Genomic DNA, 121,896 nt, shown 5'->3' with positions numbered 1-121,896 from the left:
TTGGAGAAATTTATTTTGAGATTGTCTTGAAGGCTTAAGCATATATTTAAGCTCATACATATATTGCTAGAAAACCTCATTGAATTTATTTTTATAAAGGTCAATCATTTTAAATGAAAACCCCAACTTCTCCCATTTATTTATTTGGAAATATTTTTATTGGAGAAAATCTATGTGTTAGTTCAAGAATGCTTTGAGCATATATATATTCATTGATATATATATTGTGCTTGAGAAGCTTCTTGACAATGGCTTGAGCTAATATTCACTTTCATACACTTTGCTCAGAAGCCTTATTTAAACTAAATTTTAAAAGTTCATTTTCATAAAGAAAATCATTTTCCATACTCTCATTGGTTTACTTGAAAAATATTTTAAGAGGAATACCATACTCTACTGAGCTTCATTTTAATATTATATGTGAGTGCATTTTAGTGTTTTATATTGTACATCTGCTTAGTATAGAAGCACTTTTATTGTACACAAAATTTATTTATCTATTGTATTCCCGACATGTGGTTGGAAGAGGATTGCAGTGTCCTGTAAAGTGCACCGGAATAGCTTAGGCCCGGTTAGGAGAGCTAGGAGCACTGTCTTGTAAGATGTGGTTGTAGGTTATGGTTCAACCTTGAAATTTGAGCTAGAAAGACTCCGTCCTATAAGGAGATGTGTAACCGACTTCTGCTTCGCCCGTTTAAGTGAGTAGGTTAGTGGAATCATTGGGGGTATGGCCAAGGCGTGGACGTAGGTAGGATTGGTCGTACATCGATAACAAATCTTGTGTGTGTGTGTGTGTGTGTGTGTCTCTCTCTCTCTCTCTCTCTCTCTCTCTCTCTCTCTCTCTCTCTCTTATTTAAATTTCGCACTTTAATTTCCTAATGTGTATGAATGTTTATTTATGTCATTCTAATTTTTCATACATGCATTAATTTTTATATGAGATTTAATATGGTGAATTGGTGAAGTTTAAATTAGTAAAATATTTTTTAAATCCTAATTCACCCCCCTCTTGGGATCACACCATAACTCTCAATTGGTATCAGAGTCAAGTTGCAATAAGTTTAACTTTTTTTGCATAAAGATTGTAAGGGCTCAAATGTGTGTATCCCTGTTTTGAGATGGTTAATTCTTTGCATTTCTTCCACTGTTTTAATATTATAAATTTCACCGTTTGAAATGAAAAATCATTTTTGTAAAATCGATTAAATGAAGGATTTGGAAAGTGATTGTTAAAGAAAATTTTATATCCCAAATGTTTTTAAAATTTATTGTTTCCAAACTTTAAAAATAAATTGAATGAGCATGACATGATTAATAATGCATATCATTTTATGCCATGCATATTTTTATTGTGCCTTAGTTACTAATGCATTTATAAAGTTTATATCTTGTTTTAAGTACTAAGGGAATTTTTGGGAACCATAAGAGGTATGGAAAAATTGAGAGAGAGGAGAACGCCACTCCAAGGATTTCATGCTTAAACGACTAAGGAGTAAAATCGAAATGGTAAATCTTCCTCCTTCTACTTTATTGAATCATGTATTAAATGTTGATAATGGTATACCATCTAATGAGATGCTAAATAGGATTTTTTTTTTTTTTTTACTCATGATTTTATTTAGGATGAGGTATAATGCTTAAATAATGTTTTGTGCTTAAATTCTTAAATTTTAAGTATACACTATTGTTTAACTAAAAACTGTAAGGATGCTAGCCTATATGAAAATGCTTGTGAAACATCTAATCTATTTGCTTAATGTGTATATATTATTATGATTGGTTATAATATAAATATATTAGCTATTGCATGCATGCTTGATCTTGTGAATCCCCTGCAAATGGACAAAATGTGTATTTAATTCATAATGCTATATATGCTTAGAGTTTAAATATTTTAAATACGGCATTCCTTTGTCCACCATACTGAATTGGGTTTTAGGGAATTAATCATAAATTGTATATCATATAATCCTAAACCCATCATTGGGCTTAAATGATTAATCATTTTCAAATATTAAATTAAATTTAAGGAATTCATGAGCTCACCCCCTTTGTAGAAAATATTAGCTTAAAACTAAGAATGAAATACCATTTCAAAGCCAAAGTTAATTCATTGAAAATTTAGAATGTTTGGCTAAAGAGTTGAAATATAAAAGAGGGAAACCTAATACTTAGGCTACATAATTAAGGGGAAGCAGCATAGTGTTAAATTCATCCTATAGGCGCTTAATTGCATTGTGCATGATTTAGAAATATTTTATAGCTTCATTTACATTGGATGTTTTGCAAGAACTAAATGCCACTATTCATTGCTTGGTAAATGTTATACTATTTGACGGATATTTTATATTTATTTTGAACTATACTAATTTGTATGCTTGAATTGAATGCCATCTGCATGACTAATACAGATCCTTGTGAATTGTATGCTGATAGTTAACTAGGATCTTGCATGTTGTTTTGAATGATCATATACAGACATACATGCTAGCTAGTTGACTGAAATCATGACTCCATAGGACTTATTTTTTTTTTTTTTAAATTATAAATTCTTTCACCAGTATTATGTAGTGACCATGTTCAAATTCAACATTTTATTCTTAAGTGGTCACTCAGACTATTGCATGCTGGTTGAACTTTATGAAAATATTTGTAGTGCATGCAAATATTTGAATAGGTTAGTACATGTTGAATCCTAAGTCGTATGTATTAAACTGAAAAACATGTACTTTCTTCATAATCCTTGAATTTCCCTAGTATTCTACAAACCTAGGAAAATCTAGTTCATGGACACCGTTTGGTCCAATCTTTGGATTCAGAACTTAACTCGGGAACTATATGGTAAAACATCATCCTTATAATTAAACGTCACATGCATTGGTGATGGTCCATAAACTAGGGAAATTGCATGACTTAGGGGGAGTCTTCCATTTTGCACACACTCATTGTGTATTTTGAGTTGTGTCATCTTTATATTGAACCCCTATTGCATAATTTGTGAAAATAGCCTTGATTGGCTATCAAGTGCTGAATTGAAATGCACTATGTCATGCTTATGTGTTAAATGCATATATTTGCTGCATGCTAAAATCTATTTGAAGGATGAACATTTGATGAAGGAATGAGCTTTTAAATGAACATCATCCTCGAACTAAAATGTATTCATGTGTGCATGCAAATATACAGGAGAGCTATGCCCCATCATTAAAAATAAAATAGAGCTTTATTATAGTATTCTTGTGGATTCATATGCATCATTGCTTTTGTTTTTGAGTCCCAAGTATTTATGAAATCCATGAACATCATATCATGTTTGTTGGATTTATACTTTGATATGGATTGTTCTTGGACATATGAACACCATTGTAGGACTTAATTTCAATCTTCCGATGCATGTGTATTCTATAGAATGCTTTTACTGGCTAGATAAAAATAGTCTTAATTAATATCCAATAATTTTTTTTTAAAGACTCATATTCATTACTTATACTGTGTTAACAAATTTTTCACATTTGGTATTAGTATAAGCAGTTAACTTCATCTAAGCCCACTTTTCAAATTAATAAGGGGAGCTCTTGAAATTAAATTTCCATATCTTGTTGTACTCACCCATATTTTAGCTTAGATTAGAACTTTTGTGTGGCTTGTGTGTTTAAGAATGATGATTTTCTTGAATATCATAAGTAAAATATATTGCTTAACCACAATTTTTCAAAATTTGCCATATGATCTGGTATTTAAATTGTCCTATCTTTAGGATCTATATGGTTGGTTTTTCTGGTTATTTTTCTAAATATTATGTGCTTAAGCGTTAAACCAGAAAAGTTTCTTTTTCAGCAAGCATAATTCCAAATATTTATTGATAATATTGAAAGGGGGAATTTTTTTTTAACATTTTTTTTTTTGGCAAGAACTGAACTCATATAGGATATACCTTGTTTCTTACTTGTGTGTTTAATGATACTCATGACATGCACTACATAGTTTATAAAATTCATTTGTCATGAAATTATCCTTAAAACTTAAAGGCTTTGGTTTTTAAATGATCTTCTTATTTAAGAAGTAACTTTTGACCCTTTTGCTGATGACAAAAGGGGGAGAAGGTTAATTAGCAAAATTTTATTACATTATTCTCCTACTTTTGTTTTTCAAATGGGAAATAATATATGTGATTTAATTGAAAATCCTTTTAAGTTAGCTTCAATACATATACTGCACATTGAACCTACCTGTACTTAAATGCATAACTTGGAAAATAATAAAGTCTTCATGTTTGAATTGAATTATATTAAATATTTTTTGAATTATGCATATTGTGAGGGCAAGTCTTGTTAGGCATACCTAATTTTGCTCATGTGTTTGTCATCATAAAAAAGTGAGAGATTGTTGACTTTTTGAGTTCAATCCCTATTTTGATTATGACAAACAACAATATCTCATTTGTGTGCTAAGTTTATGAAGAAGTTTATTTTTCTAAGCACAAGTTACAAATGGGAAATGGAAGCCTTGAATGCAAATCAATGATCATATTCCAAGGCGTATTCCATGGACAATCAGAGGAGCAAAAGAATTGATGACTTTATTTATTATTTTCTAAGTTGTAAAAATTATTTAGATTTAATGTGTGCATGCATATCATATGATCTAAATTTAAGCTCAACCAAGACCTTAGATTGACCTTAGGGGCCTAAACTTTTCATGAAAACATTTTTCCAAAACAAGTTTTTTTTTCAAAAAAAACCTTTCATGTTTCTTCTGTCGCATTGATGAACACTTTTCTCTATCAATAACTCCTTATCTTAAAAAGTGTTCAACATGAAAGTTGTGAGATTTTTTCTTAGCTTTATGTTAATACCAAGCACATTCAATTTGGAATTGTATAGAAAACGTTATGTTCAAAATATTCAAGGGCGTCCGCAGTAGAAAAATTTTCTTCATGTTTCTTTTGTCTCATTCATGAACAATTTTCTCTATCGAAAATTTCTTATCTTAAAAAGTGTTCAATATGAAAGTTGTGTGATTTTATCTTAGCTTTCTGTTGATATTAAGAACATCCAATTTGGAGTTGTGCGTTTGCCAGAAAGCGCCCCAACAACCGAAAAACAACTAGTTTTCAAATTAAATTATATTTTAATACTCCAACGACCATAAAACGGCTAGTAATGGGTTTTCCCTATAAATACAAGCCAAAGACACTTGAAAAATTAAGGAAAGACATCTTGAGAGCATATTTACACATTCTTTGTTTCTCCCTCATTTTTCATAGCCCTTTGTACATTAAATTTCATATTTCTCCTACTCTTTCACTTTGAAAATTCTTTTTGGGAGAAAATATTGTGGGTTATTGAAGGAAGATTGGATCATATATCCACTCGAATATTTCTACTTCAAAGGCTTCTTTTTCTTGAGATAATTTTGAAAAAGCTTGAGTATATATTCAAGTTTATATATATTGCTTGAAGGCCTTTACTTTTTATTCTTGTTGTTTTTCATAGATCAAATTTCTCCTACTCCTCTTGAAAATATTTTTGGAGAAAAATATTTTGGAGCTTTTATTTATAAAGATTTGAGCTTATATTCAAGTTTATAAATATATAGCTTGATAGCCTTTTTATTATCATGTTTTTCAAAGATCAAATTTCTCCCATACTTTTTTTTTGAAAATATTTTGGAGAAATTTATTTTCAAATTGTCTTGAAGGCTTAAGCATATATTTAAGCTCATACATATATTACCAGAAAGCCTTATTGAATTTTTTTTTTTATAAAGGTCAATCATTATAAATGAAAACCCTAACTTCTCCCATTTATTTATTTGAAAATATTTTTATTGGAGAAAATCTATGGGTTAGTTCAAGAATACTTTGAGCATATATATTCATTGATATATATATTGTGCTTGAGAAGCTTCTTGACAATGACTTGAGCTAATATTCACTTTCATATATTTTGTTCGGAAGCCTTATTTGAACTAAATTTTAAAAAGTCATTTTCATAAAAAAAAAAATCATTTTCCAAACTCTCGTTGGTTTACTTGAAAAATATTTTGAGAGGAATACCGTACTCTACTGAGTTTTAGTTTAATATTATATGAGAGTGCATTTTAGTGCTTCATATTGTACATCTTCTGCTTAGTATTGAAGCACTTTTATTGTACACAAAATTTATTTATCTATTGTATTCTCGGCGTATGGTCGGAAGAGGATTGCACTGTCTTGTAAAGTGCACCGGAGTAGCTTAGGCCCAGTTAGGAGAGTTTGGAGCACCGTCGTGTAAGGTGTGGTTGTATGTTAGGGCTCAGCCTCGAAATTTGAGCTGAGAAGACTCCGCCCCGTAAGGAGATGTGTAACCGGCTTTTGCTCCGCCCGTTTAAGTGAGCAAGTTAGTTGAATCCTTGGGGGTATGGTCAAGGCGGGGATGTAGACAGGATTTGCCGAACCTCGATAACAAATCTTCTCTCTCTATCTCTCTGATAACAAATCTTCTCTCTCTCTCTCTCTCTCTCTCTCTCTCTCTCTCTCTCTCTCTCTCACGTTTAAATTCTGCACTTTAATTTCTGCATGTGTATGAATGTTTATTTTTGTCATTCTTATTTTTTATACACGTTTTAATTTTTAAATGAGATTTAATGTGGTGAATTGGTGAAGTTTAAATTAACAAAATATTTTTTAAATCCCAATTCACCCCCTCTTGGGATCACACCATAACTTTCAACATATATATAGAGTTACAGTCAAACTAGCCATTTTCTACCCATTGGGATGTGTCAGCCAATCAATTTGACGACCGCTTTTTCTGAGCCGATTGAACTATACTAGTCATTGGACACATTTAAGCGTGGATCTAGTTGACCTATCCCAAAGGTCGATCGATTGAGAAACCATTTTGCCAAGGCTAATCAACCTATCCCTAGGGTTTGTCAACATATCACTCATCACTATACATTGGACAATTTATTCTTATCTCGTTTCAAATTACTTTTAAAGCGTGAACACTTCTCCACTAAATTTAAGGTTGGAAACAATGTTTTCTTATGGCGTAAGATGATTACAAAAATGTTGTGTTTAAGCACACAAAATTAGAATTATGAGACAAATAAATAAAGGGTCTTCAAGCTCTGTCTATTTTTTTTTTTAGCTCTAATGACTTAAAACCTATTGAATCACAACTTAAAAGTAAAATTGTTGGTTCAAAATAATTTATTATCATCAAAACCAAGTTAATGAAACCTTGAAACCAGCAATCTCCCTATTTTTTTATAATGACAAACTATTTTCAATAAAAAAAAAAAAATTTCAAATCAGAGTTTTGAAAAACTCCCTTTTGACATCATCAAAACCAAATTATGAGGGATGAAAAGTAAAGAATTTTAATGCAATTAAGTACAATCAAAACAATATATTTAAAAATATGATTTTCAATGAACAATTCAATCACAACTTATTCTCAATTTCAAAAGTTTCCAAATTTATCTCGTTTCTGTTGTTTTCAAAAGGAAAAAAAAATCGTAGTGGGTAGGTAGGGGGGGGGGGGGACACATCTCGCTTTTTTATTAAGAGAAATTATTATACTTTTATATTTTTTTTATGACAAACATGTTGTGGATAAAATCAAGACTTTGTGCTTAAATGCATAAAATCTTTAGTCTCACCCCCACCTATTTTGGTTTTGATGACATCAAAGGAAGAGATGAAAAATAAGAACTTATGTGTGAATTAAATGGTTTATACTTGTTCCTATTTTTTGCGAATAGTTTGTCATCATAAAAAAAGATAGATTGTTAGTTCCAAGGTTCCATTAACCTAATCTTGATTATAATAATTTGTTGTGTACTAATAAAATTGTGCTCAAGTTTTTTTTTTTTTAACATGATTAAGCCATTAAAGTTGAAGAATTGAGAGAAGATTGGAAGAGTTAAAATCCTAATTATTTGTATTTCTATTCTCTCAATTGTAATTTTTTTTTATCATGTAAAACTTTAAAAATATTAAAAAGATGACACTGATGGACTAAAACCATAAAAATGGCAAACAAAGAAGACCGAATCAGACTTCACAGCCTGAGGCAGTCGACTGGCCCATCGCAGGCGATAGACTGATCTAGGCAGAAGTTGGAAATGATGTACCGGCCCCTGAAGGTGGTTGACCTCAATGGTGTAATTTTTCTCTTAACACTTGGACGAACCATCAAGCTTACATGTCATTCAATAATCATCCAAAAGAAACACGAGGAAATTGTACTTTACAGATGCAATAAAACATGCAACTTCTGCTCAGCAGTCATTTTCTTCAACTCCAGCCAAAATGCCATAACCCTGCTTAGCCACACCATCAGGTTGATCGGTCATTTTTCACCAGTTCACTTAAATGGGATGGATATTATAGACCAGTTATATTTTTCTGGAGGTGCAGTCACCGAACAAGCGAGCAAGCACCACATGACATTGGATTCACTTGCAATGCAGCTCCAAAATAGTAGTCACATCAAAGCTTTCATCATCAAATGATCATTCAACCAGACTTTCATGGAAACCTGGGGAACTCTTCACACTTGTGCAGGAACATGCCAAGTGCATGAAAGCCTCATTCACTATTAGTGAAAGGTTTATCAAACCCTACTCATCAATTTGTTCTGCTGCAATATTGATTTGTTTCGTTTCACTGCATTTAGAAGAAAGACCATCCTTAGCCAAATTCCTTCCTAATGCATGGGCAAAAATCCTCTTCGCAGCACCTGAAAGCTCGTCTTTCATATTGTCCCGGTTCACACCTGACCCGCTTCTTCCATTCTGAGGCATGCAAGCCTCAATGGAATTTTCATTAGCTGGTTTTTCAGAAGCCTTCCTTTCTGTGACTGATGATGCATAGATCAATGTAGGATCAATCTTATTCTTCTCTCGACTGTCTGGTTCACCAGTTTGGCCTTTGCATTCTCTAGCATTTTTATTTGTGGACCCCTGACTGCATGAGTTGATTCTTTTGCCAAGGGCATGGGCAATCATACGCTGGGCAACCACAGGAACGCTTCTTGGTTTCTGCTGGATGGGTTCTTTCGACTCCCCTTCATCCATAGAAAAAATTCTCTCACGAGCAGCCATATAAGCTGTTTCCCGCTCCTCAAACGAATACTGAAAAGGCAGCAATTTTTTTTCCGACTCTGAAACAAAAGGTTGAGGTTTTAGCATCCCAAATATTCAAGTTGTTTGGAGTAGCAATCTAGGCACTATTTAATAAGTGGAAAATAGCAATCCAATTTCTGATAAATTCAGTAAAGCTTTATTGACTCCAGATATCTAGAAACAGATCCTGAAAATGGTTCTTTGATCTGACATATCGCAACATAAGGTGATCCAAACATTGCTGAAATCAAAGAACAGAAATGGTCCATAAAGGCATCAGGGGCATTAAAACACAAGCATAGGGGGTGTTCATACTGTGGATTTCAGAAATTCAGTACTGTCAAGTAGAAGGTGAAGTATATTTGCATTTCCAATGAGAATAAAGTCAAAAGAAAAGGAGGATTAATGTTATGTTGTGTAATTTGCACATAATGATAATTGTGATCATCTATAACTTGTGATTGATAGCACAACTGAAAGCATCACACGGTTCACTAAAATAGATAACAGTCTTCAATGTTGGAAAGTAGTACACACCAAAGCAGGCATAAGCCAATAAATAGGATCAGGTTATTTAAAACCAGTGTTGAAACAGCTAATGAATATTGTAAGGCCTTGTTTGGAAAAATGAAACAACTACCCGAATCATTGGGACATGTAGGCTGCTTTGTTCTTTTGCTGTCTACAAGGGCAACATTGCCATCTTAATTCACAGAATTTCGTTCTCCTATCCAGATTCCTGTTTCCAACTCCCATGGAATCCCACTTCTGGTGTAGCAGGATAGTACTCCAACTATAATGGTGGGTCAAATTGAATCTTCCCTATGCAACTGATTTCATTCCTATTACCCCCAATTGCCATTCTCGTGATATCATTCCTAGATCTGAAACATTAGAGATGTTTGAATGACCATAGTAAATAGCCTTATTCCAACTTTGCACCAGATTGGAAGACACAGATTGCTCTAAACAAATTCAAGCATGTTTTTTCACATGTGTGCGCACACACATACACAACAACAATAACAAAACTAGTCTTAAGTCCCACTCAATGGCTCGGCTATATGAATCGTTTTCCACTGATTTACACAATCATGGGCAATTTCCCCCAACAATTTGAGGGTTGTTAAATCCTTAGGTTAGGTTATATATGGTTCACGGGACAGCTATTCCTTGAGATATAATGCAATCAATGAAAAACTTGGGAAAGAGAGAAAGGAATAAATATTCCCAATGTATCAAAATCTGAGAATAGTTGTTCCTCATCTATTCCTTGATATGGATTCACAAAAGTTTCACTTTATTATTTGCTCTATGGTAACAACATAATTTTTATATTACTAAGTTATTTTAACTAATCCATTCCAAAGAATAAGCATTCTACAAACCTAAGCTTATTATTTTATCTATGGTACTAATATAATTTATTACATAACTAATTGTAACTAACTTATTATAACTAATAAATTCCAAATTATTTTAAGTTTATCCCCACTCCTATTGCCACCAAGGGTAACTAGCTCACTCATGGTTTTAAATCGCAATAACGGGTAGCGTAACGAACGGTAGCGGGTGTAACAAGAAGCAAGAGTAGCGGATGTTGCATAACAGGAAGCGGGCGTAATGGCTGTGAATTTTTTTCAAGCATGCACAACCTTCTGCATATTAGCATACTTGCATGTTTTAAACTTTTAACCCTTCTTAGAAGAGTTTTAGTATATTTTGGATCCTTTAGTTCGACTAACTAAGTTATTTGGTAAGGGCAACAAGTTTACATTTGTTTTAAACCACCATTGATACAAAAATTACGTGGGTGTGCGTATTTATACTTCTCATTGTTCTTATTTGTGATAAATTCTCATGTTTGCTAAATTAATTAATAAAACAAAATACATTATACACTCCATCAATCTATTAGACACATGAGCCATACGAATAATACAAATATAAAATAACTAGAAAAGAAAGGAGGTTGAAGTTGAAAAATATGGAACATAAATATCATATTACTAATATTATCAAAATAAAATATTTTCCTAACAAGTTAGAGTTTTCAAATTGTTAATTAATGCATCTCTTGTGAGTATTTAAAAAAAAAATAGTAATTTTTTTTTATAATTGTCATCCTTGTTATAATCTTTTTCCCCCTCGCCATATGGTATATTGAGAATGATTTATGAAAGAGGGGGAAAAAGTGAGAAGTAAAAAATAAAATAATTCTCGTAACAATCCTATAACGATTACGTAACGGTCGTAGCGGCCTTTATGTTACGGTTGCAATCCATAACGGCCACTACAAAAGTGATATTTCTTCCAACGGATTTCGGGGTGTGTAACGGTATCGATATCCCAAAAAAGCGTTACATAACAGTAGCAGCCATGATTTAAAACCAAGAGCTCACTCCTCACAAATGCACTATTCAACGTACGTTGCAAATGCCCAAACCAATCATCCAATTTAGCATTCTCATTTTGGAAATTTTTACCATTTGGATATCTTGTTTCTTAGTTGCCCAACATTATAATCCTATATATATCATGATTTTAAATAACGAAACATATCGTAATGGCCGTCATGTAAAGGAAAATTGGGATGCTGAAACCATTACGAACTGATACTGCCGCGCGCCGGGGGGGGGAATTCACGGCTGTAATGGCTGTTACGATCCGTTATGCACCGTTACAGTCCATTACGGACTGTTACGGCAACCGACACTTCCATTTGGCTTTTCTCCTTCAAACCCACCCAACTTTCTCACGATGCCCTGCTTTCTCCCTCTCCCAACCACTCGTCCTAGGCAGATCTACCATTCCAAAGACTGAAATAAAAAAATATTAACTTTGACTTGTTGTTTGAAGCTAAAGAATAAGAAGGACCCTTCGTTTGCAGTCGGCGAGCACTCCCCTCCTCCATTTGTCTAATTTCTTCGAGTTTGGAGGCTAAGATCTCTCTCCCCCACACCCCCTCCCCCCCCCCCCCCTCTCTGGGCCCCCTCAAGCAGTTGAGCCATTGAAGGCTTAGACTCCCCACTTCCCCTCAAGCAGTTGAAGGCTTGAAGCCAGTTCGGCAGTTGCAGACCAGCCCAGCAGCTCCGCCAGTTGCTGCGAGCCCCACCTCCCTTCTGGTCTTCCATCTTCAAGAGTTCGAGTCTTGGAGATTTGGAAATTGGAGTTCTCTTTGAGACTCCAGCGACTGCCTTTTTTTTCCATCTTTTGTTTTTTTTTTTCTCTCTTTTGTTTATTGTTTAATGTTTACTTAAAGTCTTAGACTACTATTTATTTATATGTTATATTGTTTATATATAAATATTTATTAGGTTTAGCTTTAGTTATTTTGAATAGTTATATATTATACTAAGTTTAGGGATAGGATTTGATACTTAGGAAATTTAATAATTAAACTAGGCTGAATATATACCTAAAATCCTAAATTCCTAATTTTAAAGATTCGAGAAATAAATTTAATGACATTAAAATAAATATATTGCATATAAATAATTAATATTTTTTTATAATTTTTTGACATTTTATTAGTAGATGAAATATCTAATATTTTAAATTTTTAATTATTTAAAGATTTTGAATAAGTACTACTAATTATTTTTTATAAAAGATTTTATTTTATTTTTATGTAATAAATATTTAAAATTAGAAAGACTATTTTGTACTTGCTAATTATATTATATCTTATTTTCATTTTTTTATAAGGATTGTAACTTTGTGTTTTCTGTAGAGATCATCAAATCAAGTCTATCAAGATCTCACGTGAGAAAGGAAATAAGAACTTACCTAGTGAGGACAATGGATGACATTTTAGTACTCCGGCGGACGGTAACAAACATATTATTATGCGTAAGCTGTCTGGGAATATAATTAAAGGAAGCATTACTGGCTTGAAACAACACTTAGCACATAAAAAAGGTCAAGTGGCTGGATGCTCGAAAGTAACCACACAAGTATGAGAACAAATGTTGAAACATCTACAATAATATGCTAAGAAGAAGAGATATATATATAAAGCAAAAAAAAAAATGGAAGTTCAAATTAGAGGAGATTTTAAGGATTTGAGCAATGAAGAAGACTCGGAAGAAGAAAAATTGAGATTTGCTTGATAAGAAAGCATACAGTCACAGCAATAATGGGAAGAGAAATAGAGATTCGAACAAGAACAACTAAAGGGATAATATTTATGAAGAGGGAGGTGGCTCTAGCAGTGTTGGTGTTAGTAGTGGTTTCAGTAAAGCTCGATCTTATAGCGTTCGAGAAGCTCGAGGTAGTGGACAACAATGAATCAATATCGATGCCCCTGAAGCTAGGCTATAGGCAATGGATCCTATTTTAGAAAGAAGCAAGAGTGCAAAACAACCAAAAATAAACACTAAACTACTGAAAGGTTTAAGAAGTAAATTTGAAAAAGCAATTGAAAAATTCCTAATTTATAATCGGATTCCAGCATATGTGGTGGACTCTCCATTTGTGCAACCTATGCTTGATGTTGCTACAAAGGTTGGGAAGGGGATGAAGAGTCCCATCACCCTATGAGGTATATGAAATTTATTTGGACCAAGAGTATTGAAAAATAAATTATATATCTTCTTTTGCATGCATGTTGAAGGAGAGATGTGCAACCATTATGTGTGATGGTTAGTTAGGACCAACTAGAAAACACAATAAAATTTTTAGTTTATTATAATAGAGGCACTCTATTTCATAAGTCAGTTGATGCCTCTAATGCGCCGAGCCTAACAACTGAATATTATTTCAGGTAATTTTCTAATTTTCATTGTATATGCAATAGCATTATGGACTTGTATATTTTTAATTTTGTAATAATTATTAAATCTAAAATTTCATTTCAGATTAATGGACGAGGTGGTTGAAGAAATTGGCAAGAAAAATGTTATCCAAATAGTAACTGATAATGAAGCTACAATGAAGGTAGGAATGAAATTATTAATACAAAAGAGGTCCAATCTCTACTGGACAGCATGTATAGCTCATTGCATAAACCTTGTTCTTGAAGATATCGGCTAGAAAAGTAATGTGAAGAATGTCTTAGAAGATGCAAAAATAATAACTTTTTTTATTTACAACCACACATGGACAGTGGATTTCATGAAGAAATTCACAGATAATAGAGAATTGTTTCACCCTACCATCACTCGATTTGCCACCAACTTTATTGCCTTGGAGACCATTGTTAGGCATAAACAAGCATTGAGAGAAATATTCACATCTGATGCTTGGAAAAACTCAAGGTTTGGGAAGGCAAAAGTAGATCCAGCATATGATGCGAAGAAGATTATCTTAGGGCAAGAGTTTTGGCAAAAGGCGATGACATAATTAAAGTACAAGAACCCTTAGTGAAAGTTCTTAATTGGTTGATGGTGATGAAAAACAACCATGAGTTTCATATACAAGACAATTGATAAGGCAAAGTTAGCCATTCGAAAAAATTGCTGGTTTAACAAAGATTATTAGAAAATTATTGATAATCGGTAGAGTTTTCAATTGCACCAAGACTTGATGCAGCTGGTAAGCATACATAAAATATAATTTCTTATTATTTCAACTTTTAAATTATGTATAATTGCATTAACACTATTATTGATTAATATGTTCATAAATTTAATTTTTTGATATTTTTTTATCACCCAATTTCTTTATGGTGCCCCACCCATTATTTCAACTTTTAAATTATGCATAGTTGCATTAACACTATTATTGATTAATATGTTCATAAATTAAATTTTATGATATTTTTTTAACACCCAATTTCTTTATGGTGCCCACTCTCTCCTGAAATTACTAGAGAAGTCATGGATAGGGTTAAAAAAAAAGTGATAACTAAGTTGATACCCGATATAGATACTCAAACTTAGACTATTAATCAAGTAAGTATTGGTTCTATTGAATAATAAATTATTTTAGTATTCTACAGTACTTTCTATAATATATATTAATATATCTAATTAATTAATTATATTTTACAATCATCCTTTTTTAATTGCTACTATATCAGGATCAGCAGGAGACATTTAGAACCCTGTTGGCTCAAAGGGCAACAAAACAAACAAATTTTGGTAAATATAGCTAAATAATGGATGAACGGATCTATTTTGTCATTTTTATGTTCAAATTTCACTTCTTAAAAATACACTATATTGACATATGTTTTTTTTTTTTTTTCCCCCAATTATTCATGCAATCGAATGATGGATTCATTATGGCATGTGTACTCCTAAGTTCCAAAGAATAGCAATCAGAGTTCTTAGCAAGGCCACATCAGTTTCGAACTGTGAATATAATTGGAGCACCTTTAGCCTCATCCATATGAAACCAAGAAATAGATTAAAGTATATAGACTACAAAATTTGTTTTCATGCATTACAACTTGAGGTTAAACTTTAAAGTTAAATACATACAATGAGAAGTCAACAGGAAATCGAAGATAGTTTTAACCCCATCAATTTGGACTATATTTTTTGAAGAAGATGATCCTTTTAAGTCCATGGTTAGAGAAGAGAGAGGCGCCATTACTTGACGGTCGAGACAACTCAAATTGGTTAGATGAAGAGGTTGGTGGTACTGCAAAAGGAGATGATCAACGACCAATAATTGCGCATGATTCAAGCCCAACTCCTGTACACAAAGTGATGATTATATTGGTTTGAGCCCACCAAGTCATGATGGTGGTGGTAATAGAGCTTCGGTAGGGGCTAGGGGTGATGGTGGTGGTGGTGGTGGTGGTGGTGGCGGTGGCGGTGCAGAATATTATTACGAGTATGATATAAGGGCATCATTTGTAAGGGATACATATCCTCCTAGTCATTATGGACTACATGATATACCCGAAAATTATAACTTCAGTATTCCTTCAGAGTACCAATCTTCACAACCTAGGAGAAGGAGAGCTACTAGTGGTGAACCTAGTGGGAGTTATGATGCACAAACTAGAAGAAGTCAATGACACCGAGATCGTGATTCTTATGAAGATTCATATGGTGTGGTTTGTAGTTTCGGAGATTTTAGTTTAGATGATTCATCATCACAATCATATGGATCTCATGATAGCAGTTATCATCCAGCATATCCATCACCTCAAGCTCAATACTATGATCCACATCATGCGAATCATCTTTATCCTACCGGGTCAAGGTCTAGTGACATCAGCGGGATCAACACACATGGATCCCTAATGCACAGAAAAATCAGCCACCACCCTATCACCCCATACACAAGCATGAGGTATTTACCCATAGTAATCAAAAGTGCACCTGAGGGACGCCTAGGCGCAAGGCGTAGAGAGGCAATGGGTTTTCAAGGTGACCTGCATGAAACAAAGGTGGGCACAGTGAGGCGCAGGTAGGAGCAAGACGCAATGAGTTATGTTTCAATGGTTCTGCCTTTACCCTTATTTTTTTTTCACCTTTTAAGAAAATAATCTTTCCTGGTTTTTTTTAACTTCAAGCCCTAGCGAGAGAGCCAGAGCCCTTCATCCCGGAGACAGCCCTTTTGTCTTCTCCAAAGCCTTTGAACCAGCAAGAAAGCCCTGCTGTCATTTTCGCCAGAGCCTTCGAACCTGCGAGAGCCTTCATCATCGTCTTAATGAGTCGTTCTTCTTCAAAATTTGGTCTTGAGTCTCAACCAGATTTTTTGAGGGCCCACTGCTCTCTTCTTCTTCTTCTTCTTCTTCTTCTTCTTCAGTTTTTTGAAATTTGGTTTTGAGTCTCAACCAGGTTGGGCTCACTGGCAGTAGCCTCAGGGCTCAGAGTAATTAGCTACTGCTGGTAGCTGCTGCCCTGCTTTTGGCCAGTTAATGCAGTATATAATATGTAGTTTAAATGTTTAATGCAGGTTAATATATAATATGTAATTAATTAATTCTGTAGTTCAGTGCAAGTTAATACTTTACTGAATTTAGTGCTGCTTTGTTTGGAAATACAGTGTACATTTTCCTGAATTCAATTTATTTATGTTTATTTTTGAAATATAGTATACACTTCTTTTGCATTTACGGTAATAGGGCTTAAATCTTAAATGAATCCCAAGGCTCTGCAAAGAAAGATCCTGCATGGAAGTATGCACATTTGGAAGATCAAGAAATTAGAAATAATGCGACTTGCAATTTTTTTGGTAAAGTCACAAAGGGAGGAGCATTTCAGGCAAAACAAAATATTGCTGGAGGATTTTGAAATGTAAAAGAATGCTATAAGTGCCCTGCTCATGTTTGTGAGGAGATTAGGGAGTACATGTTGAATAAAGATAAAGACGAGGAAAATGAGTTATTGCTCGATGATATAAATTGTTATGGTGAAGATAAAGAGGATGAAGTCTAGGAAATTGACCCTCGTGGCCAGAGAGTGTTTTGTAGTGGCAGTCGAATTTCCTACCAATCCACCTTGAAGAAACCAAAACAAAAGGGGTATATAGACTTGATTTTCTCCTGATCCAAAGACAGCGGTTCAAGCTAGGAAAGAAGGGTAGATGAAACAAACATCAATTAATAAGGTGTGCAGAAAGAATTGAGACAAAAGGCATTGACAGATTTTGTTAGGTAAATGTATGATGCTGGAATACCATTTAATGTTGCATGTTTGGAGAGCTTTGCAGTGGCACTTGAATTGATTGGGCAATATAGTCCTAGAATAAAGCCGCTTAGCTATCATGAAGTGAGAGTTCCTTTCTTGAAGAAGGAAGTTAGTCAAACGAAACAATTGATGAAGGTTCATAAGGAGGAATGGGCAAAATATGGATGCTCGATTATGTCCGACGGTCGGAGCGATTCAGTTGCTAATAAGGACATAATAAATTTCTTAGTGAACTCTCCAAGGGGCTTAGTGTTCATCAAGTCTATTGATGCTTCTAATATTGTAAGAATGCAGATAGAATGTATAGATTATTTGATGATATCGTGGGAGGAAATTGGAGAATCAAATGTGATTCAAGTAGTGATTGATAATGCCTTAAATTATGTCGCAGCAGATAATAACTTATTCCTAGAACAACATTTATAATTTATATATTGTTTATTTAACATTTGAATGGCTTCACTTCATGATTTTTGAATAGGAAGATTTTTGGAAGCAAAGAGGTCACATATATATTGGACACTTTTGAATGGTCATATTTATAACAATGTTGGTATGGTGAAGTTGATGAGGCAAATCACAGGAGGAAAGAAGTTACTAAGGTATGCAGTTGCAAGATTTGCAACTGCCTTCAGAAGAATAACTTGAGAAAGATGTTTACTTATGAGGATTGGAATATCAATAAATGGGCAAAGGAGGCAGCTGGCAAAAGAGCGGCTAGTATTCAACTCTATCAATCTTTGAATGCAGATGCACACTACTTGAACCTAGAGTTTTACCATTCAAACCTCACATTTTCAAGATGAAGAAATCATGTCGGGTTTGTACAAATGCATTGCAAGGTTGGTGCCATCCCCTAAATTGCAAGATAAAGTTTCAAATGTGTTGAAAAATTACACTAGCGCTAGTGGGCTCTTTGGAATTGATATGGTAGTGAGATGAAGGAAGACAAAAGCACCAGGCAAAGTGGCACTTTTACTACCTCTTTCTCTTTAAAATTATTTTTTCTAGTTAGCTAGTAGGTATTCATTTGAAATATACTTAATAACAGTGCAATGGTGGATATCATTTTGATCATCAACTCCAAACTTGCAAAAGTCTGCTATGAAAATCTTTAGGCTCATGTGTCGTGCTACTGGCTGCGAAAGAAATTGAGGCATATTCCAACATGTAAGTGACTAGGATATTGTGGATTAAAGAACATTTACTACCAGTCTACTACTTTTTAAAATCATTATTTATTATATTACTTCACACTTCTTGTAGCTTCATAGCCAAAAGAGAAATAGACTAGCCCAGCTACGCTTGAATGATTTGGTATTTGTGAAATATAATTGAACTTTGAGGTGTCGAAAGAACAAATGTGACACCATTAATACCATCCTTCTAGAGGACATTGATGATAGTAATGAGTGGTTGATTGGTTGGATAGATGGAGATTCCGATGAGGATGATGAATGCGTGTTTGAAGATGATCCTTTGACATGGGGTTTTGTTGCCAAAGCTACTAGAGTAAACGACCACTTACATCACACTAGATCAAGAATAAGTGCGAATGTGTCATCATATTCTAGGGAAGAGCTTTATCTAGCATTGGTAGGGGCCAAACTACAATGCTGGAACTTGTAGATGAGGATAAGATCCAAGTGGCTAGCACAGAGGAGACGGAAGAGGAAGATGTAGGAGAAGAAAACTTTGATGATGATGATGATATCTTAGCAAACTTAGTTGATGATGACTAAGGAGGAGGTTTAGATTTTGAACTTCGGAATATTTTATTGTACTCTTCTTTTGATAATGAACTATGTTGTTGATGCTTTTAGGCCCTTGGGCTTTGCAATTTCATTTCCTTTGTAGTTTAAACTCTCGCATGCTTATGTTTAACTAATGCTTGTTTCACTTAGAACTTGGTGCTTGGCAGTCATAATTTCTATGCATTTATGTTTTAATATTGATATTTTGGCATTTTAAATTCTAGTATTACTATTGATGTGTTCATAGATCAATCATCCATCAAATTGGGCATGTACACTAAATTTTAATAATTGTGTTAGCTTCGAGTACCCTTTGTGCCTCAGTGCACCTTGCACCTTGCACCTTTTACCCCTGTGCATTTACCCCCAAGCTTTCCAACCCAAGGATCCTAGCCAGCCTTTCTTGAGCCTATTGCAGTCCAAATTCAAATGCAACAAAAATCTTCTGCCCTCTTCATTTTCGGAAAATATGCAGACAATATTCTCCCTTGTTAGAGTTTATTTATGTCTTTAAGTATTATTATTGTGTTCGTAAATTAATGAAAGTTAGTAAGGGTGATATTAGAATGTATTTAATTTGTATTATAAACAGATGAAAAGACCTATCTTGAAGTTAGGTCATTCATTTTAATCAAAATCTTAACATGGTATCAAAGCGTGATCCAACCTAAACCCTATTCCCCACAGCCGTCGCTGAAAAAATCATTCTCGCAGCTGTCCTTCCCAAATCCACCTCCAACCTTCATTATTTCACAAAACCAACCATACACCCAACAAAAGAACCCCCTGAAGCCTAACCCCACAAAACCCCATCACCGAGGAGCCCCCACGCACCTCCATGTGCTGGCCAAATTCCAGTGGTGCCGACGCCATGCACAGGTGCATGAGTGAGTTTCCAGCCACCTTTTCTGTATTTTTTCCTATGCCATGTTCTGATTCCTTCTCTAGACAATATTCTCAAGCTGTTGGGCCTTTTTTTTGCTCAAAAATCCAGCCTCTTTCAACCGTGCACTCGCGGTATTCCGTTAATCTCTGTTCAGGGCTTGTGAAGGCTTCTTTGTGAGTTTTTTGGAGCAGTGGCAGCATTCGTATGTCCCGTTGTGAGGCTGTGGCAGTGCTATATCCGTCGGTGAGTTGTTCGCCTCATCCGTGGTTGTGTCGGTGCTTCACATAGTTTGTGATCATCCTGATTAGTTTTGATTGTTGTTCTTGTTTGGCATTGGTGTGGCTGCGGATTTGTGAGTGTTGGGATGGAATCTATGAATCCCAAAAATTTGTTTCCTACATCGCTGCCATAGATAACCACTCAAAAGTTGGGTAGAAAGTACTATGTCCAATGGTTTAAAGTTGTTTGGGTTTATCTAGTAGGATTAGGAAAATCTAACCACTTGCTCCAATTTTATCCTTCTGATGAAAAGAGAAAAGACGTGTGGGTTCAAGAAGATGCCTTGATTGTCTTCCTCTTATAGAATTTGATGGAGCCAAAAATTGCACAGACAAATATGCAACTAGATATGTGCAAGGAGATTTGGGATTATGTCAAACTTCTATACTCTAGTAACATTACAAGTATGCATGTTTTATCCCAAAAGTACTTTTAGTTACAACAAGCAGATAGAAGTATTGCAAATTATTTTGGAGAGATGAAATGTATTGATGAGGAACTTAACGTCGTGCAACCTATAACTGCCGACGTTCGTGAGATGCAGAAGCAAAGGGAGCAGATGACAATCCTTCGTGTTCTAGTAGGCTTGAGACCCAAGTTTGAGGTAGTTTAGTCCCAAATACTTAGTAGTGTTGAGCTTCCATCATTTGCCAATGTTTATTCTCGTGTCCTTTGTGCTTCCTTTAGCACGCATTCTCCTACTCTTGCATCTAGTTCTAAGAGGACAGCCTTTGCTACACAGGGTGATTCTAGCTCACTACCAAACAACAACAAAGGTTATGAGGTGGTTTGAGTGGTCATAGTGATAAAAACGGACGACGTAGAGGTACTCCTTGCAAGTACACTCATTGTGGACAGAGTAATCATACTATTGAGAAGTGCTGGGATATCCATAATAGACCCTTCAGGTGTTGCCAATGCAGCCACCACCGACTCCTCACCTTTGGAGCCAAGTGTGGGAGCAACGCACTGTATCCATATCAAAGGAAGAGTATTCCAAGTTCCATCAGTATCAAACGTCACAACAGGCTTCTTTTCCCATTGCATCTATGCCCAAACAACTAATCCCACGGTATGCTTGTCATCCAGTACTTCTTGTCCTACTTTGCTACCACTGATCCTATCACAGGTATACCTAGTTTCTTCTCCACTCTTCAATATCCTGCAAATTTAAATTGTGTTACTCTTGCTAATGGATCCACCATTGCAGTCAAGGGAATTGGGACTGCAAATCCCACTTCTTCTATTTCTCTTCCTTTAGTTTTATATATTCCCAAATTTCCTTTCAATCTTATGTCCACAGAAAAATTACTAAATCCATGAATTGTTTAGTGACATGCTTCCCTGATTCTGTGATTATTCAAGATTTGAAGATGAGGAAGACAATTGGCGGAGGGTGTGAAGCTAGTGGACTCTATCACTCTGAGTCGCTATCTCCTTCTACCGCCTGCATTGCCGCTGCCACATCTTTCCACATTCATCGTCGCCTTGGTCATCCTTTTTTGGAAAAGTTAAAAGTCTTGTTCCTAGTTTAAGTTCTTTGTCTCTATTGTGAGTCTTGTTAATTGGGAAAGCACCGTCGTGTTCCTTTTGCTTCCCGAGTCAATAAACGGGCTGCAAGCCCTTTTATGTTAGCTCATTTTGATGTTTGGAGTCCTAGTAGGGTTGTGTCCAAGTTGGGTTTCTAGTATTTTGTAACCTTTGTGGATGATTATTCAAGAATGACCTGGTTATATTTAATAAAAGATTGCTCCGAGTTATTTCATGTATTTTGCTGCCATTTGTTTTGAAATAAAGACTCAATTTGGTTTGCCAATTCGAATACTTTGAAGTGATAATGCTAATGAGTATTTCAGTGCACAATTCACTACTTATATGACTCTGTTTGGTATTGTTCATCAATCATCCTATGCCCATACTCCTAAAAAAAAATGGGGTGGCAGAGAGGAAAAATAGACATTCTTGAAATCACTCACACCTTCTTTATCAAATGCACGTACCTAAAGTGTTTTGGAGTGATATTGTACTTACTACTTGTTATCTGATCAACAGGATGTCATCCTTTATATTTAGTGGTAAAATTCCCTACTCCATTCTCTTTCTTAATTCACCTTTATTTTCTCTCCTTCTTTGTATATTTGGGTGTGTCCTTTGTCATCAACTAACTCTTGGGGTGGAAAAAATGGATCCTCATGCTATAAAATGTGTCTTCAAGGCCACTCACTTAAAAGGGATATCATTGTTATAGTCTTGTGTTGCATTGCTTCTTTGTTTCTACCGATGTTACCTTCTTTAAGTCTACACCTTACTACACCCAGTCCAACAGTCCCTAAGTGCTTCTGACCTTATGAGTTTCTTCATTTGCCTAATCTTCTAAATTCTACTTTACTGTCCTTGCCCAACCAACCATCTGAGTCTCCATGTAGTTTGAGTCCTTCTCATCGTCTTGATCATTCCAATTTGCGAATGTATTCACAATGGCAGCTCCAAGGAAGAAAGTCCCCCCTAGCTTCTAGTCTTCTACTACCACGCCTTTGATTTCCTCGTCTGATGATCATACTCCCCATGATGTTGATCCTCCTATTGTTGTTCACTCATGTACTCAACATCCCATTTCCAACTATGTTTGCTATGACTCCTTATCACCCTCCTATTATTGTTTTGTTAGCTCTATCATCTACTACCCTTCCTAAATTTGTTTCGAAAGCCTTAGCCCATTCTAGGTGGAGGGATGCTATGTTCAAAGATTTGAAAGCTTTACATCACAATGGCACTTGGGACTTTGTACCTCTTCCTCCTGACAATTCTATGGTTGGTTGTCCCTGGATTTACATTGTGAAAGTCAAACCTAATGGTTCTGTGGCTCGTCTAAAGGCTCATCTTGTTGCTAAGGGATACACTCGAGTGTATGGTCTAGATTATTCTGATACTTTTTCTCCAATTGCCAAACTTGCATCAGTACGTCTATTCATCTCCTTGGCTACTACTTGTCACTGGCCTCTGCATTGGTTACATGTGAAAAATTCCTTCTTGCATGGTAACCTTGAGAAGGAGGTTTATATGGAGCAACCACGTAGGTTTGTTGCTCAAGGGGAGTCAAGCTTAGTGCATCGGCTCAAGAAAGCTCTATATGGTTTAAAACAATCTCCTAGAGCATGGTTTGGTCATTTCAATGTTGAAGTACTTGAGTTTGGTCTTCGACGTTGTGCAATGGATCATTTCGTGTTTTATCATCATACTTCATCAGGTAGGATCCTTCTTGTTGTTTATGAGGATGATATTGTTATTACAGATGATGATGATAAAGGTATTCAGATTCTCAAATTTTTTCTACAGACTAAGTTTCAAACCAAAGATTTGAGACTATTGAAATACTTCTTGAGTATAGAACTATCTAGATCTCGTATGGGAACTGTTTTGTCACAGATGAAGTATGTTCTTGATTTGTTGGTTGAAAGTGGATTGCTGAGATCTAAACCATTTGATACACCCATGGATCCTAATAGCAAGTTATGTCAAATATGGATGATTTGCTACGTCATCCTGGACAATATTGGAAACTTGTTGGAAAATTGAATTATCTCACAGTCACTCAGCTGGATATATATTTTGCAATAAGTTTTGTGAGTCAATTTCTAGATTCTTCGAAGACAAGTCATTGGGATGCAGTAATTTGCATCTTGAGATATCTCAAAGGTGCACCCAAGAGAGGTCTTTTATATTGTGATCAGGGTCACACTTATATCCATGGATATACAAATGCAGATTGGGTTGGATCGCCTTCCAACCAGAGATTCCCAACTAGGTATTGTATCTTGGTTGGTAGTAATTTGGTTTCTTGGAAGAGTAAGAAACAAACTGTGGTGGCCAAGTCATGTGTTAAATCATAATATATAGCTATGGCTCACACTTGTGAACTTGTCTGGTTGAATAACATTTTGGAATAATTGGGTATTCCTCATTCTCAGCCTATGAAGTTGATGTGTGACAATAAGCTACTCTTCATATTGCCTCCAACCCGATCTTTCATGAGCGGACGAAGCACATTGGAAGTTGATTACCACTTTGTTTGGGAGAAACTTGAGCAAAAGCTCATTACTACCACTTATGTGAAGTCGGATATGCAGCTTGCTGATTTGTTTACCAAAGCGCTAGGGAGTTCTCGTGTTAAATTTATTTGTAACAAACTAGGAGCATATGACATCTATGCTCCATCTTTAGAGGGAGTGTTAGAGGTTATTTATGTCTCTTAGTATTATTATTATTAAGTGTGTTAGTATGTTAATTAGTGAGAGTCAGTAAGGGTATTATTGTCATTAGAATGTATTTAATTTGTATTATAAATAGAGGGAGAGATCTATCTTCAAGTTCGGTCATTCATTTTAATCAAAATCTCATCTGAATTTCGAGGAAATTTCATTGCATAGTTAATATTTCGACAAGTTTCACTAAAATTTTTAGATTTCGATAAATTTCAAATGATTCGTTGAGATTTCGATGGAAATTATGCAAGATGAGAATCGATTGCCATTTTGATTTCGAGAGTGATGGAAATCGGAAATTTTGACAAATTTGTGGAAATTTAAGACCATGACTAAAACAATACTATGTCAAAAATCCTTTTATTTTTCTAGTACCTAATGGTATATGGGTCCCTTTTGGGGCCCAGATAATCCCGAGGATTGTTTTTTGCCCACGGGGGGGGGGGGGGGAGGTTGTGAAGGGGCATCTTCCCTTATTTCTAGGCCCCTCCAGATAATTAGGCATGGTATAGAAACCCTTGACCAACAGCAGACATTGTCCAACATGGCCACCCAATCAAGTCCAGGAATCAAATCCAATTAAAATGAGATGAATAAGCCCACAAAGAAGCAAGAGAAACAATTCTTCCCCAAATCATATTAGTAAGCGTAGAATGACCTCTAAAAAGAGAAAGCATTCCTCTCCAACCACATACCCCACCACACTGCATCAACTGCATATAACCAAAATCTGCTAGCATCCTTACACCTTCTGCCAATGAGCTTGAGCACACCAAGAGCTCACTAAGGAGTCTGAATAATTTATTCCAGAGGCTTCACACCACTGAACAACACAAGAATAGCTGAGAATGTGACTCGTTAATATTAAAACACATCAAACATATACTGGGAAATAAAACACTATATGAACCAACTGATCTATAGCTTGATTGTTGGGTTAACTCTATCAAGAATAGCTGACCAAACAAAAACCTTGACCTTGCAGGGAACCTTGGTTTTCCAAACATGATTAAAAAGGAGAAAGTAAAGGAATAAATTAAATGTGAATGAAAGGATTTGCAAGAGACATCCCCAGAACCGCCCAAACTCCAAATCTTCATATAATCAAAGGTAGCTTCTCCAAATCTTCCCTGGCAATTAGAACAGGAGAAGAGAAGGGGAAAAAATGACACACAGCCAACAATACCTGCTCCCCTCTCTTTTTTTCTCCCTTCAATTCTTCAAGAAACAAAGGTGATCCCAGTGAAATTCAAGTTGGTTTTATTCTCTCAAGTTGTTTGCTTCCATTTAAAATTTCAAGAACTGTGCTCAATTTACTTGTTTTGGCTTGGTATTAAAAAAATAATTTTTGTGAAGCAATCCATGTGAACATATTGACTCGACTTCAGAAAGGGATCTGACAAAAAGGCTGACATTAGCATCCGGCAAATGATGTCAACAGATGATCAATGATTTTAAAACATGCCCCAGTTTGCTTGGTTTGTTGGTGGTAATCTGAAGTTCTTTCACCAAGTTTTTCAATTTTTCCTTGATTTTTGGAAATTTGACCTCACAATTGAGGTCTCAACTCTGAAGGTTTTTCCCTTGGTGTTCTGAGTTGACCCAACAACACACCATATAGAGATTCTTCACAATGCCCAATAGGTGTTTTATGCTTTATGCTTTTTTTTTTTTTTTTTTTTCATTTTTTGGGGCTATTATTATGATTCTACCAAAGTTATTTTATAATGGCAGCTTTAATATTGATGCTCAGGGCTTTGTTAGCATGCTGAGAGTGTTTCACTGTTAATTGCTACCAGTTTGCAGTATCCTATGGTGTTTTTTATGCTTCTACTTCCTTTGTTGTGCTTGGACATGTCAGACATTAGCGTCATTTCTACTGGCACCAAGGGTACTGGGACTAGTGTTAGGGACTTCTGGAACAACCCCCCTTTGTATGGGTCGATAAAAGTTTAATGGGAGTAATTATTAGGCTTGCTCAGGGTCTTGCTTCTTGTCCATACAGGCTACTGGCGTGTATTGTTACCTAACAGGAGCAAAAAGTCAAAGGAGTTGGATCCTACTTATGGATTTTGGAAAACTCTTTGGTAATAATTTAGTTATATGCAACCAAACAGGTAGAGATTTAATCGTTTGATAAAACTCATGAAATTTGGATTACAGTGGTTTAGATTTATTCAGCTGGTCATGGTTTTAAAGCTTATGAACTCGCCGGGGGGGGGGGGGGGGAGGGAGGAAGAAAATGCGGCACAGTTACCAGAAAGATGGGACAATTTCTGAGCAGAATGCAGAATTGTGTTCTTTATGACAAATGTTGATTTTGCAACATTCAGAAGATGATAAAGAGACGGTGCATGATTTTCTTGCAGGGCTTCATACAGAGAATTACCTGGTATGAGTTTAGCTTCACACCCATGCTCCATTTCCCTCTGTGGAAAGCATATGCCTGTCCTCAGAAAGAGGAGAGCAGGGAACAGCTATGTCGCATTCCGTATAAGACGATTATGCATTGATTGTTAATGGGATACAAAATTAGGTCAAGCCTGCGACAACTGCCTCCCTCTCTTCCCATGGCAACCCCTCTTCCTCTGTCTCTCGCCTCGCTTGACTCCTCTCTGCTGCGGTCTCTCAAATCTTTTCAAATCTCCACACTCGGCCCTGCTGTTCTCACTGCTGTCACTCTTTTTAACAAGTTGCTTATTCTATTTAGAGTATTCAAGATAAAACGACTGGTGCATGAGAAGATGGTGATTGACAGACTAATTTAGAGGTTTGAGTGGTTGCTGTAAGGATGGATATATAGAGCACTATGGTGTGAGTAGAGGTACTTGGGTTTCAGTGAGTAATAGTACATAATCCTTCTCAATCTCTCTCCTTTCTTTGATTGCTTTCTTTGAATGCTGTTGCCATTGAGTGGTGAGGTTCTGGCAATTTCATCACTGCAGGTTTTTTCTTTGACAATAAGGTCATATTTCTCATACGTTCCAATAGTCCTGCCCCCCATCAATCAACAGCAGCCCAGAGATGCATTAAATCATTATAGAGGGCTCCATCAACTTGATTAACCAGGTATTATAGCTGGAACATAGTTTTCTTCAGTGTCTGCAGCAAAATTTTCTAGTCCAAGCTTTTTCCATTGATTATTTTTGCACCTACACTAAAAACAGATCTCCCTCTCTCTCTCTCTCTCAATGAACATGGGTGGAGGCTCAACCAGGTTAGCTCAGGCTAAAAGAAAGTGCTAATAATGAACTTTCATAGATCTTTCAAGGCAGACACAGAGACATTTAACTTAAAAATTTCGCGACTATGGACCCTTTGCTGCATATAACTGAACACATGGAAAAGGTCTTCCATTGTCAAATTAGAAGAAGGAGAGTGTACAAGGCTTAAATGAGTCTCCTTGGGTGAAATCTCGATGCACTTCAAATTATTTTATCCACTTGAATTCTTGGTGAATAATAATAGCAGATTTCTCTGCCTCGAGAAAAATTAACAACAAAATACATGGAACATCCAGTTGCTGGATGGTGAATTGGCATCAGGGTGATGGCTTTCCTGTGAGACCTTGCACTATCTCATGCAAAGGACAGCCAGTAGATGGGATGATGGTAAGGCTCAAGGCGAAGAGAACATGTTGCTGGTTTTTTGTGCCTACAATGCGGGTCTTCTTCTGATGTAGAAAGGTTCAAAAAAGGTAAAGGTTGTTTCCGGGCATCAATGTTTTAAAAGGGGAAGGCGTAAGATGAGGCGTTTTAACCCTTAAGAGGTGAGGCATAAGCCTTAAGGCGTTGGGGCATAAGCCTTTTAAGAATTTTAATTTAAGATAAAAATATGTAAATAAATTTTATATATTTTAAAAGTAAGGAAAAATTAAGAAAATCACAAATATAATGTAAGAAAGAAAAATTATATATACTTCGCAAACTACTTGTTGGCTATTCAAAAATTGCTAAATTGAATATATGACATAAATCATGACAAGAGATAGCTACACTATTACAAAGTTCAAGCTATTTTCATGATCTATGATACGACTCTCAATTATTTTGGAAAAAGCTTTGAGGTCCAAGAGTTCTAGAAGTCAACTCATATCATGACATTGCTTTTATACAAACATGCTAAAAATTTTTAACCAATTCTTACTTGAGAATCACACACCCAAAATGCATAAGCCTCAACTAAAAAGGCGCAAAAGGCATGCCTTTTGTAAAAATGCGTAAGCCTCAACATGAAATGTGTTAGCCTTCTTGGAATTGAGCCTCAAGGAGTTTTAGGCATGTCGTGCCTTGAGGCGAGCCTCGATTGAGCCTTTTAAACCATTGCCGGGCATCACTGAAGTCAACGGAGGTTTTCTGATTGTCCACTGCCGCTGTGGGTTAGAGGAAAGGTGCAGCTAAGGGCAATCAACACAATCGAATATAATGACTTTTGGCCCAAATCTGAGATGGGAGAATCAATTTGGAATTTGAATTTCATGAGGCCTCAACATATGATTGGACCTAACATTACTACACCTAGACTGGGAGATGGGTGTGGGATGGATGTAAATGGTCAAGGCGTGGAATTGAACCTGAGGTTGTGAGATTAGATAACATAATCGTATTAACTTCTTCAGGGCCGAGTGGACTTAACAGTCCTGCCCATATTTTGAATGGGTAATGAAAGAGGATGGGTTCATAAAGTCACTCAGTCAGCACCTAACATGGTTTTAAATCGCGGTAGCAGGTAGCTTAACGTAACGGTAACGGGTGTAATGAGAAGCGGGAGTATCGGATGTTACATAACAGAGAACGGATGTAACGGCCATGAATGTTTTTGAAGCACGCACAACCTTCTGCATATTAGCGTACTTGCATGTTTAAAGCTTTTTAGCCCTTCTTAGAAAGAGTTTTAGTGTATTTTGGATCCTTTAGTTTGAGTAACTAAGTTATTTGGTAAGGGCAACAAGTTTACATTTTTTTTAAATCACCATTGATAGAAAAACTACATGTGGATGCATATTTATACTTCTCATTGTCCTTATCAGCGATAAATTCTTATGTGTGCTAAATTAATTATTAAAACAAAATACATTATACACTCCATCTAGTAGACACATAACACATATGAATAATACAAATATAAAATAGCTAGAAATGAAAGAATGTAGTTGGAAAATATAAAACATAAAAATCACATTACTAATATTATCAAAATAAAATATTTTCCTAACAAGTTAGTATTTTCAAATTGTTAATTAATGCATCTCTTATGAGTATTTAAAGAAATAGCAAATTTTGTATCATTGTCATCCTCATTATAATCTTTTCACCCCCTCGTCACATGGTATATATTGAGAATGATTTATGAAAGAGAGGAAAAAAGTAAGAATAAAAAGTAAAAAATAAAATAATTTTTTTGGTGTAACAGTCCTGTAGTGGTTACGTAATGGCCGTAGTGGCCTTTACGTAACGAACGTGGTCCATAAGGGCTGCTACAGCCGTGATTTTTCTTCTCACCAATTTCGCGGTTTGTAACGGTATCGGTAACCCAAAAAACTGTTACGTAATGGCGTTACGTAACGGTCGCAGCCATTATTTAAAACCATGGCACCTAGTTCCTGTTCCTGTCATGTTCCTCTTCATTTAAGGAGGTCTTCCAAGATACCAGTTGAACAAACATTAATTGACAGATGGACCGTTCCTTGCAAAGTTATGTTTTCTCTCAAGACTGTCTGGTACAACAACTATGAAAGAAGGTTAAAGGGTGTATGCATAAGCAGGAACAGTTCATGTGAGCCAAAATATGGAGCCGTGCAAGGGTAGCTGTCTGGCTAATGTGGTTTACTTGGCTAGAAGGCAGAATCATGAAGAGTCAGTGTGATCATGCTATTCGAAACAAGATGGTGAACAAGTTCTCAGACAACTGATCATAACCACTTTATATGCGACTGTGGCCGGAGGGGATGTTGATGCTACTCTGTCAAACCTGAAGTGAGATGTAGCTGAACTGAAAAAAAAAGGGGGGCCTGAAAGGGGATCTGACAGGGCATTGCGAGGGGTGGTGAAAACTATCATTGCAGGTTTGGACAAGTGTTAAGGTAACTCCAGCTTCAAAGTTCAAAGCAGAAATCAGTTTCAAGGAGTATGGTGGACTCTAATTAGGTTTTCTCCCATTCGGAATTCGGAAAATGATGAGGGGATGGGTATCAGAGTTTGACAATGATTTGGGTAAAGGAGGTAATCACCATTTGGATAGATTGGGGGATCATATTGATGTCATCATGTCACCAACTACTTCTAAGGCAAACTTAAACTCTTTGAGGAGCAAAACAACCCATCAGATTGGGTGGAGACTAAGGAATCTTGTGTTAATGAGGGAACAGTACATGTATGTGATGAGGCTTTCAAGTTAAACTGCCTGGATGATGATAAAAAGTCTGATCCCATAGTGAAGGTTGCAGAACAGATTTTGGTTCCTGCAAGAATGGAGACTATTCAAAGTACCCCTGTTACAAGGCCTGTGCCCAAGCCCTTTTTTTTTTTTTTTTATTAGTTCTCTTTTTGTTGTTAATTCTTTATGTGAAAATGAATTGGCAGGGCTGCAAAGATAGTTATTAAATCTAATGCTTGTATTCTATTTGTTCCAGAAGGAATCCGCTTGGCTGAAGGTTTATCTAATGCCTTCCGAAAAGGACAATGCTATGGCTATTGATTCCATTAACTCTTTAGGTGTTGGGAAGGACTCTAGATATCCACAGGCATCATTTGATGAGCTAGCCATTTAAATTGGTTAGTCCATCTGGTCAAGAAGTTTGGGTGGTGGTAGTGCCCCTAGAATGAGGGAAACAAAGGAAAAATGGGGGAACTGTAGAAGTTGATTAGCACTGCTGATTGTAGGGATATTAGGGGACTAGGGGGAGTATGAATAGAATTGTAAGATCTTTTGACAAAAATTATGAAATATCAGGGGTCTAGGTGATCCTAGGAAGGGAAAATTAAGATTAGGCAGGTGGTCCTTTAAGCATGCCCTGATGAGTTTATGATTAGCAAACAAAGATGGCGTGGACAGATTCCCAGTTAGGATTTTTTGGGATTCCAGATCTATGAACTGAATGGTTTTACCTGCAACTGGTTCATCAGTGTATTCTTACTGTGTGAGATTCGAGGGTTAGCCTTCTTGTTGGAAGGCTTGTTGGTCTTTTTTCACGATCAGTTCAGTTCGAGGTTATGGGTAAGGGTTCATGGTGTTGTCATGTCTATTCATGATCCTAATTGTACTAGTCTTAGGAATTTGTTGGAGGAAAGGTCCATATTCCTGGTTTTTGTGCATTGCTGGGTGATAGGGTGATTTGAATGCTACTAGATTTTCTCATGAGAAGTCAGGTCAAAGATGAGCAATCTTGATGAGTTTAAGGAGATTGTGATTAGAGAGATCTACAGTTGGCCAATGCTCAATTTTCTTGGCTTGCAAAGTGTCAGTTTCTAGTTACAAATGAATAGGAGGCTTTTACTAACTTGTCTCAAGATGAAATTGTTGTATCTGATCATTCCCCTATTGTTCTTGATTCAAGCTTGGTTAAATGGGAGACATACTCCAAATAGGTTCAGAAATATGTAGATGGGCCTTATGGATTGGTTGATTTGATTAGGGGTGGGTGGGGTGAATGTGTTGCAGAGAGTTGGAAATGTTTTTGTTTTATTAAAAAAAAAATGAAGTTTGTTAAAAAAAAAAAAAAAAATAGGTGCATAATAAAGAGAATTTTGGGGATATGAGTACAAGAAAGAATGAGGATTTCGGGGAAGTTTTCTTGCAAATCTTGTCAATCAGCCCACCTGTGACCATTAATGGTTCTCAGTTTCCTTTATACATGTTTTGGAAAGCTAAAACTCCATCAAAAAAATCAGGGCTTCTATGTGGTCAGCAATTCTTGACAGGATTAATACTAACAACTGGCTCCAGGTTAGAAAAAGTTTGAAAGCTTGTTTCCTGATGTTTTCATTCTCTGTTTCCATAGGAAACACGTGCTCATTTATTTTTACATTGTTCTTTTTCTTGAAGCATCTGGTGCATGCTTTTTGGTTCATTTGGGGAGTTCGTGCCCAGCATCATTGGCAGGGTTTACAGAACAAGGGCTTTGGTACTTGTAAGGAAGTGAAAATATTTTGGAGTTGTGCTACTTCTGCTATTGCCTGGAGCATTTGGATGGATTATAATTATAGAGTTTTTAAGGGGAGATTGATTAGAGATGAAGCAGAGTTCTTTTTTTTGCTTCTTGATGTAGGAGAGAGAGAGAGAGAGAGAGAGACAAAATTGAGAAGAGAAAGAAGAAGAGGGCAGTTGGTGGATTAGGATCACCTATCAGCTTCATGATGGGTGTGCAATTACCACAGTCTTCTCCAAAGTAGGGCTATTCATTTTCAATGCAAAAAATTGAGCAGATACCAATACTGTTTGGCGATTAAAAATTTAAAATGAACCACAAAGAAAGTTCTTTGAGTTGGGAGTGTTTTCAACTGGAAAGAGGCATTCTATCTTCATGCCATGGGATTTGGAAGGGGAGAGCGGATGAAGATCTGTTAGGGTTTTGGAGTTGGACATTGATGCAATATGATTGGGAATAAACCTTTCGGATATAATGATCAACAAAGTTAGAAGGATGTGACAGTGAGAGGTTTGTTGCCAAAGATTTAGCAGGGTGGGTGCTGCGGCACCTGTGGAGCTGTGGTGCAATCTCCGGTGGCAGTGGATGCTGATCCAGAGAACTCCAATGCAGCTAGGTTTGTGACATGGAGAGGGTAGTCGGTTTGTGACATGGAGAGGGTAGGTAATGAAAAGTCATGGAACACTACTACAGTTGGTTCACAGTCGGAAAAAGAACTACAATCTAATTAGGTTTGAAGGGCAGGAATCAGTAAAAGAGACTAGGCTCAGACAACTCAGGGATTTTGGTTGATGTTTCAGCACCTTTAGTGGGAGAATTGCAGTGATGAGGGAATCACCAGTAAGATTCCATTTGTGGCTGTTGACAGGGGGTTTTACTAAGAACCAAGGAGCTTGTGTGGATGAGATTCAGGGTAAAATTGATGGTTTTGGGAAAATTCTATTGGTAAGGGAAAACGACTCTGATAAGCTAAGGGTCAGAAGGTTATGCTTGTCAGAAAGCATTACAGATGGGTGTTGAATGAAAAAAAAAAAGTTTCTGAGCAGAAGCAAGGTTATTCTAGTGAGATAACAACAAATTTAAAGGAGAAATATGAAGGGAAGTTAATGTATTGTGGAATCTCCAAATGAGGATTAGCAAACATAAGGAGAAGAAGAAATAGGGTGATGTCTCGGATAACAGTGAAGTTGCTAGTGAGTTTGCTTGTGATTGTGGGGTGGATGGACAGTGGAGTTTGTTTTTGGATGAGGTTTGGGAACAATATGGGTATGCTTCTGACTTAGATTTCCTCAAGTGAAACTTTTGCTGGGATTTCTGTTTCTGAGGATGATGGAATGGATAAAGAGCAGCAGTGTATGGATAGGGTTCTGCCCACCTCTGCATAGGAGGTTAATAGGAAGGATTTAGAAGCGGCAATTGATGAATAAGTTGGGCTCTTGGCCATCTGATCCTGGAGGAAACAAATTTCAACTAGATGGTGGTAAAAGTAAGGTGAAGAAGGACAAAAAGGGAACAAACAAATTCAAGGTGCTCAGGGAATTATTTTTCTTGTTTAGTTCTTATTAATCATTTTTTTTCTTTTAATTATTTTATTTATTTCAGGATTTCTTGTCCTCACTTAAGCTTGATTGGGTAATGCCCAACCTAACATCACTAGAAATACATCCACACTCATTCCATACATTCCACCCCACCAAAAAAAGAAAAATAAATACACTTATTGTATCATCACCTACATATCCTCTTATCCTTCCCACTCTTCTGTCATATAGTACTATTCCCTCTCCTGCCATATAATATCTAGGCTCCTGAGGATTGCCCAAACTTCCTCTCTGCACTCTCAGCTTCTCTCAAAGCACTCATATGCAACAGTGCAACACTACCTCATGCATTCTACTAAATAGCCCTCCAGTACATGATGCATACTGAAAGTTGAAAATTTTGAACTTTGAATGTATCTTGATGAACTGGATGAGCATTATGTATATGATAAAGAGCCGGGGAAATGGGAATGCATACAGAACACTGCAAGCGTAGGCATCTAGGTATGCCCAACTTCTTGATTAGTTAGGAATGTGATAGTGCAATATAAAATTAGATTTCAGAATGAAAAAGAATGGGAGCACTTTGAAAAAGGAAAAGAAAAAAATGCGCTTATGAATGGAACAAAAACAAGACATTATAGTTACTTCTTGTTGTAATTACTAGTTAACCATCTTCAAACTTTGGCAACGTATTTCACCAAATACTTGATTAGACATTCAATCACCACTAACTTTTTCATAAAATATATGTATATATATATGTATGGAGATTCCTTACATATCACTTAGAAGAAAAAGGAAATGAAAATTTACCTGGGGAATCTTCTTTTCTCCTTAGTAGTTGGTGTGACATTGCTGGAGATGGAGATGCATCATACTGCCACAAAATATCACTAACAAGGATGGGTGGTCTGCAATTAAATAAATAGGTCAACCAACCACAAAGAGTATATGAGCAGTATCTGTATTGATCTGAAGATATATATGTTTTTCACAAACTTCCTGAATATTTTATCTTGGTAAGAATATGACTATTCTGTATGTAAAAGTTTTCATATTTCAAAAACCGTTCAATATCACACTGTCAATTTCAGAAAGACCCAGTTCAGTAGTAGGGCCAAAATTGAAGCTCTAACATTTCAAATGCATCTGGTGCCCAGCAGAAAAACCCATTTTATTCGCAACTTCACAGGATTTTATTCAACAGTTAGGAAGCCCGTCAATGGACCAATTATTCACAAAGCAGATATATTATGCAGCCCAATCAAAGGAATGCAGTCAAAGATAACACAGGATTTTTCTCATGGATTAGCCTGAAAAGTCACAAAATTAACAGTGTTACAAGGAAATTTTAAACAAAACTCTTGCAGCACAACAACACCACTATGACCAAGCACTTCACTATGCTTCTAATAATCTGGACAGACTTCTGTAACAAGAAGCACTAGTTGAAAAGTATAATTTCCTATTTCAAAATATCTGCTTCAAATGAATAATAATAAATGACTAACAATTTAAAACTATTCTAGAAAATGAACACTCGCGAACATTTATCACATTCTAGAGTGTTACTTTTTTAAGATAACCAAACAAATCTATTAATGAGAAGAATAGTCAAAATGGATGGAGGATAAGAAATCCTCCCAGAAAGAATGCAAGAAAGAGAGCAAAAAAACAACAAAATTAAAAAACAATTACACTGCCTTCCAAACCCTTTGGATATCGGACGACGGTAGACCCCCGAAGACCCCAAAAGAATGTACCCAAAAAGAAGCAAGAAAGATAATTTTCTCCCAAAGCAAATTTGTAGAAGTCTTTTTATCTTTCAAGATTATAGCATTCCTTCCGAGCCAAAGCAACCATAGCATTGGAAAAAAACAAAAAAAAAAACGCCCAATCCCAAAAGATCCTTCCTCTTTTAGTCTTCACAAAACCCCAAAACTTCACCGTCAAAAAGTAATGAATAGTTTCTAGAGCTACCTATTCCTCTCCAAAATATGGGAAAAAAATAAAAAAAAAAGTTTGTTCCACGTATCTCACAACCTTACAATGAATGAAGATATAGCTAGAAGTCTTGTTTGACCCACAGCACATCATCCAAATATCTGGACTAATGGCTTTGTTCGATGTCCTTATATATAACACATCATTCGTATTGATCCTGTTAAGAATCGAAGTCAAGATGACAAACCGGAATTTAATGGAACCTTTTCTTTCCAAACAAATTTGTTTGAAAGGAAGGGACCAAGATTTTTCGATTTTCTAAGATTAGAAAAGAAAGACTTTGAAGACAAAGACCCCGAGCAGCTTCCACTAGGGTAGTAGAGGATGGCAACACCAAGTTCTCCAATATGCCCTATATTCAATAAACATCCCCTAGATGGAAACACTTACAGGCTCCCACTCCTCAATTTTGTTTTGGATGTCTAATACATGCTCCCAAAAGTGTTCTACATAGTCTATTAGATCCTCCTTTGACTTCAGATGCTCCCTCTGAAGATCCACCAAAGTCACCTTCTCTTGAGTGGAAAACTCTTCACAATAAAGATGACACATCTAACCCCACGTTTCCACTGACCCTGGTACCACATTTATGCTTTATTTAGCTTGAGATCTTCATCCAATCCAAAGACATTGGATGTCTCCATAAACTTCATCAAATGCCCAAAATTGCCATTGAAAAGTTTAAATTTGGCAACGACTTAGTCCTTTGGGTAAAGCTTGGAGATGATCTAATCTATATAAGGAAGACTAAAATTCACCTCGGAGATAACAGACTTCACTTGATTACTCTCCAAAATCTTGTCCAAATTCTCCTTAGCGATGTATGGGTCAAAATTGTACGTGATGGGCGTTGAAGGAGTCAAGTTTGGTGGGGCATGTGAAGTGGATCCCCCATTCTTAACTTGTGAAAGAGGTTTGGTGGTTGCAGGAGGTATAAATGTAAAATAGGGACTGTTCCCTAAAAGGTGGTGTCAAAGAGATCACTGCAGAGTTTGAGGTAGAAGGATTTCTTTAGGTTGGTCACGGTCCGCCTTTTTCACACCGTTGTGAAGGGCCGTGCGGCGCTAGCTAAAGCACTCTTGCTTAACTAGCCAGCCTATTGTTTACCAACATTCATCCACGAAGCACTTTCATTAACATTCAATCAGATAGCAGCGGAAATAATAATCAATTCATGAAAGTCGTGGCAACCAAGCAGTAAATATTGAAGCAAACGTAATTCATTAACAAATCCTCCGTTGACATGTTGTACTTAGCGAGGGAGGCAAGTAGGCTAAGCACGTTGACAATTGCTAGTGAGTTTTACAATGATTGATGAACACTCACCCTCCCCTAAAGAGCTTTCTAGGCCATTCTCACTCTGGCATTAGGAAACATCAAAGTGACCGAGGAGTCATACTGTCTTATTTGGCTTACAATGAAATAAATACTAGAAAATAACCCTACACTAGTATTTACATGATGGAAACCCATCCCAAACACACGAGATAAGCGGTCATAGGCAAGCATAATGCCCTGAACAAGCTTAGCCGGTGACACTCTATCATGCTCCCAAAAATAAGAGGACCATTAGAATTCGTTGTTCCCACACAGAGGTAAATTGGCAAAGCCTAGGGATTCATCGCAATTGGATGATCATTGAAGTCTGCCCTATTCCTAGTGTCTTGAGTCGGTTGATTATTGGAAGCTTCTGGTTGACTGCCTAGTTTTCTCTTAGCCATAACCTTGCAAAATCAAACTCTCCCCAACGGAGTCACCAAAATGTGGAGGGATTCTTGAGAAGGGAGTAGAGCTTTGCTATACACCAGTAATTGGATGTTTTGAAGAGGGTCATGAGAGGAGATTAGGAAAATCCCAAGAAGCTCAAGCATGGAATGTGGCAAGTGAAGGTATTTTGATGGCGAAAGGGATTCCGCGAACTAGTAGGAATCCAAGGTGAGTGGGGTCAAAGAGAGAGAAAAAGAGAGCTAACTATTCAAGTGTCAAAAAAAAATCCCCTACAAAATGTCATCCTCCAATAATAGATTGACAATTAATGAAAAGATGGATTTTTGAGTGAAACTAGTCATGAAACATGGTTAGGATGAGAGAAAATAGAAGGAACAAGTATCACGAATTATGTGGATGCTTGAGTAGCTTAAGAAAAGGCTAAAGGGTAGAACTCCCTTTAAAGAACCCTGATTCAAGCCCACAAGCCAAAACTCTCTAGAAATTCCAAGACTAGGACTGGAGAAGACCCCGCCACATGTCTCTATATCCAACTTTGGCGCACACCGCCAATCTAGACCTCTTGCAAGAATTCAAACATAATAAATTCATAATTAATTTCAAATTGCACACATGCAAAGTTGATATTGGTTATCAATTTCATAATCTAGAGCATGCCAGTGATTTTACACATTTATAGACTCAAAAAAGGAGGCTCTTGTGGTACTTCTCGTTGTTTATGTTTATGATATCATCATTATTGGCAATGACAAGAGTGGAGTAACATGTGTCAAGCCATGGCTTCAAGAAAAAAAAAATTCAAATCAAGGACTTGGGTATAATATTAATGTGACACTTTCTAGGCATTGAGATTGTACAATGTAAAGCCCTATTTACTTTGGACATACTAAGTGCAGCGCTAGAACATTTTATACTCCTACAGATTCCAATGGGAAGTTGTGATGTTGGACCAGACTTTGAAGATAAACATTGATACAAATAATTGGTTGGCAAGTTGGTATGCTTGACTATCACTACATGTGACCTATAATTTGTTGTGAAGGCGGTCAATCAGTTTAAGAAAAATCCCAAGCAACCACACCAGGATTCTGTTTGGAAGATTCGACAGCATGTTAAGAGCTCTCCCAGGTTTGATAGATAAATGCAATAGAAATTATGAGATCATGAGATACTCTTAATGCAAATCCGGCTAGCTCCATTGAAGATCAAGATCTACTACTAGATAATGTATATTTGTGGGAGATAATCTTGTTATTTGGAGTAACAAGAAACAATCTAATCCAGTGCTAACTATAGCTCATACCCTTATGTCGGAAACAGCATTCTTGATAACAAAGCCCATAGATATATTTTATGATAATCAAGCTGCCATTTGTATTACTAGCAACCCAATGTTCCATGAGAGGAAGCACATTAAGGTTGACCGTCATTTTGTAAGGGACGCTGTGTTAAAGAAGGTTGCACAGGACACCATTTGTGAAATCTTCGAATCACTTATGAGATAATTCCACAACAGCTTTATTTAAACCCACCTTGTCTGGTTGTTGTAACAAGACAGGATTTGGTGATATCCATACACCTCTAGCCTCATGGAAAGTGTTAGAATAAAATGTTATTTTAGTAATTAGATGGTGCAAAAGGGGAGGGAGTATTTAGTCCTTCAGGTCCTATTATATAAACACATAAAGAGGGCACACTTTGAGCTGTATGTAAGCTCCAGGGCACTGCCAACTGGGTTTTCTCCCTCTGATCTCTTCTTCGTTTTTCCCTCTCTAACCATGAGGGCTGTATTATCTTCATTCAAACTTCAATTTATTTCAAATTTGCAATATGGTATCAAAGCTGTAGCTGCCACAAAGTCCCGTGTTTGTCTTGTTGCTCATGTTTATTATATGGTTGTTAAAGATTGTCTTATTCCCAATAATGAATGGTTTTTGTTGTTCATTTATATCTCCATCTACAAATGGGCTGCATGAGCAGAGGAGTCTTAAGGCATGACATACATCATTGGCCCACAACCTAACACCTTCACAAATATAATATGTTGCTTCCATTCATCATGCAACAGAAAGATACTAAAAAAATATGTCACCACATTATGATTTGTATGGATTTAAAGGACTGATAACATAAAATTCAAAAAAGATATCACCTCTTCATCGTCATGTTATGTTATGTTATGATTTGCAGGGATTAAAGAAAAAAACAAGGTTGAATGGACTTAAAATGTCTTTTAAAAGAAGAGAAAATAAAGATTGGGAGTTCGGGCATATGTATGTACATTGATGTCTCTGGGCATCGCTCCAAAATTATGTGCCGATCATCTCCTTCACCAACAGATTCATGTGCAAATCTAAAAAAATAACACAAACATGAAACTATTCAAAGACTACTACTACATGGGAAGAAAAAAAAATACTATACACCATACAATTAATTTAAATTTCCATAATAATTCTTTTTATCAGTAAAGATAGTAAATATTAATACGGCATCAACGCGATGCCAAAAAACATAGAATTTAGCAACAAACGAAAAAATAATGAAAATACCCAAATATATCTGCAAGGCGATGCAAGAGAAGGCGATTGTACGAATTCATTGGTTCAAGTTCCATGACCCCATCTGAACTGCAATACATCATTAACAACAATTATGGAAATGATGACCAAGCAAAAAGAAAAACAATTATGGAAATGGTTCCCACACAACTTCAAGGCCAGAAGTTTTCCTTGCAACACAACAAAAACAGTGCAGTCATTTGTGAAGCAACAGCAAAAGCAGCAATGACAAAAATGACACCAATAGAAGCATAAGGATGCTCAAACATTTTAAAAGGCTCAATCAGGACTTCCCTCAAGCCAAGGAAAACAAATCAAAACTAGTTTCAAAAATAGCAACATGGTCAATACATTTAAGCAACTATAGCTTCTGCATAAGGACTTGGGTGGTAAATCTTATGCTATTGTTAATGCTGATTATTTTACTAGATTCTAATTGTGCTGTAGATGATGCATTGATTGCTTTTTCAGGAGTTTTGTAAAAAGGTTCAAAATGAAAAGAGGATATCTAATAACTTATATTGTAAGTTATCATGATGGAGAATTTGATAATCTTGAATTTGAAGATTTTCAAATGATAATGGCTATCAACAGAATTTTTTGGTGTCTAGAACACCTTGAAGTTGTAGAAATGAAACAGAAAACACATTAAGAAATGCTAGAACAATGCTTAATGAATATGAAGTAGCCATGTTTTCAGACCAAAGCAAATCTTTACATCTTGTCATATATTGAATTAAGTATTAATAAGACCACTAATCAAGAAGACACTGTATGAACTTTGGCATGTTATAAAACCCACCATCAAAAAAATAAAAACTTTGGAAATTTGATGCCAAATCGGATGAGGGAATTTTTCCTGGAAGCTCATTAACTAGTAAACCATATAGAGTTTATCACATTAGAACCTCAATGGTAGAAGAGTACATACAAGTTACATTTCATGAATCAGTTCCCATAACAAACAATTAACGTTGATAATTAACTTGATGATGTTGAACAAGAATTTGAACATGTTTTTTTTGACAGAAAGAAGCTTTATTGATAAAAGAAAAGATAAGAAAATACTATTAAGGAGAACAAAAAGTCCTAAACAAAATAAGAGGAAAAAAAATAGAAAACCAGCATCAACTTAATAAAGCCACCTAATATGTGATAGCATCTTGAAGACACCAGCCCTTAAAACAACCTGCCATATAAGCCTAAAGAAAAGAGAAGCCAAATACCAAATCCTGTCCCAGAGAAGATCCCTTGACAACTTAAGAATCTAGCATTCTTTTCCGACAAAATTACCCCAGAGAACAGCACATATAGCTTCCCAGCATCCTTCCCCTCCCAAAACCAACAGAAATCCTTCCTCCTCTGATTTTAGACAAACCAACGATTCACCAAGAACTCCAAGAATGCTCCAGAGTCCCCAAGCAACTGAGCAGTGCAAAAAGACATGAGATGCATTTTCAGAGCTATTTCCACACGAGACACATAACTGGAAACAAAGCTTTAGAAGGCCTCCTATTATGCAGCAGATCTTAGAAGGAACTTTAGCATCCCATATGTCCCGAAAAAAGAGGAGAAGATACATGAGCCTTAACTAAACAAGAACCCACCCCCCAACCCCTCAATGGAAGAATCCAAATTCCAAATTCTAAAATCACTCCAAGGTTGGGTAATTCACCAAGAAAAACATGTCTGCCTCTCTCTTTCCTTGTATTTATCTAGTTCCCTCTCTTGAAACCGAACCTCTCCCCTTCTCATGAGTATGGATCCATGAAGCCTCCTGGTGTCGGCTATGCTGAACCGAACGATACAGATCAAAAGGAAATCCTTCAATTTGCATTTAGACAAGGTCAGAGGGATCTCATATTTTCCTGTGGTTGAGAGCAATTCTGTTCACAACAGGTCGGTAAGGTGTTCGGAAGAGGCTGCATCATGTTTTGCTGATGGGTTGTCGGCCTTTGGTCAGACAGAAAGGAGTAAGGGTATCATGCAATACTAGTTGTCAATCAGGTGGACAAAGGTGGGAAAGTTCTTGAAGTTGGGGATGGGTTGGAAATATAAGAGATAATTTTGTGCTCATTCCTGGTGCTGCAAAGGGCGATGGTTGGCGAAGCTTCACAAGTGATTTTAGCTCCAGAAGGATTTTGGAGGTATAGCTGCAGATGGCCTTTCATGCACCAGATCGTGGAGTCAGGTGGTGTTGGAAGGAAATAAAGGCAAAGGTGAGGGTCGCAGCTGCCAAGCTCCTTATGGAAATCAAGGTATGTTGGTTGGAAGAGAAAAGAGGTGATGTAGCTGTCGTGGTGCGATTCATACAAGTGTAGCTGGGCTTTCGAAGACAGAAATCATCGCAAACCAACTGGAATTGAATGAGAACAAAACCAGGGTTGCTTTCAGGGGGGAGACTGCAAAGAGGAGTGGGCCAGAGGAATGTTTCTCGCTCTGGACATGGCCCAATTGATTGAAAGAAAAAAGGTACCTCTTTTTTATCTAAACTGGGCAATTTATTTGAGCAGGCCCAAGGTTTAGGTAAGTCTGGCTCAGGCTCTAATGAGGAGTAGGTGAGAATCTCATTCTTTGGGCTCCATACTGAAAAAACAATGGCAAGAGTCAGGTTGTTGGTCGGAGTCTTCGAGATATGCAGACCCAGGTAATTCTTTTCCGGATCCAGATCTCTAGAATGGGAAGGCAGGATTTCAGACCCCAGAACTCATGGAATTAGTGGGAAGGAGGATGCTATACCCTCTGATAATGAAATCCATTCCAAGTTTCGAAATGAGCTGAATGAACTTTGGATCATACTGAGAATACTAGCAGTTCAGAGTCAAAAGCAGATTGGATATTAAAAACACTATTAGCATCAAAGAGGGTTTAAAAGGTTGGGTAGAAAGAAGTAAAAAAAAAACCAGGGCTGCTTTTGGTTTTTTTGGGTGGGGGGGGGGGTGTGGATGGAATTGCTGATGTCTTTTTTCCAGATTCTGTTAGAAGTTAGGTGTATGCTCGTTGAAAGGCAGCTCATATGTGTGCTGCAATGAGAAAGGTGTTTGAAGATGAGAGAATTCTGGTGTGACAGGCAAAGTTTTTAAGAAGAGATTCTAAAGGAAAACTTAGTATAGTGGAAGACTCTAACAAAGAAAGGGGTTGGAAGTAGCAACGGGACAAAAATAGAAAAGGAGGTAAAGAAATGGAGGGATTTTTCATATTCAGAGAGTGATAATTTTAGTAAGTTTGACTCTGGCTGGGGGTTGTTGTTGGATGAGATTGGAAAACCATATGAGTACGTCTCTGATTCTTGCAACAAAGTAGGGGATTTATCTTATGTTAATCCTCCCCCATTGGAAGGTTCGGAAGGAGTGTCTATCTTTGACAATGATAGCTTGGTTAACAATTTACAGCACAGGTATGGAATTTTGCCTACTCACGTGGAGGAAATTTCTAAGGACTTAGAAGCTCAAGAGCTTTTGGATAAAATGGATTTAAAATTGACTAATATTGGAGGAAATGAAGTGTGCTTGGATGGTGGCAAAAGTTTAGGATGAAAGGTCAAAGGGAATTAGCGTATTTGAAGAGCTTGGTAAATAGTGAAGGAAAGGGTTTGAAAAGGGGTTTCCTTGGTTAATTTTTCCAGTTTCATGTTGTGGTCTTGTGTTTTTTTTTTTCTTTTTTTTTCTTTTTTTCCTTTTGTTATTAGGTGGACTTGTCCCCACACATTACACCCCTTCCTTTTTCCCTATCTAATATACGGTACCATGGTCTTAAAAATTTCCATGCAACTGCCAAAATTTCCATTGAAATTTCTGCTTTCCATCACCCTCAAAATCAAAATGGCAATTGATTTCCATCTTAATAATTTCCATCGAAATTTTAACGAATCGTCCAAAATTCATCAAAATTTAGACAATTTAGGAAACTTGTTGAAATGTTAACCATATAGTGAAATTTCCTGAGTAATTCAAATGTAATATTTAGACAAGTGAAATTTCTATCTTAAGTTATCTTATTTTCTTATTGAATTAAAAGATTATTACAATGCCTTTTCAAATTATACAAAAAATTAAACTTACAACAAAATTTTATTTAAATATTCATGTCTAAATTATCTTTGTTTGTATAATAAATAATATTTAATTGATTTATGAATTTCACTTATATTAACCAAATATGTTTAATACACATTATCTTTGAATATGTTTAATACAATATTGTATTACAACTATTGCACCTCGCAACATAGATGTATTTAATTTATAAAATATTAGTCTAGAACTTACATTATTATGTCTATTAACCATTTCTAAAGTTTTATAAAAGAAACCCATCCTTTACTAATTTCCAACTTTGTTTTAAATCGCAATCAAAATTGACATCAAAAAATCAAAATTGACATCAAATTTCTATACTTTTGGGGCTTCAAAATTTTAGTTGAAATCAAAATTTAAGAATTTGAATATACCTTCTTTTATTATCAATATATATATATATATATATACCATCAATCCTATTGGAGATATAGCAACTCTCCAACACAATAAGCAAAGAACAAAGCTCCTCTAACTCTCTATCATTCAAGTTCCTTATAAAATGAAAATCCCAAGAGGAGTCCCTCTCGTGAGCAAGGAAAGAGGAAACCCCATGCTCGTGGCGAGAAGAAGACGATACAAACAAGGAAAGAACAAGACAAGTCAACTTCCCCCACCCAAACATCTTCCCAAACCAAATAAGATTTTCACAACCCAAATGAAACTTAAGAGAAAGAAAGATAGAGTAAACCTGAGATATGGACCTCCAAGGAGACTTTGAGGAACTTCTAAAGCCCATTTTCGCATCATATCCATTCTGTTGCAAACTAAATTTACTTTTTACAAATTTGTGCCAAAGGAAATTTATCTCCACAGGAAAACTCCATAGCCATTTAGCCAAAAGGGCAGTGATATTTTTTGTTTTTTCCTTGAGTAAGAAAAACAAGTATTAATAATCAAAATAATGTACAATGGAGGAGGATAAAAAGTCCTCAAGATACTGTAATCCACAACCAAATAAATACATAAGAGCTGAGCAGCCTTCCAATTCCTTTGAAGGTTGAACAGTGATAAACTCCAAAAGAAGCCAAAAGAATGGGCCCAAACAAAGCTAAGAACACCACTATATCCCATAAAAGGGCAGGATGTGTGGCCCCTAAAGATCCTCGTGTTGCTCTCCATCCAAAGGATCCATATGAAAGAAAAAATTGCTCTGCTCCATAAAACATAGCCCTTTCTACTTGAGCCAAAATCAGTAAGCTTCACAAGCAAAGAATCTCCCACAATCCGAGGTGCCACCCAAGCTTCACCTATATAAGAGATAAAATATAATGCTACCTGCAGTGCAGAAAGAGATGTGTGTTCATTTCATTGGACTCCCGGCCAGTCATCCACATACCAAGGCTGATAGACATATAAGAACGCCTAATCTGCGGCATGCCTGTGTGTTGATACTATTCAGTATCACAATCCAGATAAAGGTCCAGATTTTCCAAGGAATCTTAGCCTTCCAAATGATGTGACTACAAGGAAAAACATTGGCAGAAGAGGTTTTCCAAAGGGTCTTTTTCAGACACCAAATGACCAAGACCAAACCCTCTCTCCTTAGATCTACACACCACTCCCCATTAACCTAAATGATCTCATCTCTCCTGTACACCTCGTAATCCTTTAAAGCCTGCAGGCAACCCCTCTGCGAATCCTGAAAAGAGGAAAAAAAAAGTGCAGAGGAATAGTAGACAAGCTAGCCTATATAAGATTACTTCTACCGAGAGAATAAAACACCTTCCCACCCATCCAACTGCTGAGCTACCTTTGTAACCACCAGATCCCAAAAAACTAAAAGAATGGGACTTACCACCATAGGGACAACGAAATAATTAAAGGCCACTCTAAAAACCCAAAACCAGGGAGGTCAAATCCAAAATCTTCTCAAAATTATTATAGACACCACTTTTCCCTGAATAATCTAAAAACCAAAAACCCTCTAAAAACCTACAAAATAGCGAGAATGCTTACAAGAGCCGTTATAGCCATCTAAAAAATGATGGTGTCATCAAAAAATTGTAAATGAGAAACAACCACCTCCACCCTACCCACCTTAATACCCTTCACAACCCCTATCAGCAGCCCTTTCTAACATCCTACACAACATGTCCACCACAAGGACAAATGAAAAAAGGGCATAGACAATCCCCCTGCCTCAGCCCGAAGATCCACTCTCTAGGCTGCCCACTAATAATAACTGAAATAGGAGGACTAGACAAGCAACCCCTAATCCAATTCCTCCACCTTATGCCAAACCCTTTCCTCAAAAGCTTCCTAAGCAAGAAACCCCAACTGACCCTTTCATAAGCCTTCTCAAAATCTAATTGAACACAATCCCCTTCTTTGTTTATGACACGTACCCTCCGCCACCTCATTCACCACAAAAATAGCATCCACAATCTGCCTCCCCCCTCCTCACCCAACAACACACACACACACACACACACAACACTCTGAGCAAGAGAAATAGTCTCACTAAGGACAGCCCCAAACCTATTAGCAAGGACCTTAGCAATGATCTTATACCCACTTGAGAGTAAGCTAATAGGCCAAAAATCCAACACCTTGGTCCAATTATGTTTCTTAGGTTCTAAGGTGATAAAAGTAGAATTAATACTCATTCCCACCTTACCATTACCATGGAACACAAAGAACACCCACATTAAATTCTCCTTCATCATATCCCAATTCCCAACATAGTTGTTAGAATCATACAATTCTCTATTCAAATCATACGATTCATATCAAGCAAGGCTCAAATCAATTCAACTCATGGCTGAATCCCAGAATGCTATGAATCATAGGTGAATTATTGGATTCCCTTGGTGTATTGTAGAATCGAACCGAATTGAATCATGTGAATCGTACAATGCAATTTGTCCTCCATCTAGTTGGATCCAATTGTTTTAAAAGCCACTCAAAAGCTAGTGAGTTTTACAATGATTGATAAACACTCATCCTCCTCTAAAGAGCTTTCTACGTTGTTGCAACTTAGCACGAGGGAACATCATATGAGCGAGGAGTAATACTCCCCATTTTCAATATGGCATTATCCTACTCAAAAAAAAAAAACCCTAGACTAGTATTTGCATGATGGCTACCCATCCCATGTGCACAAGAAAAGCAGTCACAGACAAGCATAATGCCCTAAACAAGCACAAGAATCACACGTAAAAAGAGAAACAAAAGGATTATGAATCACAACCTGTTCATCCACTTCTCTCTCATTAAGATTCTATACAAAAAGGGAATCCTACGAGATAGAATTCTCCTCCAAAGAATAAAAAATAAGAAATAGGAGAACTAAGCATGGAAGAAAGTCTAACAAAACACAGAAACAAAGTTGATGCAATTACATCTGCCACTCAATGATCCTCCCAAAAATAAATAGCATTATTATTGTAAACCCTATAACATATAAGAGGAAAAAACAGCTTAGAAATCTGAGAGACAAACTTCCAAAGACACACATGAGTAGCATAAATTCTCCCATCAATATCCCTTTGTTTTGATGAAGACCATGCTTCTCCTTAATAGTCTTATGACAAAAGGATTTTGCTTCTAAAAGATAACTCCAGAACCATACCCCAGTATGAAATGTTTTTAGACACCAAAGTTTTTAAGACCTAAACTTACATGTAACTTAGGCCTCCTAACCAACCTGCAGCTAAAATGATCCTCCTTATCCTCACACACGATGAGCTGTAAGAAATCCCTCATCACCCTCTCCATTCTTATAGACAAGAATTCCAATCTCATCTCTGCATGGAATCAAGCTAAGGTGCTATTTGGTGAGTTAGTTACAACCAAATCAAGAAGAAAAAAAAAATAGTTGCAGTCTCTTCTTCGTGATCTCCTCCCTCCCACCCCCTGAGTCAACAGTATTGCTTGGTGAATGGTAATAGTAGATTGTCATATATGTGAGTGCGCTACATTGATTAGAAACAATAGACTCTAACTAAGCATTTTTAACATTTACTTTGTACTATAACTTAGCCAACCCCACCTAGTGGGACTTAAGGCTTGGTTTTGTTGTTTTTTGTTGTTTGTAGTAGTTTGTACCATAACTACTTTATTTATTATTATTTAATAATTATATTATATTATATTATATTTTAATATTTTATGACAATAGTTTACTTAATTATTACAATTATATTATTATTTAATTACTCCAATTAGGGACATATTTGAAATAACTTATTTTTCATTCCATTCCGGCCACCATTCAAGGGTTCCAAATGCTAGAAAGGAATTGGAGTAGGAAGTTTGAATCATTATGCTTGAGTAATGAAACGCAGTAATCGCATCCCAATAGTGATTCTATTCCTAGCTTGACTCCATTCCTACGTCGATTCCTTTCCTACTTCAATTCTATTTCGCGAACCAAATGGGGGGCTAATATTGGAGGGAACAATAGCCTTCCAAATATTTGTCCAAAGGAAAATAAAAATGATTTTCAAAATCATTAAATGAGCCAAAACAGATTTAAAAGATCAAAAAAATTCTCCCCATGCTAAGTAAAAGAATTGCACGTAACAAAAGGAACAAAAGAATAATGAATCACTATCAGCTTGATGTATTCATCAACTTCTCTCATTAAGATTCAATAAAAGAATGGAAATCCTACAAGAGAAAATTCCCCTCCAAAGCACAAAAAAGAGAAACAAGAGAACTAACCATGGAAGAAAGTCTAGAAAGAAATGGAAGCAAAGCTGACATAGACACATCTACCACCCAATGATCCTCCCAAAATGTATAGTATTATCATGACAACCACTACAATGTATAAGAGGGTTGCAAGTGAGAAATATGAGAGACAAAACATCTAGAGATGCATGTGAGTAGCATAAATTCTCCCCACTCCACAACCATTAACCCACTAACCAGAATGGTCTTAGACATCAAATTTTAAGGACCTAAACCTACTTGTGACTTGGGACTTCTATCCACCTAGTAGCTAAAATGATCCTTCTTATTCTCACCAACTATAAGAAATCCCTCATCATCTTCTCCAATCTCCTCGCAACACCAACAAGGATTCTAAAAAGGTACACAAATAAATTAGAATTCTTCAGATTGGGGTGCAAGACTAACAATACCCTAGGGAGATGACACCTAAAGAAAACCTAATCAAGTCGAAGGCCAAAGACAAAACCAAACAACCCGCAAAAGAATTGAACTCCACAATCTCATGCTGATCCATAACAACAACAAAAACAAATCAAGCCTCAAGCCTCAAGTCCCACAAAGTGAGGTCAGCTACATGAATCCTTTTTCCACTAATTTAAATGACCATGGGCAATTTCCTTCAATAATTTAAGGGCTATTAAATCCTTATCACTACATCATTGCCAGTTATTTTAGGTCTACTCCTAGCCCTAAACTACCGCTAACAATACATAGCTCACTCCTCATTGGTGCACTTCATGACCTAACTACACTCGTGATGCACTCAATGTCCTAAATTTCACACATAGTCGGTCCCAAACCCAGATAAAGGAGGAGGTTTGCATTAGGTAGCTGACAATTAGCGTAAAACTTGTCAGATCTCTATGATCTGAATCCTTACTTATTTAGCTGACCATGTTAATACCTATGACGATTTAATCAGCTCCATACTTAACTTCCAAGGCCTCTTTCAGTTCAATTAAGAACCCTCCCCCAATCAAAGAACCTCTCCATGAGGACTAACTAACCTAAGTCTTATCTCATCAAGAAGGGATTGGGCATGCTGGTTGTCCCTCTCATTCCCTAGTAAGTCAACCATTAAGACTCCCCTACAAACTCCCATTGGCACAAAGGTAACTTACAACTAGTATTGGGGGACATTGGAGAACTAATTCCAATTGCAGCACCTATGACAGTCATTTGAGCTCATGACTAACATCTCCATTTTACCGAATAGGTCTCGAAAGAAAATAAAATAATTAAGTACCTTAGGAAAACTAGATATTTGAGACAAACCCAATCTCGAGATGAACTTGTAAGGCTAGTTCCCTCTGCAATTTTAGCTTCACCTTCCACCTGACTGGCCTTCCAACATTAATACCAAGCTTTGCAGGATAAGACATGATCTCCTTTTGTTTATCTCCCTCAAGTCAATTATTAGAGATCTAAGCCAACACCACTATCCTTTTCTTCCCTGAAACAACAAGATTCTAATCATTTTTGCTTGGGAATCTTCTGGAGGGGCTGTTTTAACAGGGATCAACCTCACAAAGCGGCATGTGATTTTTTTGACAAATATCACTTATGCAAGAAGGAAGGAAGACCTCAAACCATCTACTTTTGCACTGATTTTGCTAAGGGAATCTAGAGTTTCTTCTGACAATGATTTATTGTGAAGTGGTTTATACTTATTACCACAAAACAACTCTTGCTTTTTACTTAGCCATAAAGTTGGATTGCGTAACAAAATGGGTCAAAACAACCAATGTCTAGGGGATGGGCCCTTTATGTGTCTTAGAGCATTTGGACAGAATGAAATAGGAGAGTGTTTCATAGGGAGGAGATAGCAACATGGATTGTTAAACACGGTTTCTTAAAACTCATGTCAGGAAGTCTAGCAATTTTATCCAGACTTCCATGATTGGCTTAGCAAAATGGTGGAACATTGGAAGTTCTTCTTAGAGTCCTTGGAGGTCTATTTCGCAGGTTGACCTTTTGTTTCTTTGTCTAACAAAGTTTCAATTGGGTAGAGGTAATCAAATTAGGTTTTGGGAAGATGTTTGGGGTGCAGGAAATTCCATTTCTGCTCCTTTACTCATTTATATCATCCTTGGTCCTTCTTTGAAGAGATTTTTCTAGTAAATCCTTCTTTTCTCACCTTTTTAAGGCTGATGTGGTTTTACCTATCGATCAAGGTATATGTGAGGCCAAAGTTACTTCTAATATAAAGTCACTTGTTTGGCTAGGGGCACTTAATAAAGTCAACATATGTGTTTTATGTGTGGGAAAAGCTCTAAATACGTGTCTCGTTTGTTTCTTCACTGTTCTTTTGCTTGAGGTTTGCGGAATTCACATTTTGGACTTCTTGGTTCTTGGTTAAGAGTGGGTTTGTCCAAAGTCGTAGAGGACAAAAGGAGTTCTTGCTTATTTCTTTTATAGGTTTTGGAGAGGGTAAGGATGTTAATAGGTTGTGGGAATGTGGGGGAATTTGGCTTGGGTAGCTTTATTATGTTGATGTAATTTTTCTTTTTTCTAGTGTTCTTTTGTGAGGACTTCTAGTTCTCTGCTATTGAATTCGCTTCTTGCCTGGTTTAATAGAGCTTCTTTTTCTATCCAAATATATATAATATACAACAACAACAACATACCTTAAGTCTCACTAGGTGGGGTCGGCTACATGAATCATTTTTTCCCAATTCACCCGATCAAAGAGCGTTTTCCTCTATTAGATTAAGGGCTGTTAAATCCTTCCTCACTACCGCTTTCCAAGTTATTTTAGGTCCACCCCTACCTCTTTTCATGCCAAAAACAATAACTAACTCACTCGTCCTCACAAGTGCTCTACTAGGCCCGTTTCAAACGACCAAACCATTTAAGTCACCCCTCCCTTACCATGTTTTCAATCGGTGCTATGCCTGAATTATTACGTATATGTTCATTTCTTACTTTATCTTTTTAATGTTAGACCACTCATCCACCTTAACTTTGACATCTAAGCAACTTTTATTTTTTGTACATGTCGTTTCTTAGTTGCCCAACATTTTGAACCATAAAGCATAGTTGGCCTTATAGCTGTATTATAAAACTTTCTTTTCAATTTTAAGGGTGTTCTATAATCACACAACACACCTGATGCACTCCTCCATTTTACCCAACCTGTTTTAATTCTATGTACTACATCTTCTTCAATTTCCCCTTCAACTTGCATAATAGATCCAAGATATCTAAATTTATTAGTGCTATTAATCTCTTGATTCTCAAGTTTAATCTTCTACATTGCTACTCCTTACATTACTAAAATTACATTTCATATATTTTGTCTTATTCCTACTTACCCTAAAGCCTTTAGACTCCAATGTGGTTCTTCAAAATTCTAGCTTAGATTCGACACCGCTCCTACTATTATCAATCAACACGATATCATCTGCAAACAACAAACACCAAGGGATCTCATTTTTTATATTCCTAGTTAGTTCATCAATTACTAAAGTAAAAAGATAAGGACTCAAATTAGAACCTTGATGTACACATATTGTGATTGGAAAATCTCTAGATTCTCCTCCTATAGTCCTAACGGTAAACACTACCCTATCACACGTATCCTTAATGACCAACGTATATCTACTGCAAACACCCTTCTTTTCTAAGACCCACAAAAGAACTTCCCTAGGTACTCTATCATAAGCTTTTTCTAGGTCAATAAAAACTATATACAAGTCCCTCTTCTTTTCCCTAAACTTTTTTATTAAATTTCTTAAAAGAAAAATAGTTTCTATTGTTGATCTCCCAGGCGTAAAACCAAATTCTCTAAGATCTTCGTTTCTAATCTTATTTTATGTTCAATTACCAATTCTCATAATTTCATTGTATGACTCAAAATCTTAATTCCACAAAGTTATTACACTTTTGAACATCGCCTTTGTTTTTGTACAAAGGTACTAACATACTTTTCCTCCATTCTTCTGACATTTTTTTGGTTTTTATAATAGTGTTGAATAGATAAGTTAACCAAATAATTCATTTATCTCCTAAACATTTCCAAACTTCAATTGATATTTTATAGATTTCCCACTTTTCATATTTTTTTAATGTCATCTTAACTTCAAGGACTCTAATTTTGCGAATAAATCTCCTAATTTTAGTGTTCTCCTCATTTGTCACTTCTAACTTCAATCTTTCATTTTGGTTTTCATTAAACAACTTATCAAAGTATCTCTGCCACCTCTCTTTTATGTCTTCTTCTCTAATTAAGACATTATCATAGTTGTCCTCTATACATTTTACATCACCTAAATCTTTGCATTTTCTTTCTCTAACTCTAGTAAGTTTAAAAATATTTTTTTTTCCTTCTTTTGTATCTAGTTTAGTATATAACGAATCATAAGCTCTATGTTTAGCTTCACTAATAGTCTTTTTTGCATTTTTCTTGCTTCTTTATATTTTTCAAGACTTTCTATATTTCTACAAATGCCATATTTGATACCAGTTTCTTTTTGTCTTAACGGCTTTTCGGAATTCTTGATCCCACCAACTTTCTTTACTACCCAAGTATCTTCCTTTGGACTCAACTAAAACCTCTTTTGCTATCTTACGATAGAATTTGCCATTTTATTCCAAACAGTATTTGCATCAACCTTATTCCTTATTGTCCAATCAAACTCTTTATTCATTTTATCTTTGAATTTTACTATATTATATCCCTTCAAGTACCACCATTTAGTTCTCGTGTTGATTTATGCTACTTCTTCTCTTCCATGTTTTAATATGCGTACCTAGTACTAAGACTCTATGTTGTGTAGTCAAACTTTCACCAGGAATAACTTTACAATCCTTACTAGATAGAGTCTAGACGATCCCCATTCTTAGTTAAGAAGAACCATTTGATTTTTTTTATACCTACTCTTGAAGGTAATTAAGTGTTCTTCTCATTTTATAAGGCAAATATTTAATACAATCAAATCGTAAGACATGGCAAAATCTAAGATTTTATCACTGGCCTCACTTTTATCTCCATATCCATTGTGTCCACATATCCTCTCATATCCTATATTATCCTTTCATATATGACCATTCAAATCAGCTTCTATATGTCTTTTCAGACAATGGTATCCCTTGTAAAATACTATCTATATCTTCCCAAAATTGTCTTTTAAGATTTCTGCTAAGCCCAATTTGGAGCACATACGCACTAATAACATTGACTATCTCCACGCCTAAAGTTATCCTGATTTTAATAATCCTATCCCCTATTCTTTTAACATCTACTACATTATCTTTTAGGTCTTTGTCTACAATAATACCCATCCCGTTTTTATCTTTCTCTTTACGAGTATACCAAAGTTTACATCTAGATTTTTCAATTTCACTAACTTTCTCTCATATCCATTTCGCCTCTTGAAGCTTGAAGGCAGATTATGTTAATATTCCTTCTAAATATTATTTCCACTACTTCCAAATATATATAATATAATGTATGCGTGTGTGTGTGTGTGTGTGTGTGTATCCACTGCTCCCATCCACATGGTCATTGTACAAAAAATATACTTGCAAAAGGGGAGGAAATCCTAAAGGAAAATGATCTAATAGAGCTGAGGCTAAGGTCACGGACCATGGATCCTTATCATGACAGAATAACTTTTGAATATATGTTGTAGACTAAGTCTCATGGGACCAAGACACAATCTTGAACTCATAGACGCAAAACTTTGGCAAGTAAAGAAAGCAAATAAATTAATTATGAAAACAATTAATTTTGTTCAATCAACTTCAAATATTGAATAAGGAAACTGTCTAGTAAAGAAAAAATCACCATGTAAACAAAACAAGGAAAGAAGACATTGTCTAGATCAGATCAACTGGCATAGCGTCCTGGGATGAAGACAAAATCTAAAAGCCATACATATTAAAGCAAATAATTAGCTACTACAAATAAATCAAAGAATTAAAGAAAGAAAATAAATTAGTTATGTTATTTAGTCAATACAAGATAATATAGAACCAAAGTACTAAATTTTGGCAAGTTAATAAACTAATTATGATAATTAATGCAAAACGAATATTGAATAAAACTTAAGGATTGAATATTGAAAAAAATCTTATAATAAGAAAAATATATAAAATTATTTGAAAAAAAAAACTTCCAAGAATGCAACACAATTGAGGAAGACGGTCTAAATCAGGTATACGGAGATGGTGTCCACTGTATTTTTTTTTCATTTACACATAGACATAATATATATTGCAGTTCTGTCACATGCATTACATGTGAGACTTTGTAAGTAAATAATATTGATTAAATATTGATACATTTAATACAATCATAGAACTAAGCACAATAAAGAAATGATAAAACTAAATTATAAGCAAACATGTAACCGGAACAATACTCCTTAAAGATCAAATTCATGGTTAGAATGAAGTAAACCTTTTGAAATTTTAAACTACCTTGTTATTTTTTTATAGAAAAGAGAGCTTCATAGAAATTAGGAAGGAGAAACAGAGGCAACAAAGGAGAAGAAGTCCTCACTCATGAAAAAAGAGAAGAAAAACATCACTTTAATAAAGAGCATCCAGTCTCAATTGACATCTTGAAAACATTAAAACTTAAATTCTGACTTCATAAAGAGCAAATGGTACTTTGCCACAGAAATTTTTTGGCATGATTGACTATTGTATTATTTGATATATGAGATTTTAATACTTACATATATACAAATTATGTAGCAAATATTATCTTTACTTTGATAGATGCAATCATGATACTATTAATATAGTACTGGAAGAATTTTTATTTTCTAAAAAATTAAAAAATAGAATAAGATCTAATATATGTACCTAATTATATAAGAAATCTTTTAAATTTCATTAGACGACTGACAATATAATTATGTAGCATGCTATATATGTTTTGTAAATAAACAATATTTGTAATGAAGTTCGTAGCATATAGAATTAGCCCATTCTATTTGTAGTTTTTACAAAATAAAATAAATCTCATTGAGAGAAGAAAAGAGAACTGAACAGGGTACAACAGATACGATTCTATTTTTAGTTTTTATTTCAAAGGAAAGTTCATCATATGACTTGTAATATTAATTGCAAAAAATGAACAGGGCACAAATTTGAGAATTCATAACAGACATAATATATATATATATATATATATATATTGTACCCTTTTCACACAACCAAGTCACCTGAGATATCCTAGCTGACATGAAAAAATTCGAAGTCATAGATTCATAGTTGATTAGTTGAATGTAATGTAACAAAAATGGATGGACATAGCAGATTATTACGTGAAAGACGTGTAGATATAGTAGCAAGAATGTGATAACCATGCATAATTACAGGCATTTCGAAAAAGGGTATTTTCCAAATACAATGCCTTGTCACAACTTGTCACAAGCCAATCTTGTTAAGGGCATTATGCTTGCCTGTGACCGCTTGTCTCGTGCGTTTGGGATGGGTTTCCATCATGTAAATACTTTTGTAGGATTATTTTTCAAATATAGTTTTTCCCTAGGCTAAAGAAGGTAGTATGACTCCTCAATCATATTGATGTTTCCTAGTGCCAAAGTGAGAATAGCATAGAAAGCTTTTTAGGGGAGTGTGAAAGTTCATCAACTTGTAAAACTCACTAGCTATTGTCAACATGTTTAGCCTACTTGCCTCCCTCGCTAGACACACATTGTTAACGAAGGTTTTGATGATGAATTACGTTGCTTCAATGTATACTGTTGAAGTGTCATTGCTTTCATAAGTTGCTTATTGCTTCCGATTATATCTAGTTGAATGACAATGAAAGTGTTTTGTTAGTGAATTGTAGTAAATGCTAGGCTGACTAGTTAAGCAAGAGGGCTTTTGCTAGCGCCACATGGTCCATTCACAAAGGTGTGAAATATTCGGCCCGTACCTGGTATCAGAGCTCGGTTAGTTGCTACGTGAATTTAGTTGCCTTCGTTGTGGGATGGGTAAAGCTTTGGTAAATGATCATGCCGACCAATGCCCAGAGAATTAATGTTCTGGAAGCACAAGCTGAGACGGCAGCCAACAATGTGGTCGTAGAGATGGCTCAACTGACCGAACGTGTTGATGAATTGGAGGGATCACAAAAGCGTCAACAGAATTCGATGGTGGAAATGTCAAAGGACTTTCACAACACTGTGGAGACCTTGCAAGCTAAGATAGCTAATTTGACTGCAAAGATAAACGTGATGGTTCTTGCTATGGGAAACTCTAACACTCCGGGGTTTAGCAAGACCAAGATACCAAAACCCAGGACGTATAGGGGTGCCCGTGATGAAAAGGAGTTGGAGAACTTCTTGTTTGATATGGAGCAATACTTTTGCAATTTGAGGATGGACTCAGAACAGGTGAAAGTGGATATTGCGACTATGGACTTGGTTGGTGACGCCAAACTATGGTGGCGTACTAAGTATAGTGAAATTGAGAATGGGCGTTGTGTAGTGGATTGTTGGGCAGACTTGAAAAGAGAGCTTAAGGCCCAATACTTTCTTGAGAATGTTGAGTACAATGCTAGGAAGAAGCTGAGAGACCTAAAGCATACTGGGTCAATCAGGGAATACGTGAAACAATATTTTGCTTTAATGTTGGATATCAGGAACATGTCGGAAAAGGACAAGTTGTTCTATTTTCTTGAGGGGTTGAAATCGTGGGCAAGAATAGAGCTTCATAGGAAAAGAGTTCAAGACTTGTATACCGCACAAGTTGCCGCGGAATGCTTGACTAACTACGCTGGTGATAATACCGCTTCGTCCAAAGAGAGTGGCATAGGTGGAAACAGCAAAAAGTCTTTCAAGAAGGGCAAACCCAAAAGTAGGGGAGCCGATTTTAAGGCATCAACTTCAAAAGAAGTTTCATTGTCTTGAGGGTTCAACACACCCAGTGAAAAGGGTAGAATTTCATGATACTTATGTCGAGGTCCTCAGAGAGTTGCTGAGTGCCCTTATAAGGCATCACTCAATGCCTTACAAGCTTCCACCACAGAGCAGACATTGGAAAGTGATGAGGAAGAGGAGGATACCTCGATGATGGGTGCAATGCGACTGGTGAACGCATTGGAAAAGTAGGCAAAAGCATCAAAAGTTACATAAGCGACAAAAGTTACATAAGCAAAAGGATTGATGTTCGTGGACTTGAGGATCAATAGGAAGAGTACCCATGCTATGGTGGATACCGAGGCCACCCATAATTTTGTTTCATAGGTAGAAGCAAGGAGACTCAAGATTCAAGATGTATGAAAGCGGTGAATTCTATAGCCCAACCTACTGTGGGAGTAGCAAAGTGAGTGAATGTGAAGCTTGAGCAAAGGGCTGCTCATGCGAATTTTACAGCGGTGTCGTTGGATGACTTCCAAGTCATTTTGGGAATGGAATTCTTGAGGGAGACTAAGGTAGTGTCGATGCCTTTTGCTGGTTCCCTATGTCTGATGGGAGATCACCCTTGCATGGTGCAAGTCGTTGCAAATAAAGAAAATGATCAGAAATTCCTTTCAGCCATGCAACTCAAAAAGGGATTGAGAAGGGGTGAGCGGACATATCTAGCCACCAAGGCGATAGAGGAAGAAGTAAGCCAAGAGCTGGTGCCTACGACCATCCAAGCTGTGTTGGATGTGTTCAAGGTGGTGATGTTGGATAAGCTGCCTCACAACTTGCCTCCACTACGAGGTGTGGAGCATGAGATCGAGTAATTGCCAAGAGTGAAGCAACCTGCTAAGAGGCTATATCGGATGACACCTCCAAAGCTAGCAGAGTTAAGAAAACAATTTGATGATTTATTGGAAGAAGGATATATTCACCTTCCAACGCACCGTTCAGAGCACTGGGGTATTTTCATAGGAAACATGATGGGAGCATGCAGATGTGTGTAGACTACCGCACGTTCAACAAGGTGACAGTGCGCAACAAGTATCCTATTCCGTTGATTGCCGATCTGTTTGATCAGCTGAGTCATGCCAAGTACTTCACTAAACTCGACTTGAGGTTGGGCTACTATCAGGTGAGAATTGCTTATAGGGAGGAGCCAAAGACAACTTGTGTGACGTAGTATGGGGCATATGAATTCTTGGTGATGCCATTCGGTTTGACAAATGCGCTTGCGACATTCTGTACCTTGATGAACTAGGTATTTTGTAAGTGCTTTGACAAGTTTGTCATGGTGTACTTGGATGATATTGTTGTCTATAGTTCCACTCTGGAGGAACATAAAGAGCATCTATGGAAGGTGTTCAACAAGCTGAAAGAGAACCATTTGTATGTGAAGAAAGGGAAGTGCTCTTTCGCTCAGCGGAGCATCAAATTCCTTGGTCATGTAATTGAGCAATGTCATACAGGATGGATATGGAGAAGATAAGAGCAATTCAAGAATGGAAGATCCCAACGACAGTGAAGGAGCTGCGTTTCTTTTTTGGTCTTGCCAACTATTACAGGAAGTTCGTAAAGGGGTATTCGAGGAAAACTGCTCCTTTGACATAACTACTGAAAAAAGGTCTGGGGAGGAACTGGACAGAGAAGTGCCAAGGAACCTTTGATAACTTGAAGGATGCCATGATAAGAGATCCGATACTTGCTCTTCTAGACATCATGAAACCCTTCGAGGTGCAAACAGATGCATTAGGCTACGCCCTTGGAGGAGTCTTGTTACAAAAGGGGCGTCCTGTTGCGTACGAGAGTCGTAAACTTAGAGAAACAAAACGAAAGTACAAAGCTTAGGAGAAGGAGATGCTAACAGTGATACATTGTCTCCACATGTGGTGACATTACTTACTTGGGTCAAGGTTTGTGGTGAAAATGGATAACTCGGGTGTTAAGAACTTCTTCACACAGGCAAAGTTGACACCCAAGCAAAGTCGGTGCCAAGAAATCTTGGCAAAATTTGAAGCACAAGCCAGGGCGCCTAAACCAAGTTGCTGGTGCACTAAGTAGGAAGGCCTAGCTGGCAACCTTGCAAATGGTAATACACTTGACTGTGAGTATTATCACAACGATGCGGAAGCGCATAAAAGAGAATTTAGCCAAAAGATCCAATTGCGCAAAACTTCATGAAGCTGGCCAAAGAGGGGAAAACACGTCAGTTATGGATGGAAGACGGACTGCTAATGACCCATGGTAGCCGGCTCTTTGTGCCACATGCTTGAGATTCGAGGAAAACACTGTTAAGAGAGTGTCATGTACCATGTGGACCGAACATCTAGGATGGCAGCACACATTGGCATTACTAAAACAGAGGTATTATTGGCTACACATGCTTGATGATGTGGTTTGTCTCACCTACCAACAAGACAAGGTGGAGCGGAAGAAGATTACAAGGCTACTGGAGCCCCAACTAGCAGCATCCAAACCATGGGAAAGTGTCTCACTGGACTTCATCACCAACCTACCCAGGGTAAGAGATGCAAGGTCTATACTTGTGGTTATAGACAAGTTTTCAAAAGTACAGTACGTTTATACCCACACCAAAGTACTGTTCGGCAGAAGAGACGGCACAACTATTCTTCGAGAATATTATGAAGTATTAGGGTGTTCCCCAAGATATTGTCAATGGCTGAGACTCAAGATTCACCAACAACTTCTAATTAGAACTTTTCAGAATCCTCGGTTCATAGCTTGACATCTCTTCAAGCTACCATCCACAGACAGACGGACAAATGGAGAGATTCAATCAGCTACTAGAAGAATACTTGCGTCATTTTGTCAATGCCAACAAGAAGAATTGGGTGCAACTACTTGATGTGGCTCAGTTCTGTTTCAACGCCCAAAAGAGTTCAACCACCAACAAGATCCCTTTTGAGCTTGTTAAAGGCCAGTAGCCAATGTTACCTCACACGGTGGACAAATCATACAAAGGAAAGAGTCTCAAGGCATACATCTTCACCAAAGAATGGAGATAGAATGCAGAGATTGCTCGAACCTACCTAGAGAAAGCTTCTAAATGGATGAAGAAGTGGGAAGATCAGAGGAGAAGACCGCAACACTTCAATGTAGGTAACTTGGTGCTTGTTAAGCTCAATCCTGAATAAATCAGGTCACTACGGGGACGAGATAGGAGACTACTTTGTAAATATAAAGGATCAATCCGCATCTTGGCCAAAGTCAAGAAGGCTTCTTACAGAATTGACCCTCTGTCTTGGATGAAAGTGCATCCTATGTTTCATGTCAACTGCCTCAAGTCGTTCAATGCCGACACCGAAGATCCACGCAGAAGTCAGTCAACCAGAACAGAATTTAAGACAGTGCAACCCGACAGATGAGAAGTTGAAGACATCCATGCAGACAAAGATATCATATCCTCAACGAAAAAGCGGTGGAGTTCTTAGTGAAGTGGAAAGTACTTGGCGACAAAGAAATCGGTTGGGTTTCTGCGGAAGATATGCAGCTGTTCATGGACAAAGTTGAAGTATACCTAGCGTCAAAGTCTACAAGGACGTCGACCGCATAAATGGGGGAGCGTCACAAGCCAAGCTTGTTCAGGGCATTATGCTTGCCTATGACCGCTTGTCTCATGCGTTTGGGATTGGTTTCCATCATGTATATACTAGTGTACGGTTATTTTTTAGAAATAGTTTTACCCTAGGCTAAAAAGGAGAGCATTGACTCCTGGGTTATATTGATGTTTCCTAGTGCCAGAGTGAGAATAGCATAGAAAGCTCCTTAGGGGAGGGTGAGCGTTCATCAACTTGTAAAACTCACTAGCTATTGTCAACGTGTTTAGCCTACTTGCCTCCCTCGCTAGACACACATTGTTAACAGAGGTGTTGATAATGAATTACATTACTTCAATGTTTACTGCTTAAGTGTCATTGCTTTCATAAGTTGTTGATTGCTTCCGCTTAAATCTGCTTGAATGACAATGAAAGTGTTTTGTTGGTTAATTGTGGTAAACGCTAGGCTAGCTAGTTAAACAAAAGGGCTTTAGTTAGCGCCGCACTATCCATTCACAAAGGTGTGAAATATTCGGCTCGTGACACCTTGCACTATTCAGGCAACCTTTTCATTTTTTCAAAATTTTTTTCAAATGTTACGAAACTAATGTTCATCTCGCTTGCTCAATGACCTAGCAATTCCATTATTTTCAACATATTAGGCACTACAGTTTCTCAACCAAAAAATATAACTTCAAAATCATCTACCAATCTTTAGTATAATGCTACCTGGTATCATCCTGAAGAAAATTAACAAAATCTTCTTCCATTGAAAGAATAAGATGCTTGCATGGTAGATTGTCTTTAACAAGAAAAGCCAACTCCTCAACCTGCATTAAACACATTAATATCAATATAAAAATAAATAGGGCAACAAACCACTCTGAGCCCCTCTTTTTTTTTTGGGTTTTTCTTGAGAGGGGGGGGGGGGGGTTGGGGATGCGGAGAAATGGATGATATTAGACATAATTTTGTGCTACTTCAGCTAAGTTGCACTAATGAGCTTGTGTACAAAAGCTAAATGGCAAAGGTTAGGTTTGAAACCAATTCATTCATTAAGTAAATAAAGAAAAATTCAAAATATTCTTGTGATGTACCTTAATACACGTGATTTTTTTTTTACAATAGAGAAAAATTCATTAAAGGTCATCAAGGGCATACCATCCAAGTACATACAACAAAAGGAAATCATCCACACTGCAGGGCGCCCAAAAAATCAAGAATTAAAATAGTGTTAAACACAACAAACAGCCCAGTGTCCCAGCTTGTTACAGGATCAATCCACTGGTCTTTACTAACGTGTAATGGCATCGCCAATCCTTCAAAAGCTCTTTTATTTCTTTTCCTCCACAAAAACTTAAAAATGGCTAGGGAAACAAGGGGAAAAGCTTTCCTCCTAGCTTTATAGAATAGGTAACTATCCAGGTCCACTGTTCTGGTGGTAAACCAGTGCGGCCCAGTCATAGAAGAGACCAAGTTCCAAAAGTTCCTGGTCCAGGAGCAGCGCAAGAGCATGTGATCAGCAGATTCAGCTCTATTCAACCACGAGAAGCACCTATTAACAAGGGACAGCCTCCTTTCTGCAGGTTGTCAAGGGTAAGAATCTCTCCCCACCCGACCAGCCCACCCGAAAGAAAAGAAAAAAGTTAGCCTAATCCACTAACTTGGTCTCAACATGAACCAAGGAAAAAAATAATGTAAGAAATATCATTGAAAATGGTATAAAAAGTAACTAGATACATAAAAAAAAAAATTAGCAGTTTAAGATGTATCATTGAAAAAGATTTTAAAAATAACAATAATGATAAAATTGGCAGTTTTCTTTTAACAAATTTCTATCTGAAAGTCATAACTTCTACAAAGGTTGCAACAATGGCCTAATTGAAAACTAGGCGCACTCCTCAAAACTATAGAAAAATTTTTAACTAAATAATTTTTCTGCTCGTGATTTGAAGGACCCCAAAGCAAAAGTATAATCTCTTACAAAAAATGAATAAATTTTCTTAGGCAGCTACAGGCATTGTAACCTGTACAGAAAATTCGCATGATACACATAGATTATGTTTTTCTAATGTAAAATAAACATGTTTTTTTTTGTGTATATGGGGGACTTTTTTTATGTTCAAGCAAAGGCAAAGATTTGAGGTATTATTTGTGTACATGGAGAATTTCTTTGACGTTCAAGCAAAGGCAAAGATTTGAGGTATTATTGCTTCTATATTAATTATTTACTCTCCAATCCCTTTGAGGACATCTCGCCTTCACTAAAACAATTTTACAACTATCCAATTCCAACTAAAACACCCTCTACACCAAATGTCATAATGTCATTGTTAGTGATCTAAGCTAATGACAAAAGTAACTTCCTACTAATAAGAACCCATCATAGGCTGTTCTTTCTTTCTTTTCCTTTCTCCATAATTCAAAAACTACAAATTACAATATTTCCATTTAGGTGGTGTTTGTTCTTGAATATAGCACATTATGATTTCTCCAATCATTTCAACTGTATCAAACGTGAGTTCTCTTACCAATGCTTCCATTATATTATATTGTTATATTGCTTAATTATCATATTCAATAGTTATTTCTATCTACTTATTAAATAGTGGCCTTTCATTTGATTTACATAGAAATAGATGAGACACAGTGACTCCTAACTTGATCAGCAAATGTGGAAGGTAATTTCCTAACCACATGCCATGCTGCATCTTCATATGGCTTGACTGACCTAAGGTCCATTTAGCCAGTGCATTACTTTTCAGCTAATTTATTTTCCCCTCAGATGGAAAATGGTTCTCCTTCTGCATGTTCCAATTTAATATATTATTTCTTGGAGTTTCAGAGTGCTAAATAAAGTCACGTGAAGTGATAAAGGCTTCAAAGATGCTACAATGACATAGCAAGAATGATCCTGCTGACAACAGATAGTAGCAGAAAAGCATTCAGAATGGTTATTATAGTGTTGTCATAAACTTCTTCATTGAAGCAGTCCATTGACCTGTTTATAGGCTTGAAATGGCTCAATTATTTTTTATTTTAGTATTCAGAGTGGTCGCTTTTCTGTAAAATAACATATGAGCTCATACCAACACACAGTGAGACCAGCTCCATCCTACAGGTCATATATCCAGAGTAGTTTTGCCGGCAGGAATTCTTTTACATATTTTGGTCAATTCAATTTTCTTCAAGCCTCAATTTGTTTTTATTTAAATAGTATTCAGAGTGGTAGCTTCTTCGGTAAAATAACATATGAGCACGCATCAACTTACAGTGAGATCAGCTCAATCTTACAGGTCTTATATCCAAACTAGTTTTGCTGGCAGGAGTTCTTTCACACATTTTGATCTATCCAATCTTCAGTGCACACATTTGTGCACCGGGCTGCCCTTTTTTTTTTTTTATTACAGTACTACTACTACTACTACTAACTTCCCATTTTAGTTCCCTGCATATTTGGGACGATTGGTGTTTACCACCAATGACCAAGCCGACTTAATCAAGTTTCTCTCATCTTCTCCACACCTTCTAACTTCTTAAGAATGAGCATTTTTCTTAAGACATGTATCATCTCTAGTTCTATTTATTCTGCCATGAATGCTGATTATCTCACAATCATCATTTTAGCTAGAATAATATAAACAATAAAGGGAAAAGCCCAGTGAGTGGAAGCACCACAAAAGAGCGGAGGAAGGAACAATGGTAGTTGGAAGAGGAAGAGAGGGAGAAATGGTAAACTCAGAGAATTAGAAAAGCAGATTTGAAATGGTAAGACGGCCACCTTAGGTATTTCCTTAAGGTATTTCCTTAAGGAAATAAAACTATCTCCAAAGCTGGCTCTATGGCCCCACAAGAAAAAAGGAAAACAATACAGAAGGAGGACAAAGAATGCTCCAAAAGACAAGAAAAACAAAGAAAGAAAACAATATTACAACTCTAATGAAGCAATGCACCCCAATCTTTCTTGCAAATCTGCTAAAAAGACATTTCTAAAAAGGTCATGAGCAGCACAGCACAGTAAGACAAGGACAAGCACTCTACTGCAAACCAATTGAGTAGAATACCCCCTAAAAATTTGTTACATTCCTCACACTAGAATTCTTAACTACTCCGCATGTCATATGTAGCATTTATAGCCTTGAATCTGCACAGAAGATTTACAAAATTGGCCTCATTTTCTATTTTATATTAACAAATATATCATGTCTCTTCATAATACTACCAGCAAGATGTTGTGTTATGCCGAGTACTAAATACAATGGATTGGAAATAGTTTTATCAGACTATCAAACAACCCTTACTCCTTAAGAACTAACAAATTGACTCTTAAAATTCTAAGTAACCGTTCATCCAAAACTTTTCACACCATGTTAGGAGAACATTGGTAAGATAGTAAGCATATCACAAGATTTTCGCACTTGACTTTCTTTCTATTTCTATAGCAGTATGGCATGGCTAAACATGCTGGGGAGGGAAAAAAGGGCAGACACCAAACCCACATGGCAGTTAAGTTTTAGCAAGAAATGAACATAGAGAAATCACCTTCATACGGTTTAATAATTAACTCTCACAGATTTCGACAACTAAAAAGTTCAAATTCGGAATTAAGGTTCAGTAAACAGCCCAGTCGGCTGTCAATATGCAGAAATCCCAATCTGGGTACTACATATTCCTTCTTGTTGTCGCCGAAATTCAGATAAAAGATACAAATTAACAGATGCATACAGATAAGGAGGATCGAACTTATGGATAAATCGGAAGACATGAAGAAGCTAAAGTCAATAGAGCAGAAAAGCCGTGGCTTTTACAGAGATAGGAAGGGGGAAGCCTTACCATGGCGAAATGGGTCATGGTAATTCTGAATTGTTCTTCGGAAACAGGTGGTTTAGGTCGGAGGAGACAGCTGGTATACTTCTTCGATGAAGATTACTTGCCTCGGCTTTCTGCTTTCCGGAGATGAACTGTGGAGGAACAAAAAGGACACCAGGTGTAAATGCTCCCGTGGCACTCACAGCTATATTAGCAATTTTTATAATTACTGAGAACGGAAAATGCCTATAATTTTTAACTTAGAAAATTTCTTGGTTTTTTTTTAAATTTTATTATATTTGATTTACTATTTGTCTTTCAGCCTTTCAAGGAATATTTTTTTTATTCATAATTAAATATTCCTAAAAGATTAAAGAAATATTTTAAAGACCATTGAGTTTTGAAAATGTTTTTAATTTTTAAATTTTTATTTTTCAAACAATTATAAAATTTTAACTTATTTTTTAATTTTTCAAGATTTGTACTAAATATATAGAAAATAAAGAGTATTCAAATGTGCAAAATAATTTTTTATTCTTATTTTAAAATTTTAAAATAATCACAAAGAAGACAATTTATTTTTCAAATTTTTAAATTTTATGTAAGGTAATATTTGGAATCTTGAATTTTTGAGTTTAAATTTAGATTTGTGAGAATTTAAAAGATATTCTATTCGTGATCCACACAAATTGAAGTTCAAGGCCAAATCTCATATTCCCATATGTAAGTAAGAGTTGGAAATATCAAAAAATAATGAAAACATGTTATCCATCTTTTTATATAAATTTGAAAAATTGAAAAATAAGGTGATATTTTTATAATTATTTAAAAATTTTGAATTGAAAAATAAATTATTTTCAAAAGCAAATAGTGTCAAAGTTGTTTATTATTATTATTCATTTACTTCATATAAATATTATAAAAATTAAAAATTAGCTAACTTTTTTTATTATTTGTTGAACAATTAAAATAAATAAATAATATTCTTTAGAACTAACTAGGCCATTAGCATTCCTCAACGTGACAATTTTATAAATATCTATATTACCTTAAAATTCATTATTCCAAATACTATGTTATATAATTTTTGAAAAATTGAAAAACAAGTTATCTTTTTTGTGATTATTTTGAAATCTAGAAATAAAAATGAAAAATTATTTGGCATGTTTAAATAAAACTCTTTATATTCTACTTTTTCAATACGAATTTTCAAAAATTTAAAAATAAGTCAAAATTTTTATAATTCTTTGAAAAAGCTAAAAAACAAAAAATAAAAATAAGAAATATTTTTTGACAACTAAATTACCCTTGGTGTTCTCAAAGTAACAACATTTTAAACACCTTATTACCCTTTGAGTGACATTAATCTAAATTTTAAGTCCAAGAACAAAGGGGGAAAACTTGATATTCCTCATAATGACAACTTTTTAAATGCCTATATACCTTTGAGTATCATTCATTTAAATTTTAAGTTTCAATTATATCTATCTGACATAACGTCCAAAATGCTCCTTTTAATTTTTGTTATTCCACATCATTCTACTTCTCGGCTCTTTGTTTCCAAAACTTTGCCTCTCCATTTTCTTCATCTTCCAACACTTCACGCCTCCCCCCCCCCCCTCCCCGGCACCCCTTTTAAAAACTCTCTTCATCTTCCCCCTATCATTGTATAAAACTCTCATTCCTTCTTGATCAACAACTCATCTTTTCACATGCTTATGTTTCTGTGTGGTAATTTGATTATAGGTTCATGTTGCGTAAAAAATATTAATGATACATGAAACAAATAAGCCTTTAGTCAACTTTTCTCTAATTCCTCCTTGCTTTTCATGTTAGATTGTTTGTTTTCATTGTGGACGCACATTCCCTTTCTTTGGGATCTTGTGGGGGGTTGAACTAAAGAGATTAAGTTAGCCATGATGCAAAAGAAAAAAATGTGTAATTCTTTTATTGCTCACATTTTCTAAGCTACCAAATGAAAACTAAGACATGGGGTTAACTTTCGGTCAATATTTTATTGCATGAAAAATTTTATGTGAGATCCTATAACTATGTTTTGTTTTGTTTTGTGGGTTATAATTTAATTTTTATTTTTGTTATTCTTTTAAAGGGAGAATAAGTAGGAAGAAATAAAGTACAAATTATAGGAAGAAAGATTGTGCAACCAATCTAAAGAGGGTACAACAACAATCGAAAATGATCCAATAGACAAAAAAGGTTTGACTAAACACAAATTACCAAACAAAAGAACTATAAAGTCATGTCATGATACTTCATGATTCACCAAGTTGTTGTTCCATTCAAAGAGCGTTTGCTTGGATGATAGTAAGATGTTAATAAGGGATTTCTTAGACAAATCTCAATAAGAATTTGTATTACATCAAATTTAAATACACACAAATCTAAATTCAAGATCTCTACCAGACATAGGATAAAAGTTGACAAAATAGGATTTAGCACAACAATTTTTTAAAATTATATTGTTCAAATTGTTCATCAAAACTAGAGAATTTTTTTTTTATTAAAATTAGGTTTCTTTTTAGTGAAGGTTGGAGTAAAATACATCCGTGTGTCATTTAACTTTAAACTAAAAATCTTGATGCACCCCCTAAGAGCAATGTTTTTAAAACCGAATCAAAGATTCTATTTGATTCCCGATTTTCTTGGTTTTTTGACCTGTTAGATTGCCGATCTGATTAGTTTTATATTGTTTTAAAAAAATTAAAATATAATGGTTATACACAGTTTTGAGTCACCTCTTCTTCAAAATAATTATGTGGGTGCCAGTTATACATTGTATATATTTTGGCCCTATTTTAACATTTCACATAATGACATTTGGTAATTCCCTCTTTCCCAATTTTAAATCCCTATGCTCTTAATGTTATCAGCTGCCCAAGAAGAAATTGATGCACAAGAATAAATTGAAAAGGTTTTGGCCTAGGTCTTTACTGTTATCCAGTATTCACCTTCCAACTCCTCCTCCGCCCCTCCATTGCACAATCACCATCCCTACCACTAAACATGATTAGAGTGTTAGAGCAATTTTTCACCATCTCCACCATGACTCTCTCTCTCTCCATATGCAACTTTTCACTTACTCGATAAATTACATTTATTTGTCTCTGGAGCAAACATTTCTCTATATAGCCAAAGAAAACATCATGGTGATCTATAGAGTAAGAAATTTGAGTTTTTATTTTCTATCTAAACACAACAAATATGGTTCATCCAAGTCGATTGATTCTTTACTTCTTCTTTTCTTGGTTTTAGCCAAGTTAATTGCTTGATGACATTTCTATTCAAATCGAATCAAGGATTGGTTCAGCTCCTAGTTCAATTGGTCGAATCAACCAATCTGATCCATTTTTCAAAACATTGCCAAGGGTGGCTCTAGTGGTAAAGTCAAGGCTGTCCTAGTTAAAATGTTAGGATTTGCGTCTTGGGGGATGACTTTCCATTTGAGATTATATTTTGGTATTTAAGTAGATAAGGGTAAAGGGGCGGACCCATTTGTCTAAGTAGATTAATTGGGTGTCCAAAGGGCCTTGGACACCATTGTTTCAAAAATAAAATTTGGGTACCACTAAACTTTAATTTTGTGTGTTATGGTAACCTAACTACAATTTTGTTGCATCATCCATCTTTTCATCCACTTTAAATGATTCTTCATTGCATATGATGATTTTGAGCTTATTTTTGGCCTTTGGGGCAGCATGCATGTGTAGTGACCCGAAGAATAATACTATTTAAATAATAAAAGGGAGAGAAATAGAAACAAAAACAGAAGGAGGCCGTAGACTTTGTCGACGACATTGCATTTTGGGGGATAATAATAATTTCAAGGAAATTGTCAGGACTCGTCAACGAATACAAGAGTTCGTCAATGAGTGCATAAGGAAATTTGTCGACGAAGGCAAGATTTCATCGACAAGAAATTACTGAGCGAGGTTTTTGGCAGCTCTGAATTTCATCGATGAATATAGGGTTTCATCGACGAATTTAATGAAGGACTCATCAACGAGGTGACGTGTCTTGTCGACGAATCTAGACCTATAAATAGCTAAAAACCGGATTTTTATTCACTTTCAACGCCTCTCTCTCTCCTCTCTCTCTCTCTCTCTCTCTCTCTCTCTCTCTCTCTCTACAACTATTTGAAGCCACCACGATGCTCTTGGTGAAGTTCTCTACAAGTCTGCCAGAGCAGATCGTTGGGGAAACGAAGTAGAATTTCATCTCAAATACAGGGTAAGGCCTTTTAACCTATTTTTGGCCTTATGGTAATCATAAGAAATGATGTAGGCGGAGAAATATTGATATTATGTTCTGACAAATATTGTTTTTAGGGTATTTTGTAGGAGGCCCTGCGGGTATTAGTCTAGTATACCATAGGGGCTTTCCAGTAGTCAGGGAAGGGAAATATACTATGCTAGGTATTTTTAAAATACTATACAAATTATTAAATGATGAAAATTATGTATTACGGTATCGTGTGGCTTGTGAATATGAATATAGTAAGAAAATATGTTTTACGATATTTCGGTAATCTGATTTTACGATATTTCAGTACCATGATTATGCGAATATCAGTATTATGATTATGCAATTTTTGTGTTATGATTATACAATTCTCAATATTATGACGTATGAATTACAGTACAGTTTATGTAGTATCGTGGTTATTTCGATTATTCCAGAATCATGGTAAATTAGATAGTTGTATATAGAAATACATTATATAGTATTAGACCTTGTTGGACTATGTAGTTACAGAGCACGGTATCGTTGCTAGAGATATTATGATACTTTATAAGTGCAACCACCTATTTAAATAATACGTGGTAGTAGGTCGATCACCTAGGCCCTTGACGAGGACAGGCTCCCCATCTAGATATGGGTTGAGGTGGGTAGATCGACCGATGGAGTATAGTGATTTATTCTTGGCTGGCCAGTTAGGGTAAATCCCGTCTACGGGCCACACAACCCTGTCATAAGGAGGTAAGTCATGACACACAGATATCCACGAAGAACATTTTCAGTTATTATTACGTATGTATAGATTTGTTGAAATAGGGAACATACTTACTTATACTAGAAGTATTTTGAATAATAATCTTCAATACTGTCATGTTAAGCAATAGGGACAGGCGTGGTGGATTTTATCACTTATACTTTATTTATATATTTAGTTATACATGTTTATTTAAAAATAGATTTTCATGATATAGTAGCTCATTTGCCACACACTAGTAATAGCATATTTTGTCTTACTGAGCGTTGGTTCATCCCAATGTTGAATCATTTTTCAGGTGATCCAGGTAGGCGAGCAGACCAGACTCGCAGATAGAGGGGCTTCGGCTTCAGTAGTGCCCTGTCAGTAGAGAGTGAGTATATTTTTGGGAATGATTTTGTATACCCTAGCTAGTTGAGAGTGTTTTGGGAACAGTGGTATGTGTATATTTTGGAAAACATGTAGTACTCTGGTATTGATTTTGTATTGTGTATATATTTTCATATGGTTATGTCTATGTGATTAATGCTTCTCACTGCTTAGGTTAATGATTGGATTTACCCCCAGCATGGTATCAGAGCATGTAGAATATTATTGTATAAAAAAAAATATATGGTAATTAAGCAGCTCGTTACAGTTTGGTATCAGAGCCTAGGTTTGCTAGGTTCTGTAGACTATAGAGTGCAGCAGAAGCAATACCAAAGTATAGGAAAAGGACTTGGGGTTTGTTCTGTGTCTGGGTACAGGATTTCCGTAGTGGTTTCTGTGTTTTTCCTGTGATGATGATTTCAGGAAAACCATAGTAAACTATTGTCGGGTCGTGTGTCTAGGTGACAGTGTCTAGGTGACAGAACTAGATATTGGTTTAGGTCAGGGAAGGTAATTAATTTTGAGAAGGTACAGGCTAGGTCCGTATAGGAGATAAAGTGCTTAAGTGTGTCTATTATTTTCAAGATGGACGTAGGAAGTAGTGGTACGAATGCTGGGGAGGACAGGCTAGGACCTTCCAATATAGATGGAGATACTAATGATGTACTGCGTAATGTCACTCGACAGGTGATGGCTGAGATGGCTAGGAGCTCTGGGGAGCGTGACTGTACGATTGAGCAGTTTACGCATATGAAGCCCCCATTTTTTGCCGAGGCGATGACCCGATTGTAGCTGAGAATTGGGTCCAGGATATTGAAGAGACATTGACAGTGCTTCCATGTACGTACAAGCAGAAGATAGCATTTGCCACATTTAAGTTGACAGGGGAGATGAAGCACTGGTAGAGAGCAGCGCGTCTAATAGAGGAGCAGAGGCCAATTCCAATTCCAGTGACGTGGGACCGATTCAAGGATCTATTCTTCAAGCAATATTTCCCTACTATAATTCAGAGTGCGAAAGCAGTAGAGTTTCTGCATTTGGTACAGGGGCAGATGACTGTATCCCAGTACGCGGCTCGGTTTTTTGAGTTGTCGCGTTTTGTTCCACATCTAGCACTTGATGAAGAGAAAAAGGCAAGAAATTTTGAAAAGGAACTGAGGTAGAATTTGTTTGAGTAGGTGATTGGTTTTAGGGCTCAGACATTCACAGAGGTTGTAGACAGAGCTGCGATTATTGAGAGTGGTATTCAAAGGGGTGTAGCAGCTCAGAGTCAGAGGAAGAGGCCTGCGCCTCGGGGTTTCCAGGCTGGCTCCAGTAGGGGTCCATGGAGAGGAGGTCGCGATAGGAGAGACCAGAGGTAGATGGCAGGACCTCGTGGGAACCAGGGTGCACCGACTTACCCGGTGTGTCAGACGTGCGGAAGACATCATTTGGGAGAGTGTCGGGTAGGCAAGGGTGTATGTTATCGTTGTGAGAGACCCGGTCACGTGATGCGTGAATGCTCAGGTCAGCAGGATAAGGTTCCAGCACCTAGGCCTTATCAGGTAGCTCGGGGAGGATATCAGGCACCTAGGGGTGGCCAGTAGAGGAATATGGCCCCAGCGCGAGCTTGTACCCTGACACCAGGTGATACAGAGGCTGTTACAGATGTGGTGACAGGTACATTTACTGTTTTATCACATCCAGTTATTGTTCTTTTTGACTCGGGTGCTACTCATTCTTTCATTTCTGCATCTTATGTTATATTATCTGAGAATGAGACCCAGTCATTAGATATAGTACTGTCGGTAGCTACGCCATTGGGATTAGTGATCAAATGTCAAAGGATACTTAGAGGTTATCCGATAGAAATTTAGGCGAAGGTGCTACCAGCAGATCTTATTGTGTTTGAGATGTGTAGGTTCGATATAATACTAGGCATGGACCGGTTGGCTGCCAATCACGCTAGCATTGATTGTTTCCAGAAAGAAGTAATTTTTAGACCTCCTAGAGAGCAGGAATTCAGATTCGTTGGTTCATTGGTACGTGCTCCAACACAACTAGTATCCGCTATGTAGGTAGGCAGATTACTCCTGGATGGAGGTCAGGGGTTTATAGCATTTGTGAAAGAAGTATTTGAAAATGAATTGAAGATTGACAGCACTCCAATAGTACGAGAATTTCTAAATGTTTTTCCAGAAGAGTTACTAGGGTTGTCTCATGTGCGTGAGGTAGATTGACAGCACTCCAATCTCTAGGGTCCCGTATCGTATGGTTGCAACTGAATTGAGAGAATTAAAGGAGCAGTTGCAAGATTTGTTGAATAAAGGGTTTATACGACCCAGTGTATCACCATAGGGAGCTTCAGTGTTGTTCGTAAAGAAGAAAGACGGGTCCATGAGGTGTGCATTGATTACAGGGAGATAAACAAAATTACTATTAAGAATAAATACCCTCTACCCTGTATAGACGATTTGTTTGATCAGCTCTAGGGTACACGGGTATATTCCAAGATTAACCTCAAATCTGAGTATCATCAAGTGAGAGTAAAAGAGGAGGACGTCGTGAAGACAGCCTTCAGGACTAGGTACGGGCACTATGAATTTCTCGTTATGCCTTTTGGTTTGACGAATGCCTTGGCTATATTCATGGACTTGATGAACAGAGTTTTTCACCATTATCTAGATCAATTTGTAGTAGTTTTCATTGATGATATACTAGTGTACTCGAGGAGTTTTGAGGAGCACGAGGTGCATTTGAGGCAAGTGTTGCAGACTCTTAGGGAGGAGAAGCTTTATGCTAAGTTTAGCAAGTGTGACTTCTAGCTTGAGAAGGTGACATTTCTAGGCCATGTGATCTCAAGAGACGGTATAGCGGTGGATCCTAGCAAGATTGATGCGGTGGTAAACTGGTCTAGGTCGAGAAATGTGCAGGAAGTTAGGAGCTTCTTAATATTGGCAAATTATTACCATTGTTTTGTTGAGAATTTTTCAGCATTGTCAGGTCCTTTTACACGGTTGACTAAGAAAGATGCCAGATTTGTGTGGGATGAAGAATGCGAGCAGAGCTTCCAGGAATTAAAGGAACGGCTCGTCACTGCACCAGTTCTGACGATTCCATCGAGAGGCGATGGTTATATTATCTACAGTGACGCGTCCTTGAAAGGGCTCAATTGTGTGCTGATGCAGTAGGGTAGGGTGGTGGCGTATGTGTCCGGGCAGTTGAAAGAATATGAGAAGAACTACCCTACTCGCGATCTAGAATTGGCTGCGGTTGTACATGCACTGAAGATATGGAGGCATTACCTTTATGGTGAGAGGTGTGAGATGTTTTCTGATCATAAAAGCTTAAAATACATCTTTACGCAGAAAGAGCTGAACATGCGACAGAGGAGGTGGTTGGAACTCATTAAGGATTACGACTGCACCATCAGTTACCACCCAGGTAAAGCAAATGTGGTGGCTAATGCTCTGAACCGTAAATTAGGAGACACAACACAGTTAGTAGCGATAGTTCAGTATCTGATTCAGATGGACTTAGAGAGACTTGGTGTGGAATTAGTGGAGGATGATCCTCAGGCGCTTATGGCCAGTTTGGTTGTATAGCCCACGTTATATGAGAAGATTAAAGCTACTCAGAGAGATGATCCAGAGTTAGTGGAGGTGATAGCCAGAGTACAAGATGGTCAGGGGGAGGAGTTTAGTATTTCTGATGATGGGGTTTTAAGATTTCGCACCAGATTATGTGTGCCTGCAGATGATAGCATTAGGAGGACGATTTTAGAGGAGGCACACAGGTCTATATACATAGTTCATCTTGATAATATGAAAATCTATAGGGATCTACGGGATTATTTCTGGTGGAGTTGTATGAAAAGGGAGATAGGAAAATTTATACGTCAGTGTTTGACGTGCCAATAGGTTAAAGCTGAGCACTAGAGGCCAACTGGTCAGTTGCAGCCACTTTTCATTCCCGAGTGGAAGTGGGACCATATATTCATGGATTTTGTTACTGGGCTGCCGCCAGCATTGCATAGTCAGAATGTTATCTAGGTGATAGTTGATAGATTAATGAAGACAGCGCATTTTTGCCTATTAAGATCAGCTACCCTATGAACTGATTAGCTAAGATTTACATACAGGAGATTATTCGATCCCATGGAGTGCTAGTATCCATAGTCTCAAATCATGATCCACGTTTTACATCATGGTTCTGGGGGAGTTTGCAGGAGGCACTAGGGACTCAGCTAGCATTTAGCATGACTTTTTACCCTCAGACCGATGGTCAGATTGAAAGAACCATCTAGGTAATAGAAGATATGCTTCGTGCTTGTGTGCTAGACTTTGGAGGTAGCTGGATTCAGTTTTTGCAGCTAGTTGAATTTGCTTATAATAACAGTTATCAGGCTAGCATCGGCATGGCACCCTATGAGGCATTATATGGTAGGAGATGTAGATCTCCTCTTTTCTAGGATGAAGTAGGCAAAAGGTGAGTTTTAGGTCCAGAGATAATTCAGCAAGCATTTGATAAAGTCTGACTTATTTGTGATAGGATCAGTGCACCGCAGAGTCGGTAGAAAAGTCATGCAGACACTCGCCATCAGAAACTGGAATTCAGGGTAGGTAGTATTTTGTTTTGGGAGACATTTTCTTTTATGGTTGTAATCTCCTAGAACTACTCATGTAACCATGGTATTCATTTGCCATAAGTGAGGGCAGGTAATAAAATAAGTAGACCATTTGCCTTTATGGGATGATAGAAGGAAATACAAATAGTAAATTTCGAGGACGAAATTTTATAAGGAGGGGAGAATGTAGTGACCTGAAGAATAATTTTATTTAAATAATAAGAGGGAGAGAAATAGAAACAGAAACAAAAGGAGGCCATAGACTTCATCAATAACATTGCATTTTGGGGGATAATAATAATTTCAAGGAAATTGCCAGGACTCGTCAACGAATATAGGGGTTCGTCGACGAGTGCATAAAGAAATTCATCGACGAAGGCAAGATTTCATCAATGAGAAAATACCAAGTGGGGTTTTTGGCTGCTTTGAATTTTGTCAACGAATACAGGGTTTTGTCGACGAATTTAATGAAGGACTTGTTGACAAGGTGACGTGTCTCGTTGATGAATCTGGCCCTATAAATAGCTAAAAACCGGACTTTTATTCACTTTCAATGCTTCTCTCTCTCTCTCTCTCTCGACATCACTCTCCCTTCTCTCTTTGATTTCGGCTCCTCTAGTCGCTGGATCGACGATTTGAAGCCACCATGATGCTTTTGGCGAAGTTCTCTACAAGTCTGCTGGATCGGATCGTTGGGGAAACGAAGTAGGATTTCATCCCAAATTTAGGGTAAGGTCTTTTAACCTATTTTTGGCCTTATGATAGTTATAAGAAATGATGTAGTAGAGAAATACAAATATTATGTTTTGGCAAATATTGTTTTTAAGGTGTTTTGTAGGAGGCCCTGCGGCAGTGTTAGTCTAGTATACCATAGGGGCTTTCCAGTAGTCAGGTAAGGGAAATATGCTATGTTAGGTATTTTTAAAATATTATACAGATTATTAAATAATGAAAATTATGTATTACAGTATCATGTGGCTTGTGAATGTGAATATAGTAAGAAAATATGTTTTACGATATTTCTGTATTCTGATTTTACAATATTTCAGTACCATGATTTTATGAGTCTCAGTACCATGATTATACGAATATCAGTATTATGATTATGCAATTTCAGTGTTATGATTATATAGTTCTCAGTATTATGACGTATGAATTACAGTACAGTTTATGCAGCATCATGGTTATTTTGATTATTCCAGAATCATGGTAAATCAAACAGTTGTATATAGAAATACATTATATAGTATTAGACCCTGTTGGACTATACAGTTACAGACCACGGTACCATTGCTACAGATATTATGTTACTTTATGAGTGCAACCACCTATTTAGATAATACGTGGTAGTAGGTCGATCACCTAGGCCCTTGATGAGGATAGGCTCCCTATCTAGATATGGGTTGAGGTGGGCAGATCGACCGATAGAGTATAGTGATTTATTCCTAGTTGGCCAATCAAGGTAAATCCCGCCTACGGGCCGCACAACCCTGTCATGAGGGGGTAATTCATGACACATAGATATCCACAGGGATCATTTTCAGTTATTATTACGTATGTATAGGGGTGGCAAAACGGGTCATAACCCGTTGGGTCACCCGGACCCGTTCGTTTTAAACGGGTTCGGGTTTAAGAAAGTCAACCCATTTAATAAATGGGCGGGTCACGGGTTGACCCGTTTATACATTGGTCAACCGGGTTTGGACCGGGTCACCCAACGGGTGACCCGTTTATTTGGCTCCTATTCCTATATATATATATTACACATAAACCTTAAACCCTAAATTTCCTTGTAGCCGCGGCTGCCTCCTGCTGGGTTTCACTATCCTCGTCCCTTCTGCTTCGTCGCGTGGGAGATGGGCGGCCATCTTCATCAATCATTATCCGGTTGCAGACTTGCACAGTTACAATATCCTTCCCTCTCCCACAAAATCCCAATCTCGACTCCACGACTTCGCCTCTCTCTCGCAAATAGTCTCCTCTCCTACGGCGTATCCTCTCGCCTCTCAAGCCCTCGACTCTCGCTCTTTACTCTCGCAATCGCAACCTCACAGCCTCGCAGGTGATAGGTCAGTTCAAACTTTGACTCCGCAGTTCTCCACTCATGTCTGGTCTGATCTGCCAGAACAGATCTGGTCATTCTCGGGACTTGCCGTCGTCTCCATCCCAATCTTTGTCTCCGTCTTCATCTCCGTATCCAGCTGACTCGTGGTCATTCAGGCTTTACTCGCTTAGTTTACTGATTTTGTTTGAATCTGAGTGAGGAAGCCGTGAGAGAGAGAGCCTCTGAAAGAGACTGAGTGAGGAAGCTTGATACCCCTTCAGCCGTGAGAGTGAGATGTGCTGAAATTTGGGATTTTAATTTTTTAAATAAATAAGAGAGATGTGCTGGGGTTTTAAAATTTTAAAATAATATATATATATATATATATATATTTAAATGGGTAACCCAAGATCCGCCCGTTTATTAAACGGGCGAGTTAGGGTTTATATGATTGGCACCCGTTTAACCTCGACCCGTTAAAGACCCGATCCGTTTACGACCCGGCCCGCTGGTGACCCGCCCAGACCCGGCCTGCCCGCCCATTTTGCCACCGCTACGTATGTATAGATTTGTTGAAAAAGGGAATATACTTACTTATACTAGAAGTATTTTGAATAATAATCTTCAATACTGTCATGTTAAGCAATAGGGACAGGGGTGGTGGATTTTATCACTTATACTTTATTTATATATTCAGTTATACATGTTTATTTGAAAATAGATTTTCATGATATAGTAGATCATTTGCTACACACTAGTAATAGCATATTTCGTCTTACTGAGCGTTGGCTCATCCCAGTGCTGAATCATTTTTCAGGTGATCTAGGTAGGCGAGCAGACCAAGCTCGCAAATAGAGGGGCTTCAATAGTGCCATATCAGTAGAGAGTGAATATATTTTTGGGAATGATTTTGTATACCCTAGCTAGTTGAGGGTGTTTTGGGAACAGTGGTATGTGTATATTTTGGAAAACATGTAGTACTCTGGTATTGGTTTTGTATTGTGTATATATTTTCATATGGTTATGTATATATGATTTATTCTTCTCGCTGCTTAGGTTAATGATTGGGTTTACCCCCAACATGGTATCAGAGCATATAGAATATTACTATATAAAAAAAAATATATGGTAATTAAGCAGGTCGTTATAGCATGGGTCCCACCCTAATACATGCCATGTTATTTTCCTCCAATGAGAGACATGTACACATGCTCCTTAACCACCACCATTAACTATTCTTGGTTTTTTATAAATAAAATAAACTCATAGTCATTGAACTTTTGTCTCCAAGGATGAAGAAGAAGATGACCCAATAACACTTCTCCTCTATGAAGATGAAATTTTCTACTTAAGAAGGAAAAAGGACAATGACTCTTAATATATTAAGAGGGTGCAATGATTATCCACCAATGGTAAAAAAAGAACTAGGGTTTTTTATTACAAGACTACAATTAAAGTTAGGATTTCTGTGTTTGTTTTTTCTTTTTTAGAGTAATCTTGTAATCACTGCAATTAGAGTTATGATTTGTTTTTTTCTCTTTGTTGTTCCTTCAGTTTGTTTTGTTAAAATGAAAGATGAGAATAGGTTATTGTGAATTTTTTTTAAAGCAATGGCTAATTTTTTAAATGTTTATGACCCTATTGTTTATATCACTACCCATACTTTGGATGTAAGCATAGAATAGTGACCATTATGCTATTTTCTTTGGATGTAAACATAGAAGAGTGACCATTGTGTTATTTTGTTTGGATGTAAGCATAAATAGTGACCATTGGTGCTTGTTTCTTTAGCTACAAGTATAGAATAGTGACCATTAGTGCTAATTTGTGGTAGTTTAGTGAGCATGGGGTATGGAGGTCTAAATGTTTAATAGTTATTTGTGTAAATTTAATTTATATACAGCAAGTGACTTCACATTTGGTATATTCTTCACTTATTCTATATGAATTTGTATATTGGTCAAATACCATTTTTTTTATGTTTGAGTGACTTTGTACATTTATGTATTTAATTTTTATGATATTTAAGTGATAGGTCAAATACCATTGTTTAGTACTTTGTTTGTTTTCTTGAAGTTAAATTTAATTGTGTTATGTGTTTTTGTAAATGTCAAGGATGGACAAAGAAAAATTCTTCAACATTAAGTACCACCATGGGAGATGTATCACCAAAGTTGAGGGTAACAGGATATATTATAGGTCGGAGGTTGATCACTTTAACTGGTCTAGTGTTGATTATATATCTTTATCAGATATAGATGACACGGTAGAGGCTTTGGGGCACAGTGGATTTGTGGCCTACTACTAGATTAAAGAAGGTAGAGGATTGGATAAAAAATTAAGAAAGGGGTTTGATGGATATGTATTGGATATGGTGCAACAAATTGGAGTAAGTAGAGTAGTAAAAATACACTTGCATTAGAGGACCAAGAATGACGTAGCTAAAGTGTTTTTATGTAGTGGTAGCTTAAATAACAAGTATAATGTGATAATTAAACAATTGGAAGAGGAAAGGGATGAGACAGAGAGGCTTGGCACCAGTTAAGGCACATAGTGGGATTGAAAGAGTTGACAGTGGCGATAAAAGGTTTGACAGTAGGGTTTTGAGGGATTCAGAGTGTGGAAAAGAGGGCTGACAAGGCTACTAGTGGGGCTAAGATTGGGGATAAAAGGGTTGAGAGTGGGGTAAAGAGGGTTGAAAAGGCTCAAAGTAAGGCTCAGAGGGCTAAGAGTGGGGAGGAGAGGGTAGACATGGCTGTTAGTAGGGTTGGGAGTGGCAATAAAAGGGTTGAAAGTGAGGTTGACAATGGGACTAAGAGTGAGGTTGAGGGCGAGGTAGAGAATGATGATGAGTATGATTTTGATTTTGATTTTGATTTTATTGAAGATGAGCATTAACGAAATCGAGTTTGGAGGCCCATTTTGTTGCCAACATTTTGGTGACCATTTATAATTTAAACAAGTATAGACAATTAAACCATTGGTTCCTTAACTTTCTTATTTATTTTAGAAAATGAAGTTATTGCTTTATTTTATTTTTTAAAAAGCAAAATAAAGAAAAACCTTTGTCAAAAGAGATTAGGTTCAAGATTACTTTTGTGAATAGGAAAGGTAATACCTTAAATTCCTTCTATTGGAATTCAAAGAATTAACATGCTAGAGCACCTATTCTATGAATGGTTACTGTGCTTATCTTACATATGTGTTTGTATCTTTCTTTTTTGAAAGAAATTATTCTTAAATAAATGGTGAAAATATTAAAAAAAAAATAGACAAGTTGGAGGGTCAGGCAATCAACCCCTTATAGAGGTTGGTTAACTGCCCTTTTGAAACTTTCTATTCTTTACTTGTTCTTTGTAGAAAACTTTCAGGTAACCCCTTTGAAATGGCTTTTTTAGGATCCATACGGAGGACTTTTCAAAGGGATCCTAGCCATTAAACGACGCAGCCCAACACATTAAAACCTAAAAGGCAGTGCTTCTGAGCATTTTTATTAGGACTTTTGGTTTTTTTATATGGTATGGCTAGTTCTACAAAGTAATCTGCTAAAAGGAATGAAATCATCTGTGGTTCCCAAAAAAATATTTTTAATTTCAATTTTTGTTGGTTTTTTTATGAAAACTTCTCTTGAATTTAAATGATTTGGTTTCTTTGGGAGGAAAACCATAAAACCCAACTTGAAAACTCTTATTTCACCTTTTAGGAAAAAAAAATTTAATCCATTTGACAACCATATCACGAATGGTTCATTAAAAAGTTAAATTTTCTAAAAATGAAGCTCTAATTTCTTTGGAAGGAAAACAACAAAACCTAACTTGAAAAAGTGTGGATTTTTGGAGGGAGAACTGCGAATTCTGCCTAGAAAATTAGAGAGCATCAAAATACCCCATCATGGATGTATGAATCCAAGAATTTTTTGAAAATTTTGCAAAAACATGAATACTTTGTGAAAAACCTCACTTGAGTTCATTTTTATGAAGAATTCGTTTTTTTTTTTTTTAATGTAGAAACTAAGAAAACCTCAAATAATATTGCATCCATATTAAAACAAATGTACTCTATCAAGTGTAGACACCCAAAAATACTTGAAATTTAAAGAAAATCAAGGAAAAGTACCCCAAAAAAAAAAAAATGGCACTCTTAGGAGTTGGCAACCAACCACTTATAAGGGCTATTAGGATTTGGCAACCAACCGCCTAGTAGCCAAACACTACTTTTTCAAAAAGGCAGGGGGTAGTCGATTTCCTCGGTGAATCAATTGATTTGCAAACATACTTCCATACAAACATGCAATTTTGACTTTCAAACACACTTTTTTTTAATAAAATTAAGATAAAAATATGCCCTACAACTTTTAAAGCGCATATTTGACATAAATTAATGGATAAATCATAAGACATTGAATATAAACATATGAAGAATCATCAACATGCTTCAACATACCAAAACTCATAAAATAAGTGCAAATGAAAAAAAGTAGAGGATTAGGCACTAACCTTATCAAAAAATAATCTTCTACATATCAAGTGGAGGACACCCTCACTTCAATTTGATCCCCAAATACCCAAACAATTGAAGAGATGTATGGTTTTTTTTTTTCTTTTCCATAAAAACCCCTTTTTGACCCTACAAAAATCCTTAAAATCCTCTCCTTACCCCCACTTGGACGTGTCTCAATCTCTTTCCCAAGGAATCCTTTTATGAACTTCTAGTGAAAGGAAGAGAAAATTCCCTTTGAATTTGAATTTCAAAAGGCCAAATTCAAAAATTACTTCCAATAACTACCAACCACCCATTGCCAATGTCATTGTTGAACATGTGGCATCATTGAGGTGTTAGGGATCTAGGAACAATAATCACATAGAAACAAAAATAAGCACATAAAATAAGAACACCATATTTAACATGGTTCGGTCTAATCTGACCTACATCCAAGAAGCACACTTAATTTCACTATAACTTGGGAGAAAATACAAAAGGAGGAGACACCACTCAACTCAACCCTTTTCTCACACCTTTCTCTCTCTCACCTTCAGCACAATTATTCTCACACTCACTCACATCACATTCACGTGCACACTTCTCATTATATAGTTGAATGGGATGGATATTAAAGGAAGGTATTTTAACAGGATTCAATGGGATGGATTAGCACACCGACATTCTCATTATATAGCTAGATTAGACGGACGAAACAAGGCTGACTTGGTGAAGAGGATCCATGAACAAGCATGACAGCACATCGAAAAGAAGAACCAAAATATTCATCTCAAGCCAATAAGGGGCGTAAGTTTGTTACTTTTGAACCGAGGGATTGGGTATGGGTGCATTTGAGAAAAGAGAGGTTTCCTACTAAAAGGAAAACAAAGCTACACCCGAGGGGTGATGAACCTTTTCAAGTGCTAGAAAAGATCAACGAAAATGCATACAAGTTGGATTTATCGGGTGATACAAGGTCAATGCAACTTTCAACATTTTTGATTTATCCCCTTTTGATGTAGGTGATGATTCGAGGACGAATCTTTTTTAGGCAAGGGGGAATGATATGGACCAACAAGCTCCCATTGCACAGGATGATCTACACATGCCAAGCGGACCCATCACAAGAGCTAGAGCCAAGAAGGTGAAGGAGGCTACGCAAGGGCTAATTTAGAAGTTGCTTGAGTAAGAGTCAATGAGCGTCATGGACACTAAAGAAAAGGACTTTCTTGAAGAGCCTAAGATGGTAAATTGTTTAAAGACGTGTGAAACTAGAACCGTAAGCCAATAGGGGCTGTTTTGGGGAATTTATATTGTTTTAATTAAAGTATGAGCTAAATAGTGGGCCAATTGTGTCAATTGAGCATAGCATTAAAGTATGGGCTAAATAGTGGGCCAATTGTGTCAATTAAGCATGACATGTGACTTGCACATGTTTCATTAAATGACATGTCATCAATTGAGCATAGCATTAAAGTATGGGCTAAATAGTGGGCCAATTGTGTCAATTAAGCATGACATGTGACTTGCACATGTTTCATTAAATGACATGTCATGTTTAAGATAATGTGGGGCTATTTTATTTGCCAAATTGATGTCATAGCCTATTTTTATTGGTTGGACTGATGTCATGAGTTTCTTTTATTTTCTATAAGTAGCCAGCTCTCTGTGGTATTAAAAAAAACATATGGGCTGAATACAATTTGAAGTAAAGTTTATTTCTCTTCAAGTTCTTCATTGAACTTTCACCGAACTTATCAAATGTGCTACCTTTGTGGTGTTCATCCATTAATTTGATATTCTTGGTTTATGCTTCATGTCAAGCAATAGGTCAAGGATCCACTACCATGTCAAATCTTATTTTGGGTTTGGGGTTTTGATAAATCTGATTTGGGTCTCTGAACATTCATTCTTGGGGTTCTGCAATAGTGGCCTTTTAAGCCTAATAAAAAAGATCCTTTTCAACATGAGTAGTTGAATTAAAGGATATCTTTCTCTTTTTCTTTGAGATTTTAAGGGGTCCAAGAGTCGTGGTCCTTTGGATTTTTTTGGGATTTGTGTAAAAATTTCTCTTATAACTTTGGGAAGCTACATGAGCTCACTGTCATTGATGTAAGAAACCAAACCATTAGTTACTATGGGTTTGGGACTTGTCAATATGCTTTGTGATTTTCTTTCCACATCTTAGTCATCTTTATCATGGACTTTACAGCAAGTCACCATATTTATCACAATTTGATTTTCTTGGAAGCTCCTTGAGAAGTAGTCCAAGTGTCTTAGGTGCTCGAGATTCTTTTCTAAGAAGAATACTCTCCTTATCTACATTTTTCGAAGCTATTGATTTTTTTCCTTTTTTTTTTTTAAAAAAAAAATAAAGTTCTCTCTTTTATTTGAAGTGTGAATTTCTCTTTTTCTTTTGTTTAAAGGAGTAAGATCAGGTAGGGTGTGACTTCTTTGTCTTACAATGTCTCACCAAAGTCCACCTTGCTTATCTTTCAATGTCAATTCAACATCCTCATAAATTTTGAATTCCAAGCTTCTTCGTCAACATTGAATTATAAATATGCTTAAGCATGCTAAAATTTTATGTCATTGAGGTGAGCTTTTTCTTTGCTTGCCAACCAAAGGATATAAATTGAAAGGATCATTACATACGTGGCGATGGTAGTGTCATATACTTAATTACATTATCAGGTTTTATGTTAATCTTCTTATCCTTGGCGAGCTTTATAATGAGCTCTTAAAGGAGAATGAATTTTTGGAGAGGATGATCAAGAATCCACTGGTTTCTACACTAGTTTGAATATACTACCTTCTCTATATCTATATGTCATTTGCATTTTAGAATCTTAATAAGTTTAATTTTTCATAACCAATTAAGATTTTCAAAATGTTTGAGCTAGAGAGTGGGTATAGTTTCTCCTTCCCCTTTTTTAAGCTGTGGTACCTTCTTTCACTAGTTAGGTGATGGCTGGATGCCCTTTCTTCCTTATTGACCTTCCCAACTATCTTGATGGGAGAATTGTTCATAATCGTAGAGTTAGAAATTTTTTAGGTTATACTATTATTTTTCAACTTCTTTTCTCTACTTGGTGAACCATGATTGGATTTTGTTGATGCCTATATTATGTGCACGTGTATCTAGTTCTTAAAATGACTATGGTTCAATTCCATTGAAGACATAAAGCAATCCTTAGTGCATGTTTTGAATGCACATATCCATAGCAAAAATTTATAAAATATGCTTTTAGTACTCAAGCCTTAAGGCACCATCTTTTGACGTAGTCTATGATGGTCTTATTTTTCCATTGTTTGTGTTTGGTAGCCACATCAAGATAATATTACGATGTACACTATAGAAGCAATTAAGTAATTCTTGTGCAAGTGGCTCTCAATTATTGATTATTCTGACTAAGTCTATGTTCTAGTCCAATGCATCTTATAAAGACCACGCAAATTATTTGACGAAAAGGTCACCATGCATGTTAGAATTCTTTTAGGTTTTGATGAAATGGGTAACATATTATTTGGAGTTGCCTTTTTGATCACCATAATTGAGTTTTGGAGATTAATATCCATATATGGTCCTTATATTACTAACGCTTTTTTTTTTTTTTTGTATGGCTTCAAATATATGAGAGAGCTTTGTGAGGGATCAAAATATTGCGCTCAGATGGTGTTTGTTATCATGTTCTCTAATTTATTGTACACATAACAAAGCAAATCATTCTTTCAAGAAATTTTTGGAAATTTAATTTCAGAACATTGGTTTCATTGATAATATTAGAGGTGAAACCAGGAGGATATGAAGGATCTTGCCTTGATTTTCTATTTTGCATTTCTAGCTTGTTTATAAATAAGACAATTCAAATATTTGATTGTCTTAAGAAAAAGTAGGATCTTGCTCTCCATTTTTATGGTCCTCTCCATATTTGCAACAATAGTCATCATGACAGGCATAACAACAATGAGTGAACTATATTCAACTATGTGGATGAATCTCTTCCTGAAGGGTAGGCTTTTTTGCAGCAATCTAGAATATAATCTGTCAGAAGAGTACTAATCTATTTTATGGATTGCGATTTTGCCCCTAGTCCTTGAGTAGACATTGAAGTATTATTATATGTTTAGGCTTTATTTTTGAGGGGCCTACACATTAAGTATCCTTGATTTAATTGGACCTTCAAATGTTGGGTTATTGATGGAGTTGATGTCACTTTTCATAGACTTGGAAGCCATGAATCTAGTGACAACATGCTTGTTGGCTTGATTATTCACAAGAGTCGTTAGACATAATGGAGTGGAGTTGAAAATTTGTTGTCAAAGAGAAAGAGATGAGAAACAAAGATAGGAAATATTAGAATAGATATTCAAGTTGTATTAAAATAAAAGGATTAATGCAATCTTGGTTTGTTTTTCTAATAATTTCTTAAACAAGGCAGTGGTGGATCTTTCCATAATAGATTCGACGATTTATAAGAAGATGAACTTCTATTTTGATCTTCAATCTCCTTAAAAAGATATGCCAATTTGAGGGCTTGAGGAGCATGTTCCTAGATGAAGCACTGATGGATCTTCTAGATGATAAATCTAGTGACCTTTAGGAAGAAGAATTTGTGTTTGGTCATAGTAGGCACAAGCTTAATAAAAAGTAATGGATATTTGAGTGAATAATAGGTTGCACAAGAGCATACAGAAACTTGATGTTTTTTAATCAATAGTTGATCCTTATAGAGTGCAAACAACTTTGCTTTAAAAGAATTGCCAAAGATTGAAGGTCAGGGTTTGCCACAAGTTGAATGCGCAACTTGTTTCCAACCCCTTGGTTGGATGCAAAAAATATTATTTATACGGGAAACTAGATTTAACTAAAATCCTAAAAGCCTTCATGGCAAGATGCCTATACCTAAATATGACATGGGCTTATTGACTAACTATTATCTTGTTTTTAGGCCCTTGGTTGGGAGCAAAAAATATCATTTATAGAGGAGAAAAGCCATTATTTCACGATGCGTGTCCCTAAGTAGGACATGAGCTCATTGACTAACTATTCATCCTTAATGAGTTGTGCCTGCATGTTACAAAGCATAATGCCTATTTTTCTTAATAAGGTCTAGTAAACTTTTATAATTAGGTTTATGAAATAATAATTAGTTAAATAAGTTTATTTTGACTAATTAAATTAATTTTAGGCATTTCCAACTTTTTTTTTATTGCCTACATAGGTATTGTATTTATTTTGCATTTAGTTATGTGTGGGGATTTGAGAATGAAATAGGAGGTAAGAGTAGGTTAGAGGGGATTAAGTTTTGTAGAACAAGAGATAAATTAGTTACAAATTTAAGGTTAAAATGTAACAAAATGAGTTTCCAAGAAACTAAACTCAAGTTTTGAAGGATTTTAAAGGCACAATATGCAGTTTGTTTTATTGTATTGTATAGATATGTATCAATGCAAGAGCATTATTTTTAAGAAAAGTAATTTTTAATAACAAATGTTCAAAAGATCTAGTTTTCTTTCACATGGACCAAACTTGTTACTAAAATAAATTTCATTTTTTATATTTCATTACATACTTTATTTGATAGTTAACCACATCTTATTCAAGGAAATGAAATGTGATGGGAGATAAGTACTTGAATGTCAACAACGTGATTTTATCAATAGTTTGAGAATAGCTTTGGAATATTGGAAAGATATGCCCCTATTAGCTTTTTTGACAAAAATGATCCCACTATCTTGCAAGTAGAAATGAAAAATTAGCTTATTTTTAATTAGCTTATTTGGCGTAAACTAGAAAGTCGGTATATGTCTAAGTCTTTATCAAACAAACTATTTCTCAAGCAAAGGCTGTATTGGCTTAAAATGGTGGAGGGTTCACATTTGAACCGACATATCAACACATTCAATCAGATTGTGAGTGATTTGATGGGTGTTGATGTAAAGTTCAAGGAGGAAGAGGCGCTGATGGTACTAAATTCCCTGCCAGTGTCTCATACGTACGATAACTTGGTTACAACAATTACATAGGGCGAAGAAAGCCTGAATTTGGAAGAGTTGACAAGTGCATTGCTGGGTTTTCCTCAAAGAAAAATAGCCAGTGATGAAGTTTCACATGATGAAGGGTTTGTGGTGAAGAGTAACCAAGAATGTGGAAGATGTAAGTTCGAGAGCGAATCTTGGTTGTAGTTCGAGAAGAGGAAGGACATAAAGTGTTTTAAGTGTGGTAAAATTGGGCACATAAGACCGAAATGTCCAGAGTGGAAGAAAGGGGATGCTGAAAATCAGCAGAGTCCGTTAAAATCTGCAAACGTAGTGGAGGAGACTTAAGGAGCAGTGATGGTGATATGCTATATGTTTCATCAAGTTCAGAGTGCCTCATGAATTCTTGGATCCTAGATTAGATGCTTTTATTAAATGAAAGCAAATAGAAAATGGTTCAACACCTACAGTTCAGTTAATACTGGTTCATTTTTTTTTTTTATGGGAAATGATAGTTCATGCAAAATAATTGGTATTGGAAAATTCAAAATCCAAATGTATGATGATTGTTTGAGAACCTTATGTGATGTAAGAAATGTACCATATCTAAGGAAAAATGTAATTTCATTAGGCACTTTAGATTGTAACGGATATAGTTACAAGTCTAAAAGTGGGGAAATGAAAGTGTTTGAAGGCGACGCAATAGTAATGAAAGGAGATAATTTAGTAGGAAATATTTATGTAGTGCAGGGTATTACAGTTGTAGGTAGAGTTGGAGCTGTAGAATCTGAGTCAGATATTCTATTTGATAGTTAAGCACATCTTATTCAAGGAAATGAAATGTGATGGAAGAGAAGTACTTGAATGTCAACTGCGTGATTTCATCAGTTGAGAATAGCTTTGGAATATTGGAAAGATATGCCCCTATTAGCTTTTTTGACAAAAATGATCCCACTATCTTACAAGTTGACAATGAAAAATTAACTTATTTTTTAATTGGAACAATGTGCCTGGACATAAATGTTTGTCGGAACAATGTCTCTTAGGTTACAAAAGGGTTAGAAATTGCACATGCCATGCATCCATATAGTCGATAGATACTTTTAGGTAGAACTATGCATTGAAAGGACTAAAATATGCTTAAACTAGGAAAGAAGAAAGAGGAGGAAATTCATGTATTAAAATTAGAGAGTAAGAGTTTACTCTTTGAGAAATGAAGAGATATTTTGAAAATTTTTTTTAGGGGGGATATTATTATTTATTTATTTGTTTATTTTTTTGCTATAAGAGAAGGAGATGGAAAACTATGATATTAGAACCTCAATATTCACGTGCATGCACACATAAAGTGGTAAGCATTTGAAAAAGTAATTAGAAAATATGTGTACAATTGGAAATTGGAGATTTGAAACCTTATGAATGGAAAAAATAAAATAAAATGAGGAATATTGTTTTCTATGGAGCACAGTGATGCAACAACTATAATACTAGCACCTTCATTCACACATACACATACATAGGGGTGGGGGAGCACTCATAGGAAACATCAATTCTTCCAATGTGGGCTCTACAAGAATAGTTTATATAAAGACATGAAAGTTTAGAGTTTTTTCTCGATTTATCTTTTTTTTAAATATATATTTAAAAATACCTTTTTGTGAAAAATAATTCCGGAAATGACTCTAACGTAATTTCGCTACTTGTAGTAGCGAGATTTGCCATGTGTCAATTTGGAAATTATTTTTCAAAAATAAAATATTATTTAATATATATATTTTAAAAAATGATAAATGGGGAAAAAAAACTATGTTCCATGTGCTGTGGTGTTTTTTGATTCCTTGGATGGATCGTATTGTGTGGACAGCCCCAAAATGTGCACAGTTGGATGGCCCACGTGAACCCTGATTTGTCAGCTTCTGATTTGACAATATCAAATGGCTGACAGGCAGCTCAGTCTTTTTGAACGGCAGCAAATCCCAAGATGGGATTTAAAATTTTTTATAGAAATGATTACTAAATATATTTATATACATTATATTATTTTTATTGCTTATTTGTATTCGTAGTTGGATATATGCTAGCAAAAATGGTATGGTAGGAATATAATGGCTATGCCTGCAAGCTGTTGTGCATGTCAATTTCACATGAATAGTACTTGCAAAATATTAAAGATGAAATATTAAAATTTCTTTAAACAATCAAGATTAAAATTTTATAAAATAAAATAAAATATATATGTATTAAATGTGAAATTAGATAAAAATATTGAATAAAAATATTAACAAATATAGCATATGAGTGCTGAGCTAATTTCTAAAATCCCCTCGAAAAAAAAATTGTTAAACAATAGTTTTTGTTAAATTATTTTTATTAAGCATTTACTTTTTACTTGTCTTATTGTAATTTATCATTATCATTATGAAATCTTTTAAAAAAGAAAAATTGAAAGATTAGGAGTTAGGTAAAAGAGAAATTAAAATAAATCATAATTTTGGAATTTAGAGATGGATTTGAGTTTTAATATTTTATAAAAAGGGTAAAAAAATATTTCCGATATATATTGTATAATACTTTAATTAATTCTTGGCTTGTAAAGTAAAAGATTTAAATGGATCAATTTTGAATAGTCCATGAAACAATTTTGAAATGAGGATACACTTCTTAATTTTGTTGTCTTGCTTGATCTTAATAAACATTTAAATGGATCCAAAAATATAAGGGGGTAGCAGTATAATATTAATGAATTTTTTGTAAAATTATTATTATTATTATTATTATTATCCCCAAGATCCAGCACTATCTATGATTAGTATTTTTGTCATTTGACTTAATAAATGAAAGTGTCGGATCTTTCTAATTTAAGCATTGATTTGAGTGAAGATATTTTTTAAAAAATAGGCTAAAATCAACAAAATTAGGTTTAATTTTTTTATTTTTATTTTTGAAAGTAGCTAAAACTTAAAATTGGGACTAAGGAATCGTGTCACAAATGACCTGCTCTTCCTCTTTCTTAATTAGTCTCAAGCGATAATCACCCTTAAGCCTCCCTCTTAAAGAAACTTTTTTCTTGAAGAAATGAATTACTAAAAGGTGAATTACATTTTTATTGTGCAAGTTAATATAATGGATGTGATCTACAGGTCATAATTTCAAACAACTGGAGAGGGTTGCAGAGCATGCATAGCAGCCTACAGGTATAGCCATTATATTCCTACCATACTATTTTTGCTAGCACCTATCCAACCACGGATACTAATAAGCAATAAAAATAATATAATGTATATAAATATATTTAGTAATCATTTCTATAAAAATTTTTAAATACCATCTTGGGATTTGCTATCGTCAAAAGAGACTGAGCTACTTGTCAGCCATCTGATATTGTCCAATTAGAGGCTGACAAATCAGGGCTCACGCGGGTCGTCCAACTATGCACATTTTGGGGCTGTCCACACAATACGACCCATCCAACAAACCAAAAACCACCACAGCACACGGAACAAAGTTTTTTCCCCATTTATTATTTTTTAAAAAATATATATTAAATAATATTTTTTTAGAAAAAATAATTTCCGAACTGACACGTGACAAATCTCGCTACTCCAAATAGCGGTATTTTGTTTAAATTTTGCTATTCCAAGTAACGAGATTATGTCATAGTCATTCTCGAAATTATTTTCTGCAAAAAGGTATTATTGAATATTTAAAAAAAGAAGAAGATAAATCAAGAAAAAACTATGAAAGTTTAGCATATGCAGTTTTAGGGAGAGAGGTTGTTTGGTTACTAAGATATTATTTTCTTGTGAAAATTTAACTCTTAAGCTTTAGATTTTGAAAACCTTTTGTATTCTAGAAATATTTGGTTTTGGAATATTAGATATATCTAAAAATTGTTGTGAAATGTGGCACACATACTGAGTGAAAAGCATGCACATAGAGAAAGCATGAAAGAAATCAAGCAGTAACAAGGGAAACTGTCGACGGAAAGGCTCTAATCGTTGATGGTTTGGAGTAGTGTCTCAGACAATTTACATTCATCTAAAACCATTGACGGTTTGGCTCGTGACACCCATCACAAATTTCAAATTTTGAAAGTGGGATGTTAATATGGTTGGGGTTTGGAGGGAAAACCTCTGGGAACTCTATTTATATGTCATATTAGATGTATTTGTAGAGGATGGTTGTAAAAGTTTGAGAGGGTTAATGTATTGTTCATGTTATTTGGAAAAAACGATAGTGAATCTTTGTCGTTTGCTCCAGTGGATGTAGGCATTGCTGAACCACGTAATTCCTTGTGTTATTAATGATTTTATATACTTGCTGTGGTTATGGATTGTTTTGTAAACTCATCATTGATTACTGCATTGTGTGTTTGATCCTACGCACAAATTTATTCCACCGTGCAATTAATTATTCACAACAAATTGTTATCAAAGCTTTGGTATAATGGCCTTTAGATCTTCATCTACGAAATTTGACATTATCAAGTTTAACGAAACCGGGAATTTTAGTTTGTGGTAGAGAAGGGTGAAAGATCTCTTAGTGTAGCAAGGCATGGTGAAGGCCCTTTATGGAATTTAAACGGAAAGCATGGATGAAGAAAGTTGGAATGAAATGGAGGCAAAGGCAGTATCAACCATCCGACTATGTTTGGTTGATGGCGTTTAGTATCACATCATGGATGAGGATTCTCTGACAGTAATTTGGCGTAAACTAGAAAGTCAGTATATGTCTAAGTCTTTATCAAACAAACTATTTCTCAAGCAAAGACTGTATTGGCTTAAAATGGTTGAGGGTTCACATTTGAACCAACATATCAACACATTCAATCAGATTGTGAGTGATTGGATAGGTGTTGATGTAAAGTTCAAGGAGGAAGAGGTGCTGATGCTACTGAATTCCCTGCCAGTGTCTCATACGTATGAGAACTTGGTTACAACTCTTACATAGGGCGAAGAAAGCCTAAATTTGGAAGAGGTGACAAGTGCATTGATGGGTTTTCCTCAAAGAAAAATAGCTAGTGATGAATTTTCACAAGGTGAAGGGCTTGTGGTGACGAGTAACCAAGAACGTGGAAGATGTAAGTCCCTGAGCGGATCTCAATTGCAGTTCGAGAAGAGGAAGGACATAAAGTATTTTAAGTGTGGTAAAATTGGGCACATAAGACCGAAATGTCTAGAGTGGAAGAAAGGGAATGCTAAAAATTTACAGAGTCCGTTAAAATCTGCAAACATAGTGGAAGGAGACTCAAGGAGCAGTGATGGTGATATGCTCTATGTTTCATCGGGTTCAGAGTGCCTTATGGATTCTTGGATCCTAGATATTTATTTGCTTTTATCAGATGAAAGCAAATAGAAAATGGTTTAACACCTACAGTTCAGTTAATACTGGTTCATTGTTTTTATGGGAAATGATAGTTCATGCAAAATAATTGGTATTGGAAAATTCAAAATCAAAATGTATGATGGTGTTATGAGAACCTTATGTGATGTAAGGAATGTACCATATCTAAGGAAAAATGTAATTTCATTAGGCACTTTAGTTTATAACGGATATAGTTACAAGTTTGAAAGTGGGGAAATGAAAGTGTTTGAAGGAAACACAATAGTGATGAAAGGAGAAAATTTAGCGGGAAATATTTATGCACTGTAGGGTATTACAGTTGTAGGTAGAGTTGGAGCTGTAGAATCTGAGTAAGATATTCTATGGCATATGTGGTTAAGGCATATAGTTGACTACATGTATTCAGATGTTTGGGGACTAGTGAGGATAACATCATGGTGTAGACATATGTTTTTCGTGGGTTTATCACGAAAGGTCTTAGTGTATCTCATATGACACAAGTTTGAGGTGTTTGCAAGGTTTGTCTTGTGGTTAAGGTGGAAAGCCAAATCGGGAGAGAGATCCTTAAGTCAAATATTGGGACTGAGTATGTTGGTTTTGTTCAAGGAGTTTTGTGAGTGGGGCAGGTTATAGGCAAGGCTTGCGGGGAACTTCTTTGTGAAGTCAGTGAGTATGATACACTTCTCATTTAATCGATCACCAAAGGTATCACTAGATGGGAGAGTTGCAAGTGAATTGTGGGCAGGTTTTGTGGTAGACTTCTTGAATATGAGTGGATGTCCACAGTGCACGTTTCTAGTGATGTTGGATCTAGGCTTGGTGTTATGTCTAGACAATACATCTTTTTGGGGTAAAAGAAAGGTGGGTTCAAGCTAGATGATCTTGTGACAAATAAGGGGGTGATCCGTGGAGACATGACTTTTGGTGAGAAAGTCATGGGGCAGCGTACTCAGATAAAGGAAGAGAAACAAATGCTAGAAAACTACAGTAGTAGCAAACATGTGGTTCAGGGGGAGTTAGATACTGATGAGTCCCTAAAATGCACAATTTTAGGCCCTCTGTTACCCTTGTTTATCCTCGGTTATCTTGTATGTAATCCTTTGTTAACATAGTTCGGAGTTATGTAAGATTTTTTCGTGTTTTAGAAAATACATGTTAAAACCAATGAGTTAGGCATTACGAGAAGCTACAGGAGTACTTGGGATACTTAGAGCTCAAATCCAATGTTTAGCCAAGCTCTAGAGCCTTAACACACATCAAAGGAGAGAAGATTCTATTCGACTATGTGGTGCGACCAGCAACATAATGAGAGTTATAGTGAGATCCCAAGAGAGGGGGCGAATTGGGTATTAAAAATTTCTTCCTAGGTTAAGTGTATTCAGTTTTAAACCTTAACTAGCATTACTCAACCTAAAGTCATTCTAAGCAGTCTCAAATCCCCCGAATAATCATGTATGCTTATGTTTAAAGTAAATATGACATTCTCAACACATTTGACATTAGCATACAAATATCACATCATATCCCATTTAAACTTTGAAGCGTGTATGTAAAATGATTAGCCACTGAATGCAAACATACACGCGTGCATCATATCTCATTTAAATTAAATTTATGTATGCAAATAATTATAACAATAAATAAACAAGCATATATATATGGAAATTAAAGTGAATAAAATAAAGGAGATTGGGAAAGAGACACACAATTTGTTATCGAGGTTCAGCAAATACTACCTACTTCCCCAACTTGGGCATACCCCCTAAGGATTCCACTAACTTGCTCACTTAATCGGGTAGAGAAGAAACCGTTTACAACTCCTTAAAGGCTAGAGCCTCCCCAGCTTAAATTACGGGGTTGAGCCATCACCAATATAGCCTCTCCTTACGAGGCGAGGAATACCCCAACTCAATTACCAGGCTGAGCCCAACTAGTCTCCCTTACGAGGCGAAGACTCCCTAGTTTAATTTTTGGGCTGAACCAAACCAGTCTCCCTTATGGGGCAAGGAGACTCCCCAGCTCAATTCGAGGGCTAAGCCGAACCTGTACATAAAAAACATTTTTGTACATAACAAATGCTTGTTAAAAACAAGCAGGGACGTACACGTTGAAGCTTTAAAATGCACTCATGTATGATATGAAATAACCTCAAGAGAGTAAGGGTGTTTTCCTCAAAATAAATTTGCAATGTTTGAAAATGATATATATGATAAGCATTTCAAAAAATTTAAATCCAAATAAATATTTCTCCAAAAATATTTTGTTTGCCTAACAAGACTTTTCAATCTTGTTTTGATAATAACAAAATGAAGGATGCTTTAACATGTGGTGTTGAGTGATTTAATTTCATATCTAGGTAAAAGGACATTCACGGTTGATAAGCTGAAGATCAATGTCAATTTAGTGGAAGCTCCTCTGAATATTGAAACAATGAACGAAAAATGAAGAGGTTAAAGGCCAAGCAAATCTTAAAGTCAAAAGTGAACCTCGAGAGGCTGAAGGAGGCTGAAGGACTTAGTGATTAAGGAGACCATGATTAAAAGGATTGTTGTAAGTACTTCAAAGCCAATGCTATTTAGATATGTGAAACTCCTTAAGAATCAATGACCTAGAGATCATTATTTGAAAAACTTTTAAAAATGTTTTTAAAATTTTCCAATTAAGTTTTCAAGTAAACTAGAGTTTTAAAGATTGTCAAAATTGAGAATTTTTGACTTGTGGGAAGATTGTCAAAATTCAGAATTTTTGACTTGCACGAAGATTGTCAAAATTAAGAATCTTTGAATTTCAAATTTGCGGGGAGATTGTCAAAATTCAGAATTTTTAACTTGCGGAAAGATTGTCAAAATTAAAAATCTTGGAAATTCAAACTTGTGGGAAAATTTTCAAAATTAATTTTATAATTTAATATTGTTTTTTGAAAAGTTACCTAAATGGAAGATTTTCAAAATTAATTCTATAATTTAATATTTTTTGAAAAATTTACCTAAATGGAAGATTTTTAAAATTAATTCTATAATTTAATACTTTTTGAAAAGTTACCTAAATGCTTCATATTAAATAAGGAAACTTCTTTGTTTTGAAAAAGTCCACAAATACCTTCTTGAGTAATGAAAAAATACACAAGCAAAAGTAGCAAAAAGATCAAACGAGCAATACGCCGAAGTTATATGCGATCCCTAGACTAAAATTCTCCTAAATTTTTTGTGTGCTCGCATCATTTTACTAGAGAAAAACTATACGATATTGGTCGATTGACAAACAAAAGATTAGTTCTGAGTTGCATTCAAAAATTTTTTAAGAACCATTGGTGGCTTCTAAACCTATAAAGCTTCACATTTTCTATTTAGCTTTGGGTTTTGAAGTACAACTTAGAATTTCATTTGGACAACCTATTCTAAATTGTGAGAGTGTTTTTGTACATGGATCTATTTCTTTCATCTTGATCTTTGACGGTTCAAAGGTTTATTGGATTGTTGGACCAAGCACAAGTTGTTGCTTGGAGAGGCTTTTTTTCCTAAAAAAGAGGGTAATTGTTGTAAGGTTTTTGTTCCACCCGGAAGGATCAAGGTATAGTGAGTTCCTTAGGTGGTTGACCTAAGATGAGGATGTAGGCTGGAGTAAGCTGAACCTCGTAAAAGTGGAGGTGTCACTATCTTTCCCTTACTTTTTTTTACATTTCAGCAATGATATAACCTGCATAGATGTTTTAATATTTTTAATCATAAAGTAATGCATATTGGAAATTAAGTAAACCCAAAGTCTAATTTCTTTTTGGCCATTGCGGAAACCAAAAGGAAGTACGTTGGTTAATCGATCTTTTGCGAAAACCGAAAGGAAGTACGTTGATTGGTTAACATCCCAAAACCTATTAGCTGAAGGTTTATTTAAATTCTGATATTAAAAAGGTGCTTGGATGTCATTTTAATATTCAAATTCAAAAGCCAACTATAGGAACTTCACATTCATATACACGGTTGCTAAATATTCTAAATTGATTTCTTGGTGTATGGTTGTTTCACTTGAATAGTTGATTGATTGATTGTGGTTGTTGTGATAATTAATTAGAGGAAATAGGAGTTTGTTTGGATTGCCCAGTTAACAAGAATACAAGAAAGCCTTAAAAATTGTAAAAAGAAACAAAAAGGATCTAAGGAATTTTTAAAAGACACAATTCACCCCCCTCTTAGGACTACACCTTAGGTTTCAATTGGTATTAGAGCTCAAAAATAGCAAAACCTAACAAGTAGCTATATAAAGATCAAAATGGTACAAATAGGAGTAGCTCCCTTTGGTGAGGGTCAATCTTGAACTAGGCCACCCATTTTTTTGTGGATTAAATTACACCTTTTGGAAGCAACGAATGAGAATCTACCTTCAAACAATGGACTGGAGGCATGAAATGTTGTCACAAATGGAAATTTAATCCCAACTAAACGAGTTGATGGAAAAGAAGTACCTAAAAAAGATAAAGAACCAAATGACTCAGATTACAAAATGTTGCAAATTAACTCAAGCGCAATAAATGCCTTATATTGTGCACTTAATGCAAATGAATTCAATAGAGTAATGACGTGTAAAATAGCCAAAGAGATTTAGGATAAATTGGAAGTAACCTATGAAGGCACTATATATGTTAGGGAAAGTAGAATCGATATGTTAACCAATGAATACGAAGCATTTAGAATGAACTCTGATGAAAGTATAACAAGCACGTACACTAGGTTCACACATATCATAAACTCACTAAGTGCCTTAGGAAAAAAATATTCTACCCATGAGATGATCCGAAAAATTCTAAAAGCACTTCCATCTATTTGGGAACTAAAAGCCACAACCATTACGGAAGGGAGAAATCTTCAAACAACTTCCTTAGATGAACTCATAGGATCTCTTCTTACCTATGAAATGATGTTGAAAGAAAGAAGCACTGAAAACAAAAATAAGAAGTCTATAGCTCTAAAAGCTTTGAAAGAATATTCAAGTGAGGAAGATAATAATCTAGTGAATTAGAAGATCAGGACATAGCTTTCATAACTAAAAGACTTGGAAAATCCTTAAGAAGAAACAAAATATTTGCAAGAAAATTTAATGGATCAAAAGCTAAAAAAAGGAAAAAGTAATAAAAAAGAAAACACAAACAAAAATGATCCTCCCACTTGCTATCATTGTAAAAAGGTCGGGCACATCAAACCGGAATGCCCACAACTCAAGAAGGAAAAGAAGAAAAAGAAGCTTGTAATGAAGGCAACTTGGGATGACACTAGTTCGAGTGAATTGGAAATTGAGTTTAGTGATCGAGAAGTAGCAAACATATGCTTCACGGCGCATAACGAAGAGGTAAACTCTTATTATTCTCTCTTTGAAGATTCGTGTAATGAATCTTGTAGTAATTCGTGTGAAAGTATGCCCTTTTACAAAGAACTTCAAGCTGAATTACTCTTTCTACATAACAAGTTTAACAAAGTCTCAAAAAGAAACACAAGCTTGAAACAACAAAACGAAGCATTTAGAAATCAACTTGAATCCGCAAAACATGTTGAAGAAGAAAAAGACTTACAGATTGAAGAACTTGAGAAGAAAGTAGATAACTTGTCTCAAAAATTAGCTAAGTCTCAAGTAAATGAAGATAGTAAAAAAGTGCAAGAAATAAATGATCTCAAAAACCAAATTCAAGAGAAAGAAAAAGTCATCTACAACTTTACCAAAGGTAAAGATAACTTCGAAAAGATGGTAGGACAACAAAGGAGGACAAACAATAAAGAATGAATTGGTTATAGAGCACTAAAAACTTGTTTATCAGATATTTTGTAAATCAATCTAAATATTATGCAAGCACTTCATCAATGAATATTTATGAGCACGCCACTTGCTACATGTGCAAAAAGAAAGGTCACATAATGTTTAATTGTTCACTTAAGCAAAAGTATATTAAAGTAAAGAATGAGTGGAAGATAAATGCTAAAACTAGGGAAAATTTAAAGAAAGATAAGAAGGTTTGGGTTCCAAAAGTAACAACTTAAATCCTTTCTTGTAGTATTGCTTTAGGACCACTCTGTATAAGGATAAATGGTACTTGTATAATGGCTATTTAAGGCATATGACGGGAGGTAAATCTAAGTTCACCTCTCTCACTTAAAAGGATGAAGGATTTGTAACCTTCGGTGACAATGCAAAATTCAAGATCATCGGAATTGGTGAAATAGGTAAAGACTCGTCACTTACTATAGATGATGATATCTTGTTAGTAGATGGTCTAAAGCATAATTTACTAAGTATTAGTCAACTTAGCGACAAAGGATTTGAAATAATGTTTAAGAGAGACAAATGCATAATTCAAGATTCTAAGGATCAAAAGACATTATTCACTGCACTTAGAATGAACAATGTATATTGTATAAACCTTGTGTAGACACCCTATTTTTGCCCTAACCAATTATTATTATTATTATTATTATTATTATTATTATTATTATTATTATTATTATTATTATTATTACTATTATTATTATTATTATTATTAGTATTTTCATCATTATTATTATCACTTTTTATTATTATTATTATTATTAGTATTTTTGTTATCTTTATTTTATTATTACTTTCTTATAATTATTTTTATTATTTATTACTAGCAGTATTATTATTATTACTCTATTATTATTATTATTATTATTATTATTATTATTATTTTGATATATTATTATTATTATTATTACCTTATTGCTTTTATTATTATTATTATTATTATTATTATTATTATTATTATTATTATTATTATTATTATCCTTGTATTATTATTGTTATTATTATTATTTTCATTATTACCATAAGAGTAAAAAAAATAAAAAAACAAAAAAAAAAAAAAACAAGAAAAGGAAGGATTTTTAGGGTTTTCAAATTTTTTTTTTTTATTTAAGGGTGATACGCACAAGCATCCGCCGGGGGGGGGGGGGGGCACGGTGGAGCATGGCAAAAAGAAAAGAAAGAGCGCCTTCTTCTTCTTCCCGGAGACACACACAACCGCCGCCACCCTCTCCCATCACCACTCTCCTATTGCCGAGCCACCACACAGCTTCCAAACTAGCAATAGATCCATAACTCCTCCATTCGCACACACCAGCCATACACTAGCCACTTGCTCCAGCCTCCATCCATACGAGCTTCCCAGAACACCCGTAGTCAACCTTCGCAGCGGCAGTAGCAGCCTCATCTGAACGAGGAAGAGAGATTCTGAATGTGAAGAAACTGCTGAGCGAGAGAGAAAATTCTGAATCTCATTTCAGATAAAAAAGATTACAGCAACTGAATTTGAAAAAAAACTAACAAACTAATAGAATAACAAACTGAATTAAGTTACAATAATATGCTGTAAATCTAACTAAATCATAGCTGGAAGCTAATCTAACACTCCCCCTCAAGATGGATGGGATTGAGTATGAACATCAATTACACCCATCTTGGAAAGTAATGAAGCAAAAGAATGAAGTCCAAAAGGTTTTTTGAAGATGTCCACTAGCTGATTTTGTGAAGTAACTTGCAAAGTCTTGATAACACCAGCTTGTAATTTTTCCCGAACTATATGGCAATCTATTTCTATATGTTTTGTTCTCTCATGGAATACCAGATTAGTAGCTATATGTAATGCTACTTGATTGTCACAAAAAACCAAGGCTGGCCTTGTATGTTCAATCTTTAAATCCTTAAGTAATGAAATCAGCCAAGTTACTTCGAAGACAGTAGTAGCCATGGATCTATATTCTGATTTTGCAGATGATCTAGAGACTGTCTTCTGTTTCTTGGATTTCCATGAAACTAAAGAATTTCCCAAGAAAACACAATAACCCATGACTAATCATCTAGTTTCTATGCAACTTGCCCAATCTGAATCACAAAAGGCCTTCAACTGCAAGTTTGAAGAAGCTGAAAAAAATAGACCTTGACCAGGAGTAGCTTTAATATATCTCAGCACCCAATATGCTGCAGTTAAGTGAGGTACCCTTGGCTTGTCTATGAACTAACTTAGAGCTTGAACTGCATAAGATAAATTTGGCCTTGTAATGGTTAGATACAACGTCCTCCCAATTAATCTTCTGTAGGCAGTGGGATTTTCAAGTAAGTCCCCTTTTTCTGTAGTCAACTTCACATTTTGCTTCATAGGGAATTTGACTGCCTTAGAGCCTATATAACCTGAATCTTTAAGAATGTCCAAGGAATATTTCCTTTGACAAATGGAAATGCCTCTTTTAGACCTTGCTAATTCTATTCCCACGAAGTACTTCAATTCTCCTAGATCCTTAATTTTAAATTTGTCATGTAGAAAGTGTGTCAAAGCCTTAAACTCCTGTAAATCATTTCCCGCCAAAATCACATCATCTACACATACTAGGAGAGCAGTGTATGACTCACCATTACCCTTAGTGAAGAGGGAATAGTTTGCAAGTTACTGTTTGTAACCAAATTCTGTCAAAGAAGCGCATAATTTGGAGTACCATTGTTGTGATGCTTGCTTGAGCCCATAAAGAGACTGTTTAGCTTGCATACAATATTCTCCCCCTTGCTATCAAATCCAGGAGGCACACGCATATAAACTTCTTCATGAAGATCTCCATGAAGAAAAGCATTATTGACATCTAACTGATGGAGATGCTAGCCTTTGATAGTAGCAATGGATAGAATGCAGCGAACACTGACCAACTTAGCAACATGACTAAAAGTCTCTGTGTAATCCAAGCCTGCTTGCTGTGTGAAACCTTTGGCCACAATTCGAGCTTTGGGCCTTTCAACAGTGCCATCAGAGTTGAACTTAATTTTGTAAACCCATTTATTATCAATAGCAATTTTCCCAGGAGGCAATTCAGTCAAAGTCCAAGTGTGATTGTCTTCTAGAGCCTTGATTTCAGCAGCCATTGCTTTTTTCTATTCAGGATGAAGAGCTGCCTTTTTATAAGATTGATGTTCAATGAGATTGGTAACCAAGGACACAAAAGCTTGATGAGCAAGAGAAAGATTGGAAGTGGATATGTAAGGATGAATGTCACGAGGACAACCTGGACCAGCAACAGTGGCAGGGCTGGGATGATTTTTCAGAGAAGGCAAAGAACAGTGATAATCCTGGAGGTATGAAGGAGATCAAATTTGTTTGGAAGATTTTCTCAAAGGAATAGAAGGAATAGAAACATTGGAATCAGTTGGAGAATCAATAGAAGCTTCAATTGGATCTGATGTAATATTTGGATTGTAGGAAGATGGAGCAGATGTGAATGAATTTGGACTGACAATGGGAGTGGAAGAAGATGGAAAAGACATAGAGGTTGATAGAATGGGATGAGGAATATCAGGGGAATTATTATGTAAAAATTTCTGAAAAGGAAAAATATGCTCATGAAACATAACATCTCGAGATATGAATATTTTTTGAGTGTGTGGATCAAACAATTTATAGCCCTTTACAGAATGAGGATAACCAACAAATATGCAAGACTTTGCTCTAGGATCAAATTTGGTCCTACCATGTGAAACAGTAGATGCAAAAAAAAGACAACCGAAAACTTTAAGATGAGAGTAACAAGGAATTTTATGAAACAACATCTCAAAAGGAGATTTGTTATTGAGAATTGGAGTAGGTAATCTGTTAATGAGGTAAACCGAAGTCAAAACACACTCACCCCAGAAACGAAGAGGTAAATTGGACTGAAAACGAAGAGATCTAGCAACGACAAGGATGTGTTGATGCTTTCGTTCAACAACACCATTATGCTGTGGTGTATAGACACAAGATTTTTGATGAACAATGCCTTTGGAAATAAAAAAATTAGGCATGTGAAACTCTGCACCATTATCAGTACGTATGGCTTGTATAGTAGTATGAAACTGATTTTCAACAAAAGTAACAAAAGACTGCAAGTAATAACTAGATTGTGCCTTAGATTGCATTAAGTATAACCAAGTGCATCGGGTATGATCATCTACAATGGTCAGAAAATACCTTGCACCATCAATTGATTTAGTAGAGAAAGGTCCCCAAATATAACAATGCACAAGTTGAAAAGCTATTGAACACTTATTATTGCTGTTTGAAAATGACAACCTCTGCTGTTTAGCAAGAAGACATATATTACAATGATCAGAATTTGATTCTTTTATTTCAGGGACAAATTTATGTAGCAAATCTAGTATAGGCTTGGATGGATGTCCTAATCTATAATGCCAGACATCAAAATCAAAAATATTGGTAGAGAATGAAGCAGGTACAGTGAGTAAGCTATTATTATTGAAAGTTGTATTGGAAACTGACATAGCTGAATGATTATTGAGGAGATGATAGAGACCTGCCTTCTCTTCACCCAATCCAATCATTCTCCATTTCTGTAGGTCCTGTATGAAGCAATATTTGCCATGAAAAATGATACAACAAGAAATGGATTTAAGAAGTTTACTAGCTGAGATTAGATTATAAGCAAAAGAAGGGACAACAAGAACATCAGTGAGCAGCAAATTAGAGGTTAAATGAATTGTTCCAATGTGTGTAATAGGAACAAGAGCACCAGTAGGCAATTTCATAGATGTGTTGATGGAAGTTGTTATAGTAGTGAGAGAATGGACATAATTTACCATATGATCAGTGGCTCTGGTGTCAATAATCCATGTGAGACTAATTTGCTTTCTGCCTTGAGTGCAAACAGCAGATGAACAAGAAGGAATACCTATCATTGTAGAGAAGAGATGATCTTCAGAAAAAGATCTTGTACTGTGGGTGAAAGGTCCAGTAACTTGAGCAACTGAAGGCTGTGGCTGTATTTCAGGTGAAGGATGCATGATTGCCATGATCTGCCTAAGTTGTTCTTGAGTGAATGGAAGTTGCTGCACTTCACTAGATTGCTCAATGTTGGTTGTCAAGATTACTTTTGCTGAAGGAGCATTGGACTTGTACCTTGACTTATAGCCTGGAGGATACCCATGTAATATGTAGCATTTTTCAGCCATGTGTCCTAAAAGTCCACAGTGAGAACACACAGGTCTGTCTTTCTTGCCATAACTCTGTTTATTTCTTTGATTTCATGTAGCTCTTCCTAGCATAGCAATTGGTTCAGTAATAATCACTGAACTAATCTCCCTTTGCCTCTCTTCTTGCACAAGCAATGCAAACACCTTGTTTATAGGAGGTAAGGGATTGCTTAGAAGGATTTGGCTTTTAAGATGACCATATGACTCATTCAGGCACATCAAGAATTTCATTACATAATCTTGATTCTAATAATCAACCAAGATTTTCAAAGAAGCAGGAGATGTTTCAGGAATTAGCCTGTAACTCATCAGTTCATCCCATAAAGACTTTAATTGTGTGAAGTAATCAACAATATTCATCTGACCTTGTGTCAAATTAGAAATGGATTGCTATAGCTAGAAGATCCTAGGTCCATTAGTCAAGGAGAATCGATCTTCAAGTTCAATCCATATATCCCTTACTGATTTGATGAACATCACATTGGAATAGACATTGTCAGACAGTAAATTGAGAATCCATGATTTCACAGTGTCGTTACCTCGTTTCCAGGTGGCATAATTCACATCAGAAGAGAGAGGAACTTCCAGAGTTCCATAAATGAATCCTAGCTTGTTTTTGGCGCTCAGTGCCATTGTTACACACATGCTCCTTATCTGAAAGTTGTCTCGAGTAAGAACCTTATTTACCAGATGCAGGTTTGGACCATCACTGCTTTGGAAGTAATAAGGATTTGAGCTCGGATCAACAATGGAGTTGACAGGAGAACAAGAAGTATCCGAAGGAGTTGCAGAGGAAGCCATGAGAGAAGAATTTCTCTAATTGCACTGATACCATGTGAAGAAATATTTGAACGAGGAAGAGAGATTCTGAATGTGAAGAAACTGCTGAGCGAGAGAGAAAATTCTGAATCTCATTTCAAATAAAAAAGATTACAGCAACTGAATATATATATATATATATATATATATATGAATCTTAAAAAAAACTAACAAACTAAAAGAATAACAAACTGAATTAAGTTACAATAATATGCTGTAAATCTAACTGAATCACAGCTGGTAGCTAATTTGTTTAACAGCCGAGCCACCACACAGCTTCCAAACCAGCAACAGATCCACAGCTCCTCCATCCGCACACACTAGCCATACACCAGCCACTTGCTCCAGCCTCCATCCATACCAGCTTCCCAGAATACCCGCAATCAACCTTCGAAGCGGCAGCAGCAACCCTGTCGTTGTTGCCCCCTGATCTATGCCACCACCGTCGCCAGCAGCCACCAGGAAGACCCTCCAAACAACCACCACCCCTAGCTGTCAATCAGTCGAGAAATCTCCGACCAGCCACAACAGAGCAGCAATGCCCAAGAACCACTGCACCAGCTTCCAGCTTTCGGCCACAGCAGCGACTTAATCTTCTTAGGCCAGACCGCCCTATCCCCTGTTCCAGCCGTAGCAGCAAACACAGCCAAGCCACCACCACTCCATGCTTCCCTGTTCCAGACACATCCATGTAAGTCCCATATCTCACAGCTGCTTTGGCCAGCCACGAACCAGTTTCCACCTTCTGCAACTTCGACGGCCTGTGGTAAGTCCCTCTACTGTATATACATGCACACACGCACACAAACACAGCAACACACACACACACACACACACACCCCTCATGTAAAACTTGAATTTTTCTTTGTTATTATATTAAAAGTGTGAGTTGTAGGTTTCCTCTTTATTAATATTCATGTTAAAAAAAAAAAGAGTTTTATTGTTGCTTAACTTTTTATTTGGTGTAAATACTAATTAATTTATTTTTCTTGGGTGCAGGATTTTTATCCATATTTAAATTTTTATTGTTTTTTTTATGCATATTAAATACTAATTGATTTATTCTTCTTGAGTGCAGGGTTTTTTTTTCATATTTAAATTTTTATTGTTTTTGTTTTTGCATATTAAATACTAATTGATTTATTCTTCGTGGATGTAGGATTTTTGTTCATATTTAAATTTTTATTGTTTTTATTTATGATATTTGTTCTTGTAATTAATATTCATGTTCATCCTCTTTATTATTATTGTAGTTAAATACTTTATGCTTAGTATATTATATGTTATATCTAGTATTTAATATTATGGTGTTATTGTGGTTATATACTTTATTATTGTGCTTATTATAGTATAGGTTATATCTAGTATTTAGTATTATGGTATTATTGTAGTTATATACTTTATGCTTAGTATATTATATGCTATATCTAATGTTTAATATTATGGTGTTATTGTGGTTATATGCTTTATTATTGTGCTTATTATAGTATAGGTTATATCTAGTATTTAGTATTATGGTATTATTGTAGTTATATACTTTATGCTTAGGGTATTTTATGCTATATCTATGTATTTAGTATTATGGTGTTATTGTGGTTATATGCTTTATTATTATGCTTATTATAATATAGGTTGTATCTAGTATTTAGTATTATGGTATTATTGTAGTTATATACTTTAGGCTTAGTGTATTATATGTTATATCTAGTATTTTGTATTATGGTGTTGTTGTGGTTATATACTTTATTGTTATGTGTTGACTTGATTGGTCACACCCAGTTTTGATTATGACAAATACTCTTGGTACTAATGGTTGTACTGAGAATTGTATGCAGGATCACCTTGTGCGCGCTTCGGGACTAAAAGACTTATTATGATGGCGTGCGGTGTTCGTGCCGATAAATGAAGAATCTTGTGCTACATTTGTATTTATTTTTCAGTTTCTTCATTCTGGGATGTAATTTTATTATGGACTGTGCACTCATATGGCTTGTAATAATTTGCATCATGCATGATAGGTAGGTATGCTCAAACTGACCTTAGATTGACCATAGGACCTCCAAATAACATGAAAAACTTTTGTCATAAAATGCCTAACTTATACAAAGGTTTTTAAATGGTTTTAAAGTTAAAAGAAGGCAAAAACTAAAATTTTCAAAGGGGTCGGTCAACCGGCTAGTCGACCAAATGTTAGAAATGAACAATTTTCTTACTCAATTGGATGTCACATCAAATCATGTTCAAAATGAAAATTGTGGCATTTTACCATAGCTTGAGTTTGATATCAAGAACGTCCAAATTGGAGTTACATAGAAAAAGTTATGGCCAAAACACTGAAACGTGTCCGTAAGAGAAAAACTCCTTTCATGTTTCTTCCGTCTCATTGATGGACATTTTTCTCAATACAAAAGTCATTATCTTAAAATGTGTTCAACATGATAGTTGTGGAATTTTTTCTTACCTTTCTATTGGTATCAAGAAAATCCAATTTGGAGTTGTATAGTAAAAGTTATGGCCAAAACACTGAATAGTGTCTGTGCAGAAAAGTAGGGGGCCGGTCGACCGAGCCCTTTCAGTTCATTTGACCCCGGTCGACCGAACCACGTGGGAGTCAACTTTTTGACCTCCCGGTCGACCGAGCCTTCACCACGGTCGACCGAAAGTCTCCCTGGTCGACCGAAACATGTAGTTCAAGAAGCCCTGGTCGACCGAAACCTCCCTGGGTCAAATTTTGACCACTTGGTCGACCGAAACTTATAGTTCAAAATGCCCTGGTCGACCGAAACCCTCCTGAGTCAACATTTGACCATTCGGTCGACCGAGAGCTTTTATACTACAACTACCTGGTCGACCGGAAGGTCCTCGGGTGAATTTTCAGCGGTCTGGTCGACCGAACCAGGTAGTTCAAAATGCCCTAGTCGACCGAAACTCGGAAAATTGGCAAATCGCCCTCTCCGGTCGACCGAGCCTTTCAGTTCAAAAGTCCCCTGGTCGACCGAGCCAATTGAGTCCTGGTCGACCGAAACATTTTTGGTCGACCAGTCCTCTCGGGTTGCCCTGATTTTTTTACCACACTTAATATTTTTTAAACAGGGTTAATTATTTTAAAATGATTTAAAACTTTCCTAATAATGCCCAATAGGTCCCCAACGGTCAAAAATACCTCCTTGCCTATATATACCCATTCATTTATCATTATTAGCAAGGGTTAGCAAACTTGATTAGGGCAAAACTCTCTCAACTCTTAAAACCCTATATTAGCCAAAAACTTCTTGCAAACACTCACATGCTCTTCAATCTTTATTTCTCTAAGCATTGTGAGTATTTCTATAAGGCTGTTGTGCGTAATCTTTCTAGCTAATACTCTCTTTTGGTATAAAGGTTGATTGATTTTATTTGAGAGTATAGCCTAAAGTTCTTCCACGGATTTCATTTGATAAATCTTGTGTGGGAAGACATTGAGGGTTGTGGTTCTTGCATTGTTGTTGCAAGATACCTAAACCTAGATTTTGTGTGCAAAATCCTTTTGTGAAAAGCTAATCTTTCAAACAACTCCATTGTTCTTTAGAAATTGAAATATCATATTGAGTTTGTTTGATCTATCTTGCTTAGCATATTTGAAACCCTAATATGATTTTGTGATATTCGAATATTGAGTTTCAAATCTTGCTTAGATACACACTCTAGATCTTGATTGATTATCATACTTGATTGAGTGTTTAGCACACATTAGAGCACTGAGCATATCTACATATCATTCGTGCTTGCTTTATTGATTGAGCTGTATTGGTGCACACATCTGCTTTTCTAGAAGCATATTTCCGTGTACAAATTTTATACACTTTGGTTGTATTTCCAGGCACGGGCCTGAAGAGGGAGACTAGCCCTGGAATAGTCCCGGATTGGCTTAGACCCGGTTAGGAAAGCTAGGTGCGTCGTCCTGTTAAGGCGTGTAGGTTGAGGTCAGCCCCGCTAATTGACCTGGTTAAGGTTGAGGTCAGCCCTGTGTTAATTTGACCTGTTTGTAAACGGTGCCGCTCCACCCTTAAGTGAGCTGTTGGTAGAATCCTCTTACTTGCGAGCTAGAGGCAGGGACGTAGGCACAGTTGGCCGAACCCCGATAACATATCGTGCGTGTTCTTTACATTTCCGCAATTTACTTACTGCACGTGTATGTTATATTGTAAATGATTAGATTTACATTTGCATAGACAGACCCTAGGTTAAGTAATACTGCTTATCTGGTTTAACCTAGATGATAATTTTTAAATACCCAATTCACCCCCCCTCTTGGGATTGCACCAAAGCTAACATTATGCTTATTATATTATAGGTTATATCTAGTATTTAGTTTTATAGTATTATGGTATTTTATTACTTATTTTGACATTCGTAATATTTTAATAGGTATGTGTTGCTTATTACCCTATTACTATATATTAGAACCTCCCATATTAGTGTTTTCCTATAAGAAAAACCTATAGATTTCCAAAATTTGGGAGCATATTTTCTTAACTATTTTCTTGATTTTTTATCCCTATGACTTTAATGCTAGGGTATGAGCTTTTGGGCTTTACGTACCTTTAGTTCTAGGGGAATATATAAATATTTATATATTACGTATATTTTTGTATTATTTATTTATTCATTTTGCACGTGTATTAGTGAATTCACTAGAGAAGTACTTTTAAAGACTTTTTAGATTAACTTAGGGATAATTCCAAATTAATTAGGTACCGTTCGTAAGAATGGGCTCGTAGGGGGTGCTCGTACCTTCCTCTCGTGTAACCAAACTTCCAATCCCAACTCTGGTAACATAGACCTATTCTACTCTTAACGAGGTAGTAATCATGTGTTCTAACCACACTAAAAGGTTAGTGGCGACTCTGACATTCCTTGTTTTTCCTTGAAAATTAAAATTGATTTTTACATCGCCACCCCGGGGCACCCGCGCTCCGGGACGTCGCGACACCTTGATAGCTTGATCTCTCAAGACATAACTTGCTTAGCAGCCATGAGCGAGAATAGTTGGCTTTGGCATAGGAGGTTAGGACATGTAAGCATGGATCTTATATCCAAGCTCTCTAAAAAGAATTTAGTTAAAGACTTGCCTAACACCAAATTTGTCAAAGATAAAGTGTGTGATGCTTGTCAATTAGGAAAACAAATCAAGAAAAGCTTCAAAAAGAAGAAACATATATCAACTAGTAGACCCCTAGAACTCATACACCTATACTTGTTTGGTCTTACTAGAACCCAAAGTTTAGGAGGAAAAAAATACGCCTTCGTAATCATTGATGATTACTCAAGAGATACATGGGTGTTGTTCCTAGCTAACAAAGAAGAAGCTTGCAACTTATTAATCACTTTATGTAAGAAGCTTCAAAATGAGAAAGGGTATAATGTCTCAAATATTAGAAGTGACTAAGGAAGAGAATTTAAGAATCAAGATGTTGAAAAATTTTGTAGTGAACTTGACATAAATCACAACTTTTCAGCACCTAGAACCCCACAACAAAATGGAGTTGTGGAAAGGAAAAATAGAACCCTCCAAAAAATGGCAAGGACTATGCTTAATGAAAATGACCTACCCAAATATTTTTAGGCCGAAGCTGTAAATACAACTAGCTATATAATAAATAGGGTTTCCATTAGATCAAACCTAAACAAGACACCCTATGAATTGTGGAAAGGAAGAAGGCCTAACATAAATTACTTTCATGTCTTTGGATGTAAATGTTTCGTCCTAAATAACAAAGACAACTTAGGAAAATTTGATGCTAAATCGGATGAAGGAATTTTCATAGGATACTTTACAAATAGTAAAGCCTATAGAGTCTACAACAAAAGAACACTCACCATAGTTGAATCAATTCATGCAGACTTTGATGAATCTAACCCTTTTTCAAGAGAAGTCAAAAACGAAGAAAAAGATGTTATGTTCAAAAAGGAGGATGAGATAGAAATCAAGGAAGAAAAGGAAATAAACGAAGAAAATTCAAAAGATGAACTCATAGAAAATATGGAATTACCAAGAAAATGGAAGTATAAGAAAGATCACCCTCAAGAACATATTATAGGTGAACCTTCTAGAGGTGTGACTACTAGATCTTCACTAAAGAACCTTTGCAATCATTATGCATTCCTATCCCAAAATGAACCTAAAGATGTTGAAGAAGCCCTTAAGGATGAATCTTGGATAGTTGCAATGCAAGAAGAATTAAACCAATTTGAAAGAAGCCAAGTATGGAAATTAGTACCCAAACCGAAAAATCATTCGATCATAGGAACTAAATGGGTATATAGAAATAAAAAGGATGAAAATGGTATACTCACTAGAAACAAAGCTAGATTTGTAGAAAAGAGGTACAATCAAAAAGAAGGAATAGACTATGATGAAACCTTTGCCCCCGTAGCTAGAATGGAAGTTATTAGAATATTGTTAGCCTATGCTTAGTACAAAGAATTCAAGTTATACCAAATGGATGTCAAAAGTGCATTCTTGAATGGATATATTAATGAAGAGGTATATGTTGAACAACCCCTTGGTTTTGAGGATATTGAAAATCCTAACCATGCATTTAGACTAACTAAGGCTTTGTATGGACTAAAACAGGCCCGTAGGGCTTGGTATGAAAGACTTAGTGGATTTCTAATTGAGATTGAATTTTCAAGAGGAAAAATTGATAGTACCTTGTTCATTAAAAATAAAGAAGATGACATACTTTTAGTTCAAATCTATATAGATGATATAATATTTGGCACTACAAATGAACATCTATTTACAGAATTTGCAATATGTATGCTAGAAGAATTTGAAATGAGCATGATGGGGGAATTAAACTATTTTCTTGGATTGCAAATTAAACAAGCAAAAAATGGGAATTTTATAAGTCAATACAAATACATAAAAGAAATGATACAAAAATTCGGTATGGAAAATAATAAACTCATAGGCACACCTATGAGTACCACCATTAGCCTAGACAAAGATGAAAAGGGAAAATCCGTAGACACAAAGCACTATAAAGGTATGATTGGAAGTCTATTATATCTAATAGCCAGTAAACTCGATATAATGTTTAGTGTGTGTATTTGTGCACGTTTTCAATCAGCACCTAAGAAATCACGCCAAATAGCTGTTAAAAGAATCCTAAGATACTTAATAGGCATTATGGACTTAAGACTATGGTACCTTAAAGACACCGGTTTTGAAATGATCAGTTATTCAGATGCGGACTATGCCAGTTGTAAGATGGATAGAAAAAGCACAAATGACACATGCCACTTCTTAGGAAGATCTTTAGTTTTTTGGTTTTCTAAGAAACAAAATTTCGTGGCTTTGTCAACTGCTGAGGCTGAATATGTACGAACTGGTAGTTGTTGTGCACAAACTCTTTACATGAAACAATAATTAAGAGATTTCAATTTGAAATACACAACTGTACCAATTAAGTGTGATAATATGAGTGCGATTAACATATCTAAAAATCCTATTTCACACTCAAGAACAAAGCACATTGACATAAGACACCACTTCCTAAAAGATCATGTTAAAAAAGAAGACATCATTATAGAATTCATCAATGCAAATGATTAATGGGCTAATATCTTTACTAAATCACTCTCAGAAGATAGATTTATAACCATTAGAAGAGAGCTTGGTCTACTACATAGTAAAGAAACAAACTAAAAGGACAAGGCTTAAAGAAAAATCTACAATTAGCCAACTAACTCTAAGGTCAGCAAACTAACTGAAGTGTTTTTCTTTTGGAACATAGGCCAGTCAGCCAACTGACCCTGAGATTAGCCAACTGATTGAGGTAAATTGCCTTGAACCCGAGAGTAGTTAGCCAACTGACACTGAGATTAGCCTATTGACTGATAGAGCAACCCTAGACTTGTTTGTAAAACTTAAAAGTATTAGTTAATTGACTTAGGGTTTGTCTCTTTGTGTGATCTAAGTTTTTTTTTGGCGTGTGCTTTGATGTGTTGTATAATACAACACTTAGCTTGTATTGCTTTCCTTGTTGCTTGAAAAATAGGCTCATGATATGTGATATGTAGTATGCTACATGTGGATGTTTGAAAAATTGGTATCTTGAAATTGGTATTTTTAAAATTTGTGCATAAAGTTATTAAGTATGAAACATGATTTTTGAAATGTCTTGACCATGTATGCTTATGATCACATGAATAAATGAAAAATTGGCATCAATGAGAAGTGCATGATAAAACTTCAACATGAATATCTAAGATGTATATTGGTATCCATGAATATATCATATGATTTTTAAGCAATACAACATAATTATGAGCATTGGTAATATTGTCATGATCTTGGTATTTGAATGATGCATTATGCATGACAAATATAATTTTTTTAAAGTCTTTTTTCACAAATATGAATGTTGGACACCATATGCATGATTGAAAATTCAAAGATGTCACAACACTTATGAAATAAGAATGCCCAATATGAAAAATGATATTGAATTTTGGCATGATTGAGAAGTGTGTGATCATATGTTCATTTGAATGTTTACCCTTTTTGATTGATGTAAAAAGGGGGAGTAGTATATTTGAGCAAAAACTTTGGTATGATTGAGAGCATGATATTGAATTTTGAGCATGTTGAGCATGATAGTGAAAAATCATTTTTGAGCATGTTGAACATGATAAGAATGAAAAATTGAGCAATGAGCATGATTGGTATTAAATCTACAAATTATTAAAATAATGCTTATTGTAAGGGGGAATAGAATAATGCTAGTTGTAAGGGGGATATTTTTTTGACCCTTATTCATATTTTTTGCTTCTCATTTGTTATCATCGAAAAGGGGGAGATTGTTGGCCTAACTGAGCTTTTCAATCTTATTTTGATGATAACAAAATGAAGGATTCTTTAACATGTGGTGTTGAGTGATTTGATTTCAGATCTAGGCAAAAGGACACTCACGGTTGATAAACTGAAGATCAATGTCAATATAGTGGAAGCTCCTCAGAATATTGAAGCAATGAACGACAAAAGAGGTTAAAAGCCAAGTAAATCTTAAAGTCAAAAGTGAATCTCAAGAGGCTGAAGGAGGCTGAAGGACTTGGTGATTAAAGAGACCATGATTAGAAGGATTGTTGTAATTCTTTCAAAGTCATTGCTATTTAGATATGTGAAGCTCCTTTAGAATCAAAGACCTAGAGATCATTAGGTGAAAAACTCTTTAAAATGTTTTTAAAATGTTCCAATTAAGTTTTTCAAGTAAACTAGAGTTTTAAAGATTGTAAAAATTGAGAATTTTTTACTTGTGGGAAGATTGTCAAAATTGAGAATTTTTGACTTTCAGGAAAATTATTAAAATTAAGAATCTTTGAATTTTAAACTTGCATGGAGATTGTTAAAATTGAGAATTTTTGACTTATGAGAAGATTGTCAAATTTAAAAATCTTGAAAATTCAAATTTGTGGGAAAATTTTCAAAATTAATTTAATAATTTAATATTTTTTTTTTGAAAAGTTACCTAAATGGAGGATTTTCAAAATTAATTCTATAATTTAACATTTTTTTAAAAAATTTACCTAAATGGAAGATTTTCAAAATTAATTCTATAATTTAATACTTTTTAAAAAGTTATCTAAATGTTTCATATTAAATGAGGAAAGTTTTCTTTAACAAAGTCTATAAATACCTCCTTAAGCAATGAAAAAATACACAAGCAAAAGTAGCAAAAAGATCAAATGAGCAATATGCCGAAGTTATATACGATCCCTAGACTAAACTTCTCCTAAATTTTTTTGTGTAATCACATCATTTTACTGAAGAAAAACTATACAATATTGGTCGATTGACAAACAAGAGATTGGTTTTGAGTTGCATTCAAAATTTTTTTAAGAACCATTGGTGGCTTTTAAACCTTTAAAACTTGACATTTTCTATTTAGCTTTGGGTTTTGAAGTACGATTTAGAATTTAATTTGTACAACCTACTCTAAATTGTGAGAGTGTTTTTGTACGCAGATCTGTTTCTTTCATTTTGATCTTTGACGGTTCAAAGGTTTATTGAATCGTTGGACCAAGCACAAGTTGTTGCTTGGAAAGGTTTCTCTTCCTAAAAAAGAGAGCAATTGTTGTAAGGTTTTTGTACCACCCGGAAGGAACAAGGTATAGTGAATTCCTTAGGTGGTTGACTTAAGGCGAGGACGTAGGCTGGGGTAAGCCGAACCTCGTAAAAGTGGTGGTGTCACTCTCTTTCCCTTACTCTCTTTTACATTTTAGCAACAATATAACCTGCGTGGATGTTTTAATATTTTTAATCATAAAGTAACGCATATTGGAAATTAAGTAAACTTAAAGCCTAATTTGTTTTTAGGCTTGCGAAAACCGAAAGGGAGTACGTTGGTTAATCGATCTTTTGCGAAAACCGAAAGGAAGTACGTTGATTGGTTAACATCCCAAAACCTATTAGCTGAAGGTTTATTTAAATTATGATATTAAAAAGGTTCTTGGATGTCATTTTAATATTCAAATTCAAAAGCTAACTATAGGAACTTCACATTCATATACAGGGTTGCTAAATATTCCGAATTGATTTCTTGGTGTATGGTTGTTTCACTTGAATAGTTGATTGATTGATTATGGATTAGTTTGAGGAAATAGGAGTTTGTGCGGATTGCTTGGTTAACAAGAATACAAGAAAGCGTTAAAAGATTGTAAAAAGGAACAAAAAAGATCTAAGGAATTTTTAAAGGACCCAATTCACCCCCCTCTTGGGACTACACCTTAGGTTTCATATTTTTCAATAAAAAATAGGAGAACCTAGGGTGTTTGTTCATCAAAAATATTTTTGAAAATATATGATCTTTGATTAAAAATGGAGCTTGCAATGAAAACTTCAAAGATCTTAAACCATCAAATAATCTTCCCAAAAAATGTTATTAAAAAATTATAGTTCAAGGGAAGAAAAGTTTTATGCTCAAAAATGATTTTTGCAATAAACAATATGAGCTTATGAATCTTGCAATGGATGTACAAGATTCACATGCAACAAAGAGTTTCCCAAAGATATTTATAAAGAAAATAATATGGGAGAAACTCAAAGATTACTCTCAAAATGAATTTCGAAATTAAACGTTTTCAGTGAGAGTAACTACTTTTTCAAAAATCTGACCGTTGAGGGACACACTCATCATTGTAGAAATGTTTAATTGAAAAAATTAATGACGTTTAGTGCCGTAACTTTGCCCAAAATTGAGAGGTTCGGTTGACTGAGAACATTGTCAGTCGGCTGAGCAAAGGAGATTTCCAATCGTTCGATATTTGGTTGACTGTCGTTCTTGGATGGTCGGCTGAGCACCAACGGTTGGTCGGTTGAGCTCGAAATGTGCTCATTTCATCAGTTGGCTGAGCGCTGAAATAAGGCAAAATGAAAACCTTGGGTCTACTAAGCAAAGTGTCAATCGACTGGCCAAAAAGTAAGCTCAGATATTGTAGACCGTCGGTTGACTTAGGAAGATGTAGTTCAAAAGATGGTCGGTCGATTGAGTTATAAAAAATATTTTTCTAGCCTTTGTTTTGGTCGATTGACTGAGCTAAAATAGATAGTCATAGGTTGATCGACTAAGCACCTTGAGATTTTTAGTTTTAAGCCCTCATTTGATTTTGAAAAACCCTTGTATGATTTTAACATTTTAGAAAATGGTTTTTCATGAAAGGTTGGTCCCCTAAGGTCTGTTTATTGTCATTTGATTCCCTACAGTCAGTCTATGGTCATTTGAGCATTTAATCATATCACGCATGAGATGCATTATTACAGACCAAAAACTAAATGCATTACAAATAAGAATAAACTTGTCTTCCTCTTTTTCTCTTCATTTTCCCCAAGGAATATGCCAGGGGTATGTGCTCTTTAAGTTCCTTTTGGCTTCCATTTTAGTCCCCTTATACGTGTGTTGAATTATAACTTGTTCAAGCACTAAATACACACATAAGATATATGTGTTTTGTCAGCCTCAAAACAAGGATCAGACTCAAAAATTCAACAGTCTCAACCTTTTTAATGATGACAAACACATAAAGCAAGATGGGTTCAGCTTGAAAAGGCTCCCCCTCACAATATGCATAATTTTAAAGATAAATAGTGTAGCTCAAGCATATTTACTAAAGAAGACATTTCAAGTAAATTAAGCATTTAATTTTAGCATTAAGACATAGACACTCATGCATTTTGCTCAACAAAAACTCTCCCCCTTTTGGCATCAACAAAAGGGCTAAGCTAAGCGTAAAGCAATTTGATTATTTAAAAGAAATCTTAACTTTAGAGAACTCCCCTTTTTGAAACATTTTTAAATTTTTATTTTACTCAAAAGATTATCTCCCTTTTTTTCATTTATTCACACAAAACAATATAACTGGTCATTAAAGAAATCAATGAACTAGTTATGCAACACCCTTAAAAAAATTTGAAACTTCATGATATAAAATTTTAGCACAGAGATAGCACAAGTCATGAAAGCATTTAAGCACATAATCGAGAGATAAAATATATTCTATATAAGTTTAGTTCTTGCTTTTAAATTATGTATATATATCCCTTTACGATTATCAATAAATACTGGGGATTGTGCTTGTTGAAAAAGAAAATTTAATACAAAGCTCAAACAAACTTTTTTTTCTGGTTTGGCATTTAAGAGCAATCCATAATATAACCAGTAAACACAACCATATAGATCCTAAAGATTGAACAATTTAAATACATGATCATATTTCAAATTTTGAAAACTTTTATTGCCAAGCAACATATTTTAAATTAATATTTTCAATAAAATCATCTCATTTAAGCACAAGCCACAGAAAATTTCTGATCTAAGCTAATCATGTGGGTGAGCACAGCAAGAGAGAATTTAAAATTTAGATGCTCCCCCTAGCAATTTGAATATGTGCTTAGATTCTATTAACTACTTTTTATTCTTAACAGATTTTACTAGATATATGTTAAACAATTTGAATTTCACCAGTAAATCCATTCCTAGAACACACATGCACCAGAAATCTAATATTAAGTCATGTGCAAGGTATTCATATGCCCTAAGAACAATCCATATCAAATATTGATTCAATAGGCGTAGGATATGATGTTTATGAATTTCTAGAGGACTCAAAAGATAGAAATGATAACAATGTGAGTCCATGGGGCAGGAGATTATAATCCTTTTCTTAAGGATGGGGCTTATGCTCCCCTGTATATTTGCATGCAAACATACTTGCATTTTGGTTTAAGGATGATGTTGATTTGAGATTATTCAACATATATTCATCCTTCAAAAGATTTTAGTATGCAGCAAATATTAGACATTTAGCATATATGCATGACATATTGCATTTCATTTGAATACACAATAGCCAATCAAGGCTATACTCAAGGGTTATGTAGTAGGGGTTCAATATGAGGATGAAACAATTCAAAATAATCAATGAGTGTGTGCAAGATGAAAACTCCCCCTAAGTCATGCATTTGTTCTAGCCATATGGACCATCATAAAAAAATGTGACGTTTAATTTCAAGGATGATACTTTACCATTTAGGTCCTACATGAAAGTACATAGCCCAAAGATTTGGACCAAATAGTGTCCATGAACTAGATTCTTCAGAAGTTAGAGGATGTGTATGCAATGAAGGGCATCCTAGGAAAATTCAAAGAAATTTGATTATACATGTTTTTAAGTTTACTACATAGCATATAGGATACAACATGTACATGCCTATTTAACTGTCTTGCATACATTTTCTATAAAGATATTCCTAAGGTTCACCCAGCTTGCATTTTATCATAATTGTTCTAGTAGATGGTTTATAAATTTTGATAATTTTTAGGAAAATTCTAAAAAAATTTCAGCAACATACCATCTGTAAATTGAATATTTTCCCATTTTACCATGTTCCTGAAACCTGATTGTTTTTAGCATATATTTCATTTTAAGCATACAACAACCTAGTTTACTATCAGCATGCAATTCACAAAATTCTGCAATAGCCTTGCAGATGGCATTCCATACAAATAGCACGCACTCCTAAAATCAACTACCAGCATGCAATTCACAATACTGCATCAGCCATGCAGTCAACATTCCAGATAAAGCATGCAATACATTAGTTCAATCAACAGTTCATACAAAGTATAAACCATCCATCAAAGAAATTTAATTATTCAATACATTATAGATAGTGAGCGTTCAATTCAAAATACTATACAATCCATTTTAATTCAATTATTAAACTGTCCATCAAATAATTTAGCATTTATCAATCAATGGATAGTAGCATTTAGCACAAATGTAGATCATTTCAAAGATATAGTCCATCCATCTAATATGATCAAAATTTAAACAAAGAATGGATGGTGGCATTTAGTGCAGATAACATAAAGGCATATATAACCATAATAAAATGGTGTTTTGAAAATAAGCACATTGCCATAAAAGGTTTATCAGATGAATTTTAATTTTTGTTGCTCCCCCTTAATTTTGCACCCTATGCATAATTATCTTCTTCATCTTTTTATCCCATACAATTTAGTCAAATACTCTATTTTTTCAATTTATTCGATCTTGGCTTTGAAATAAGCCTATTTTGCATATGAATGGCAAAACTCAGTTCTTCAAGCCACTAGAATTTTAGTTTTCAATAAGACACAATTAGCTTTCTTAGATTAGATCTAAAAATTTATTTTGGGGGTAAGATCTTGGATGTATTTAAAGATGATTAAACATTTAAGCTCTATTATGAGTTTAGAGTTATATGATTTGTAGTATAACATTGATTCCCTAAATATTAATTCCCTGTGATGGACAAAGATATGCTATATTCAATATATTCGTACTAAAGCAAATATAGCATTAAAAAGTATTCTACTAATAAAGCTCCTTTGTCCATATGAAGGGGATTTTATTGAGCATGCTAGGCCAATATTTTTGTATAAAAACCAATCATAATAATATGTATACATTAAGTAAATAGATTGGAACTTGTAACATATATATTCATATTGGCATGCTTCTCTAATGTCTTTAGTATAACAGCAGTGTATACAAAGATTTGAATTTTAACCACAAGACACTGTTTAAACATTTTTAACGCATTATAACCCCATTTATAACAATTCCTAAAGTCTTATAAGTGTTAAAAAACTTTCTTTGAAATGAACCTCATAAGATATCGTGCAATTATAAAAAAGTTTTATCATGATTCATACAAAAAATTAACACAGTATATGCATCATGAATCACGACATGAATTAACCAATAAAATAGAAGGAGGTAGAGATATACCAATACATTTTATTCCCTCTTAATCGTTTTAGCTCAAAGTAGCATCTTCCTCTCTCTCGA

The 121,896-nt window shown here is 35.6% G+C and overlaps 2 protein-coding genes across 4 annotated transcripts; both read right to left on the bottom strand.

Annotated features, from left to right (window-relative positions):
• Nucleotides 1-8,140: 8,140 nt before the first annotated feature.
• On the bottom strand, nt 8,141-67,067 carry LOC131154221 (uncharacterized). 3 transcript variants are annotated; one of them, XM_058106852.1, is made up of 6 exons: nt 66,883-67,067; nt 62,779-62,879; nt 40,864-40,941; nt 40,593-40,664; nt 35,393-35,490; nt 8,141-9,155 (listed from the first exon to the last, which is right to left on the bottom strand). In XM_058106852.1, exons 1-6 carry the CDS (start codon nt 66,898-66,900, stop codon nt 8,614-8,616), a joined length of 909 nt encoding a protein of 302 aa, XP_057962835.1. In that variant the 5' UTR covers nt 66,901-67,067; the 3' UTR covers nt 8,141-8,613. The 3 variants fall into 3 exon arrangements, with proteins under 3 accessions (XP_057962835.1, XP_057962836.1, XP_057962837.1); XM_058106853.1 differs by lacking the exon at nt 66,883-67,067 and adding an exon at nt 63,211-63,653; XM_058106854.1 differs by lacking the exons at nt 62,779-62,879; nt 66,883-67,067 and adding an exon at nt 55,417-55,493.
• Nucleotides 67,068-106,095: 39,028 nt separating this feature from the next.
• On the bottom strand, nt 106,096-106,500 carry LOC131153883 (uncharacterized). Its single transcript, XM_058106331.1, has one exon. It carries the CDS (start codon nt 106,498-106,500, stop codon nt 106,096-106,098), a length of 405 nt encoding a protein of 134 aa, XP_057962314.1.
• Nucleotides 106,501-121,896: the final 15,396 nt, after the last annotated feature.

This window comes from Malania oleifera, chromosome 4, assembly GCF_029873635.1.
Source record: "Malania oleifera isolate guangnan ecotype guangnan chromosome 4, ASM2987363v1, whole genome shotgun sequence".
Lineage (NCBI taxonomy): Eukaryota > Viridiplantae > Streptophyta > Magnoliopsida > Santalales > Ximeniaceae > Malania > Malania oleifera.
This window is presented reverse-complemented; position numbering and strand designations above follow the sequence as displayed.

Bases quoted from the DNA above. Each gene is read 5' to 3' on its own strand.
- LOC131154221 (XM_058106852.1), bottom strand. The intron at 40,942-62,778 runs GTAGCATTATAC...GATGTATTGCAG, and splicing joins TTTCTTCAGGATGATACCAG to TTCAGATGGGGTCATGGAAC. The intron at 35,491-40,592 runs GTACATACATAT...ATTTAATTGCAG, and splicing joins CGATGCCCAGAGACATCAAT to ACCACCCATCCTTGTTAGTG.
- LOC131153883 (XM_058106331.1), bottom strand. From the start codon at position 106,500: ATGGCTTCCTCTGCAACTCCTTCGGATACTTCTTGTTCTCCTGTCAAC.